The sequence below is a fragment of the Glycine max genome, chromosome 7 (assembly GCF_000004515.6).
Source record: "Glycine max cultivar Williams 82 chromosome 7, Glycine_max_v4.0, whole genome shotgun sequence".
NCBI lineage: Eukaryota > Viridiplantae > Streptophyta > Magnoliopsida > Fabales > Fabaceae > Glycine > Glycine max.
The window spans coordinates 44,537,449-44,675,114 of NC_038243.2; the positions used below are offsets into that span (position 1 = coordinate 44,537,449).

Consider the following 137,666-nt stretch of genomic DNA (forward strand, 5'->3'; position numbering starts at 1 on the left):
CACCTGGTACTTTTGCAAGCAAGCTAAGACAAGCCGAGAAATTAAATCAAGTTTCTATGGGAAGATAGAGTGTTGTCCCTTTTCTTCTCCACCTATTCACTTTTATTTCCTTCAATATCAAGTATAAGATGCTTTCTAGAGTATTTTAAGTAGTGGATAGTTACTACATTAATTCATCACTATAACAAATAAAAATAACATATCTACTCACTGCGAGTTCAGGGAAATTGGGAAAAGTATTCCATGATTGCAGGAGGTATCTTCCCACAGCCCACTGGTTCCCATAGTTATGTTTGCATAATTGCTTCCTCAGCAGCAACCTGCAAGATCCATTAGAATCCCATCATGGGGAAAACTTTCGTAAAAAAGTGGTTTTTTTTATATCATGGTTTGGTTTGGACTGGACCAAACCGGCTAGTATGATTAATTGCTAAACCATAAAATCTAGCTTTGATTCAATGTCATAACCATTTTTCATGGTTGATTTGGTAAAAAAAATGGGTTAGACCGGGTTAAACTGAGCTGTATGATACGGTTTTTATTATACAATGTTAGTTTATTACATAAAAAATCAAATATAATAATAAATTATATGCCTATAATTTAATGTCTTTGCATTAAAAAATGAGTACTTGGAGAGTATTTGAGAATGAATGATATTTTAAAAGTGAGTTCAGATTAATATATAGGTGTATTCTCTCGTTATTCCGAACATCTTTAAATTCATATCATGATATGATAGTATGAAACATGAGTTTTGATTTATGTCACTCTTGAAGGGCATATTTGATGGCTTTTTTCAATCATATAAATACCAATGGAATAATTGTCATCCATGCATTCCTAAAACAAAATACTTTTAATAGCTTTTCTTATTTGTAATTTTTATATATTGATTTATATTTTCTTATCTGAAATCTTAGAAGAAATGAACAATATGGTTGAAAATATATTATATATACACCCAAAACTCATTCGCATTTCAGGTGTAATGCAGTGTGTTTATGTCAATTTGGTTTTGCTTAAATTTGCATGCATTGTGGATGAGAATTTGTAATGATTAGTTTAAACTGCATGTTTTTCATTTTTTAAGTAAAAAGTACAGTCATGTTTTTAATTTGAATAAATATCAGAGAGAAACATCTTATGAATATAAACAGTTACAATTGAATAAAAATAAATTAAGTAATTTTTTTATTGACTAAAATAATAAATACTGCAAAAAATATTAAAACTATAAATTTAAAGTGTTTAAAATTTTAGATTAATTAAAGATGATTTTAACATCAGTGACATGAAGTGTAAATAAATAAAAAGATATTAAAAAAAATAAAATATTTACTGTAATAAAATATAAGGGTATAATATTCCTTTAACATTTTTTTCACTTTTAATTGCTTAAATTTAATCTTAAAGATTGATCAATATTAAACAAACTATTATATGATATTAACATTGGTAGATGCAAATTTTATAATTTTATATTTTAAAAAATAAATAACATATATAAATTCAATACTTATTTTATAGAGTAATTTATTTTAAAAATAATTTTTTTTTAAAAGTATGTTATTAATTTATACATTAAATAATGTGTAAGTGAATATGCTTTTTCATTTTTGTTCTGAATTTTTAATAAAAAAAATAAACCAAATGGTATCACGAGCATTCTTACTTTTTATTTATAAAAATCAAAGATAAACATTATGAAATTTACAATAATTTATCTCTCATGTTCAATTAATTGGACTAGACATATATATTAATCAATATTCCTTATTTTATAGATAACGAAAAGGTAAATTTTAGTTATTTGAAATTAAGAACAAAACGTGGCTAGCTTTATAAATATGAGCTCAACGGAATAAGTAGGATATGAAATATTATTTTGTCCTTGTTTGTAAAATAATACACAATATCTGACAAAGTTGAGAATGCAGGATATGCAACAAGATTCTTGGACAAGGGAACCAAATAGGACCAATGCATTCAATGAAGCCCATTAGTCAAACAAATAGAACCAAAATGTAGGGAAATTTTTTGGGGAAGAGCTAAACTTGACTACTCAAACGTGGAATGGAATGGGTAGTAGTAGGTCCAATGTGATGGAGTATGAATTGACTACGCCCATTTTCAAGCAAATTAAAGGATTTCCAACCCATACTTATTACGCACTGGTACTGGATTCACATATACACACTCGCATGTCTTTGGCATTATTCATCATGTCTAGACCAATTTATGTTTCATGCTTGCACCATGTCTTCAAATTGCTCAAAAGCCACGCATGACCATCATTCATACGTGAAGACCTGCTTTCTTAAATCTCAAGTTTTCAACCCCCACTTCACTAACCCAGACATAATCATAACTAATTAACCGCTTTTGTAACAAATTTTCCTCCTTACGATAAACACACATCTATATTTGCATCCTTATCAAAGGCAATAATTTACGTCTAAATAATAGCTAGCCTCTTTACGACTGTTCTTCTTTTACTGTATACCAGTACTAGTATTTATATTCTGACACAAAATTTACTGCAATTTGCTAAGAAAATGTATTGGTAATTAAGCTATAGGAGTATAGCTAGTAGCTTGAAAAAAAGTAAGTTAGGTGTAGTGACTCGCTACCTTTCAAATTAGCAACAAAAAAAATGGTGGCGGGTCATTTCCTTTACCCTACTTAAGTAACTTCTACCTTCTTCTTAAGTCACTTCGATACTTCCACAATCTGAATTGGATTGAAAACCATATGTATAATTCTTTCTCTCTTTTGAATTCCTCATACAAAAAAATAATAATTTATTTATTTATTTTAAGAAATTAAAGTGTGAGGAGCAGGCAAAACTAGACAAATTTATTTATGACAAATTACGATAATTAATGTATACGCATGCATAATGTTGTGATATGGTGATAATTTTCAGTTTTATTAAATTGACATTATATAAAACTAGTTGAAAAAAAACGTAATTAGAGAAAGTAGTAGTAATAATTTTTTTAGGAGAAGTGATAGTAATTTATTGATAATTATAGATATTAATTATGTCTCGATCATCTGTTTTAGTATATCTTACTACAGCTTCACTTGATGTAACAAAAAGTTCCAAGTTTCCCTTTCTCAAAGACATGATAAAGGTAATCAACGGATTTAAAACCTGCGGGTAGGAAGATCTCTTCTCGGATATAAATTAAGAAATCTAACCAAGAAAAAAAGTCTTGAGTATTACATCAAAAGTCGGGGAGTTTCTTTCATCCCTCTAAAATTTAAATAATGCATGTATATCCACAGCATGACTCAATAAATCACGAATAAAAATATATTTAGAAAGTTTTCCTTTTATAAACTTTTATGATGATGCAAGGGATATATGGCTGATGAGAAAGGTTAAGACGCAAAAAAGCACATCAATTAAAGTTCTGCACACAGAATGAACAATATGTATTGGCATCGGACTGTCAGAAGACGACTATCTTCATCTAAAGGCACATGGTCGGCTTCACTTTTCCCTCCTTTTTAAAGATTAGTTTGGATACTCAAAATAAAAACAAAATCTAATTAAGAAACCCGGAAGAAAATGATGATAAAGATCTCTATGATCATGATCATGTTATTGAGATCATGATGCTCATCATGGCCATCGTCATCTCCTAGTCATGGCATCATTTTGGTAGGACCACTAAGGAAATTAATTGCTTTGAACTTATTTTACATATACATATAGATATATGGACACATGATGTGTTATTTATGTACATTCGATTCTAGGTGTTTAAGATTGACACCAATAGATACCAAACCCATTGTTTTTATCTTCCTAGCTAGCAGCTTATTCTATAAGAGGCTATTAAGTCATAAATAGATAGGACATCTTGGTTGAGGCAAAGGGATTGAATGGATTGGTGGGGTTGCTTGTGAATGACAGAGAATCATCTGGGTCCCCAAAGGGTTGACGCACGAGTGAATGAACAGGAACTTAGAGACGCATGAAGGATTAATCACGGAGGATAAAGAGAAGTGATTGTCTGTGTTTGGCCTCCAAAACAACCAACACACAAGTCAGACCAATCCCGTCATCAGGAAGATGTAACCAACGGCATAGGACACGACACGTGCTCGACATGCATATGAACACCATTGGACTTATAGAAGAATATTCGCCAATACCATATAATATGGTTCACAAATAATCATATTTTAAGTATGGGATCAGATTCGATTAATGTATGTAAAATAACATTAATTAAAATAGCTCAATTCTTTTATCAGATTTTTTTTCTTTTATTATAAGATTATTTTTTAAAATTTATTTGTTTTTCTTATAAAAAAATTAATTTCTAAATATATATATATTTTTTATTAAGTAGATAAAAAAAGAATAATTTTAAAATAATAATAAAAATAATTAATAAATTTAATATAATTAACTAAATTAATTATTTTTTAAGATGTATAATTTAGTTAAAATGAAAAGAGTAATATTTTAAGGAATTAATTTTTAACTCTTAATTTGAAAAAGATAAAATAGAATAATATCTCAAGCAAGGATTAGTGGGGGGAAGCATGATGAGGAATGCATAGAGGATCTTTTATCTATGCAGAGACTTGGCCCCACACAAGCTTCTTTTCAATTAGTATAGGAGCACTCCAAAGTCATAGCCCACTTGCACTGCATGCTTTTAATAATTCAATCATAGAGCACCAATTCTCAAGCTGTTGGGTGAAGAAGGAAAAGACACTGCTTCCTCCTTTATTTATTTTCATTTTTTTTCCCATGTCTTTTTTCCCCCCCTCTTCTATTCCATTCTATTTACTATTCAATGAATTTATCACGACATGCTTTTGATACATTACCATGTTGACTAATCCCAACGAACCACTCCTTCTCTCTCTTTTCTCCCTGTACCCCGTAACACTTGGTTAGGAGACATTGTGGTACTCATTTTTCTTTAGTTGGTGTCTCCCTGGCTGTTTCTAACCGAAGCATAAGTTACAGACACACCCTATTCCCCCGTCTCTCTCTCTCTCTGAGGATTACTTGCACAACACTACTACTAAAGCACTCAACTTTCAGTTTCGCATGTTCTTGTACGTTGGTGCAAGGCCACTGTATCTCTCTAGCTTCAGTTCAGTTACTGATGCTGTTTCATCTACTTTCTTCAATTTGTACACTACAGCTACTTCTAAACTATGCAGCCTTTTCAATTGTAAACCTTTTTCTGCTTCCTAAGATTCAATCAGTAACACCAATAATATAACAACAGGTATGTGCTCTTCTTGCTTCACTCTTTTAAATTCTCAAGACATTTCCAATTCCCTTTCTTTGGTGTTTGATGTAATTTTTTACTGTCAGTGTAGAGTTTATAGACTATAGTGTAAGAGACATTAATATATATGTGATATGGTATAAGTTAGTATTTAATTAAAGCATTATGTTTTGACTTATGGCTCCTTAATCAATAAAAAACTTAAAGTTGCTTTTTCATTTAGTTTTAAAGATGAAGAATACTTTTGCCAGAGGGTAATAAAATTTTTATGAAATAAAAAAGGAACACTGTAGGTTCTGCTTAAAAACTTCCAAAAGAAAAGGGACAAAAGTAAATGATAAAAACCTTGCAGTGGGGATGACAGAGGGTAACTGCAGAGAATTAATTATGAATTACAGATGAAGAGAACGTCCACATAAATGGCTAAACACCTTATTGAATGCCATCAAAGATTATAAAAATAGATTGCATTGATTCAGCATAGAGCAAAGTTAGCTGACATTAACCATACACTTTTCTGAATTTTAGTTTTCATGGAATTGGGATCTGTGAGAATTGCCTATATGAAAAAGGTGCCATGGCTAGGCTTCGAATGCAATCTTATTTGGAAGAAAAACATGAATTGTTTCTCATTCCTCTGTCTAGTTGAAAGCAATAACAATAAGTGCCATGCCACAAAACCTGGTTTCTTACTTGTGACAATTGGATCTTCAAGATTTCTCTCGTTTACAGTCATGTCCTTCCAACAAGTATTATCAACAAGTATTACTTTTTTTGTTTAATTGTGATTTTAGACATTACTTTCTTTGTTTATTATTGTCGTAAAAATAATAATTTACCAACAAGTATTATCAATTAAATGAATACAGTTAGAGAACTCTTTTATGCAAATTACAATTCAAATATTATGTGTTTTTAGCTGGAATATTTAGTTAGTATTATGTCATGTCCAGTTTGTCGCATCTATTAAATATTAGATGAAATCAAAATGAACAAACGTAATTGTAAATAGAGAAAACTAAAAAGGTTTTATTGAGATATGAAAGATTAAAATCGTACAATCATAATATTTGAGGATTAAAAATATAATTAAGTATTTTTTAAATAATTTAAAATTTGAATCAAATCTCAAAACAAAACGTGAATGCTAGGATAGCTTTATGAAATAAATTGTACTGTACTCTTTCAGTAATTCCTGACTAAAATTGAAAAGAAAAGAGAAACAAATTGAAGAAAGGAGAAAAGGTTGGCTTCCACCTTTCTTGATTCCTATATGCTTAATGGGGAATAAGATAATTGAGATGACCATAGCAATGGACCAGTACTCTAGGTCTATTATAGGTTTAAACTGAAAAAAAAAAAGAGTACATTGGTTAATATATCAAAATTCTCTAGAGACACGGCGAAAGTGACTTAACAAAGTAGCCACATGCACAAGAAAATATCAGTATTATTTGCCTTCGGTTAGGAAGCTTTAATTTGGTAACATTAGTTTTTAGCCCGGTGCATCCCTTTCTCTCGGATTTTCATATCATTGTCTGGACAAAGCCACGTATCTTTATATATGGAATCAAAAGTATATCTTCTAAAGAGATTGGTTGGGGTGTGTATTAGTATATATCTGTTTCGGATTTATATACATACTCTACTTTAGAGCCAAATCTGAGCCACTGTAATGTAAAAGCTCGAATCATTTATGTTGGCTCACCTAACACTTAATTCCCAACTTCCAAACATGGCATAAACATGCTTTACCACTCTCCATTCTCTGGCCAAGCCCCAACTGTCAAGGTAATCATATATGTTTATGCATGCTCAGTGCATTTTCTGCCGTGGTGCTGCTTCTTTCTTCATTTGCTATTATTATTAAGTTGTGTGGGGTTGGATTATTCAATACCCAAAATATATGCTACTGGCTCCATTCTACTTTAGAGTATTGTTTGAGTTTTTCAAAGTTAATAAACTTATATAGATATTTTTATTAAAAAAACAAAAAATATGCGTTGCTCATAATTATTTTTGCATTCTTCTATGATTTTTACCATGAATGTTTTTCCTTTTTAGAACATTAACTAATGCTCTAAATATACTAGTTAACAATACCCTTAAAGAATTACTGTAGCTAGGAATCAAGTCATGCAAGGATATTATGGCAAGAGTCAACGTTTTAACATAATTAATAATTATAAGTTACACTTTCCCAATTTCAGCTTCCTTTTATTATTATATTCTATAATTTTGGGACAAAAACTACATCGCTAATTCGTTATTATCGTATTCGATCGTATGAGTAACGTAAGAATATCTGCCAACGTTTACCAAATTTTCATGTTGTTCAGTTTGTGTTACATGTGTCAGGAACTGAACTACAGAGGTAGAAAAATCTGAACCCTGATGTTAGCCAGTGAGAGGATTCCGCATTCGCAAGACTTCTAGTAAACTTCACCTACAACTCTATTATACTTCAACGGTTGAAGCAACCTCCAAAGGTATACCATAGAATAGAGAGAAACAGAAGTGCATGCCATTCTGCAAGAACTCTCAAAGCAATTGTTACGGCATAAACTCGAATTTGGTAGTTTATTTTTTTCTTCTTCTTTAATATGTGGAGGACATCATCTTCAATGAATTGAAGGGATTTCAGGATTGTATATAAAAATCAATGAGGTTAAGTGGCAGAACTTGAGGTAAAGTCTTGTTGCAAATCTCTCTTTCTCCTTTATTTAGTGTTTTTTTCTCATTCATAACCGACACAGCGACCAGGACAGGATATCATGTCATATTCTTCTACCTTCATGTATAGTGATTTCTGATTTCCATGTCCTTCATCCCGTTGCTTGAAATGAAGAAATCTAAGTTGGTGCTTCCGTATTTTGCTGTTTCATGGTCATGCATCATGACATTACCCTTTGGATTTAGTTATGAGAGGGTTACATCAATGACTTCTGCTCTTTCTCTCTTTCTCTATGACTTTATGAGATTGAGATCTATTGTAGTGTCGTTCAAGGTGTAGTCTTCTGAACTTGCAGGTTTTAAAGAGATTTTCTTCTTGACGATTTGGTATTCATAACAACAAATAAAAATGAAGTTCATGAAACTTGGAACAAAGGCAGATACTTTCTACACTGAACAAGCTACCAGGTATTTTATCCTTTGCAGCAACCTTTTTGGTAAAAAAATCTACATACAACTTTTTTACAAACTAAGATGTATTCTCATAATGCAGGACTCTGATATCAGAGATAGTTGTAGACCTTGTGATACAAATCAATGATATTACTTATTTGTTACACAAGGTATTGGGCTTTGAATGAAAATGCTGTGGTGTTTGTGAAAAGATAAATCCAAATTTAATCATTGGTTCATCTATAATTCTGCTCTTTTTAGCTGCAGTTTCCGCTTCTTCCAAAATGTGGCCTCCTACAAAGGTTTTGCTGTGATACAAGTGATTCTGAGAGTGTCTCTCTAGAGCTTCATGATATACCTGGAGGAGAAGACGCTTTTGAACTCTGTGCCAAGTTTTGTTACGGAATTGCAATCAACATAAGTGCCCATAACTTTGTATCCGCTCTCTGTGCTGCCAAGTTCCTTAGAATGAATGATTCCATTGAGAAGGGAAACTTTGTAGGCAAACTTGAGTCTTTCTTCAACTCATGCATTCTTGAAGGTTGGAAGGATTCCATTGCCACGCTTCAAACTACTGCTACGTTGCCAGAGTGGTCTGAGAATCTTGGTATTGTTAGAAAGTGCATTGATTCAATTATTGAGAAAATTCTCACGCCCCCACCACAGGTCAAGAACTCAGATCCATCAAACTTTCTTAAGTTTCTGTGACATTTTTAATATAATTTTTTTATAGCTTATAAACGATGATTCTGTTCAGGTCAAATGGTCCTACACCTACACCAGGCCAGGTTACACAAAAAAACAGCACCACTCTGTGCCAAAGGATTGGTGGACGGAGGATGTTTCTGATCTTGACATAGATCTTTTCAGGTGCATAATCATGGCTATTAGATCAACCTATGTGCTCCCTCCGCAGCTTATTGGAGAAGCTTTGCATGTCTATGCCTGCCGGTGGCTACCGGGCCTCACGAAGATAAAAAGTTCTGGCAGTTCAGCATCTCAAACAGAAGAATCTAAGGAGAAAAACCGGAAAATTCTTGAAACAATTGTGAGCATGATTCCTGCCGATAGAGGGTCTGTTTCGGTTGGCTTCTTGTTTAGGCTTCTCAGCATTTCAATTCACCTTGGTGTCTCATCGGTCACAAAAACAGAACTAATAAGAAGAGCCAGCCTACAGTTTGAAGAGGCAACAGTGAGTGACCTACTTTACCCTTCAACATCCTCTTCTGACCAGAATTATTATGATACAGAGTTGGTTCTAGCAGTGTTGGAAACTTTCTTGAAGCTTTGGAAAAGAATGTCGCCTGGGGCTGTGGATAACAGCTACTTTTTGAGATCAATCAGAAATGTTGGCAAGCTCATCGATTCCTATCTTCAAGTGGTCGCAAGGGATGACAACATGCAGGTATCAAAGTTTGTGTCTCTTGCTGAAACTGTGCCCAGTATTGCCCGGGAAGATCATGATGATCTCTACCAATCAATTAGCATCTATCTTAAGGTGAACTACCCATATAACACCTGCAGTCACTTGTTTAATTTTCGTCGTCCCTTGCTTGAATGCTGGAATATTTCACGTGAAAAAAAAATGACAACCGCTACTAAGAAAATACCGTTTACTAACGGATATAAGAATTACTTCCCTGAATATAACTTTTGTTGAACAAAAATTAAATTTATGTATAAATATTATAAGTCTATGTATGAGTGTAAAGTGTGAGCGAAGAACTTCTTGTTTGATTAATGCCTAAAGCTTTGAATTAGATATGAAGTCAAGTTCGTTAATATAGTTGGCCTGTGATCTAGACAAAGATCTCTCCAAGGCAACATATGAGCAGAAAGAGAGTCACTTGAGGGGAGAGACGGTTAGAATGCAAGTAAGTCAAAAAGTTGATCGATATATAAGTAAAAAGGACTAACAAGCACTTGTGTAGTTAATTTGTGCCCTCCTTATCTATGTAACAGTTTGTATACTAACATTTAAGTAGCATATATTTTACTAACATTTAAGTAGCTAAAAGTACATACTGATTTTGTATACTTGAACAAAAATATTTTGTAGTACAGTGTATCATATTATTCAGCTTATTATGTTCCAAAGACTATACCAAGGGAAGCCAATTCAGTGGCCAGTTTTTATATATTCTTTGATTTATCTTTATGGTGCATTTATGATGTAATTTAAGTTCTATACTGAACAGGTACATCCTGACCTGAGCAAGGCAGACAAGAAGCGCCTGTGTGGGATTCTAGACTGCCAAAGATTGTCCCCAGAAGTGCGTGCCCATGCAGTAAAAAACGAGCTTCTGCCATTAAGAACCGTTGTGCAACTTCTCTATTTTGAACAAGACAAAGGCTCTAAGGCAACCACAAGTCACAAACTGCCAAAGCCACATGAGATACTGCTGGGAGCAAAACATAGACCAGCTACAGCTACAACTAAAGAAGAATTCAATAGAGAAGAAATTAGAGAAAGGGACCACCACAAAACTAAAAGATCTGATGGTAAGTTGTTGGCCTTGGACTTGGAAAAAAAGATGGCTATAAGAGGAGAAGACATTGAGGAGACCCAGTCTGAGAAGGCCAGGGGAGTCAAAGATGCAAGTAGTTCAAGCGGCAAGGTGGACTTGGACCCCAAAAAAATCATTAGAAGGGCAAGAAGTAAATCAGAACATGGCGTCAAAAAGTAAGATTGAGATCACCATGATAACAATAATAATAATCTTTGGAGAATTCCTACAAAATCACTGTCTGCAATTTGTAACTTCAATTCTTATTATTTCTTTCTTACCGTGTCATAAATGTAAGCAATGTATAAATCCTTTGTACTACCTCTTTCCCTAAAGAGTTGTATGTAGGGAAATTATTTTTTTACACCATTATTATTTTGCATCTTTTTGTTTGATAAAGAGAGACAAAGAGAGATCATATGTATCAAAAAATGTTTTTCTTATTTTATTATTAAAAAGGATATAAAAAGTATATAAAATATAGATGTAATATAACACAAAAATAACATTGTCTGTTTAACCAAGAGGTCAATGTTAATTATGTTACAAATGCAATTGAATTTGCAGTCACTTTTGCAACTCGTTTGGAAAGTCGAATGTAGGAAAATCACTATCATACCCGTCGCCTTTGTGTGACCCAAAAGTGAGTGAAGAAAAAAATTAGCAAAGAGAGGAGCCTATCGAGATTGGTAAAGTAATATATATATATATATATATATATATATAATTTTGTAACCATGTAAACAATTTTTAATCTTTTCTTGTAAATAAATTTTAAGATAATGATTATTTTTAAAAAAATATAGAGTAAAAATTCATTTGATATAAAAATATACATATATTAAATTTAATACTATTATTTTATAATTTATTTATATAGAGTCATATCAAAATTTTAACCTCACAAAATAGTTGAAGTAGCTTAACGTAAAATAACAAAAAAAAATATCATGATTTATTTTAAAAAAATAACTAAAGAATTAAATAAATATACCGAGAATAAAATGAAATAAAATATAAAAAATTAAAAGTTAGAAATTAATATTTAAAAAAATATTATTTTATGTAATGTTTTAAAAAATATTAAAAGTTATTAAAAAAATTTATTTATCAAATAGCCAAATAAACTTTTTAATTAGTTGAAAAAGCTAGAAATGAATTGAAATGTATTGTCAAGCATAATCATAATCTTATAATTTAATAAAACATAATCATAATCTTATAATTTAATAAGTTAATTTTTTAACTTTCAACTAACTTTTCAGTTAATCTTATCAAACATATTTTATATAATAAAAATTAATAAATATAATATAAAGTAACATATTAATTTAAATAACATATAAATAATAACAAAATAAACATAATAATTTTTATTAATAATATATTACTGTATATTCTATTCAATATATTTATTTTTTATTATATAAATTGTAGTAATGTATTAATTTATACAATATATATATATATATATATATATATATATATATATATATATATATATATTTATATTATATTCTTTTATTCAACATACTATCTTATATATAATTATATAACATATATTTTAAGTCTATAATTAATTTTGAGTTGAAGTAGTTTAAGATAATATTTTTTATTGGATCGAAATTTTTATATTAAATTTTATTATTAATTTATCATTAAAATAAAAACATTCAAATATAAATGATAGTATTTAAAGTCAATTTTTATCAAAATAAAATTTGTAAAATTAATTTAATTGAAAACCTATTTTGCCAATGTTATCCTACATGCACACTATATAGTTTTATTTATAAAGTTAGTACTCATATTGTTATTCTTATAATAAAAATATTTAAAGAAAAATAAATTAAAAAAATCAAAATTAGTTACGTTTTTAAAAGCTTAAAATTATTCCTTTTGTCGACACTAAAAATTAAAATTTGTAGTATATAAAGGAATAGAAATATATTTATTTAAATCTAAAATTAATTATGCATAAATTTTGATTATTTATTTTACAAAGTTGGTCACTGAAGGAGGAATAGTTGCTAGCTAAACATGAAAATGGAAAGCACAGTGAAAGAGGCACGTGGGAAGGTGTGTGCATGTGCAATCAATCATCCATGGCATGACTTGAGGCCATTCCTCTTACTCACTTCTCTTCAAATATGAAATATGGCTCTTTCATTCTAATATTCTTTCCATAAATATAATAATTAATTCAGTCAGTTTTGTTATTTTGGGTTACAAGATTGTTCAATTTTGCACCTCACCTGCTTTTAAATCAAATCCCCCCAATTATATATAAAACCAAAAACCCACCCACCTTGATGCATGCTTGCGTTGCTTGTTCCTATATTACAATTACAATTTTCAAAGACAAACATGTCCGAGAATATTGACTCCAACTCTCCTTCGCTTTCCCTCTTTCTCTGAAAGGTAAACCCCACTTCTTCATTTCAATACCTCTCACCTCAACTCTTTTCAAGTTCCGTTTTTTTTTTTTAATTATTTAATTACTCTCCGTAGATCTAGTTATGAATCCCTAATTTTTAATTTTGATGTGTATTAATCAATAATCAATGATGATGTATCTGTTTATCGTTGCACGGTCTGTATGCTGTTTAAAATTAAACCTTTTTGGGTTCTGCAAATTCATGGTCATGCCCTGTGTCACATTGTTGCTTTGTTTTTCCCTTGGTTGTTGCATGTCCAGCTAAAATTCCCATGTTTTGTGTGAAAGAGTGTGCGACTGTCCCTGAATTTGTTGAAACTGTGATTTTCGATTAGCCGGTTTTGGAAGTGATCACTTGGCTAATCTATTCAATTGGGAGATTGAATTCGTGAGATTTCTCTCCCATGTCACGTTTTTGCTTTCCATGGTTGAGGATGAATCTGTTTTGTTGGGTCTGGTATAGAATCATACTTGAATTGCTAAATTTTGTAGTAATGGCACCTATTACTGTTAAACTCTTTTCTTTAGAGGGTGGAAATACTTTCCTTCCGCACACTGCTTGGAAATTTTAAGTGGAGGATGGAATGCTTGGTCTATTTAGGTTTGATATTGAATTTTAATTGAATCGTTAAGTTTCCTGGTAAAGTGGTAACATCAAAAAGTTGATGTTTTGTTATAGATTCCTACAGGGTGCAAACATTTTCGTGATACATACCGCTTTGAAATATTATGCATGCACCGTGTTTTCATATACATCAGTTTATTGTTCCATGGAATATCATATTTACTTCCTGTTGTTGATTGAGAGACTATTGAATCTGTGAAGATTAAAGCAATGTGATGACAAAGGTGGCTGTCTTGCATTAGAGCAATGTCACTGGGATAGCTGACAATATTATTAATGCCAGCCATTTCTGCAAACACATGCTTCTAGTTATGCTAATTGTAGAAGCTTTTGTGGTATTACATTATCCTTAGCTTCTTCTCAGACACAGCGGAAACTGGAAAGGAAACAATTGGATTCCTTTATCTAGATAAAGTTGTTTCAAATCTTTTTCTATGCCTCTTGTCCTGAGCTGAATAACAACAAATATGTTTCAAAGGAAATGAGAAATAAAAGGTTTTCATCCATTAAATTGTGTGGGCTTCGAAACATAGATTGAAAATGTTTCTTTTTGTTGTCACCACGGGCTTGAATCTCTTTATTGCCGGTGGTATTGCTTGTCAAACATTGTGTCAAATCAAGCACAAGTTCAGGCTTGGTTATCTACAATTTTCTCCAGAAAAATAGTAGTCATTTGTGTGTTGCTCCCGTTTCTTGTTTGCACCATCATTATAGGTATGTTTGCACATGAAGATGTCTGCATAATAAAACTTAATTGACCTGCACTCATTTTCTTTTATATGTTGATAAATCTCTCAAAATGATTGTCTTGCATTTGACATGTCTGTTGATTTATCAATTTGAGTTCTCTCTTCTGCATACTTGTTTTCTTTATCAACGACTAAAGTAAAAAAAAAATCTGTACATTTAGACATTTAATTAGTTTACCTTCTTTCCTCCTGGATTTCAGGTATGGAGTGCTTTGACTTCTGGAAGAGATAATGGTGCAGTGCCTAGACGGATTAAAGCATTTGTGTGCTGCTCTGATAAATTGTTGTGATGCTGATTCGTCAAAGCAACCTACAGGTTTAGAAAATCCTGAAGTTCTTGCAAGAGAGACCGTGTGTATGTCATATCTCTAATTTCTTTCTATCTTATGTTGTGAGTGAGGAACTTTTCAAGGGAGCAATAGACCAGTTATTCATTGTTATTTCAGCGTTGTTGTTAGCAGTTCTAAATTAGCACCCATTTCTTGCGTCAAATTGTGCCCATATCTCTCTTTTCATCCCTATCTTCCCTTTTTGGTTGCCACAATATTTGTAAGACAATGGCGGAAAAGACTTAGTTATATATGTCTTTGACCATTAACGAGAAATGGTGGTCAAACATTATTGAGGGTTAAATCACATAATAAAGGTAGAAGTAAAATATTCTAGGATACAATTAGATTCTGAGATTCATAATTAAACACTGATTACTTGTACAATCTGAATGGGAAATGATGCTCACTTCAACATTACCATTTTATTTCCTTTTAATGGCTATAGAAACAGTTGAAAGCCGTTGAAGACTTAGGTGTTAGATGGCAATGAATCTATACAACCTTATTGTTCAAATATTGAGGCTCTTGTTAAGAATTGATTCACTAGTATAGAATATTCATCTGTTTTTACTCTCAATTTTCTTCTTTTTATCAAAATCATAAAAAATAGGAAAGAAATTAACAAAATAAGATATTTATGTGTTTTATTGTTGACACAGTTAGTGTAAGTGAGATTGAAGCACTGTATGAATTGTTCAAGAAGATCAGCAGTGCAGTGATTGATGACGGACTAATTAATAAGGTTTTTTATATCATCTTTTGCTCTGTCCTTCTATCAGCTTGTGTTATGAACTTTTGATATTTGTATTTTCAACATTTCTGGACAATGCCTTTCTTCCTAGAATACCCTTTTAATCATAACTTTGCAAGTGTATTATGTTTTATGTTAAACTCAGAACTCTTTTTATTTTTTTATCTAAACATTGTCTTTTTGTTTGTTTTGATGGTTTCCTTATTTTCCATGGCAGGAAGAATTTCAGTTGGCATTGTTCAAGACGAACAAGAAAGAGAGCTTATTTGCAGATAGGGTACATAGAACATTAACTTCTTGTTTTTCTTTTTCCAACTGCTTTTTAATTTTTCATTCCGAGGAAAAAGAAACAACAATATAAAAAATATTGGCTTAAATATGTTTTTGATCCCTCAAATTTGAGTCACTTTTATTTTTGGTCTCCCAAATTAAAATTTGTTTTTTTAGTCCCTCTTAACAGATTTTTTGCGGTTTGGATGCACAATTTATGGCAGTTTTTTACCGTAAGAGAGACCAAAAAGAACATTTTTGAGGGACTAAAAAAGGTAAATTTAAATTTGAGGGTAAAAAACAAAAGTGACTTAAATTTGAGAGACCAAAAACATTTAAGCCAAAAATATTTTTGTATTGTTTTTATGAAAACGCCAAAAACATAGTTAATTGTGGATAATATTTTCAATTTCCGTAGTAAAATTAATTTTTCAACTACCTTTGTATTCATTATTATAATCTGTTTGATGTGTTTTACATGTAACTATGTTACTATATGGGCTAACAAATCTGGCATTTTATGCCATTATTGTATTTATCATTGATTTATTATGTGGATGACTCTTTTTGTGTAATATTTATGATCTGATTACAAGTTAGTTGCATACCGTATACATATGGGGTTAACCTTAGAATTTGTATTTGTCCTGTTCATGATTTTGTACTGTCTGTAGGTGTTTGACTTGTTTGATACAAAGCACAATGGGATACTTGATTTTGAAGAGTTTGCACGTGCTCTCTCTGTCTTTCATCCCAATGCACCAATTGATGATAAGATTGAGTGTAAGAATGACAAATGTTTAGAAGACTTTAGCTATCTGGTCTACTGTTTTATCTGGGTTTTGAATGGGAAGGGCATTTATTGTAAAGGGAGCTAGATCATTTTTTTTGTTTCTGTAGTTTATTTATTTCCTTAATGCATTTGTTATTGATAGTAATGCATATGTTGGGGATTCCCAACTCTTCCTTTTTGCAGTTTCATTCCAATTGTATGATCTCAAACAACAAGGTTTTATTGAAAGACAGGAGGTAATTTTCTTTTCTTGTGATGTTGAATAAATCAAGTTTTGTCCACCCACCATGTAGGACTACTTTTTGACTTTGTTTGGGTCTCCTTACAACCAATGAGGGATAGAGTTATCTGTTGGTAACTTGAATCAGCCTTAACTTGCATAATTTGTTTTTCTAAGCCCACTGCATATGTATTTTCAATACTTTCGTGGTCCAATGCCCTGCATTGAAAACCAGTCTAGCTGAAGAGTTTTCAAAGTTTGATTGGTCATCTTTATCTAAAGGCCAAAGGCTTTAACACTGGGAGAAACAAAGAGTTGAATTATAGGTAATATCTTGTTCGGGAATTCAACAACTTTATCATTGTTTTTGGTAATATTTAGGTATATGACCTTATTTTTGGAACAGAATTTGACAAATTGTTCTTATCAGTTACTGATGTGAGAACTGAGAACAACCTAGATGAAATTGTACATTAAATTATTATACCTGAGTTAAAATAACCATTTTTTTCATCTTGGAGCTTTAACATCGGAAGTTATGCATTCAAAATTTACACATTACTTTTATTTTTTCTTTTGCCTCTTTAAAACTTGAGTATCCTCCTAGAATTTAACTGCAAATGAATTTAAAATCATGTTTTAGAAATGTAGTGCGAAAAATTGTTTCTTTTCTCAAAATCTGTTTCATACTCTGACATGATATGTTTCTTATAGCAGCTTATATTTGGTAATATGAATTGATGATTGATGTTATTTGGGTATAGGTAAAACAAATGGTAGTGGCCACTCTAGCCGAATCTGGCATGAATCTTTCAGATGATGTGATCGAAAGTATTATTGACAAGGTGCTTCATTTATCTGATAACTTAATTGCATATCAAATCTTTTGTTCATTACTAGACTGTATAATTGAAGCATTTTATAAGCACTTTTTTTTTTCTTTTTTGCTTGCTTTCTATTTTTATTGTGTTAGAATAATTATGAAATTTATTATTTATATCTTGTCTCTTGAAAGCCTGTTGAAGTAAAAGCAATATTATGAAGCATGTCAATTAAATGCAAAGCATGCATACTTTGGAACCCAGCTGTTTAATTTTTGTAATGTAACTACACATGTTCTTTTTTCTGGGTGCATGTTCATCCTTCATTGTATCTCACATTAGTTAACTGTTAATTGGACAGCTGTGTGTACTCTATGTGAATAATGTGATGTTTTCCTCATATTTGGTCCAAAGTTCTACTGAATTTCTCTGCTAAATATAGTAAACCTTTTGTCAGCCTTATTCTTGTGCTACTATAATCTTCTCTGTATGTCACTGATAGTTCTTAAGTTATTTAGACATTTGAGGAAGCTGATACCAAACATGATGGGAAGATTGACAAGGAAGAATGGCGAAACCTTGTCTTACAGCATCCATCCCTTCTGAAAAATATGACTCTTCAGTATCTCAAGTGAGTTTCTTTCCGTTAATAACCACAATTTGGATTTTGAAATTGTCTGGTAAGTGAGGGAAATGTTACCAAGCTTATTTGGATGTGTTAAAATGAGTCATAATATTATTAATGCAAAGGCTAACCAGTAACCTAAGGCACTAGTAAAAGAATGAAAAATGAGTTTTTTTATTAAAAAAATGTTATTAATGCACCCCTACTATGATTCCATTGCATTCCCTATGCGATTTTCAATAAAGAAAAAAAACTTTCTATTATTGATTCGTTAGCCAGTGCCTCTAGGCTGAATTGATTTTGTTACTAATTCAAACTGGATAGCAAGACCCTACTATTAAAATTATAATCTACACTATTAATAAAGAGAACAGGGGGTGTTTTTCTTAACACATTTTTATAGCCAAAGTTTCAAATCCTTACCGATTCAAATGTTTTTAAAATTAGTTGATAATACTATTATTATTATAAAGAAAATGAAATTATAATAAAATGGAAATGGTATTCTTCCCTTATCTCCTCTTATTCTCAACACTTCTCATAATTGCATGTGTGTTGTTTGCCACTTTCAAGTTGGTAATGAAAAAGAAAGAAACTTAACATATTTCTTTCGAAATAAAAACTGTAACTAGAAGTTTAGAAGTTTGGAAGTTGCTTGCTAATATATCATATCATTAAAAGAATAATTAAAAAAAAAGAAGCAAAATATATACACATGCCCATGACCTATGTGGACTATGCATGTAAAATTGTAAACTTTATGGTTCATTCATATTCATATTACAAGTTTGTTTAAATGGTAGCTATTTGGATTTGGCACCAATACGATTACCTTCTCAGGGACTATTTTATTTTATCAAGCTCTAGAATCTAACATCTGACTTAAATTGTTTCCTTGGCAGAGATATCACTACTACATTTCCCAGTTTTGTTTTTCACTCACAAGTTGATGATACTTGAGGCAAACCACAGCATCCATGTCAGTTTCAGTGTTCTTGACTGGGAATGGTCTTAGATTGACTTGTGAATGATGAGGTTCTATGTGAAGGATTCGGTAAGGGGTGGATATGGAGTTTATTTATATTTTCATTATAGTAGAACTTTGTCTTTCCGTTTTTGGATGAATGAGGTTTGTAGATTGACAAATGGGTTTGATTATTTATTTATTTACTTCATTTGAGAATAAAAGGGGGAACAGAATAGAATATTCAGGCATTTCAGCATTAGCACCTTGGAATTAATTTTGTTGAGAAATATGTTTACCAAAAGTCTTGTGCAATGGCTTCAGCAATCTGTGAAGAGTTCTTTGAGCACATGCCTGGGTTGAGAAATGCTGCTCCAAAAAACTTAAATGCATGTCAGCTGTTGTGCCTAAAGCCAACTTTGGCTTTCCTCCTTGACAAAAGGATAATGCCCCTTTCTATCCAATTTCTTTCACTCTTATATTTGCCATTATTTTTGTCTAGGCCATTGGCGATTAAAAATTAATTTGCAGCCTATGTTTTCTTGTAATTACATTTTTTTTTTGCAAGTGTATGTATTTGAGAAATTAATTGAAAAACATTATTTTATGAGTGCCTAAAATCACAAGGTGCATTTTCTTCTTTTTTTCTTTCTTTTTTTCATGTCTACAAAATCATTAGATTGATTATTTAATTATATTAATTATATGCCACAAAGAAATGTTCAAATGTGATGGTTGGAGAAGTGTAAAATTGTAAACCTCAATTTTTAAAAATCGACCCGACAATTGAACCACGGAAACTAATAGTTCATAATTTGTTGGTTCAATTGCAGTATTTTTCATTTTTCATTTTAGTCTTTATAATTTTATTTATTTTCATTTTTAGTCCTACTAGAATGATGATTGTGATACTATTGTTGATGTGGTGTTATGTTGACATGTACATGGTGACGTTTGAAATTTTTTTAGGGATGATTAGCAATAGGGACCTAAATACAAAATGTTTGAAATTTATAGGGATGATTTTAGAAGAAAAGAAATATAGGGACTAAAAAACGAAAAAGAGCTAAATTGTAGAGATTAAGTCTTTTTTAATTTATATAATTAACTTTGTAATTAAAGCTATATGACTATTAAATAAAATTTATTTTTTTAAATGAAATAAAAAATATTTATAGTATTTTATTTTATCTATTCATTACTAATATGTGGCGAATTTAAAGTATTTTAAATCCACATAGTTTTTATTATTGGTTACTAAATTAAACTACTCGCAAGATTAAATCAAACTTAAGTTCAAGATAAACAAAAATAAAAAGAGGTTAAAGTTGTTTCTTAGGGTTCATGATTCATTCTCAAGCTTTTAATTTATACTTGAGAAGTATTGAGTGATATGGATAGCTAACTAACCATTAATTAATTCCTTTCATCTTTTTTTGTTTTTATTTTATTTAATTGGTTGTCATATAAATATTATGTCAATAGTTTATATGATTATCACGTCAATACTAATATGTCATGTTAACTAGCGGTCAATCTTGACTTTGGACGGTGAACCAATGAAAAGATTAAAATTATTTATTTTAAAAAATAAAAGAATTAAAATCACATATTTAAAATTATAAAGAATCAAAATTGGAATTTAACAAAAAAAAAAAGAGGTTATACTTTTATTTTAAAAAAGGCCATGAGAGATGCCTCATCCCCTGCCTTTGAATTTGATAGATTTATTGAAAAAGCAAGTATAGGGATAGAAAGTTGTTAATTTACTGGAAATTAAAGCACACTTGAATAAAATCATGAGAGCAAATTGCGATGGAATAAGAAGAGAAGACGTCTAGGAAAGTCCAATTGATTTTCCATATAAAAACTGTTAATATATATAATTTTACATAACATCTTTCTGAGTTGCAACAATTTTCTTCCTGAATGTTAAAGCTTTAATTCTGCTAAACTTGTAGGCATTTTATAATTAAGTAGAAGCTTGTTTCTGGCTAAGCTAAACTAAGCTTGTGGACATTGGAAGCGCAGAATCAGCAAACGGCCACAGCTTGTTTCCCCTACTTCCTCATTCTTCTTCTGATTCTGGTTCTGCTTTGCTCAGTCAACCTCTATTGCAAGACCAAAACCTGGTATGTGAAGCATAATTTCTCTTAAATCTTAATTTCCTTTGTTTCGATAATTATTAGTTTAGGTCTAATGCAACCTCAAAAGCTAATTTTAAATGGTGAGAATTGTCCTTTACTTATTTTGGTTATATCACTAGCTACGTGGGATCACCAACAATGATAACGCCTGCACTAGTATCTATTAAAATTGTTGTTACTTTTTGTGTAGTTTACAGAAATAGAACAAGAAGTCCAAGTTCTTCACTGGGAAAAGCCTTCCGCTCTAGAGAAGGAAATTCGCGGATTGAAGTCCAGTTTTTCTAGACTCGAAACAGTGGTGCAAACCAGCGTTTCAAAACTGCAATCAGGGCCCACCTCAGAGGCCAATGTAATAACAAGACTTTTCATGAATCCTAGTTATATGGGTGTGAAAGAGTTTCTAATTTCTTATGTGAGAATCAGGAAGCAGCAATCACCAGCCTTAAAGAAAAGGTTGACAACTTGAAGACAAGTCTTAATGGTGAAATTATTGGACGTGAAGCTGACAAACGGATTTACAGTGCTGTGAGTGCAATTTTAGAATCTAGTTCCATTCCATTTTACTGTTTTTGTATAATCTTTTGTTTGTTTAATTACATTCACAGGGATTCACAAATCAAGGACTGGCCCATACAAGGCTAGAAGATAAGAATATTGAAGAAAGAAATTAATGAGCTGAAAACCATAGTTGATGAGATGATGTCTACCATGCTTGATTTGGCTGCTGCTATTGCTGACTTAAAGCATGAATCTCTTCAACCAAAGGTGCATCTCAATAAGGAATATGTGCAACTATTTTGTTTTTGATATTTACCACTTTCCTTGTTATTAATAATTTATTTTTTGTATTTCAGGAGTCAAATGAATCAGCTCAAGTTAGAATAACAGACTTGGCGATGATAACAGTTTCAAAGGAAGAACATTACATCGTTATCATATTTTTAATCGCAGTTCTCATCGGTCTCAATCTTCAACCAAATTGTGTCTTGACATCTGGTACCATGTTGCTGTGAGCATCTACAAAAAGTTTTAAGGAACTTTTGTTTATTTTTATCTTAAATTTATGCCGCTGTTTGCTTAAAGTTACTAGGATTAGGTTAGTGGGAACGGGTTTGTATAGTTTGTATGTGATTATAACTTCAAATCTCAATACCATTATAGAAAGGAAAAAAAAACTGTTGAAAAATTTCCGTAGGTATAATGCCTTTTTATTAGGTACTCTGAATGTGAAGAATGAATGGGATCAATTGGTTCGTGATGGGGGAAAGGATTGGAGAAAATGAAAATAAAGTTGTTACTTATGAGATCCTATTCAACTGGAACTTGGATGATGTTGTGGCGTGATAAGCAAGTAATAATCAGATTCAGTCCCTAGCTAACTGGAACTTATCTTAACAAACAAGACTCGGTTACTTTTGGACATTAAATATTTTAGAATTGTTATCTTAACAAAAGTGTGTGTTTTTAATCTAATAGATCTTTATTTCAATCATTGCAGTTACCCTTTTTATTTTATTTGTTGGGAAATGATCCAGCGAAATGGTATACACAAATTCAACAGAATGAATAAAAAATAGTATTTATGGCTATGCAAACCGTTTATTTTTTCACAGGAGTGTTTATAGAAATTTTCCTTCAACAAGAACCTACAAAACTCACTAATTACAAGAAAATATAGGTATATCTTTGAACGCCACTATCTCACTTTTTTTAATCTTTTTTTTTTTTTACTTATAAAATTGGTGCATAGTATTTATCACATTTTTGGTCAAATACTTATATTTGTTATGTTGAAATTTTAATCTTTAATTTAGGTTGTTATTGTTAATTTGTTATGTTTGAGATTTTGATTTTTACTTTTTTAGGTTGTTATTGTTAATTTGATATGTTTAAAATATTTGTATATTTTAGTGTGATAGATTTTAGCTTTTTCTAATCTTATATATTTCATCTTTTTAAAAATATTTTTTTCTAGCATCTTTTTTTAATTATTATTTAGACCAAGAGACCAATCCATTTATTCATATACTTTTTCGAGTCAAATTTATTTCACCTTAAAAAAAGACCACTTATTTCATAATTTAGACTTATTTGACTCGTTACCATCCCTACTAATAAAGAAAGCATTAACCGGTTTTCAAAGAGTATAATCATAAAAATAAAAGTGTTAATAAAACATTTCTTCTAATACACTTTTTTATTATTTACTAAAATTTATTAAAAATTATAAATTTATTAGTAAAACTTATTAAATAGGAAATGGGAACCAGATGCCTACGTTGGAAACACTAGTTGTCTAACACATTAACCCGTTTTCAAAGAGTATAATCATAAAAATAAAAGTGTTAATAAAACATTTCTTCTAATACACTTTTTTATTATTTACTAAAATTTATTAAAAATTATAAATTTATTAGTAAAACTTATTAAATAGGAAATGGCAACCAGATGCCTACGTTAGAAACACTAGTTGTCTAACAGAAATAACCGGAAGAAACACAAATGATAAATCATGTGTAATATTGTATATTTTTGGTGTTCGGATCACCTTTTGTGTTATGATACAATGACTAGATCCTACGCTGGGTTACAGACCAAGAATGCAGTCGAATATTTTCTATATATTATTAGCCCATAAATATCAAATATTCTTTTTTTTAAGCTATTCTACTTGACTGCTACTTCTAAGTTATCGAATAGGTGATCATGAAAAACCCACTTATGAAACCTCTGAATCACAATGAGAAAGAAGAGATCGTCTGTATAACTAGAAATGCTAGTAGAATCCACCACTGACATCTGATCTGAGAAGCAGAGGAATCGGAGCCTTTATCTGTGACACCCACAAGAAAACGGCAGTCACCAACTGAAGGGTCTCGGAAAGTGATCACACCAAGCCCATCAAAGTTGCAGCTTCGTGAGTCTTGCATTTGCAACTGATAGTAACTGTTAAAAGCATATGAGATGTTACCCTTCTCTCCAATTCCATTACATGAACCCCCATAATCAAGTGTGGTGCAATCCGCAACACTGCATGCAATTCTCATATGGTTTGCTACATTTTGAGCATCAGTAGAGGGGCTTGCCACACACCATCTAGATGGAAGATACTGAACATTCTTTGCATTCTTCAATTCCTTGTTTCCAAGGCCAAGGTTTAGAGGATACTTAGCTTGTCCATCAAAAGAGAATATCCCCCAGTGTCTTTCAAACCCTCCTGGTAGTATGCTCTTTGCTCCTTCATCAAGAAGACTGAAGAGATAGATGTCCATAGGAGGAGCATCTGGCCTCAAAGGGGTCCCTTTGTTACTTAAAACATGACTTATGAGACCTTGATTGAAAACCTTTGCTGCAGTGATATTTGCACCAATGGCTCCATCTGAGGGCCAACCAATTTCCCCAATAACTATAGGCATCTGATCATATCCAAGTTTACTCAGGGCTGCAACTAAAGTGTCATAGTTTCCATCAAATGCATTGGTGTAGACATTGTTACCATCTGTGACAGGATGAGTAGTTCCCTCAAAGAATGCGTAGTCTTGCGGGAAATCATTGTTGTCATAGAGGCTAAGGAATGGGTAGATGTTAACAATAAACGGGGTACCGTTTGAGTTGAGGAACTGAACCAGCTGAGTCATGATTTGGGTCAGTTCAGGCCGGAATGCACCTTGTGAAGGAAGTGATGACTCATACGCATCTGCATTGCAGGGGACAACTAGTTTAATGTAACCAGCAAGATTTGCTTTCACTAAAGACTGCTGAAGATTGAGTATTGCTGGCATCACCAAGTTCTGATATTGACCATTATAACTAGTGAGGAATGGTTCATTTCCAACAGCAATGTACCTGTAACAAAAATACCAAAGGTTTAAAAGGCCTGCAAAAAATCAAAACGTTCAATATACTTTCTAAAAAAAAGTCTAGCTATAACAACAAATACTTATGGCTCGGGGAGGAAGGAGAAAGGTTTGGGGTCATCCAGTAAACCAACACCACTGTTTAAAAGGAAAAGTTCATTCAACGAATATGTGATATTTTACTTAAACTTGCAAACGATTTTCTTCAGGCTAACTCAATAGTCAATAGTATCTTTACAAATAGTTCAAACTATAGTCTTCTACTTAGCATCAAGGCAGGGAGCAAATTCCAGAGGTAATAACATTCAACAAAATGTTAAAGCTTACAATAATTTGTATTCAATATAATATCATTGACAGACATTTCAAATTGCTCACAATAACTATAGTTAAACAAAAAAATTGTGATTAAATATTCATCCTCAGATCATAAAAAAATTCACATAATCTTTTCGTATCTACCATAGAAGAATACTGAATTCATTGCTTGTGCAGATCATAAACAACTGAATTCAGCAACCCATGCCAATGGTCCTAAAGATTTGTTAGGGTAACAGTTTGCCGAAAGAAATTCCAATGCAATATGCAAAGCACAACTCGGGATAGGAGCAAAAAAACACTCAACCTGTGTGTGTGTGTTTATTTACTTTTCTTCAATAAATTAAAAGAAATAAAATAAAATAAGGTGTAACATAATAAAGTAAGAAGTCGATTCTTAATATTTGGTTGTAAAAGATAGCTTTATCACACAGCAAACTTTCCTCCATGTTTGGTATAACAAAACAAAACAAACCCCTCCGCACTATTATAATGGCCACAAAATTAATGTTAGACATTGTTAATGAAAGATGGAATATAGAAGAGAAGAAAGGAACCTGATATCAGCACCGCCTTTACCGAGGTAAGCAGAAACATTCTGGCGAAGCCACGAATCAGCAGCAGCAGGGGAAGTGCTCAAGAGGGGCAACATCTCATTGGGTATTCCAAGCATCACCTGAATCCCACTTCCCATGAGAGCCTTAAGCACATCAGCCTCTGCCTCAAACACCTTCACTTTTGGAATCTTGTTGTCTTTCAAGAGACCAACCACCGTGGAAGGCTTCAACTTGTGAAAAGAAACCGTGCCCCAGTTCACCCCTATTGCTGATTCTCCCAGCCATGCCAACATCCACATCAAAATACCTGCACCCAACAACCACCTTGTTGCCTCTAACATTCTGCCACTCAAACAAACACACTTTAACCGTTCATTAAACAACAAAGATTTTGCAGCAGTTTGAGGGGAATAATAGACACGGAACGCAGAACTAGCACCAGCTCGTGAAGTAACTGTGTTAACTGCTAACAGTAAAGCACCTGAACATGAACGAGAGCTTGATTTTTTTAGCTCAACAAAGATTATTATCACTTATTAGTGAGCGGGATTTCGGGAATTACCAAATTACCCTCCTTGTCTTTCTAATTTCTAACTTACACTCTTTTTTCTTTCATATGTCGGTATCTACAGACATTCAACACTGGTCAATATCTATTAATTTGCTCCATGTTTACATAGATTTTTTTTTATGGCTATTATAACTCCAGCTTTTCTTTAAGAAAATTGTTTTTTTACGCTTCTGAAATTTACTTTTTCTATTGTTCATGGGTAAGCCCTGGTACAGCGGTAAAGTTGTGCCTTGGTGACTTGTTGGTCATGGGTTCGAATCCGGAAACAGCCTCTTTGCATATGCAAGGGTAAGGCTGCGTACAACATCCCTCCCCCATACCTTCGCATTGCGAAGAGCCTCTGGGCAATGGGGTACGAAGTTTTTATTGTTCACAGACACCATTTGTGTGATTAGTTTTGTTGTTTTGGTATTAGGTTGCCGAAAGAGGTTATTGATTTGGGAAAGTAATATTCTCTCCACGGGCCATTGTTATCTCATTCTTGGGGTTATACTGTTATATTGAATAATGACTAAATTCCAACTTGACCGATTTTATAAACATACAGTAAGGGATGGTAGTTGGTAAATTTTAAAATCAAATATAGGATGCTTAATTTCTTTACTACAGGAACTCCCCCAATTCAAAGGTTGGTTAAGTTTATTGTATCTAAAAAAACATGGTAGTACTCGGATGGGCACATTTATCATATTCCTCTAGTGAATTGAAATGAAGATTAAATTTATGAATAAAATTTACAATCTTTACAGATGTCAGTAAGGGTAACACTGAAAATATCTGGTTCAAGTTAATTTGTAACCTTGTCAAATAATATCATGACTCGTGTGATTTATACAGCCAACTTCATTTTAGAAGGATAAGATTTTGTTGTTGTAGTAAAAGATGATCAAATGGAACTTTGAAAAGTTGAAGTAGGCCGTGATTCTTTCAACACTATAATGAGTACGGCAGGGGATGAAAATCGGATCGTTCACTTGGCAACAGAGTGAGCCTTTCTTTCGGATTTAGATATCATTCATTATACATGGAGAGGAGGGTGTAAACAAGGAATTGGGATTTGGATAAAGCAGAGAATGGAAGAGTCAAGGAAAGTGACTGTCGCCTAAATACTAAATAGAGGTTAATTGTCGTTTAGCACAGAGAGGCAGACACAAAGACAGACAGAGGTGGAGCTGTGTATCATGTGTATTTAGTAACCGACTTTCACGTGGCAATACCATAATGTTTCTCGTTGGCCACCCTTCATAGGCTCTTCCCCTGACTAAATCCTCACCTTCCATATGGGGAAGTGAAGAAAGATACTAGAGGAGTTTGATTATTCACAGTGCCAAGTTTATAGTTTGACATGCATTTATTCATAGTTTAAAAGTATTTGGCTGTTATAACTGGGTCCTATAATATTGTTCGCATTTATCCCCAAGCAGGAGATTGTTAGCATGCTCCCATTTTTTTTAGTGCATCAGCATTCTACATAAAAAAAAAAAAAAAAAAACTCAATCCTTTTGTTTTACTAAGTTTAATATAGGGATATATCATGGAGAACATCTCCCTTCCTATCTTTAATTTTGTTTTTCATTCTTTGCTTTTATTTTCTTACTGTAAACTTCGCGTAAATTGTTACAGAATTATTTTTGTCTGAATAGATTAATCGACTTTGTGGAGTGAGAGTTTTCTACGGCCCCAGACACTAATATTCTTTTAGTATGGTTGCGAATGTATTGATTCTCTTGTAAAGGGACTATATAATATACTTCAGTTCACAAGCCCTTCAATAATCGAGCAATGGCTGTCAGATTCCGCTGGGTTTCTACAATTTTCTCCCTTTTTATATTCCCTAATGCCACCAGAATTTTCATCGGAGAAAAATGGTTAGGGTATAGTCAGATTGCCCTCCCTTCTTATGGAGATGAAAACCGTAAAAGGAAAGGAGGCACGTCCTTTGGGAAGCCATATTTTAATATTCCAATCCCAACCAGCACAAAAGGGCAACATGTTCTTTAATAAACCAGCTTGACAAAGCAAAATTTTCAACACCTTTGTTCTTTTTCTTCTCTCCCTCAGCTTTCTAAACCACTTTTAGGGAATCAAACATCAATTGGGAATTTGGGCTCATTGGCATAGAATATTGAAAGTTCATTTTATACTCATTTGCTGAGTAAGCTGTCTGCCACTAGAGAAAAAAAAAAAAAAAAAAAAAAAGAGAGAGAGGAAGAGAGAGCAAAACAAGAGTTACATGTGTATGCTATATCACTTCCCCTATACCAACATTGCTCCTAGGACCATGCAATTTTTCACATAACAAATTTTTAAATTCATCCCGGAGAACAATTGCCTCCTAATTAAAAAGGTAAAAAAAAAACTTCTGTAAATTAAATTTTATAATGTTAGTAATTTCTCAACAAAACAATTTATTTAATCACGCCATAGAACGTCACTGAGATTGATGATAAATTAAAAATCAGGATGGAACAAAAAAGAATATTAGAAACGTGGTACTCTTTCTAACATCTCAAATTCTCTATGATAGTGAGATTTATTGGATAAAAAGTATAATCTGCATAATTTTACTCTAGTACCATGTGACTTAAAAGAAAGGGAAAAAAGAGTTCAAAAATGTGTTGCCCACATTTTTTCCCGAACGAAAACATTTGAGGAGATAAATTCAAGGGATTCCACATTTTCCGTCACGCCAAACACTCCTTTGTAAGCCCATCGATAAACTAAAGCGAATTTGGACAGAAGAAAAAGACTACAATGCCAATATAAACATAAAGAAAAAGCAAGTTAATTTGTAAAATAGGCACGTACAGTTCGGGTTCGGGGTTCCAACCTTTCTGCTTCAACCAACTCGTTAAGTTGAAAGTTTTAGTTTAAGGGTATTGATATTTAAGTTCCAGGCATAAAACTTGTTACAGAATATGCACAAATTTGTAAAGCAACTATCTAGAAACATGAGAACATGAGAATCAGCTCACCTAGCCTACGAATAGGATGTCCAGCTGATGGAAAACTTTGATGGTGTGTCTCTGTCTGTCTTACCTCCTTACAAAATCAGGCTGATTGGTGACAGATCTCACCCACGACCATTTATGATCTTGGGTATCAACCGGGTTATTTGCACGTGCCACATCTTCCAAAGGAATGTATGCATAGTTTCCATTAATAGGACCAGCAACAAAGCCAGTGTACCCTGCCATAACACCATGAATTGCAGAATGTGCGAGGAGTGTACAGTACAAGTTATCAGTGGCATTTGCATGAACTGCACGAATCATGTAAGTAGGATCAATGTACTTGACTGTAAACAACTCATTGGGGTGTTCCCTTTTCCACCACTTGTTCAGCTCTGACTTCAACCACACACCAACATCTAAGAAGACTGGGTTCCCAGATTCATCCCTTTCGTCCTTCTGTGAATCGGTTCTGGGTATTATGTCCTGGCCAGCACCCTCAGCAACAACAAGCACGGCATGTCCATTTTCCTTGAGTCGCTGGCCGAGAAACTCCAAGAGGCCCCCTTTCCCTTCCAAGAAGAAATCTATTTCGGGGATAAGGCAGCAATCGACGTCGCGGCTGCTGAGCGTTGCATGAAGAGCAATGTGGCCTGTGCTTCGACCCATCAACTTCACGAGGCCTATGCCGTTCACTGCACTCTCCGCCTCCACGTGTGCAGCACTGATTGCTTCCTGAGCCATTTCAACTGCTGTTTGGAATCCAAAAGACCTGTCGATTATTCCCACGTCATTGTCCACAGTTTTAGGAATTCCAACAACTGCAACTTCCAGTTTCCGATGCTTTATTTCGTCAAATATCTTCACTGCTCCTCGCATAGTCCCATCTCCACCTATAATGTACACCTGTTCATAATAACCTAAAATTTTCAATCTACTGTCTCAAGAAAATAGGAGAAAACTCAGAAATATTATGAAGGTCAAAACCTGATTGAAGGCGTGAGTTTGGATGGCATCGACGATGTTATGAAGGTCGAAACCGCCCCTGGATGTCTGAAGGAGGGTGCCACCGACGTTGTGCCAATGATGAACGAGTTTGGGATTGAGGGGGAGTGGGACAGAGGAGTAAAACCCCCTGTAGCCGGCGGTGATGCCGAAAATATGACGGACGCCATAGAGTTGCCACAGGCCCACGACAAGCTCTCGGATGACGGTGTTAAGGCCGGGACAGAGACCCCCGCAGGTGACAATGGCAACGCGAACAATGGAAGGGTCAAAGTAGATGTTTTTGCGTGGACCAGCGCGGTGGTAGGCGAAGCGGGGAGAGGGAGAGAGATCGTTGCCGATCTGGCGGAGTAGGACGTCGGATTCTGTAAGGTAGAAGCCCTGTTGTTGTTGTAGTTGGCGGGTGTCAAAGTAGGGGTTGTGATCCAGTGGGTTGGGGCGGCTTTGGAGGTTGGGGACATACTGCCTCAGCTCAGCCACCTCCTTCAGGTATATGGGTTTGAACAAGTTCGATATACACTCTGCTTCTTCTGATGCCATCACTCTCGCATTCACAGCACAAAACTTCTTCTGAATGTCCCTTTGTATTTGTATTTCAATAAACCAGCCGAGTACGTGGCGCTCCCTGCCTTCTGGGTTTGACACGCTTCACCAACATCACATTTTGTGCGCCACTTTTTACACACCTGTAATGCCATCCGCATTTTTTATGAATTTAATTTCAGTCTAAGTTCTGCATTTATTTAAACAAGTCTGCTGGTTTCTATAACAATTATTATGTTTGGTATGTGGTGTGAAAACTTCTACCTTAATAACATACGAAACTTGAATTTTTGTGTATTTTTTTCAAGTATGTAATTTTTGTGTATTTTTTTCAAGTATGTAAAGTATTTTGAATAAATCAATATGGAAATTTAGACTAAAACATGTTTACGGTCTCTGAAAATATAGTTGCTTTTATTTTTAAGTTATTTTAAAAAAAAAATCATTTTCGATCATTGCAACAATATGTTTTAATACGGCCACTGTTGTTTATAGAGGTAGGGAAAGAGTGCCCAAAATTGACACTAGATTGTAGGCTATATAGCGCAAAACTCCTTTTAGAATTATTTTTTTACTTTCTATCGTTATTTCCTTGTTACTTGTAAAAAAAACTAATTTTATCTTCCTTCAGTTATTTGTAGATTGATGACACGTTGCCTGTCAATAGTAATATAAAATCTGTTTAGCCACTAATATCAGCATTTTGTACAACACGAACTTACGTTTTATTTCTTATCCTTCAATGGTGGGTAAGACAAATATTCTCATAGGCTCATACCTGAACTCATTCAATTTTTTACCAGGGTCAGGGACTCAGGTTGGTTGGATTTCCCCTGATTACTAGTCTGAATATGAATTTATTAAAGTATCCCTGTATATAAAGAAAACAATCATGCATGCATATTTGGATGAAACCTTGTCGTTGTGTTGTGTCTATTCATTCACTTTTGCTCTCCTTTGCTGAATGCGAAAGAGGATAACAAAAATAAGAATTTGTTTATCTATGGTCACCTTCTAAAAACAAAAATAAGAATTTGTTTATCCATGGTCACTTTCTAAACCACCTGATCGTTGCCTAAGCCAAATACTTGGATTGGCATTCAACGGACTTTAAAAAGAAAAACACGCTGTTAGTCCCTCAAAGAAATTACTCTGCGATTATATCTCTAATAAAAAGTCACCAAATAGTGGAAATCTTACTTTTTAGACGTTTTTCTTCAATTGCTACATAATGAATCTATGAAAAAGTGAAAATCTACTTAATGATCTCTAAATGTTCTCACTAAAATGTTTAGAATTAGATTGCTTCACTAAGAATACACACCAGATGAACATTTTAAATCTCAAGGGGCAATATAGTGGTTTTTTCCCCTTCAAGGACTAAATTGGGTAGAGTAATTATTTTCATAGATGGAACTGAATATTGAACATAAAAGAAATGACTACTATCGATCTCACGCATCACATTTATAGACCACAGGTAAATTTACTTTAGCTAAAACGTTTAAAGTTATTATTGATTTATAGAACACACAGGTAAATAGTATTAACTTATTAAGCATACATCACAACATATGCTGATCGGTTAAATTAAATCAAAACAATTACAATCTACCAAAACCCGTGGAGAATGTTGGTATTTCTAGCTACCATGTCGCGAATGGAGGTGTATAAAATTGGGTTCACATTCTCTGAATCCAACGATTCCAGTCATCCAACTAAGTTACATTCATCCATTAACGCATTCACAAAACCAAGTAGAAAAGACTATTTCGAAAAATATTGATGCATAATCTTCCATGTTTAAAATGAACAAGTTATCGAACTTGACAAAATCAAAAGACTAAATAAAATGTTGATACTATGGAATCAAGTCATGATAAACCATACAATAGGCAGCTGAAAATAAAAACAAAATCTGAAAAAGATGGGGATTTTGCAGAGGTTTTTTTCACTTGAGAGGAATGAACCTGGAAGAGTGAGTGGCACCAATACCAGGCCTACCGTGCTTGACGGGTTTGTATGAAATAGAGAACTCAGCGAGATAATGTCCAATCATCTCGGGTTTGATTTCAACCTGGTTGAAGGTCTTGCCATTGTAGACTCCAATGATGCTACCAATCATCTCAGGCACAATAATCATGTTGCGGAGATGGGTGCGAACTGGTTCTGGCTTCTCACCTGCTGGTGCTTCCCTTTTCTATTCCATCAAAATGAAGCAAATTGATATCATAGACAGAAAAATAAAATGAACACAGACAGAAAATAAATACATACCGCTTTGCGGAGCTTTTTAATCAAGGCCATGGGCTTTCTGGTGAGACCTCTCTGGAACCTTCTGCGTGCGCGAGCACTGAACATCTTCACGAGTTCGTCAGTGGACATGTCCAGAAGCGCGTCCAGATCCACCCCCCTGAAGCTGAACTTCTTGAACGTTCTCTTCTTTGGCTGCCCTGCAGCCGCCGCCGCCGCCGCCGCCGCCACATCAACCTCAACGTCTGCCTGCAACATGCACATTCAACAATCATTAAGAAGCCACCACAAATAGGTCTGAATCTCTTGGGAGAAGAAGAACTCACCATTCTCGCCGGCTGCTAGGGTTTTGGCTTCCAACAACAACAACAAACAAGAGAAGGCAGTGGCAGCGAAATAACCTCAGGCTCTTTCTTATGCTGTAGACCTAGATCAAACTCACACCTTTGACGGGCCTCCACTTCTACGTTTATTGGGCTTCCATGTCCTTTACTACCCCCAAAACCCATTCAGATTTTATGAATATTATTGGACTTTTTTATTATGGTCACTAATATAATAGGATAAACTAAAAACTTGCTCTATAACTAAAATTAAAATTTTTCTATAATAGGATCAACTAAATTTTATTCACATGAACATATTTCTTTGACAATACTATTTTCATAAAAAACTAAAATTTATTTAATTAAAAATAAAAGTAAAAAAAAAATGTTAAAGAACAGAAGAATGAAGTAAGAATAGTTAGTTATTGTATAAAATAATAAGGTTGAGTTGGTGTGGTAGAGGGAGAAGGAGAAGAAATAAATTGGGAGTTTGAATTTTACCACTAAAAAAAATTAATAAATTAATAACTAATATTCACCATAAAAAAAAATCTAAAAAGTTAACCATGGATCCGTGATTGTGTTTGGATAAAATTAAAGTTAGAAAAATATATTGTAAATTTTAATGTATATTTTCGAATTCTAATACACAGAATGAAAAAGAAAGAAAGTGTTGTTTCGAGAATAAAAATTACTTTTTGAGTTATTGATGCTCAAATAAAGTTCAAACATCCACAACTAAATTATTATAATTATAATGACTAGTATTAAAAAATTTAAGTAATATTTAAATATTCTTTGTTAAAAAATTATATTATAATAAGTATTGATGAAAATAATTATTTCAAATATATGAAGATTAATCCACAACTCATTTTGGTAGCTAATACAAATTAAAATGAAAGTTTTGATGGTCAGATTTTATTCATGACTATTTTCACATTTCAAATGGACAATTAAAATGGATTTTATTTGCAAAATTAATTTAACTACGAAAGAATATACTACATACTAATCGATCGTGGCTATAATGATATAACTTTTAGAAAACAATTTAAGATGGGAATAATCAAAATAAAATTAACTACAGAATTAAATATATAATTTTCATTTAATTATAGAAATAATTTAAATCAATCCTTGATATGACAATTATTTCCGTCAACATATTTTTGGAAATATTTCTAAATAAAATAGTTAATGCAAAAATAATTTATTACAATTTTTTTGGAAATATAATTACAAATGAAACTATTTTTCAAAACATTTAAATTAAATTTCAAATGAAAGTGCAATTTAATTCTGGAAAAAATAATTTGAAATTACAATTTACTGTGCAATTTAATTTATACTGCAATTTAATATGACACCTTTTTTACGCACTAAAAAAACTAATTAGACTTTTAATTCTGAAATAATTTATTTTTCCGTTAAAAATTAAAAATAATTTATACATTTAATTCTAGAAATCATTTAATTTTTTTTAAACATATGAAATAATTTAACTTAAACTTTTTTAATAATGCAATTATTTTAGCCTATGCATTACATAGAATACGTATTTATTTTATGCAGCAAAAATTAACAATTTATAATAAATAAGTACTACCAATATATAAGTTATAATATAATTAAAATTTGTAATAAATATTTTTTTAACATAAATTAAATTTTAAATTTATGATAAATAATTTATATTGTGATATATTACTATCATTATTTAATAATTGTTAATACTTTCTTTTAAAAAATAATCAAAATAAAGTTTTTTTTTTGGAAATGATAAATGAAAAGATATAAGAAGATAAGTTAATCCTTTAATTGATATAGAAAGGATATCATATCTCAAATATTACCTTCTTATTAGATGGATAAATTGAAAGATATAAGAAGGTAACTTACCTTCTTACAGGCAAAGACAACTTTATTAAAAACCAATCACATCACAGGGTGTGCCAAATTGTATGATTTATACATAAGTGTAATAGCAATTCAAATACTAACATCTTAATCGTAAAATTAAATTAATAATATCTTAACTAAATAATAAGAACAAGATCATTTTCACCCAAAAAAAGAGAACAAGAACACTGTGTAAAAAAAAAAAAGGGGAATGTATTTGTTTTATGATTATAGAGTATGGACAGAGAGCTAATGTCAAGAATGAAGATGGAATCCCTCATGGCTATTTAGTTCACAACAAAACACATATATGCATGATATGACAGGGTTCATTATAATATGATTATTCTTATACCATGGCACCTTTGTTCACATCAGAGCACAGAGCACAGGCATTGTAATGTACAGGCAAGTAACAGAAGCCTAAACAAGAAAAGAAAAGAGGAAACACAACTGGTTAATAATATCTCAATGATAGGATAGGAGAGGAGAGGCATAGGCATGAATGATGGTGTGGTTGCCGGTTGGAGAGGGCTTCTGCCATATGGGGCCAGACCAGACCTAGCGAAGCTTACTGTCGTCAAACTCACTCAACCCCAGATCCAGTTCATTAGTAGTAGTATAGTTTGCTTTGGCAGACAATGTTTCACACAGATTAGTTAAATTGAATTGATTGAACCTACGTGGAGCTCTCATTGGAGGGTCATGGTCAAGGTGACGGTCATTAATTAGTTGTTTTTTAGCATGACTTTCTGTGCAAAATCACGCATGTTGTAATTTCTGATTCAATCAACGTGTAGACTTTATTCATTCATTTATTAGCTAGGATCATGCAAATCATTGACATAATCTGTAAATTACACCATCGTATTTCATGACATGACCATAAAGCAAAAACAACACCCTCTTTTCTGTCTATTATGTTGGTTTAGGTGGAAAAGACTTTTTTTTAAAAAAAAAAAAAGACACAAAAAGAGAGCCTCTCGAGGTTTGTGCATCAGCATGATTGACTATATACATTATACACCACCAGCTTAAAAGTTAAAAAAAAAAAAAAAAAAAAAGTAAACTCGCTATGTTTAAGCTGCATCAGCAGCAGAGGGAGTACAACTGTACATGCTGAATAGTTGCCTATAATACCTCTTCCATAACAGGAGATTTCTCTGCATTTGTACTCGTTGTTTTAGAATAGTTATCTCTTCCTGATTTCTTGATATTCCTTAAACGGTTTAGCCATTTTATATCTTTGCTTAAAATCCCTTATCCCATCAGCTGAATCATTATCGTAACCGAATCATGATCACGATGAGATTTCCATCTTTTGCGGCATCTTGTTCAGCCTGTGACTCATCATCCTTTCACTTATTAATAAGAGCTTTGTTGCAAGTTACCTTTTCACTTCAAATCCCTTCCCCGAAGCCCTTTTTCAAGAGCAGCTGGGGAAAGAGCTAAATAACTTGTTACTCTTCTTTCTACTTCACTCACCTTCTCTTCTCCCTCTTATCTTTTTATTTATTTATTATTATTCACGTTTGTGCATTCTCTTTTGATTAAAGAGCACTGAGCCTGTCACCTTTAAAGCAATTAAAATTTTGTTGAAAGCTTAGTTAGCAGAATGCGGTCTGGAAAGCATTCAATTTTCCTCTTACTCTCTTTCATTCTCTTTTCTGTGCTCCATGCACCTGCTTTTGCAATCAAAAAGGTTAGCTTTATGTCACTGTTATCTCTCTCACTTGAACAGTTCTGTTGCTTAACATTTTTTGTGCAAGCCCACTCACTCCATTCTTTCAAGTTTTCATCTTTTTGCTTCTGTGCAATCGTTTAAAGTTTAAACTGAATAATGGGTCAATTTCTTTCTTTTCCTTAAAAAAAAAAGTCTTACATAGTGTACATGGGATCGCATGAGCATGGTGAAGGAGTCACAGATGCTGATTTTGATCTAGTTACACAAATTCATCATGAGTTCGTTAAATCCTATGTGGGAAGGTACACTAATACAGAAAGAGAAACTTGCATTGCACTCACTATTTGTTTTGTTGGTTCAAACTTCTTTGAATTAACGCTGTGTGTGTTGTAATGCAGTTCTGAGAAAGCGAAAGAAGCAATAATATACTCTTACACTAGGCACATCAATGGCTTTGCTGCCATGCTGGAAGAGAAAGAAGCTGCTGATATTGCAAGTAAGAATACCGCAAAAAAAAAAAAACATTATTGTTTTCTTCTCAGCATGAGGAATGAAATTCCAACCTTAACAAAGTTACTGTTTTGTGTGTGATGCAGAACATCCAGACGTTGTGTCAGTTTTCTTAAACAAAGGAAGAAAACTACACACTACTCATTCGTGGGAATTCATGGACCTGGAAGGGAATGATGGGGTAATTCCCTCTGATTCACTGTTTAGAAAGGCCAAATATGGTGAAGATACTATTATTGCGAATTTTGACACTGGTAATTTTGCTCCCTTGTTTCTGCTATTATAAATTTTTGCCTTTCCCGAGTCCCATCTACCTAAGCTAGCTATTTAGGTCACTCATGTATTATAATTATATTACTCATTACTATTATAATTATATTACTATCATTACTATTATTAGAAGATTATGTCCGGGGATTTAGACTAGAATGTGTTATGGTATCACACAATCACAAAGCAAGCATTCCTTACGTATCAAGAGTTAAAATTTTGAAATGTCCTGTTTCTGATGACCTGTTCACTCTTTCTTGTGTGCTGCTGACTAATAAAAGTACCGTAACTTTCTCTGTTGTCTGTCATTGTGTCATTGACACATGCATTCTTTTTTATTTTTTACAAATATAGAAAAATGTGTAATCACTATCCACTTGTCAAAAGCATCATCTGTCTTGTTTGCAGCCGTGGAAATCACTTTGGCGTGGGCCCTTTTCATGTGTGACAAATCGCGGGCGACCCATTATGTTTTTTCATTATCCCATTTCAAATAGCACTTTGTACCATTTTTTGTTAATAACTAACTGCGTTTCAATTATTTCACGCGTTCTTGTTTCTCATACATAAGGATACCATATTCACCCAAGTAGAGTACCTAAACAAATTTCCCACTGTTTCTCAATTTTTCCTTTCCTTTTCGTTTCCCTTCCTACTTTTTCTTTTATCACATCCAATTAATGTTCCATATCCTGTGTGCATAAATTATGTTCAAGTAACATTTCTGTTATTGTTTTCATAAAGTTTGATTAAAATTTGTGTTGTAGGTGTATGGCCAGAATCTCCGAGCTTTAGAGATGAGGGGATGGGACCTATACCATCAAGGTGGAAAGGAACTTGTCAACATGATCACACCGGCTTCCGTTGTAACAGGTGACAAGTTCTTTTTTTTTTTCATTTATTTTATCACTTTCCACCACATTTTTCCTATTTTATACAGTCTGTATCCGAGATTATAAATAAAGATTTTCTCCGCAAAATATACTCTCAGTCCAGTTCGACGATGACTACTGTGATTTGTTTATGAGAGTGCTTCACAAGTATTAATTAATCACAAGAAACAACGTCTATTTCCATTGATGCAAAAAAGAAACGAAAAGATTAACACTGTTTTCATTTTGCAATTTCTGTCCTTTTGGTGTTGTCAGGCTACAAACTAAAATTTTGAAACTGTTAATAGACTCCATCTCTCATGCTCTAATTGTATGTTAATATAATATAATTAATGCAAGAAAAATGTCAAAGAGAAAAACGGAAATGTGTGAAAAATACAAAATCTGGCTTTTGTTAATGTCCTTCAAGTAAGAAAAATGCAGCGAGAAGATAATTAAAATATCAGCTGCAACTAGCTTTTGTTGAATGTACCTGGAAAATGCTGCTGGTATCAGACATGAGATTACGCTGCAGTTGTTTCTTGAGCGCAATGAAAAAAATGAAATGTGTAGCTAACTATTGTACCTACATGCAGGAAGCTGATAGGAGCAAGGTACTTCAACAAAGGTTATATGGCCCATGCTGGAGCTGATGCAAAATTTAACCGTTCACTGAACACAGCACGAGACTATGAGGGTCATGGATCTCACACACTATCAACAATAGGAGGAACCTTTGTTCCTGGGGCAAATGTATTCGGCTTGGGAAATGGAACTGCCGAAGGTGGTTCTCCTAGGGCCCGTGTTGCTACTTACAAGGTGTGCTGGCCACCAATTGATGGCAATGAGTGCTTTGATGCTGATATCATGGCAGCCTTTGACATGGCCATACATGATGGTGTTGATGTTCTTTCCCTCTCTCTTGGAGGGAATGCTACGGATTACTTTGATGATGGCCTTTCGATCGGGGCCTTTCATGCTAACATGAAAGGCATCCCTGTCATATGCTCTGCAGGGAATTACGGACCAACACCTGCAACTGTTTTTAATGTTGCACCTTGGATACTAACAGTTGGTGCAAGCACCTTGGACAGACAGTTTGATAGCGTTGTTGAACTCCACAATGGACAGCGCTTCATGGTTTGATTTGATTTGTGTTATTCATAACCGCTTAAATATCATCTGTTAATTTACTCATGATCCACACGAATTACTTACTTTACTCACTCTAGAGGAGCTAATTCCGTTTCCCACTCAAATATTTCATCCTTGGTTATCAGGGAGCAAGCCTTTCTAAAGCTATGCCGGAAGACAAGCTTTACCCACTCATCAATGCTGCAGATGCAAAAGCGGCTAATAAACCAGTTGAAAACGCGTAAGAACTGCTTTCAAATATCCTATTTAACAGACGTGTGTAAAAACTTCCCAATGATTTATCATATTAAAAGTACAATATGGTGTAATTAACACATGCTCGTCCTTGTGCATGTAGTACTCTCTGTATGCGAGGAACAATTGACCCTGAGAAGGCGAGGGGCAAAATATTAGTTTGCCTTAGAGGTGTCACTGCAAGAGTGGAAAAGAGCCTGGTTGCTTTGGAGGCCGGTGCAGCAGGGATGATTCTTTGTAATGATGAGCTTAGTGGCAATGAGCTTATTGCTGATCCTCATCTCCTGCCTGCATCACAAATTAATTATAAAGATGGTCTTGCTGTCTATGCCTTCATGAATTCAACCAAGTAACTCTTCAAGCATTTTTAATCCTCTTGTCTCTTAATGTGTCTTGATAGTTAACCTAATAACATAAATATATTGATCATGTAACAGGAATCCGTTAGGATATATTTATCCACCCAAGACCAAGTTGCAGATAAAGCCTGCTCCAGCCATGGCAGCTTTCTCTTCTAGAGGGCCCAACACAGTCACACCGGAGATCCTCAAGGTTTGCCCATTCGTCCATTGTGGCAACTCATGTGTCACTTTCAAATAGTCCGTTGTGATTAACTTGTGGCCTTTTTTATATCTCCAGCCTGATGTCATTGCTCCTGGTGTGAACATTATTGCTGCCTACTCAGAAGGGGTTAGCCCAACAAATCTGGGATTTGATAAGCGCAGGGTTCCTTTTATCACCATGTCTGGAACATCCATGTCTTGTCCTCATGTGGCTGGAGTTGTTGGCCTTCTCAAGACTCTCCACCCTGACTGGAGTCCAGCAGTTATTAAATCTGCATTAATGACAACTGGTAATTAAGGGCATTACAATGTTTATGTGTTTCCTAGTTTTTTTTCTTTTTCTCTTTAGGATAAGACACTTCTATTGTGTTGTTTGTCAATATTTTATTTTATTGTGGCATATCTGACATTAATTTAATTTAATGTTTCAGCTAGGACAAGGGACAACACTGGCAAGCCAATGCTTGATGGGGGGAATGATGCTAAGGCAACGCCATTTGCCTATGGATCTGGTCACATCAGACCAAACCGTGCCATGGATCCCGGGTTGGTGTATGACTTAACCAACAATGATTACCTAAACTTTCTTTGTTTCTCTATCTATAATCAGAGTCAAATAGAGATGTTCAATGGTGCTCGTTATCGTTGTCCCGATATAATAAACATTCTGGATTTCAACTACCCTACAATAACAATACCAAAACTCTACGGCTCAGTTAGTGTGACACGGAGGGTGAAAAATGTTGGGCCACCAGGCACTTATACTGCAAGACTCAAAGTACCAGCACGTCTTTCCATATCTGTGGAGCCTAATGTGTTGAAATTTGACAACATTGGTGAAGAGAAGAGCTTTAAGTTGACAGTGGAAGTTACAAGACCAGGTGAGACTACTGCATTTGGAGGTATAACTTGGTCAGATGGCAAACGTCAAGTGAGGAGTCCAATTGTAGTTGGGGGGGTTAGAGGGTAGATCATTATCAAGTGATAACACATAATTAATTAGGATGACGTCTTTTTTTTTTTTCTTTTTCTGGTTTATATTATTGGGAGATTGGGAAAAGGGAAATGCATAACTTAAAATGGTTGGTTTTGTCATTTTCTATTGATTAGTTACTCTCACTTGGAAGAACCACAATCTGTCAATTTGAGAACAAAATAAATAAAATTTTATATTAAATAAATTTTCATTAATTGTTTAGTGTCACTAGAACTTCATGACAAAGAAGAACCAATATACAGGAGTATATTGGTCAAAAACATATGTTCATTAATTTGTGCATAAAGAAAATGTAATGATATCGATACTGCGACTTATAATTTATTAACCATATCTCAACAAAACCAAGTTAATGAATTGGAATTAAAGATATGTTTTTAAATAAATATATGTCTAAAGTTAAAAGAAATGATGCCTTTTATATGTACTAAATAAATAAGTTAAATAAAATTAGGTAGCAATTATTTTAAGGACAACTTCCATTGAGGTTTCTCTTTTGTAATAGATTATGGATCATTCACTCATTATAAGGCAAAAAGGACAAAAATCACAAAACGGCTAGCACGAGTTGAGTATAAACAGCATGTATCACAAGCCAAGTGATTGATGAATAACGACCTCAATTGTTAGTTACCAAAAAAAACCGAAAAAAATAAAGAGAAAACAAAGGGTGGCTTTAAGTCCTTTTTACGCCTAAAATATATTCATATAATGAATACACAATATATTCATATAATGAATGAGTTTTGCTCATTTGAATATTATCCAAAATAATATCAACCAATTTTTTCTTTTTTCATTTTTCTCTCTTTCATTTGCATTCATTCATGGTAGACATGAGATTTATCATGGCATCGGAGCTTTCATCTCCATTTGCATTCATTCATTCTCGAGAGAGAGTCTTTATCATCCATCTACGGGGCATGTTGCACCGCCATTTTACTCGTTTGAGTCGGTTACCAAGTCGAATCAACGACTCTGATACCAATTGTTGGGAAGTAAACGCCGGAGAGATTTACACATGTGAACCACAAGCTACCACATAAGAAAAACCTGACACTACACTCTAACCCCAAACCTTAAGGCTCAAGTTTATGAGTCTTCTTCTCATTTATATGGTGTTCAATTTTTCCACTTCTACTCGTGTTGGACTTCACCTCACACTTGTACTTTAATATGAACTAGGTGGATGGCATTGGCTGGTTCTTACAAATGGTATTGAAGTGAAACTACAAAGGAATGATCTTAGCGTGATTGAAGCACAAAACCGCTTTGATGGTTGTTGCAACTTATGGTAGCTTTGATGGTTGTTGCAACTTATGGTAGCTTTGATGGTTGCTGCAACTTATGGTAGCATTGATGTTATGAAGATTATACTATTATGCCCTGAGGCAGATGTGAATTTCGCGTGTGAGGCACACAAAAGCACTACCAATTTTTTTTCTTACAAGGTGTTTGATTAAATGCTTCTGAAAATTTTGAAGGTATTGACTATTGTTTGAAGTCCTGCACTATTTCAAAAAGGTACACACCAACTGTCTGGTGATTAATTTTTTCATTGTTTTGTTGATATTTGGCCTATTTTGGCTTATTGTTTTCAGCCTTTTTAGGCATGTTTTGATGATTTCAGCTTCTGTCATGTGTGGTAATTAAGTATTGTTCATTTATTTACTTATGTCCATGGTGGTTAAGTATTATTTTAGCCTTTGCCATGGGTGGTTAAACCTTGGTTGCTGTTGGTTCACAAAGTATGTGTTTGTGAAAAATCCTCATTGAAGACAGATTTTGTGTTGTTCAATTTGTTGATGCTTTATGTTTATGTAAGTTTTTGTCCATGGTGATTAAGCATTGTTTGAGTTTTTCCCATAGATGGTTAAGCATTGGATTGTTGTTTTGCTTCTATCTTGAGTGGTTAAGCATTGTTTTGGCTTTTGCTCTTGATGGCCAAGCCTTGTTGCTTTTGTCAAGTGGTTAAACTTTGAGTTATAGTTTCTGCTTAGTGGTTAAGCTTTGGTAATTTCATGGATTGATGATTTGAGTTTCTGCCAAATGGCCTTGTTGTTGATTTTGCTTGATGGTCAAGCTTTGATGCTTGCTTTGGACTTTTGAAAGAAGATTGAAAAAATCGATGTTGGTCGAAGATTTCTAGAAGTTATGTACCATGGTTGCACCTACATTTTGTTTGTTTCTAAATTTATGTTTTGACTAATGTATTTCTTACATGTTTAGTTAGATTTCAACTTTTCAGACTTTATTTTCATTTCCTTTAATGTAAATGTATTATATTCTCCAAGTTAGAAGTATTTTCAACACCTTCCAACTTGTGGGGAGGTAGTAGAAATATAGATTACTAACATTAGTTAGTTACAAGTTAATTATTAGTTTAGTTAATTACAAATTAGTTATTAGTTTAGTTAGTTACTCTTTAACCAGTTATGTTATATAAAATACTATTCATGTAATGAGTGACTTTTACTCATTTGAGCATTATTCAAAATAATATCAACCAATTTTTCCTTTTTTCATTTTTCTCTCTTTGACTTTTTCATTTTCTTCATTTTCTCTCTTCGATTTGCATTCATTGATTCATGGCACATAAGATTTATCAAAGATAGTAGGAAACGTTAAATAATATAAATAAATAAATCCCCCTCATTGTGGTGGCCAAAATTAGAGACGGAAAGGAAGGAGCCGACCCCTATCTCAAATTACTTTTCTTGCATTTGAATTTTTAGGCCACGGGGGAAGGGTGGATGGCATGAAATAAAATGTGTGACAGTGTGCTCATGCATGTGTTTGTGCCATGAGTTGAGAGAGAGACGGTTTTTGCTTAATATGGCGTGGCGTGGCGTGTGTGTAACCATTACCATTTTCTAATCTTTCTACATTAGCTTACGTTACCACCCACCGATCGATACATATAAAATAGATATACGTACGTACCTAGCTACCTAGGTTCCTCTCTCTCTCCCTTGGCTCCTCAAGACTCGTCTAAAGGTACCCAACTACCCCATTACTCTTTGGATCATCATGTTAATTTTTACATAATCATTCTGAAACACTTGAATCAAGCATTTTTATAATAACTCGCATTGTTGTCATAAATGCTGTTCACTTCTATGATAATTCTGTTCACCCCATATGTGCATATATAGTTGATTAAATCTAAAAAGTTGGCAAAATGCATGAAAGTTTGAATTAAAATTATGATCTTGCAATGCTATCCGATCTTTTGTGTTTGATCATGTGAAAATGATATATATAACTGGAAAGTGTATACCGATTAATTAAGTTGTTTGTAAATGTTGAAGTGACAGAAACGCTTTACGAATGGAGCAGCAGAAGATGAAGAGAGCGAGAGAAGGAGATGATGAAACTCAGAAGGGGTGTTTTGAGAATAACGAGAACGCAAAGAAAAGAGATGTGTGTGTGGCACGAAGGACGTGAAAAAGGAGGAGGGTTGTTCTTCAGAGGCACTTGGGGTATTTGATTTCCCTTGGCTGAAAGATGGTGTCACGACTAAACCAGAGGACTACTTGATGGATTTGGAAGACAATTTATCGTCATTGCTAGAACAAGAAGACTCTTCGTTTAAAGCTGCAACTGCATGTATTGATTTCTCGTCAGAAGCAAAGTTGGAGGATCTTGCATGGCAGCCATTTGAAAGTGATGTGTTGGAGCTTGAAGCAGATGATGTGGATTACATTTGGAGCTCTCTGCTCAAACAGCCTCTCCGACCACATCCAGCAGCAACAATATTCAGTATAAATATTGTTTGATGTTAATAGTGCATCTTAGATAGAGTTCACAAGGTAAATTGGAGTTAAGTGTAAAATATTCAATAATATTAGTCCCAGATTCTCTTCTTTCTTTTCCATTATAATTTAAACCCTGCATGAGTATGATCACCCATTTTATCTTACTTACCCTTCCATTCATTGTCCAAATTAAATTACATGGACATATATGATCAACTAAATCTATAGGTGACCTCGTAGCCAAATACATACATATAAAAACCCTGTTAATATTCTGTAAAAGAAGAGAAAGGTTATGTCACCATCTAAAATCCATATTTCAGTTCAGATGAGTTAATAATTTCTCAATAAAATATTAAAAATTAAATCACAACCGCTGTCTAGTGTACAATTACAGCTCATCAAAATATTAACGAAAGAAGTATGGTCTATGGTGCAATCTCTACCACCCCAATTGCAAAATAGTCAATTGTTTTCATCAAATTCTTAAAAGTCTTTCTGTTGCTTATTTTATTGCAAATCAGTCTGTCTATAAATTGGCTTAGGCACTCAGATTATGCAAAGAGTAAAGTACGATTTATTGGGATAAGTTTCTCGATAAAGAGGAAAACCTAAAATAAAAAGAAATTGAAATTTTCTTTTAAATTAAAATTAATTTATGCACATCAACTAGTGTTAAATAGAGTAAAGTAGTTAATTTTGGTTTTGATGGTCTATTATGAATATGTCATTGCAAAAGGTCATCATTACTTCCATTTGTAAAAATTCTTTCTATTTTATTAAAACACATGGCTTAATATATTGTGTTAATGGTAACCAAATGCGACAAGACAAAAATGAGAATGCAAATTCAACATGATTTGTATTATTATGTTTGAATGATTTAAATTTTTTTTAATTGAGTTATATTATATTTTAAATAAATAATAGCATTTTATTAATTTATTAATTTTACATGTAAGTAAAATACAAATATACTTATATAGGCGCCTGACAATAATGCAAATGAGGATTAAAATCATCATCTATTAGAATAAGTAATCAAGTATACTTTTTTTTTTCAAATACAAAGTGTAGAAATGAATATTATAGAACCATACTCATATCTAAATCGTTGACACCCCTAATATGACAGCATCATATAAGTTCACAACAATAACCTAAGAAGTGTTTTTATTTAAAATTAAAACCATGAAAGGTGTTTACTTAAAATAAAGAATATTACATTTGACAATTGATTTCTTTTAAAATATAGGTATAAATGATAAACAGTCATTAATATTTAATCAGAATGAGAAGTGAAAAAGGAGATTGACTATTTTAATGATGATTATAAATTTCAAACTAAATTAGAACAAATAGAGTCGGCTAAATATTAACTTATGAGGTACATGCAACATAATAAGTATCATGGTTTGTGCTTGAGGATAAGAACCTAATTTTGTGAGAGGGCACCACCTGTAACAAATTACTTAAGAGTAACTCTTAATTGTACATAGTACATAATAATGTATACATCAAAATAAAATTATAATAGAAAAAATGTATACATAGACGTTAAAACCAATTTTAGAATCACACCTTCAAATTCAAAATTGATTAAAAATATTCAATCAACATTATATGCAAAATCATTTTTTATATCTATTATTTAAACAAAAATCACATTGCTTTGAACTCTCTCTTATAGCCATAATTGATTTTACAAAATCACATTAATGTTTTCTAATCACATAATGACCTTTTGACTACCTTTCAAATAGTTATGAAAATTATAACTTCATTACTCATCAAATTATAGGTCAATTGGACATATATATTACGGTATTACCTTAGAATACACAATATTACAATTTACAAGACAATGAACTAAAAGGTGTTGACTCTAATATGAAGATATCAACACATTACATACAGAATCTTCATATTATGATACAATACAATACAAAATTCAATAAAAAAAAATCCTAAATTATTAATCTTGTGCTGTGTATATGGGTCAAAATGTAGTTGACTTTTATAATCACTTTTTGACTTTGTTCTCTAACTTATTTCAACTTCAAAATTCTTTCAATACAAAATGTTGTTGTGGTATATCACATCCTCAAGTCTAATAAGACATTGTGAATCTCCCGGCAACTAGCACTTCTAGATCAATTCATTCTCAAGACAGATATAAAATTGATTGAATGTTTAAAAAAGAAAAAAAAAAGTTGTAGATTGAATTCCTCTTGAAAAAAATTCCTCAAGTGATGTGTACAATATCCATTAGTAAAAGTTGGCTTAGAACAAGATTTCATTATTAAATTAATTAATTTCTAACCATATTCTAATCCCAATCTGAAAGTGAACTAAACAAACACGATCACGTTCCACCCGTGCGATCATTAATAGGAAATCAAAGGAATAAGAACATGATTAAAGAAATCTATTTTTATTTTTTAGTTTTTCGGGTTTTATTCACCATTCAGTGTGGGTTTTTCAATGACACTGCAAACACACGGACTGCAATAGAACAAAACAAAGCTAAACATCCATTCATTCATTATCAATTTATCATTATCTTAGTTAAGTGTAGTAATTTTTGGTGCTCTCTCTCCTCTGTCTTCATCAATCCTCGTTGCTTTATTTGAGGCCACATTATACGCATCTCTCCATCTCTCTCTCCTTACCTCCTCAAAATGCGTCTTCCTCGCCAGCTCATTGTACGTGATTCAGATTCCCTTCTTCCTCTTCCTTTTCTACAATTCTCAGATTTGTAACCTGCTCTCAAAAAAAAAAAAAAAAAAAACAAAACTCTAAGTGGGTCGGTTTTTCTGCTTAAAATTTCTGTTTTGGTCTGAAATTTCTTTGTTTTTGGTCGTGCCAGTGCTCTATGAGATAGAATCTGCGCGAGAAAGCGACACCAATCCTTGCAATAGAGATGGTGGTTACCAGAAATATTGTGTTGTTACTGCTTTCTATTACTTTTGTTGCTCCAATTGTGCTCTACACTGATCGTTTTGGCACCTTCAAGTACCCCTTTGGTGTGTTTCTTGCTAACTGGCTGGAAAATGCTTTGTTTTAATAAATGTTCCTAATCTTAGTATACTTTTGCAATGACCTAAATTCTTTATTTGTTTACTTTGGATTGTCTTTTGTATGCACGTTGCAGCTGAGCAAGAGTTTATTGATGCTGTAACTGCTTTTGTGAGTGCAGCTGACTCTGGCCATTTGAATCTCCTGCCGCAAGTAAAGTTTCCATCTTTCCTTATCCTTTTACCTCATTACACATGCCTCTGAAGATTTTTTTCCTTTATACGGGTGAACTAAATTCTTGATAATTTCTCATTTTGGAAACAGGAAACTTCTACGGTCTTTAAGGAACCAATTGGGCTTGTATATACGGAGGACGCTGCAAACACAAAGAATTTGCTTCATGGTACTTTGTTTAGCAATATTTTCTTTCCTCCCCTTCTCTGCTGGGGTTCTGTTTCTTGTTTTCTAATTGTTTGGATGGCCTAGGCTTGCACTTTGCCAAACCAGGGGAGCATGTATCTGCCAGGGTATTGTCAGCTACGAAGGACGAAGGTCAAACCAAAGGGGAGAACCCCATCAAACTGGTGACAGATGGAATTAATCAAGGAAATCAAAACAGCTATCTGGTGAAAGCTGATATAACTGGTGATAGTGTAAATGGGGAAGATGCTATTGATGTTGATGACAATGATGGGAAACTCGCTAAATCTTCTGATGCTTCTGATCTAGCATCTGAAACAATGGTAAGTGATAAATTTCCCTCTTGATTTTTCCACTTGTTGCTTTGTTCATTTTGGGTGCAAAATTTTCTTTAGGTTTCTGATCATGCTAAACAAATCATATACATGTATGTCTAGTAGTCGGTTATTCATCATCTATCAAGTATAAACACCTGACTGCTTCTGGTTCTTGAACCTTGAATTGATAATCCTATGAGGAATTTAATATCTGACTGTTCAGATTGAGCTTTGCCATACTTCATTCATAATTGCGAATGAAAATTGGTTCATGTTTTAATGACCTTTCCGTTTAGTTGATGACTTAATAGTAATTGCATAGCATGGTAATCTAAACATTCAGGTTTCTGTGCCCTTGATGAACACATCTTGGACCAGACTTGTATGCATTTCTGGTTGAGACACAAAAATATTTTATATAGGGTGCAATCGTGGAAGTTTAATTGTTTAAATAAACATAGACATGTTGATTAGGTTCAATCTTTTCCCTTCTAAATAATTTAATATGTTTCTTGTAGTGTTTCAAAAAAGAGTTTAGTCTGAGACAATCTAAATGAGTAGAAGTAATGTCAACCGCTAAATTATATTTTTATATTTGAACTCTTAGACCATGGTCCATACTTGTATAACTTCAATTATTTCCTTCCCTGGTCTCTTGAACAAGGAAAATGAACAAATAAGTGTTGCCATCAATGTGCATTACTTCATTTTCGAAACGTACTTATTCAGAAAATTATCTAATTATATTAATATAATAATAAAGGTAAATCAACCTCAATGTAGATTGTAATTTTCTTCTTGGCATTTGGTGCATCTTCTTTCAGGACACTAAGCAGGAGCAACAACATATTAAATCTTCAAGCCAAGTAACTCAGAAAGGATCTAAATTATCGGAAGCCGATAAGCATATTGACCAAACACCACCTGATGCTCGGGTGCGGTATCTAAAAGATCAGCTCATCCAGGTTAGGGTATACCTTTCCCTTCAGGCAGTAAGGAACAATCCCCATCTCACTCGAGAGCTTCGATTACGGGTAAAGGAAGTCTCACGAACACTGGGAGATGCAAGCAAAGATTCTGATTTGCCCAGGAAGTGAGTGTAGCTTTAAGAATCTTGTCATACATGTCATGATGTCATCAGGTTTTCCTGTTTTTTATAATTATCGAGTTAGTTATTTCATCTTTAGGTTTATTTTACAGCCGCACATATAAGCATGTTGAGTAGCTCAATTCTGCCCTGAGCTACATTTTATTCAGTCTTTAGTCTTACATTATACTTAAATTATACTGTGCAGTGCAAATGAGAGAATGAAGGCAATGGAGCAAACATTGATGAAAGGAAGGCAAATTCAAAATGATTGTGCTGCTGCTGTGAAGAAGCTTAGGGCTATGCTCCACTCAACAGAGGAGCAGCTTCATGTGCACAAGAAGCAGACCTTGTTCTTAACACAGTTGACAGCAAAAACATTGCCTAAAGGTCTCCACTGTCTTCCGTTGCGCCTTACAACTGAGTATTATAGCTTGAATACTTCTCAGCAACAACTCCCCAACCAACAGAAGTTAGAAAACCCTAGACTATACCATTATGCAATATTCTCAGATAACATATTGGCAACAGCTGTTGTTGTGAATTCTACTGTTGCCCATGCTAAGGTAAATGATTTTCACAAAAATTTCTTGAGTTGTTTTTATCGCCCAGGATTATGAAACACGAAAGAAAATTTGGCATGTCTTTGCAGTTACATTACTACTGTATCTATTTTGAATTAAACAAATTTGTTTCCATTTCATTTGGCCCTAGATTGAGTGTAGAATTAAAAATGTAAAAAAAAAAAAGAAGGAAACAAGCTATTTGATATTAACGATGGCACTTTCATTTCTGATTATATATCATTAATAATGTTATTTTAATAAATTTGCAGGACACCTCAAATCATGTTTTCCACATTGTTACTGATAGGCTCAATTATGCGGCAATGAGGATGTGGTTTTTGGTGAATCCACCAAAAAAGGCAACCATTCAAGTTCAGAACATTGAAGACTTTACATGGTTGAATTCAAGTTACAGTCCAGTTCTTAAGCAGTTGGGTTCTCCTTCTATGGTAGATTTTTACTTTAAGACTCATCGGGCAAGTTCTGATTCAAACTTAAAGTTTCGGAATCCTAAGTATTTATCCATATTGAACCACCTCCGATTCTACCTGCCTGAGATCTTTCCAAAGCTCAACAAAGTGCTGTTCTTGGATGATGATATAGTTGTGCAGAAGGATCTGACTGGTCTTTGGTCAATTGATTTGAAGGGCAATGTTAATGGTGCTGTAGAAACTTGTGGAGAACGTTTCCATCGTTTTGATCGCTATCTCAACTTCTCAAATCCTCATATCGCAAAGAATTTTGACCCTCGTGCATGTGGATGGGCATACGGCATGAATGTTTTTGATTTGGTCCAATGGAAGAGGCAAAACATCACTGAGGTGTACCACAATTGGCAGAAGCTGGTAAGCAATGCACTTTTTTTTGTTTGAAATATCACAATGTGTACATATACTACATAATGTTAGAATATATGGATTATATCTTCTCATATTTTAGATTGTCCTCTAGGTTTTGTTTCCTTTTTTCCTCATTATCTCTTAGGTTTGGTTATCCTATATTTCCTTATCTTATCGTGATTTATTTTCTTAATTAGTTAGGATCATAATTTAGTACAAGTAAAGGTTAGTTAGGATCATATTTTCTTAACTAGTGAGTTTTAGCCCTCTTCTGGTTGTGGCATTCATTCTTGCCACCTTCTCTGTCATAACTTTTGTCATGCATTTCACCAGTGTGTTTTAGAGAGTTTCTTGTCAGCATGTCCTCCTTTCTACAGTCCTTGGTCATGTTCTTTATTTTGACTGTTATTTTCTTCTACTGCTGTGACATCTCTGAGGTGTCCTAACGATTGATTTTGTCTCCGGGATTCGATCTTCTCTGCTGAGATTTTTTTGAAGTGTTTCAACTTTCAAATAGTTTCTGGCCACCGTTGCCAATTCCCCACTATCCTGTTATCATTCTAACAGGTTCATATCTCTATTTTTCCATTTGTGACTTCTTTGGGCATCTTTTAACATTGTTTACCACCAGCTACCAGCTTTTGCCTCGACTTTCCAAGATAGATCAGCTTGTCCCCACTGCTTTCCTACTAGAGAAATCAGCTTGGGATTTGAGCTTCCCTAGTGATGGCCTTGGTCTTGTGACTTTATCTGAAGTATCTATTGGCTACAAAACTTTTCCAAATAAATAGGCCTAGCTTGGCAGCTTTGCCAGAGATATTAGCCTGACTGTGTGGCTTTCCTAGAGAAATCAACTTGGCCCGATGACTTTACCAGAAGTATTTGCTGGCTCTGTGGCAGTCCTAGAGAATCATCCTAATCTTGCCATTCTACAAATTATATTGTTTAATTTTTGTTCTCAATTTCAAAATATACAATTTATAGTGCTTAAACCCAGGAGTCCAATGACGATGAAGTGGCATGCACCTGTTTCTTTTTTATTTAAATTGTGAACTGATTATTCCTTTATAATTAAATAAACTGGCATACAGAATCATGATAGACAACTATGGAAGTTAGGAACTCTGCCGCCGGGTCTTATAACATTCTGGAAACGCACTTTCCAACTGAACCGATCTTGGCATGTCCTGGGTCTTGGCTACAACCCCAATATCAACCAAAAAGAAATTGAACGGGCTGCTGTTATACACTACAATGGAAACATGAAACCGTGGCTTGAGATAAGTTTTCCCAAGTTCCGAGGTTATTGGACAAAGTATGTTGACTATGATCTTGTGTATTTGCGAGAATGCAACATCAATCCATAATAGATGGATCTCGTGGCATGTGTAGGGCTTGTAATTTATATTAAAGCATTATGACAATTTTTTTATAGATTTTCAAAGTCAGGTTTTAATTTGGGCATCTCTGTACTTGTAAATGAAATGTGTCTGTGTTGTTTCCTTTGTATGTATGGTTTTGCAACTTCCCTATTGGCCTTGTGGTAAAGTGGGTTTGGGAGTGGTCAAGAAATGTTAATGAACCGAGACAATGCGATGGACGATAATAAGTGGTTGGTTGGGTTGGGGTTGAAAAATCACGTGGTGGTGGAACCCATTTGTCGTCAAACTTAGCAGTTGGTATGTGGGGTGGGGCTCATCAAAGCACTGCTCCTTTCCATCTAACTTCACATTTCTCTCGTGCAAGTTTATGGTGTCGGTGGATCATATTATTATATTTTTAGTAAAAGAATTTTGGGGATAGCTTCTGCCTCTCAATTCTCATCTCTCGGCAATAAAGTTTCAATTGTTTCTGTTTGGCGAGCCTTGGTTTAATATGCGTCAAAGTTTTTATGTCTTAGATAGTTATCTTCTTTACAATACCCAACCAAAAGGGATTACATGTATACCTTTTCTCTGCCTACTGGAAGTATCTAACTAGTTCAAGCCATTATAAGGTGCGTAAATGTTCAACTTTTTTAATACAATTTTACATCTCTAGCTTGCTACGTTAAAGTGACGATGTCCTCTAATTGAAAATTAAATAAAACATATATTTCTTTTGCAATAGAAGTGAATAAGTAAAGTAAGCGTTTGTATATTTTTTAGTGATTTATGTTTGTATGAAGTTCTAAACGCAGAGCTTAATAACCAATAAAGGTTGGTGAGTGATTTGTAAGTACATTTATAAATATTCAGTGAGTCTTGAATCATGAACTGATCTTGATGGATTATCGGAATTAAACTCACCTAAACTTCTTTACATAAAAAACAAACAGCTTAATGTCTAACCACAGATATTGCTTTATGAGTACGGTTATGGATCAATTGGTGATATGTGAGATATTTGATATTTCCCTTTCAATGGAATCATTCCCCGCTTAGTGGCTGGCTATGCTACGTTTTGAAGGCCCATTGTACTCCGTCTAAAAAACCATAGCTACGGATTCGCTCCAATCTCTCCGTTGTGCTATCCAGTATCTACTATTTACGGTTGAAACTTGAAAGTATGAAAATAATAATAATAATAATAATAATATTGCATTGATAGTGTATAATTTAAGCTTAAATAAGACTAACAAATTCAACACTTCAATAGTATCACATAATTAAAACTAATGTATTTAAAATGATTAAATAAAAAATTTAAAAATTACTAATTATAAACAAACAATTTAAGCACATGCAAACATAGTATTGAAAATAAATAAAAATGAATCCTTAAACTTAAATATTATATTTTTTAAAAATTATATATTTTATATAGATATTATTACATTACTATTATTATTTGGAGCAAGAACAAATCAAAATAATTTTTAATAGGATTAATATATTGTTTTGGTGGAGCAATGTGGCCTAGGCCCCAAACGAGAAAATGAAATTATGGCTTAGGCCCGGAACAAGAAAATCAAATCAAAGCCCGCGAGGGAAACATATTGTTGATAACATCAGCCATCGCCTTGATATACACAGATAAAAGGCTAAAGGAGGCAGACAACATCTGATCAATAGAAAAGATAATTATCTTCAATTATTAACATGAATATACTCAATATGCTACTAATTATTTTTAAAATTTATTAATAATGACTTGATGGAGGAAAATGATTCTAATCCGTGAATTAGTGTAAACTCTTTAAAATTGTGTTTGAATTCTACGTATAAAAAAAATATTGACTTTCTTATATTTTTTAAAAAAAACATGTTAAAATAAATCGACAATCAGATTGACAATTTCTTAAAAAAGTTGTCAATTTTGTAAACTTTGCTTCAATTACATAGTGGAGTTCCAAGTTCTCGAGATTAGAAGCTCCAGAAGAACTGTAGCATGCATTAAATGCAGGATTTTAAGCGAGGGAGAATTAACAGAGGAAGGCAATGAATTTGAGCAGCAGGAGATCGAGTTTTGCAGCTCAATACGGCAGAGGGTAAGAAAATGGATCAAGTGTATTCCAAGACATCTGGGCAAATGCATTAACCGATTCAACAAAGCCAAAATTGCTCTCTTTGATGTATTCTATGATGGAGACCACCAACTGGAATTTTGGTCTAATACTAAATCAAATTCAAATTTATTAGAGGGACTTATCTATTATCTATTTTTAACACTTTTAAACACACTCTTTCTATGTTACTTGAAATTCATGTGTTTTTTAAGTTGAGAATATAACCCATTAATTCAAATTGAAAGTATTTTTAGATATTTTTCGTAACATCTTATTTCTTTCAATATATCCTTTTATCTTTAATTCTAAATTATATTTTAATATATTTTCTTTAAAACATCTTATATAACAATATAAATTATTTATTACAAATTTTAAATATAACTTACATATTCAAAAACTTTTATTTATTGTGAAGTTTAATTAAAATACAATTTATATATTCAAAACTATTTATCGATGATAAATTTTAGTTTATATAAAATAAATATTTACTTTATCCATTGCACGATCGAGAATACTAGTGATGCTATATATTATTATTATATGAATTAAGAGAAATTTGTGTAAATAGAAGAAAAAAAACATCAGATATAATTTTATTGAACTTTAGAAGTATGAGTAATTTTTTGGTATTGGAGTATGAGTATAATAATTTTGTTTTAACGACTAAAGGACTCAACGAATCTTTGTAGCTGGATAAACGGGCCCTCGAAATCCCACTGAAATTGCCGTGGGAGGGATGATGATGATGATGATCACGACAGTAGTTTTGGCTAGAAATAGGGTCGATTGCGGAATCCTTTTCTGTTAATTATCACCTAAACAAACTTATCAAAGAAAAGTGTACGTTTTCGTTTCTGAAACATAAATTTGCATGTTGAGCAAGAATATGATCATCAACTATTTTTCTATCTGCATGCTTCTTGTTCTGTCTTTTTCTGTTCATCTTTTCCTATCACTCCTGTGCTTCTAACTCTAAGAACTGGGTAACGAAACTGGTAGATGACTCATTATGCGTTGAGTCTCTCTATTTGGACCCATGCATGTACCTTGTTTGCCTTCACGATTCACGAATAATGCTTTAAAAGGTCTTTTCGAAGTAGATAAAACTTAGGTACAATTCTTCAATAAAAAATAGAATTTTACATTAATATCTAATTCTTCACAATAAAAAATAAAAAAATATAGCTGAAAATTAAAACAATACTAAATTACTACCCAAAAAAGGTCGTAATCTAGGTGATATTAATTATTTCACTTATCTTGTATACGTCGTAATTAATCCATATTTGTTTTACGAATACTTCTATAGATCACTTGCTGCTACAAACGATATTTCGCTTTCAAATGAATCATTCCCCGCTTGCTGGTCACTCTTCTTAAAAGGTGGTTGATTTGTTTATTTGCTTCTATCTTTTTAGAATGCCATTTTCTGTAGGCCCAGCGAACTGCATCCCAATATATATATATATGGATGGGTAAAAATATCATCAGCTGTGTGCTCTCCATTGTGTACAAATTATTAGCACTGAAAATAGGTTGATCTAGTTAACTCGTAAATTACTTATAATTTGATTTGTTAATCTTACTTAATTTCTTAGTTAAACATGTTTCAATTGATTGTCTCATATAGAGTATATCAAATTAGAGACCAATTCATGTGATAAAATTAAGTGATCAGCTTATTGATTTATTCAAGTAAGAGTAGAGAAGATTGGACTAGACTGAGTCACTAGTTATGTTTTAGGCTCAAAATAAATTATCATATTATTCAATGGGAAATTATGTTTTAGAACTGTTCAATGTACAAAGAATGCGCCGGACATTGTTATATATTGGCACTTAATTTCTTCTTTTATGTGGAATTGGCACGTAGTATCGATGCATGAATAAATTTAAATTTTATGAATTGTGGGATACTTCCACCAAGGAACCAAAAGCTAAATATATATATATATATTATTTGGAAAAACTGTTCTTGTCTTAACAATTAGCATCCATTAAGATTGCATGGAATGATTAAATCTCCTTCCAGATGGTGTGTCCTGAGCTCAGGGACTGCATATATGTTGAGGAAGTGCAGTATACTAGGATCGGAAGAGGGAAATGAAAAGATTAAATTAAAGTGAAAATATTGCTAGCTTCACGTTCAGTTCCAAAACTGAAATCAAATTCAAATCAGTCAACGATTTTGTGCTAATGATATGATTTCTAGAAGCTGCAAAGATATGCATGTGACTGTTGTATTCTTTTTCTTGTGGTCCAGATTGGAAATGAAAAGATTCAGAAGCGACTAGCCCGCCAATCACATAATGATCGATCAAGGGCTCGACCTGCAATAAGGTCAAATATTATTGTTCATTAGAAAGAATACAGAGATTGGAAAAACAACTTAATTATATCTACTATTTAATTCCGACCCCTTATAGTAATATAATATATTTTTCGTTTCTACAATTTAGTGTTTTTTTTTAATTCTTGTAAAAAAATTTCTTTTCATTTTATTTCTTATAAAATACTTTTTTTTGTCTTTAAAATATTTTAGATATTTTTTTTCATAATTTAAAACATTTTTTACTGTTTAAAATAAAATAAATATATTTTATAAGAATTAAAATAAAAAATTTTATAGGGAAAAAACGAAAAAAACGTTAAATTACAAGAAAAAAGAATATATTTAAACCTAAATTGATTGATTTGAGCAACCAACAACACATGACACTAGCCAGCGCCAAGGATTTGCGGACACTAGGAAACTTTCCCCTTTAGCTTCTTTTAATGTGAAAGAGAGGATCAACAATATTTTTCTTTCGAATGTCACTCACAAAAAGAAGGATTCCGTAAGCTCTCGATCCTATCAAGATTGTGCTTTGGTGCATGTCGTTTCCTAGTGAAGTGATGCAGTTTGTTTTCAAGAAAACTGTCCCATTTTGATGAGCCTAGCTTGTTGGATAGACCACACAGTCAGGATTAAAATGAGTACAACTAAGTTTGGTGATTGATTACATACACGGAACATGTCATAGTTTTTTTTTTAAAAAAAAAAAAAATATTAATTGTTAATTTATTAATTTATTAATTTTGGTTAACAAAGAATTTGAACCATGACCTTTTTTCCCCTCTCTTCATTCTTTACCCTTGTTTTTAGGTATTTTGGGTAGAGAGAGAGATTGAAGGCAAAAAGAATAGGAGCATTGGATGGTCCTCTAGGACTAGGACTGGAGTATTCAAAGCTTGCCAATTCTACTGGCCGGGGTTCAATCATCAACGGGACAATTCATCCTTTTTCAGATCTAAGAGGAAGGAAAGAAAGTATCAGGCTAACAAAAGCACCTGTGTAGCTTCTTTCCATGGTTTTCTTTTATCTTTTTATATGATCAGATGAATTTACCTTGTTTTGTTTCCTTTATCAGATTCAAAACGAAACAATAGGGAAAAAAAGTTCTCTACTTTGAAACACATATACTACTAAGTCCTTTATCCATTCTTTTATGGGTACATTTAATTTGTTGAAAAGTAAAATAATTAAATTACATAAAAATGTTTGTTTCGTGTTATTTTAATTAAAATAAACAGGAAACAAAGCAAAATAAAAGATGAAATGAAAACTTTAAATATATTATTCAATACTTCAAGAGACAATTTTTTGTTTCACTTGCAATATCATATAAGAAACCTAAAAAAAAATAAAAGAAAACACTATTCATTTTTTTTTCTTTTTCTTACATCTATCTTTTTTAAACAGTAAGCCTCTTCTCTTAGAGTGTATTTCCTCTCAAGTATTAGAAATTTTCAATAGGAAAAAGATGAACACAAAGATGTTGAATGGTAAAACAAATTGTTTTAAGAAACATTTTAAATCCTTTACTTTAAGCAACATTTAAAACCCTTCTTAACAACGTAAACAAATATTTTGAATAGTTTGAATATTAAAAGTATTTAAAGAAGCATAAACAAGGAAAATGCTTCTCATACAATTTTATGCTCTTGTCTATTCGTGTTTAGAGCCATTAGAATTGAAATATGAATATTACTATTTTTCATATATTTTTATGGGGATCAATTTTGTTCGAGTGAAATATATGAAAAATAAAGTATTATTTTCTGAAAATTTAATATAGTTATATATGACATTTACTTAAATTAAAACAACTCTATACTCATTGATTCATATGGTGGGTTGCAAAAGAGAAGGTGTATATATTTACAATTAAATAATAAAGTTAAGATAAATAGGAGATATAGTAATACGTGATAAAGGGGTGTATTTAATTGAATATTATGTTTTACAAATGAAGCGTTAAAAACAAGGGAAAATGGAAAGGAAAGTAGTATTGGATTGGATGGTGTTAATGGTAAATGTGGGGACAGACATATATACATAGGTTATGAGTCGGTTTGAGCGTGGACCGAGTTGTATGTAGTTGTGTCTGTAATCAGTAAGTAAGCATGTGTATGCATTACTGAGATTTGTCAAGTGGGAAGAGGTCTTTGTCTGTCTCTGCTCTACTCATTTGGTAATGGGTGAGACTGAGAGTGGAAGAAGAAGAAGAAGAAACAGAAGCAGAGGAGCGTGGAAGCTCAGTTGTGGCTGGAGGAATTGGAAACATGTGCTTCATCCACTCCCCATCCACACTTCTGTATCTACTCTCTCCCTACTTTTCATCTTTTGCATTCTCAATTTACAATATAACTGCAAATCGCTCACACTGCTTATATAATCAATTCCTCTCTTTTTCTTTTCTTTTTTTTTTTTTTTTTTTTTGCGTGTTTGCAGAACCCAAATTCCTCATCTGTATCTCCATCAACAACAATAAACTCATCAGGGGAGCAAACAGAAAAAACAGATTGCTGTAACATCACTAAAATCAACGACAATGGCATTCCTAATAAGGTAATTATTATGTAAACTCTAGTTCCTTAAACCACAAGCACTACATTCCTAATATTTAGCACAATCCAAAAATTGTAACGTCTTTCCCTCCCCTTCCATTCATTTCTTTTCTGCTTTACTATTTTATGATCTTGTGAATTTGTTTAGAATATCATACGTATATAGTAGAGAATTCTATTATGTGAATGCCCCTTGCACACGGGGCATTAGCAAAGCCAAGGATCAATTCATAATAATTGCAGACTCCGCATTGTGATACATGCATGATGAAATGCATTTTGTAAGAATGTTGGCATAAATAGTTCAAATTTTAAGTATTTGTTCCACCTGGTGTTCAGCTCAGCTTTGTGCTTATGCCGTGTTTTTTCTCAATTTCTCACCGAGAAGTGCCTCTGGCTCTTCTAACAAATATTAATTGTTCAATTATGGAGATTGTTTGTTTCAATGTATTTAATATCTTAAGGACCAAGTAAGGAGTGTGTGACATCACACTGTCACTGTGGGAGTCATCCTTTTCCTTTCTAGGCACTGTGCAGTATGTATGTACTATGTACACACACCTACAAGTTCCCAACAAACAGGCAAACTAAGCATGTATTTGAGCTTTTCACTTATTTGGTAACCTGACTTTCAAAACTAGTTTTTCACAGTGATGAATTTATATATGTATTCCTGCGTAGACTGTTGTTGACAGGTACGCTTTGGTTTACTTGTTTGGCAGAATTTGTGTGCAATATGTTTAGATCCTCTGAGTCACAAAAGCAAAGGCAGCAAAGCTATATTCACTGCTCAGTGCTCTCATGCATTCCACTTTGCTTGTATCTCCTCCAATGTTCGCCATGGTAATGTCACTTGCCCGATTTGCCGTGCCCAATGGACCCAGCTCCCTCGCAACCTGAACAGTGGTTCAACTATTTCTACTAACCGAAGTGATCCCATCCTGCAAATTCTTGATGATTCTATAGCTACCTTCCGAGTACATCGCCGCACTCTTTTGCGCTCCACCCGCTATGATGATGATGACCCTGTTGAGTCTGATGATGCACCTGAGATACACAAGCTGTGTTTCTCTCTTGCACCTATTCCACCAAAGGCACCTACTAGCCATCTATCCCCTCATCCCTTATCCTGCGGCTCCTCATCACTGTTACAGTCTCCTCCTCAACCTATGCATATCATGTTCCCTTCCTCCAATAGATCTTATCTTTCATTAAAACTAGCCCAAGAACGAGCAACTGATTTGGTCTTAGTTGCTAGCTCCAATGGACAACACCTGAGGCTTCTCAAACAAGCAATGGCTCTGGTGGTTTACTCCCTCAGACACACTGATCGCTTGGCCATTGTTACACACTCCTCTGCTGCAGCCCGTGTGTTCCCTCTAAGACGCATGTCATCATATGGGAAGCGTACTGCCCTTCAAGTCATTGAACGTTTATTTTATATGGGGCAAGCCGACCCAGTTGAAGGGTTAAAGAAAGGAATTAAGATACTGCAAGATCGCACCCACAAGAACTCCAAATCATGTATCCTGCATCTATCTGATAACCCTACAAGACCATACCATGCTGTAAACATGGAACTGCCATCTACACCCATTCACAGATTTCATGTGGGATTTAGCTTTGGTACTTCTAATGGATTTTTCATACAAGAATTTGAGAGGTTCTTGAACAAGATTTTGGGAGGCATTGTTCGAGATATACAGCTGAGAATATGTGGGACTGGAGAGGAAGTTGGCGGTTGCAGAGTCGTAAGAATTGGAGACATGAGAGGTGGAGAAGAGAGGAGAGTAGTGTTAGACTTGGGTGACTGTACAGATGTATATGTAGAATATAGCTACACTGAAGGAGATATTGATGAATGTGTTAGAAGAACAGGGGAAACTGTTGTAGGTATTGGAGACCATAAAGGTAGGGTGACAGAAGTTGCTGAGGAAACAATGAATATAATTGGCAGGAGTTGCAGCGTTGAAAGCTGGGATTTTCATGACCCTTACATGGCCAGAAGATGGGCCAAGCACTTGCAGGGTCATAGGCTTTGAAAATACAAACATCTCTTGACTCTAGACCAATCCATTACTTTTAAGACATTGGTCTTCGGCTATCCCCACCATTTAGACCTCAATTTAGTAAGGAAGTAATCGTACAGAACTAGAGATTAGAGGAGGTACTGAATATGAAGGAGTCAAGGTCATATTTAAGCATCGGCCAGCCTACATAGATGATTGCATCATAGGAGGACAATGTACCAATTCGGGGCTTAAACTTCATGCAGCAATTCAGGGTCTTGCTATTTGTGCACAATGGCTAACGTAAAATTTTTGTAGAAAACCATGTACTGATCACAATGTGTCAAAGAAAGTGTATTTTTTTCCTAATAACTATAATAATATTAGATAGTGTAAAATACAATCATCTATGTGTCAAAGAAAGGATATTTGCTTTGGTGCACCCCAATTGCATTAGAGACTGGTGCCTTAAGTAATCATCAAAGCAAATACACTGGTGCCTTTAAGTAATCATCGCTACTTAAATGCAACTATCAATTTTGGGTCTTACAACAACGGGTCTTTCTATATAAGTGGACCGAAATCAAAATTGCATAATGCACGCAGAACTCTTTCTTATTTTCCTTGATCAAAGTATGAATGTTTTTTGTTTAACCGTCAATTGCATTCTATTAATCCACCGATCACAACAATTAGTGATTAATCATCGATTCAGGATCATACTGTTTATCAACCAGCATAGATTCAGGGTCTTACTGTTTGTGCACGATGGCTAACACTAAATTTCTGTAGCAAACAATGTACTGATCACAATGAGTCAGGAAAGTGTATTTTTTCCTAATAACTATAATTATCCACTAGTGTTAATAGTCAAAAGTATGCACATATAAGGGTGCCGTTTAAAATAAATGTTTTTATAGTGAATTGTTGGATGCCAAACCTGTAAAGGTAACGTTGACTAAATAACTGCCTGGCACGTTTAAACTGAACCTGTTGAGTTGAAAATATATTAACTTTATACTTAGAGGTAGAAACTGAATAGTATTTTAATGTTTTTTGGTATGATACAAAACATGATCTGAACCTATTCTTTTCTATAGTTCTACTTGCAGTAGATCTGAAAAACATGATCATAAACATTTGTACATATACAATACATCTCCATGGTTGACACAATTTATCTCCTACCCTGTGGACCTCATTATAGATTTTAATTTCCAAAGATACAGAATTCAATACACAATGAAAAAACAATTTTCTATAAGATTATTGTAAAGAACTTTAGTTGCCTGTGGGTGTTCTTCCAAGGCTAACAGCAATTAATCATGGTTGTAATCATACTCTACAAAGTCAGTATATAATAGAGTGCCATCATCTGCTTGGTGAAGTAGGGAAAAACATTCATCACAGAAATAACAAGGGTTTTCTGGTGTCCATTTGTCATCCACCGTGACCTTTGTAGCTCTGAATATTTTGCAAACATTGCATTTCTGAAAACGCAACTTCAACTGAAACGTGATTATTGGATAAACAGCTCGATTATGAACGTCTTCAGGGTGAATTAACCTCATATCTCGTATCACTAAGGTATGGGTGCAGTCACCCTGCAGGTTCCACACAGAGAACAACAAACCACATTAAATGTTTTCTGATTATAACTTAAGAGAAAAACTATGAAGTGAAACACATACAAATTTTAGAAATATATATAATACTCTCAATCTGGCATGAAACATCATCTTATTTGGGACTCAACAAAAGATCACATTTCCCCTTTGTCAGAGCTCAATAAACCATCTCCCCTTTTGATTTATATATCGATCGTTGATGGCCTTCTCATGTTTTGTAATTGAATCAGTTAGCTCCCATACTAAGATAATTAGTTGCCCTTTAAAAGGTTAAAGCTACCTGCCCTTGTCATTACCAAATATTGAAAGCATTAACTGCCACTGATAAGTGCTGAAAAAAGGCACTGGTTTTAGAAATTCTTCTACCCTAAACCCCAAAAACGACTTGCTTATATGATCTTCCTTGTGTCACCTTAATCCATCTTTGCATGGTCTCATTTAAAGAACATGTTTTATTCAATAAAACCAACAGACTACATCTAGAATCAAGTCACGGAGGTCAAATCATACTATTTGACATTTTCACATTTAACTTGAAAGGCATTCAACAGTAGTAAAACAATACAACCATAAGCCAAACTTCCCCTACATTTACCATACCAAGTTTTGTGAGCAATTTTTTATTTAAAAGCAAAAGTGTGTGTATAAATTAGTCTGAGACAGAAAAAGGAAAGTACCTGATGACAATAGAGGTATCCAGCACCAAGTTGAAAGCTTAAGTCACAAAAACGTATCTTATGCATCTCAATGGATCTAAAATGAGGCAATTGTGATGCAGATTTCTCACCCATGATTGCCTTTTGTTTCTTCTGCAGTTCCCCAGTTATAATATATTCCCATTTCTTTTGGGCCTCCTCCTTGGAGTCTCTGAGCCAATCCAGTATAGGTCTTGTGAGATCAATAGCAGACGGATCCCTCAAATCGGGACAGAATACATCCTACAGAGAAATAGCTTCTTGTCAGATTCAAAAAAGAAACAATTACCACCTTAGCATTGTGAGTGTAAGTAATTAAGCATACTTCGATGAGAAAATAACCAGAAGGATCATGCTGCCCAGCTTTGTGCATCACCTGGTCCGTTGAGCAAAAAATCTTGTCCCTCAGAGCAGTTAAGGTCTGACCTCCAAGAACTAACAACTCTTGGATCTACTCAAAAATTTAAAAATAGAGGTCCTACTTGTTAATCAGCTATTGGATGATAGTAGCCATACATGATTCCTTCGATAAATCAGATATTGAAATTCGTTTTCATTAACATCAGCATGGCATTGAATACCTTGGTACCCTTTCGAACATTATGGTAAACCTCTACAGATAGAACAACTTCTGGATACAGCACAGGTAAGTGTTCCTGAAGGCTGGCAGTGTTGACCTGCCAAACATTAAATCCGAATTATGATAGGGAACATAAATGAAAATATGCGGGGAAATGTATACGAATTCATTCTTGTTTGAACATATTTATAATATCAACTCTGCACCTGCAGCTATTCAGAGACAGCAAAACCAACTTCTTTTAGTACTAGGTAGTCAGCCGCAAGAAAGTTGCTTATGGATATAAAACAAGAAAGAAATTATACCAACCAATAGAAGGAACCCTTAGGTAACTCCTGATATATTTCTCACGAATTTTCATGTTTTTAGTTGGTTTTAAATGTCTTTACTTCAATGAAAAAATATTTAATCCAACTGACAAAGGAATATACAGTAGACTAAAGCCAAAGGCTAAGAAGGCATAAATATGAGAGGCTATAACTAATTGCTTTAACTCGTCTAAAAGTTGAATACATCAGCAAAGTATTTCAAATTGGACCAAATGACCTCATATGCAACAATAATAAAAGAATTTCAGGTAACCTTTCTGGTAGAACTTGTAGACCTAAGGGTCCTCATCCTTTCTGTTCTAGTTGATTTATGGACAGCTTCATTGATCCTGCGACTAAACAGAGATAAGATACATGAAATCAGATCTTGTATACAAAATGGAATAATCACATAAATGACAGCAATACCAACTCAAATGAATGAAGTTTGACTGATGCTTTGTCTTCTTCTTGCTTCTGTTTGATTCTCACCACTTGTTCCACCTTTTCTATACAATCACTCTGAAAATTGATCATACATAAGAAGAGATACATAGCACCCCTCCACCCAAAAGATATGGACACATTCATGTCAAAGTTCTATGTGAAATACTTTTAAACTGTTTGCATAATCTAACTAACCTATTCTAACAGCAAACATAATGAAAATCATCACAGCAAATATAGTGGAAAATGGTTATGGTGTATTAAGTATGAACGCACTTAATATGCTTATCTTAACTAGGTTATACCTACTTGATGATCAGCTGACATGTAACACCAGCTACTGAGGCCAAGCTGTAATTAACATTGTCAAATGGTTATTGTATTCAATACTTGTGCATATTATAGCATTAATGTTCTCCTAAGGTCCTACCATGAATAGATTGTATCTGACAGAATAGTCTCCAGGCTAGACTTTAGGACAAAATTCCTGTAATCTCCCGCGTATTTATAAAGGATTGGATCTGTATATTTAATGAGATAAAGGCCAGAGAAGCATACAGTTTTTTCCCTAAAACCTTTCTTTAGTTTTATCATGATACCACTTGATCTTTGACATGGCATCAGAGCCATCTCATTTCTGTGGTTTTTGTGGTTTGTGGAGGGGATCTCTATCATTTCCATAGTTGTTGCCATGTATTGCCTGCTCTAGTAGGCATCTATGAAGCTGTTTGACAGTCACAGCCACAGTCCCACATTATTTGTCTCAATTACTTGGGTGTAATTTATATACCTATTGGGCAACTTTACTTGATGCCAATTGGTTTTAAAATGAATTCTAACAGAAAAACGATTTGAAATTTTGATAGGAGAAAGAATAAAAATTGAAACTGAATGATATAGTTTTCTTCATAGACCAAAATAAACTGTTAAAAACTTAAATTCATAAATTAGAATGGCCAATTCTCAACTTCTAATACATTTAATAAACCTTTATATTATCCCAGGCATTAGACTGCCAAGAAGAATATAAGCATCAAATAGTTATAGGGAAGCATAAATGTTTAATGAGTTAGCATACTTCAAGAACAGAATCATTTGTTCCCTTCCTCTTTCTATTTGATTTCTTCTCACCGAACCTGCTGCCAAATCCAACACTTTATCATTGTTAGGCTCCCAACATATGCACTTATGAATTCAGTACAAGTATAACACAATTACTTAATTCTCTATCACTTGATAAAAGATCACAAATACATAAAGTTACAATCATATCTGCAAGAAATTTCAAGGACAGAATAGGGTAAGTTGTCAATATTGGATGGTGGCATGCGGCGGCCAACTCTAAAAAAGCTATAGGATAGAGTGAAGCAGGATGGCCACTATTTTAAATATTATATTACAAACTAAATAAATTACAATACACATAAATACTCAAAAAAAATCATAACGAATAATAAATAAGTCAAAGTTTACACACAATCACCATCAATCTAGGAGCAAAAAGAGCATAGTAAGTAATGAAGTCAAAAAAATGAGAGATGATGGTGAAATTAATGGGGGGAAAAATTAAAAACTAGATGAAAATTACCAAAATGTGAACTGGGAGGTTTAAGGAAGAAAGAATAGAACACAGGAAGAAAAAAAGTCCTATATAATGGAACGAGTATGTCTTCATGTAGTACTAATTTTTTTTTCCTCTGAAGTGTGAGAATTTCATTTTGAGTCATACCCATAATGGGTATGTACCAAGTACATGTACCTGTTGGGTACACTTGGAAGCATGTCAATTAATTTTTCAAGAAAAACTGGGTAAGCTGTTTGGGTAAAACATCAATGAGATTAGGCGCAGGTTGAGATAAGACTGAGCACACCTTGGTTAATAGCTAGATCTTTTTTTACCCAAAAGTTGACAATTTTTAATTAAGATTAAGATTTCTTTCTCTGTTTTCTCACTTTCCCATTTATGTTTCCCCACTCAATCAAACTTGGCCACCCTTGCAACAACAGCAGCAACAACAACAATGATAAAAAGAAAAAAGACTGACCTCGCATTGGGTTGGTCCAGAAGCGGAGGATGATTTTCATCGTTCTCCCTACCCTGTAATATCACTTCAATTATTAAAGTAGTAAACCAAAGGAGTGAAAAATAAAGAACTACAGTGGAACAAAAAAAAAAAAACCAATAGAGCATATGTATATAAATACTTGAAATACTTCTTTGAGAGCCATATCCATTAAGTCATCCTCTGTAAATATTTTAAGGTCATCCACCCTGCAAAGGCATCATCATCATCAATTAGTGGTGACTCGAGAAAGGCAGCAAAGGTAGAGAGGAAGAATGCATACGAGATATCAAGGTGAGAAAAATCTTCAGACAATTCAGCCTCGAGATTCTGCATGAAAAGGAAGAAATTAGAAAAAGAAAAGATGAAAGGAGGGGAGAGATCAGAGATAGTGAGCTAACCCGAAGTTCAGAAAGAAGACAAGTCTGAAAGTGAGGAACCCTAGTGGAGGGGCCGACCATGTTAGGAACGTAAATGGGTCCACCCCTTGGAATTGGAATGGAGAGATCACATTCTGCAGCCTCTGGAATTGAACGTTCCATTCTTCCTCACTGATGCAATCAAGTTTAAGATTAGAGAGAGCAAATTTTGAAATTTAGTGATAGAGATACAGAGCAGTGAGTGTGTACAATATGTATTCTCAACCAAGTCGAAAGAGAATGCGGCACAATTGACTACTCTCAATATATATACAAGTATTGTAGCCTTTACATTGCAGGTTAATCTTTACAAGAAATTTTTTTGTCATAAGTAATTATCGTAAAATGCGAAAAAAATTATATCATACAATTAAAATAAATATATGTCAAATCAGCTCAATAAGATTTCTTACTTTTAAAAATTTAACCAGTAATTAATCCTGTTAAGTCACTGGTCGAATCAGTAAATCACTACTTAAACTACATAATTCAATCTGTATTAAATAAAAAAATTAAAAACTTTATACGCTCTCTTTAAAAAAGAAAAAAAATTATAAATTTAATATAATTCCACAAAATCATTCTTCAAATTTAAATCCGTTGACATTCACTAAACTAATAAAACAAGTAATAAACAAATAACAAACTCATAATAAAAAACATGAAAAGAAGTGTAGTCAATAAGAATTCAAAATATGCACACACAAAAAAAAAAGGTTTGAGCAGAATATCTCACGGTCTCATTTCAGAAGTAGCAGCATTAGATTAAAGGCAAATATGTAAATAAAGTATTCCCTTGAATGTATAGTAAGAAAAGCCTCCCCCAAAGCAGAGGCATTTGGTGACAGAAGAAGAATAAAAAGATTAGCCCTTTGAAAGAATTCCCAGAATCTAACAGCATTACCCCTCCTTACTCTTACTACAATCAGCCAAAAACAATTGCCACAGTCTAACAGCACATCCATAAAACAAATGTAAGATTAATTCAATTTTAAATCAGAGATGATTAACAACACATACCAGACACTCGAGACAACACAGCGAGGATGTAGAGACTGTTGTGGGCAGAAGCAAAAGGAAGGTCCAATAAGAAAGGAGTGCACGGTGCACCTGTCTTCCCGCGACTGCGTGCGGCGGCGTGGTTGGTGCGACACTGCAACGACGACGAGCGTGCGTGCGACACTACAATTTAATTATTAATTATTAATTATTTATTTGTTAACAGCGCATGGTTAGTGTTCAAGTTTGGTGTTTCTGTTCCTTTCGTATTCGTGTTGTTGTTGTCCCTTTCCCTTTCATTTTCGTTCATTTTTCTTAATTTTTTTTTTAGGACCTGTGAACAAATTTTTCTCAAAATATTTAAGATAATAACATATTTAAAATTTAAACCTCATAAATATGATTAAACTGGAATAACCTGATCCACACGATTGATAGTAATTTTTCAGCATTTTAGTTAAACACACACACACACACATACATATATATATATATATATATATATATATATATATATATATATATTGACCCATAGGTTAGGGGTTACGGGTCCAACCTTCATCCTAGTGAGATTGCATTGAGTCAAAACAAGCAAATTATTTGATTGATCCAATAATTGAACCTAATCAGTTGGTTTAATGGGTTATGATTGGATCGATCAAATTATATTAATTTTTTAAACTATGAGTTTAACAACGTTATTACAAGAAGAAAATTAAATGTTTTAATATAATAATTGCTAACATAATAAATCGATATAATTAAAATTAGTTTGAAATAACAAAATTGGTTTGAAAATAACATTTTGTAAAGTTTCCATTTTCTCTGTTGCTATTTTGTGATTGTTGACAACTAAAATCTTCCATGGTGTTATATTACTTGTTAAAGTAATAATTATCATCAATTTTTTAGTTTTAGGTGAGAGATTATAGATATTTTTAATTTATTATATCATAGACTAATTTGCTTGTTATACAAAATTATGATTGATTAAAAGAATTTTACACATGATACAAATCGAATATGCATATATTTTCCTTGTAGACAGATCATGCTCACACATGTAGATACAACAAAATGTTACATATGTGTGTGTCAATCCTTTGGATTATAAATATCATAAGTTTAATATTTTTTTCTAAAATGTTTTTTTAAAATCAAATTACTAATACTTTAAATAAAAATGGCATTAAATATAAAAGAATGATAATAAACACGCCATAAAAATATAGTGTTGTGTGATTAGTGCAATTAAAGTGAAGATAAATAAAAAAATAACTTTTCACTTTAAATAAAGTAAAAAAGTTAAGAATATATATTTAAAATCTGAATTAAAATATTTTATAATTTTAAATTAATGGTAAATATAATTTTTAAAAAATATTTATTCACTTTAAAAGATTAATTTCATAAAAAAATATTGAGCAAAACAAAAGGTTTCTTTTACTCTAGACTTTTGTAACAATAAAGTAAAGTTCAACAAAATCTTTCATTTAAATAGTTCACATGCTTGTTTACAAAACAATGACTAAATCTAATTCAATAAATCTTGTATCTTCACTTAATTGACTATATAGTTGGCAACAGAGCTTGAATTTTAATCAACTGAGAAAAGCTAAAATATACTTATCATTTTCATAAATATAAAAAAATATTTATCTTTAGATTTTAATTACAAAACATTGGTTTCACCTCATAAAAATATCTATTTATTATAAATTATAAATTTTAATATATATATATATATATATATATATAATTTATATTTATTTTATGTAATGCACAGGCTAAAATACAGAGTTTTAAACTAAACACACAATTAGAATTTAGAGGTGTCTGACACTTTTGCCATATCAGGCCCGCCAAACCTCAAAATGATTATAACTACATATGAAACATGTATAATACAAAAACAGACACTGTCCCTCCTTAATGAACCAAACCTTGAAGTTGTCCTATTTATAAATAATTTCACGAAAAGAGCGAGATTGATTTTATTTGTAAACAATAACTTATGATGACAATGATTTATAACTTCAATTTTATTATCAATAATATATAAGAAATATGATCTTAAGTTAGATTTACATAATTTCGTTTTATGATTTTCTATGAATATATATTTTACATATCGTTAGAATAATCTTATCTATATATATTGGATACACGTATGTGCAGCATAGGTGGCAGGCAATGGGGTGAGTCAGCTTCATAAACATCAAATAATAAATAATAACCAGAGCAGAGAAATCAAAGCCAAAGAGAAACTAATTAATGTTATAGGAAAAATCTAAAAAGAAAGTTGAATTTGAAGAACTATCTAGAAATAGTGTTGTAAAATAAAAACATAACATTAGAATTAGATGATATGATACAAGTGTCTAAGTGGACTTGTGCCTTCGATGGGTTGATCCCTTTAGAAGGCAAAGCCTCAGGCGTCTGCTTAGAGCCTCCAGCTTCTCAAACCTCTCGCTCTTTGGCTTCTTCTTCTTCTTCTTCTTCTTGTGCTTTTTGTCATCTTCTTTTTCTTTCTCTTTCGTGCTTCGCATGGGTGTTGCAAACACCTTCACAAATGACAATGAATAGATGAAATATCCATGAGAAGCACAGACATACAGCAGAACAAGTTGTGTACTTTAGTGTACCTGAGTGAGGGTATCATCAGCCCTTAAATCTTCATCACTGCCTCCTAAAGAAGAACATCTGCCCCAACTTTCTCTGTTTGAGCTCGTATATGAGCAACAATCTTCACCCTCGCCATTTAGCTTCTTATCCTATCAAATTCAAATAAAGGAATGCTAAAATGTGGACGGACATACACTCCTCAGTTTTAACTCCAAACTAGTCAAATTATTCACCCATTCAACCAATACTCAAGACCGCCAGTAATAATTTGTCTGACACATTTTCTTAATTCCAGAGACAGTGTTTGATAAGATTACCTGCACATCTGTATGCCCATCATTGCCATCAGTATCTTCTCCAAAAAAGGACTCCTGCATTACAAGTGATGAATGAATTAAACATAACAAAGTTTTTGAAAGAAAATAGCATCAACAGAAGGTAAAGGCATCCTACTACATCAGTCACCGGTGCAACTTCTGAAAGAAGTTCACTAACTGATTTTGTGCTGGAAATTGTTGGAAGCACAGAAGATGAACTTGCAGCTTCGGTTGATGCAGACCTCAGACTAGAGAGAATCTCATATAATAGGCTCTGGCATGAAAGCAAGAGCAAATTAGTTCCTGTTCTTCAGAAAGTGCTCAAAAAATAAAACCTTAATCATTTGACCATATTCATACGTAACCACGTAATATTTATGTTAATATTTCCAAAAAGTGAAAAGACAGTTGGCATCCAAAGACAAATGCTAATTATGATCCATGTATCAAAAAATGTTTTAGAGGTTTCAGGCAAGTTAAGGCCAAGTGATTCGGTATTTCTTCTGTTTTTCCATTTTGTTGATCTCGAGCTAGGTGAAACTGAGGTTGAAAAAAAGTACTACCTAGTCAATTAGGATGGAAATAAGGATGCTAAGGAGTGTAATTTGCATCTTGCTAATGTATCACTTCATTAGTTCACAAGCTGCACTCTAGACACAGTATAAATTCAGCTATATTTCTTATGGATCAAGCTTCACATAAGTGCAATTAGAATTTCAATATAAATAAATCTTAGCCATTTTAATTTTTGGTATTTGATCACGTATTCTGCAATTGATTAAGAAAGCACAAAATGACTAGTAGGCAGTGGTTGTAGGCAATAAATTTATCGAAGACAGAATTTAACTGAGCATGAAATCAAGACATGAATTTCTAAATGCAAATTACCTCGTCCACACCAGAACCAAGTTTTAGATCCCCCAAATCATAATATTTCTCAAGCTTATGAGCTCTAGGAACATTAGGAGGGTGAAGGACATTGTAGAAGAAAATGGAAACTGAATCATAAAAGAATTGTGGTCGAGACGAGTTGTGATCACCGTCAAATTTTATGACATTTTTGTCACCCTACAAAAATCAGAAACAATGATTAGATATTTTGGCTACCAATGGAAAAATGGTGCAGATTGCTTTCAAAAAATTTCATTCTCAAAGATTTGGAATAGATTAATACTGCATAGGCTTCAGAGATGAGATCAGAATGGTGAGGCTGAATGAATTTGTCATCGCTTGCATGTCCAAATAAAACAGGAATGAATGTCTTCGGTGCAACCTGTGGATTTAAAAAGAATTAATTTAAGATAGGCATGGAAAGAAAATGATTCTACTTAAAAATTTGTTTAGCCAGAAAATAATACCTATCATGCTCAGATTCCATGGTGAAAACATGCTATGTTTTTTTTTTCTCTCTCTATGATATGGAATCTCACAAAAAAATTCTAAGAGACATTTCCTTTAATATTTTTAATTTTCAATATTATATTTTAAGCAGACTTTTTTTCTGAATGTTAAAAAAATAATTGAATTTCTTTTAAAATACTAGTGACCTCACAAACGTCCATGCATATGAAATTGTTGCCTCAAGTTTCTGAGTCAATAAAATATTTTTTTTTGTTTTTAATTGGACACCTAGTGAAGACTAAAGTATCTAACACATGTCATATGGGTGATAGGGAGGTGTTGGTGTCAAAGATGTGTCCAACACTGCCTAAAACAAGGGGACTGTCCATGCTTCATAGGCATGATTAATGAAGTTTACATAATTACATTAATAATTTAAAAATGTTAAACAGCTTGAAATATGCTTCACCATTTTTCTAAAAAAGAAAACAAAAGAACTGCAAAACTAATACATACCTGCAAACAGTTCAGATTCATAATATCAAACTTTGCCTTCTTCTCAATAACCCTCCGCATGTACTGTACAGCCATTTTAACCTAATTGAGGCAAATCCAGCAGAATATAAGACTTAATAAACACACCAGAAAATCCAAGTTAACAGCTATAGGTTTTATTTCCATGTTGCTTGAAGGATTTGGAAAAGAAAAGCAACCAGCATGAAAGTAATAAAGCCATGCAAACTAAAAGTAAGCTGCTTGTACAGTTCCATTTTCCAGTAAGCACAATGTGATCATAGGATCTTTGGTGCCACTTTTTTCTTTCTTTTTCTGGAGGGCATGAAAGATTTCACTGACTGCAGAATATAGAGCAATCATTCCAGTCCATTCAATCAAAATGGGACAAGGACATGATTATCCAAATATCAAGGGAAATGTAGTGAAATCTAAAAGTAAATCAACACATAAATATTGAGTGATAGAACTGAAAATCAATATATCTGGGATCACCCCACCCTCACATCCCCAAAAAATCATTTCAAAAACTGCAATAATTGCCAAAGATTGCTACAACTAATGTATCCCTATCTTTCATATTTAAAATTTTCCAAAAAGAAAAGAAGACCAATAATTACCACAAAACCCTAGATCCAATATAAAATCTAAATCAAAACGGCATTCTTCAACCCTGTAAATTTCTATTTCTTTTATACCCAACTTAACAAAAAAATGAAAATTGAGATTCCTGTATTGAAGTCACAGTGCGTGTTTGCTCAAGAGGGTCAATCAAATCAATTTGTAAAACAGAAGACCCTCACCAAAAATCTATCAAATTCTTCAGCCAGTTAAATGCAAATTGAGGTATAGACCCAGTAAAATGGATGGAAAATGGTGTAAACACAAAGCTAAGTGCAGATACCCTAGGTCCTAGAAATTAGTTAGAACCACTTAACCTCACAATGCATGGCAATCTTCTATAAGTACAAATGAACAGCACATTTAGGCTGTGTTTGATTTAGGAGGAAGGGACAGAAATAGAGAAGAAATAATGTGAGTTTCATGTGGAGTCCACACCTCCTACATACTATAATTCAAATTTTCATATATAGAAGATATCTCTCCTATTTCCATCATCTCAACCAAACACAGCATTAGATGCATCTATAACAATGCAACATTTTTAAAGACTTTTGCAGTCTGAACAACTCTGACTAATGATGCACCCCATTTTACTACATGCACTGCAAATAGTTTCAAGACCTGTGACAGATATCATGCACCACAGCCTACAGGTTCATATCACTACATAACTATTTGGAAGGAACCATATAGAGTGCCTTTTTCCTCTTTAGAGTGAGCATTTACTACAAAGGGTGCTAGCATTCAGAGAGAAAAAGTGAGTGAGAGAGAGATTACAGTGAATTTAGGAAGCCGAATTTTATAAACATCCACAAGCTCCATCATGAGATCATATAAGTTCGAAAAGGCACTATCCAACACCATTCCAGCAATAGAAGGGTCTTCAGCTCCATAAAGAAGACTACATCACACCAAAGTAAAAGGGAATAGACAATTAAACTAGAGTTGTGAATATAAGGGTGGCTCATAATTACATGTATACAGAGTAAAGGTAAGACCATGAGATACTACAAAATCCAGTGACTTGGCCATCAAAATTTTTAAAAATATGTATTCAAAAGGGGGAAAATCAGCTATTTTCTTCTTCTTTTCCACCAATTTCTCAAAGGAACCAGCTAAGTGCTAATGAATGCCCTAAAATAATTGGTTAAGAATCAATGAAAAAAACTTTTATTGGAAATCATGATGGAAGTACACTGATAATATTTTTTCCCACAAAATTTCCACTTTTGATTTCTTAAACAGTGTCCTAAAGGCATTTGTTAGCATTCTCCTTTCTCAAATAATTTTTAAAAAAAAACTCCCATAGGGAGGCCTCAACAGTTTTGCCCACGCATACACATACAGAGATAGAAGGAGAAATAAAACTAAGATCATGAAATTATACTAGAAATTGTAGGGGTACGCATAGCAAATATAAAGTATCAAAGAAGCAGAAATTCATATAAAAAACAATATCAAACAAGTTAATTGGGAGATGTAATACCTAGTAACAGCACCCATTGATCGTCCCCAAAGACCTATACAAGATATTTGTTTGTTGCTCCTCAAATATGACACCACCATCTTGAGATCATCTTTCTACCACACAAAGGAATGGACACGTATTGGTAGTTTCCGAAAAGATGGAATATGCAGAAACTCAACTTAATAGCCAGAAATTAATAAACAGATAAAAACATGCATAAAGAGATAACTTACTTCATGCCAACCAAGACTAACATAGTCTCCATCAGATAAGCCTGACCCCGAGAAGTCAAGGGTAAAAACAGTAATATTTGAAGGAAGAAGAATTACAGCAGCTTCATTGGCATCTGCCCTACATCCACTGCATCATTGTACGTATGCACACATATCACAAGGGAGAAGAATAGAATAGCTAAAAAATAATGATCACACATATACAATTTTTTAAAAGCATCAAGACAATAACCATTTTAATAACAAATACCTGTTTCCATGGCAATATATAACACAAGGAAGAGAAGTATCTTCAGGAAAAGGAGAAGGAAGATAATGACTACATTTTAAGGTATAGCCTCTGGTGTTCTTGAGCTGCACAATTGGAAACCAGATAGATCTCACAGTAAACAAACAATTGGAATCATGATTTAACTATATACAGACAACAATAATTGCATGTAATCCTCAAATAAATAATGTCCATACTTGCCTCCAAATCCTGCCTTTGGTATGTTCGACCTGCAAGGGTGAATTCCTTTTCCCACAGGTACTGATCAGGGTTATACTCTGCCCTGTAAAAGTGATAAAGTAGATATAGTTGTAACTAAATTGGTTGGAAAAAGATAATTGCAAGTTGAGCAATGGATTCACAGCCACTTACATAGTTATTTACAGGCAGTAAAAAAAGTTATTAAGATCTATAGGGAAGACTGTCTAACATAGTTCATTGAAGATGATTGAGTGTGCATTTGGTTTACAGGTTTCACAACTTTCAAAACATCTCAACGGAAAAGCATATCTCTAATTAGATTGGGTTGAGCAAACGTTTAAACACTGAGACAAGTTCATTTTGAACACGGTATACAGTACAGAGGAAATTTAATCAAATAAAAACAAATCTACTAGTTCAAACACTGCTTATCAAGGAAAAAAAACATATTAAATAGGTAAAGACAATTTTGTTGCATATCAAGTACTTTCCCCCTTAATTCTCAACCACTAAGATGACATGGCCATGAAAATTTAATACGATTTTGTAAAAGTAAAAACAGGTAAGGAAATTAAAGGCAAGAGATAAAAATGAAAACAAGAACAAAAAAAAAAAAAAAAGAGTACAGGAACACACGTAATTACTAGGGTGGGGAACAAAATAGGAATCCTCTTGCTAGGAGAAAGAGCCCTAATGAATATGAGACAGTTAACATTCTCTTTCCCGTACCCATCACAATGGTACCTGCTTACTTAATAGTGCCATGCCACCAACCAGAGAAGGAAAAAATTAATACCTGGGAGGCCGAATAACGAAATTGATGAATTGCTCAATCATCTTGCTGCTACATGTAGCTCACGGCAGCTCCACCTCATGACCTTGCAAGTTGACCTCAAAGTCAATTAATTAGCCACCATCTTCGCAACTCAAAGCTCTCGATCTCACAAATTAATTTTACTCATGAATTTCCAGCGCCAGAGACACATTTACACGAGCTAAGCTACCAGTGCCCGATTCCTGAGACAAACAACACCAACTAGAAGCTAAGAAAGAGACTTTTGTTTGCATTGAAAAAAATAAAAAGAGTGAAACCCAATGCTAATAGTACTAAAAAGTTTCAAATTTTACAAGGAAGTTGGTCCCCAAGTAATTATATGAATTGAAGAGAGAGTGAGAGAGAGAAAAGAATCTTCATGCACTAAAAGCTCTTCCAGATCCAAATTCCCTCAAAAGTAATGCATATCCTAAAACCAGAAAAAAGCACAGTAACCAGAAATTTTCATTCACCCCCTCCCCCCAAAGAAAAAAAGAGAAAGAGAAAGGATAAAGTTTTGTTTAGACCCCTTGTGGTTGTAGCATGATTGCAGGGAGCAAACGACTTTATATATCAAATGTCAAAAAAATTCAAACTTGGGTCACTGGGTACACGTCAATTCAACAGAAGGGTCCCAAATGCAAAACAAGAAGAAGAAAAAAAAAAGGTGTTTACAATGGTAAAAGTTCGTAAAGGGAAAATGTGGGGTAAGTTAAGAGGCACGAATTCCAAGTCAGACGAGATCCCACATCCAAATTGCGACATTAAAGCCTATGGATGCAGTTCCCCTCTTACTTTGTTTCTCAACGAAGCTGCAAAGAATGGGGGAAAAGTAAACAACTTTACCGGATGGAAAAGTGGGTACGAGTTATTACCACCCAAAAGCAAATGCTTGTCTGAAGAAGAAGAAGAAGAAGAAGAAGAAGGAGACAATGACGGGAATGAATTGAAAAGAAGTTGGTTCTTATTTGTGGTTTTGAGAAAGTGAATTCAATTCAATGGAAGATGGCAAGTGAAGATGAGAGATGAATCAATGTAAGAAGAGTAGGAATAGCCAGCTGTCTTTCTTTCTGTTTATTGTTCATCAAAACGTACCTTCTTTTATTTTCCTTATTTAATTATTTGGTTAAATATTCTAACATTGTCCTTTTTTTTTAATTCTTACCTCTTCCTTCATACAACAACGTATCGGTAAGAAATTAAAAATGTTTTTATTGTAAATTTTAAAATAAGTTTTTCTTATATATTCTCTATCTACCAACTTTGAGATAACCTAGTAAGATCTTAGATTTTTACAGTCTAATTTATATATTTTTAAAATAAATATTTTTTCTGTTTACTAGATAGAAATCATCTAAATGTAATTTTTGAAGTAATTATCACAATAACTGATATTTTTGGAGTAACCTTTTATTTACACTTTAAATATATTCTAATTAAACTTATTTTTTTTATTGCATACATAATAACATGACAGGAAACGAAAAATAATTACTAAAAATATAATATTTATTATATTAAAAATATGAATCATGAGATATTTGAAGGGTGTCAGAACCAAATTTAAAAAACATAAATATCTTGAAATGTTATTAATCTTTTGGTTGTTTGTTTTACTGGAATGTTGTGGTTGTTTAATAAGTGACAATAACAAATTATTTTCTACACTACATAATTCGTTTAAATATAAAGTAACCTAAATGAAATGAATTCATGAAATATTTTTTATAAATTTATTATTCACTATAAAATAATTAGATTTTTATTTAAAAATAATTCATTTATTTATCATTGAGAATATTGTAACAAAACAACATATTTATCTACAATAAATATTTTGTAAGAAAATAATAACAAAATTTCAATAAGAAAATCCAGAAATGATAGTAATTTACATCTTTGTTACGAAAAAGAAAATAAATTTTTAAAAAACTTTATTTTGAAAAATGATTTTGAATTGTAAGAAGAGTAAAAAAAACACGAGACATATAGATATCAATTTGACCATTTTTCATTATGGTAACATGTCATGTCTGTTTCTCTTTTTTTCTTTGTTTTTTTTTATTTTGTGTAAAAATGTTTAAATATTTTGTTTTTCTTTCTCATTTTTAATTATTTGTTTATTTATATTTTTATAAATGGCTTTTTAAATTTTTAAATCTTTAATTTAATAATTTAAAAAATTGAAGACAAGAAAAAAAAATGCAATATATAAAAAATTGAGTGTATAATTTTTGTCTCAATACATCACAATGATACAATCTTCATTTTTAATGTCACATCAAGGTAAATATTATTTAGGTAGTTATCATGTTAACATGTATCTAAAACTTGTGAGTATCACATTACCTTCTTTTTTAAGGAAGAGTGTCATATTATTTCTGACATGTTATATAAGCAAAATTTCAGTTAAAAAAACAAATTATTATAAAAAAAGATAGCAAATTTATGAATAAAGGGTCCAGTTTGCACATTAAAAAAATCCAGGGGTAAAAAATTGAACAATAAGCAGTGACAGAACTAAAAATAAAAAATTGAACAATAATAAAAAATTGCAATACTACAAGAACCAACATGAAATTAAGTCTAATCCATTTTCTAATGTACTTTTTCAAACACATTCTTTATTCTTAGCTAACATTTATCAATAATCATACAATTAGGTACGTCTCATAAAAAAAAAGGTACGTCTCATTTGTAATTTAATAAATATTACTCATGACTTTATAGTTTAATAATTTTCAACCACCAATTAAAAATGTCTTAGAAAATATGTTAGCAACATTTCTCAAAATATTAGCATGTAACAATATTTTCAAAATTATTTTAATAAACATTTAAAATTATTAATTTATTTTATTTTTGTTTGAATAATAATTAAAAACAATAATACTTGTAAAATATATTTGAACGTTTGAAACAACTCTCAATAATTTATTTAAAAACAATCAAAACATAAATAATAGATGAATTATTATATATATTCATCAATATACATGTATTATATTAATATGTGATTAATTTTTACTTTAAAATATTCATAAAACTAAAATTAATATATATTTCTAGGCAATAAATTATATAATAATTATTTTCTAAGTATCAAATTTTTTATTAAATTTACATTTAATAAATATTTGGTTTATTTATTATTATATTTAATATATACATTGTATTTAATGAACATATTATATTTAATATTTACAAATATAACATTTAATTTTACTGTTTAAGTGGTTTGTATACTTTATTTAATAGATATACTATTTAATACTATTGTTGTGGTTAATTTTAGGTATATACAAGATTCATCCGTCTATATTTTTTTAACTACGGTAATTAAGGTTTTGCCTCACTGACGGGATCGCTAGCATCCCCAAGAGCTTCTAACCTTTATAGGCATTAAATTATATAATAATTATCTTCTAAGTATTAAATTTTTATAAAATTTACATTTAATAAATATTTACTTTATTTATCAGATTTAATACTTACATTATATTTAATGAACGTATTATATTTAATATTTACATATATAACATTAAATTTATTGTTCAAGTGGTTTATATATTATATGTATATTACTATTAAATTTAGTGAATAATATATAATAACTATATAAAAATTTAATTAATATATAATATATTTAATAAATAAATCACATTAAACTAATATATAATTAATAATTTTTTAAATTATTTATGCATTGTGTTTAATGTTGTTGTAATTCCTTTTGTAAAATTAAGGACATGTTTGATAGGAAATAATCAATAAATTATGTTTGATTAATCTATATACTATATTATTTGAAGTATTTATATGAGTTTTATGAGAACCAAAGAGTTTTATGAGATTTCTGCTGATTACTTTAATTATTTATCAAATTAAATAATCTAATTATAATAAAATTTATTATAATAAAGAAAAAATAATTTAAAAAAGTTAAATTCTCACCTCTTTAGCCATAAAATTATTATGAAAAAACCTAACGAAAAGTATTTTTGAAAAATATTCTTTTTTAAAAATGTTATTTTTTTAAATAGATAAAAAAAACATGAAAAATATAAGATTTACGATCTAAGATCCTCGTAAAAGTACAATTTTTCCAACCAAACGTGAAGAAAAGGACCATATATATATCATTTAATTTCATTGTTCAAGTTATATATTACATTTATAGTATTATAGAAGTAACAAATTGCAATATTTGAAAATAAAATGTAAAAGGAAATAAATGCATTATAAATTTTGTTTTTTATTTAATGATTTTTTTCAAAATAAAATTTATCTTCGATTTTGAAATTTGAAGTTCATCTATAATTAATCCACAATAATTGGGACGCGTTTGTTAGAGAGAATTTTTTGCATTTTTGGGAATCAACTATTATAATTGGAAATATTAATTAACATATATAAAATGTGATGGGTTAATCTTTAATATTTTAGGAATATTTTTAATATGAAAGTTATGATGAAATTAGAATATAATTTGTCACATTTGCATGTAACATAATTTTCCTGCTCCATTAGCATCAAGAATAAAAATTATATAGACAAAGGAATATAATCTTTCAAGGAATTAAAAATACTTGAAATTATTTTTTTATAACTTAGAGAATAAATATTCCTATATCTATATTTAAAAATGTAGATTATATTAGTTTTTTATTCTTTTAATTTATTTTTTGGATTGAATTTAATCTTTTAATTTTTTAAATCAATTCAATTTAATTTTTTACTCTAAAGGATAAGACATCATATTTTGTGGTGATTCAAGATTATACTGAGTGATTTTAAACCGATACAAAATACATAAATAATTTATCTTTTTTACTTTGGAGACTTAAAATTTAAATTTTTATTTTTTGGAAATAAATTTATCAGTATTTTACTTATTCTCTCTCTGATAGATAGAAATGAATATTTACTCAGTTAAAAAAAAATGTAAGATGATTAGATGAAACAAAATTAAAAATGAAGAGATAAAGGGACAGGGAAAGGCGCAGTGACAGTTTGATTGGGAGGAAGTAGAATTGTAGACGCAGACGCAGCAGATCAGATCCTCTGTCTTCAATTCAAGTTCAAGGTCCTTCCTTTCTTCTCAAATTCAATTCAACAACCTTCATTTCTTCCATCTTCACTTCTCTCTCCATCTATGTCCATGCTGCCCCTCCGTTTCGGTTTCTCGCTCGCTGCCCCTTTATTTTATTAATACTATTTTTCGATTAACTTTGTTTTTATTTTTTTAATTTCGGGACCTTGTCCCTTTGACGTGAATTCATCTCTTTCTTCGTGATTAAATTAACTGCCTGCCCGAAATGATGGGAATTGCCCAAATTGATGCATTATTTCTCTCCAGATTTTTCATTTTTCGATAACTCCATTGTCGGTTAGCTTCATACTAATATATATGTTTTTATTTATTTATTCTATTTTTAGGTCTAGGTTACTGCTTTCTATTCCTCTTTTTTTTTTTCTAGACCGAATTGAAATTGAAACTTTAGTTCTTCTTCTTCTTCTGCAGTTTCAAGGTTATGTCACATTGGATTGGATTGGATGTTTGTTTATTACCTTACGAGGTGAAATTGATTGATGTGTTTGTTCCTCTTTTTATGGAGCAGCAGGTATGGCTCAACAACAGGGGGACGAAATGGAGTATGCTGCTGATGATAATGAAATGGCGGAAGTAGAAGATGACATGTATTTCAGTGGTAGAGTGTTTGGTGATTCAGAGTCCGAATCAGACGACGATGATGAATATGACTCCATGGTTCGCTTGTTTCTCCTCATAAGCAAAACGTTCGTGCTCTATTATACTCTTAACTCTTAAGGATGTTATGCTTTGGATTCTTTGTTGCAGGAAAATCGGATGACAGATACCTCTGCTGCAGAAGCTAGGAAAGGAAAGGATATCCAAGGTATTCCTTGGGATAGACTTAGCATTAGTCGTGAGAAGTATAGACAAACTAGACTAGAGCAGTACAAGAACTATGAAAATATACCTCATTCAGGCGAACGGTCAGAAAAGGTACAATGTGTTTTACTTGATTTCTGTAGCTTTTGAGTAATGATTTTTGCAGGGATTTTTCTCTCATCTACTCTATTTGTTGTCTACAGGAATGCACACCAACACATAGAGGAGGGAAGTATTATGATTTCTGGCAAAACACTCGATCTGTGAAATCAACAATACTTCATTTCCAAGTACGTTAGTATAGTAGTTAATTACATTGAATCGTTTCAGATGATGTGATAGGTCTTGTATTTGGTAGAAACCCGAATGCTTGCATATAATAGAATTGAATCATCTTACTATTACCCATAGTTCAAAAACCCGGTCGGACCGGTCCAATTGAGACCTGGTGGCATAACCGGGCCGGTTTGGTTATTGGATTGTCCATGCATCTGGCCTGGGATGACCCGGCTGGTTTGGGGTAAATCCAGTGACCTGGTCTGGTTTTTAAAACCCGTTTTGCGTAAAGAAAAAACGCTCCAAAAGAAATCCGGAACTTGTGTAATTGTGTTATTGAATTATTATTTGTGGACTTGTGTTATCAACTTTAATACTTCAATTGTTATTTTGGATTCTGGAGTATGAATGAATTTTTCTTAATCAAATAATATTAGTTATATACTTATATATAATAGATACATATATAATTTTGAATTTTTTAATATATATCGGGTCAAACCGGGCTAATTAATGGCCCACCGATTGGACCACTGACCCATTACCTCAACCGGATCACTGATTGGACTGAGTTTCATAACTTTGCTATTACCTTCTAGAAATTCAGAGTATGCCATGATCAATGAGTTAATGAAAATTAATGTTATACCTCTAATTTGTCATTTGCAGTTGAGGAACTTGGTTTGGGCAACATCAAAGCATGATGTATATCTTGTTTCGAGTTACTCAATTATACACTGGTCGTCTTTAAATTCCAAGAGATCTGAAATCCTAAATGTATCAGGGCATGTAGCTCCGTGTGAGGTAATTTTTTTTTTTTTTTTAATGCTTTGTTATAAAAAAGGATCACTTAGAAGGTAGAAAAGACATCTAAGCTTTTAAATGCCTGTTGGTAACAGAAACATCCTGGAAGCCTTTTGGAAGGATTTACTCAGACACAGATTAGTACACTGGCTGTGCGGGATAAGTTGTTGATTGCCGGGGGTTTTCAAGGAGAACTTATTTGCAAGGTACTTCGTTTATTATGGGGGTTGTACTTGTTATTTTTATTCCCTATAATGATTAGTGTTTTTTACTTTGTTATTATTTATTGGATGTGCTGTTGCTGCCCAACATGATGTGGTCATTGTGATTTATTGTGCTCTATATTTTATTTCTGCTTTGGATGCTCAAATTAGATTGTGTATTTTGTACTCATTATATATCTCAGACGTTTACATTGTTTTTTTAAAGGGTATAGAGATTATTTTGCCTTTATATGGATATGAATAATTGAACAATTATTGAGTAGTCAAACTCAATAATATGAATTCATTCTCAATTATGTCAACTTGGTTTATCCAATCAATATAATTTGTAATTCTTGTCTGATTAAATGACACGTCTTGTCTTGCAGTATGTAGATCGACCTGGTGTTAGCTTTTGTTCTAGAACTACTTATGATGACAATGCAATAACAAATGCTGTTGAGATTTATGATCATCCAAGGTCTTGCTTCTTTGCTCTCCTATTTTTCTTTTATTTTCTCTTTTTATTTAGGATCTTTAGTGATTCACATGGTGTTAGCAACTACTGCTTACAACTCTCAAGGTGGCATACTGACAATTAATTGATATTCCAGTGGGGCTGTTCATTTCATGGCTTCAAATAATGACTGTGGAGTTAGAGACTTTGACATGGAAAGATTTCAGCTTTCCAAGCATTTCTCCTTCTCATGGCCCGTAAATGTAAGTAATATTTATATTTATATTTTTGTATTATTTAAAGTAGTGTATTATGGCTATCAATCTACCTTGAATCAGTTTATTAATTATTAATGGTGGGGGGAGACACCAAATGGAACTTTAACTTGATAACCTTTTTTTTGCACTACAATTAAGGAACTTCAAACAAAATAGTATAATAATGATGGGGAAATTATTGATGTTTAAAAAAGGAGAGAGAATTGTCAGTATGTCTAAATAATAATAATTTTTTATTTTTTTTTCTCTGCATGTTCATTGCTTTGCACACTTAGTGTTGGAAAATATGATATTAATGTCGTATAATAATACATAAAAGAAATGATGATTTGAATTGGTTTCCTTTCTGTCCGCAGCACACTTCATTGAGCCCAGATGGGAAACTGGTTGTGATTGTTGGAGACAACCCAGAAGGGATACTAGTGGATTCTCAAACTGGAAAGGTGGTGTACTCTGTTGATTTGTGTTACAAATTCCATAGGTACTGTTTGCAGGTAAATTATGAATAATTTAAATTTTGGTTCTTTGTAGACTGTCAAGCCTTTATGTGGACACTTGGATTACTCATTTGCATCTGCGTGGCATCCTGATGGCCGTATTTTTGCTACTGGGAACCAAGACAAAACATGCCGTGTTTGGGATGTTAGGAACTTGTCAAAATCTATTGCTGTGCTTAAGGGCAACCTTGGAGCTATACGTTCTATACGGTTTACATCTGATGGACGGTTCATGGCAATGGCTGAGCCAGCTGACTTTGTGCATGTCTATGATGCACAGAGTGGGTTTGAGAAAGAGCAGGAGATCAATTTTTTTGGGGAGATCTCTGGTGTATCTTTTAGCCCTGACACAGAATCACTTTTCATTGGTGTCTGGGATCGCACCTATGGAAGCCTTCTTCAGTACAATCGACGGAGAAACTATATGTATCTTGACTGCATGTAAATTTGTAATTGCATACCTTGTGTTTGTAAAGTACCTACAGTTTATGTTCTTCTGTCTAGGAATTTGAGAATTGTGGCACCACCTGACTAAGAAGAAAAATGACCGGTGGCATGCTTCATCATACAATGTAGGATGATATGGTCGTTACATAAACTTCGTCGTGTTAAATAACATTGATTGCCAATTTCTGGAACCTTTTTTTTATTATCTTTTGCTAATGATGGAAGAATGTGTGCAAAATTTGTATGACGGTGAATGCTACGTATGTAGTTTTACTTCTACCGGTCAATCTTTTAGTAACATTTGTGGTAGACATTTCCACAGATCCCTCTAGGTGAGTTAAAGAAGCTGGTCACACATTGCCACGGATGAGTTACTTTTATGTTGATTAAGCCGGTTATACGGATAAGGTGAACAATATGGTTACACAATCTGGTTATCCATGGTTCCAAGAAGCTTTTATGTTGAGTAAGTAAAAATGTTGGTCATACGGGTAAGGTGACAACAAAATGGTCAATTATCAATCCAGGGTGCACTGTCAAGTTAATTTTATCGCTAAGCTTGCAATATGTACTGCTTTTGCAACCTCATTTCAGATGTTGATGGGCTATACGGATCTCTGGCTCCTTATGATCAACCACTAGCATAGGAGAACTTTCTTTAGTGTTGGTTTATTACATGCTTTGCTTCATGTTTAACCAACATAGAGTCGTTACGAAAGCGTCATTCCAGTAGGTGTTCTCAAGTTAAATATTGACATTTCTAGGTATCAACATAAATTTGCTGCCTGTGGTTGTATTATAAGAGATTCCAATGGTACTTCTGTTATTGGTTTACATTGAAATCTCGCTATTCTGCTATTAGAGGCGAATGAATTATTGGGGATTCTGTCATCCCTTAACATGGTGGAGTCTTGTTGTGCTCCATATCACCACTATTACCAACGTAAAAGGCCTTCTAAACCTGAATGGGCTAAGGAGTCAACGGGCTTTGCGCACCCTGAAACTTACCTGTTTATAGCTTGCTTTATTGGTTGGAAAAAAAAATGAAAAATTGAAATCAAGTCCTTAAGTTAAAATATATATTTGTTAATTAGTATTTACGTATGCATAAAATGCCCCTGTGGCGGGCGCGGAGGCTGCGGTTTAATTGCCAAGGGTCGAATTAGCAAACAAATATTTGATCCATCCACTGCCCAGCTAATTTAACTGCTTTTCCCTTCATAAAAAAAAAATTCTATGAAAGTTAGCTTCTTGATAACTAGGGTTTTACTACAATGTTAATTGAAAAGAGTAAATAGGTGCTTATAAAAACGAAAGAACAAATAGGTTCATACTCATTACTCAGCACAGACAGCAAGGATTTTTATAAGATTTTCTAATCACAAATGACTGTGACAAATTTATTGACTTTTACCATTATTATTTTAAAAATATTAATTACTGTAATTTATGATTAATTGATAATGTAATTTTTTTATACTAATAATAACAATAAAGCCTTATCTTAATAATAACAAAAAAATACGTGACTAAGATTTTTGGAAAAATTCCCACCTACAAAAAAAAAAGCATACATGCATCCACCCACTCTTTCTCTCAAACCAAGTACATATAAATTCATTCTATTTCTCATATATTTTTAATCACCATATTTCTCTCTTCCCTATTTCAATGCAGCCTATTTCTCTCCAAACCCTCTGTAAGTCGCACCCCCAAGATGCATGAACAATAATATTTAAGCACAGCACCGAATAACTTTTTTAGCCAACTTTGATTAGAACTTCTAAATCCAATTTTTATGTTAATCAGACAAAGCTTTCATAAACTTAAAATAAATAGATGAAATTCATCCATCAGTTCTTGCTCAGTCCAAAATCTTCGGGTCACTTGTTACATTTTTTTATAACAAAGTTCGTGTACAAATACCATAAATAAATAGTGTATGAAAGGTAGCATGAACTTTTTTGGGTACAATTCTATCGTGATTTTATTGTTGAAAACTTTTTCAAAGTCGGATGAATTTATTGCAAAGTTGAAACATTTTAGCATTTCTCTTTATGATCCTCGATCGTTGTACACGCATATTCTTTTGTATGAAGATCATGTGTTCGGTAATATGTATGTGGTAAATGGTTCTTGGACTACCGATAATTAGAGTCAGTAAACACGCATGGTTATCAACTTGCATGGCATAAAATACTAAAGCCGCAGACAAGATGTCTGTCTTCCAACCTAACTCTGCCTACTTGACGTAAGATTCTGAATCCTTGTATTATGGAAATTCCTCTAAGTTGTCTATATATTGCATGATTCAAGGTGTGTACAAAAAGGAACCTTCAAGTAGTATTATTGAGCATGTTGTTTCAAAAATATCATGACGAATAGTGGTCGTGGTCATCCAATCCCACGTTCTTCAAAGTCAAAGGCACAGCTGTTAAGACCAAGAACAAGTTGAGGAAATACGACGTCAACACAATTCATTCACGCTAAGCCTAAAATTCATTCATAAAGTTTAAGCAAGTATAGTACATCAACATCATAGATGAAAAATAATGTTAGAAACGCAACTGATAAATATTACATGCAAAATTTGCAATCATATAAAGGAGGAAATTATGACTTACTAAGAAGCATACGTGATTAGATAATTTATGGATCAAATACTACAATGTAAGTTCAACAGCCTCGAGATAAGATTTTAGAGGTTGAAAAATATTAGTTTTCAAATGATGGTCATGAAAAACAAGATAATAACCGAAGATGCTGTAAACAATGGAAGAAATACATCCGAGAAATCTCTGATTCGAAAATCACGTAGTTCATATGTTAGAATGTAAGACAACGACTTAGCTTGTTGAACAAGAGGGACACATGATAAAACAGTGGAGTGGACTATAAATAAATATGATTAAAGATGTGTCTCATTTTAGAAAGCAAATCATGTCAGATATAATCTATATGCCAATACCAATTCTAAATCTTCTGTCAGAATTTGACAGATAATATTGATCAGAAATTCATGCCAAATTAAATTTACCTTCATCTTCTTCATCTCCATTTTGACTAGTGAAGAATGGGGTGAGGTAGTTTTTATCTATTGCTGTAAAAGATGCAGCACTACAATAGAAAAGCAAAGAAAAGTTAGAAGTAGAAATATCATTAAGTAACAATAGATTTAGAATATCTTCAGTTTCAGAGCACAGACGATACCTCCTTTGGAATTCTTGTAGCTTCATCTTGATTTTGTTCCCTGATGACGGTTCTTCATCATCAGGAGAAATATACACATTGTTTCCCTCAAAATTCTTGTGGATGAAACCAAACGTATTAGTTGAAAGAGAGAATAGAAAGAAACATGTAGAGTAGATTCATTATAATGGTCATATCCTTTGCCAGGATAAAATGCACAGTCCCAATTCAGATGTTTAATTTAGAAGTTAACATACAATTCCACAACAAAGTTTACAAATAATGTAGTTTCTTCGAATTTAAAATTGAATTAAGGGCATTACATATGTCCTATATAACACTTAATGCTTGGTCAGGTATGTGGAACTTCTGTTCCGTCCTAGGTCATGGTAGCCGGTACTTAGCTTTAGACTATTTGATTTCTTTTCCCAAGTCAAATTTGCATGCTTCTGCTTCTTTCAGCAACAAATATAGCCTAGTTAATCTCTCTCTCTCTCTCACACACACACAGACAAATGATTTAAATAATTTATTTTTATTAACTTTCTGCGGGAGCTTTTGATAAAAAAAAAATTGTTTTCCCGTAAAAAATTCATCCCAAACATGTGTAAAGTATTTCAAAATAAGGTAGTCCCAACCACATCTCAGTCAAACGGAAGTCAGCTATGAGCTACCTGCAATATTTCACAAGGAAAAAGCTCTGCAATTGACTCATCGAAAAAAAATTACCGTTCTGGTACTAACCGAAGCCAAAGGACTCTCGACAGGACTGTCACTACCTACAACTTCTAAAGCTTCCAGCATGGTGCCCGTTGAACCGCCAATCAGTAATACCTGAAATAAAGTAAATAATATTTATTGTTGAGTAACTAGCCAGGTATAGTGAATGTGGAAAAGGTGGGGAAAATAATTGGTTGCTCCTAGTAACTTCAAGAAGAAAAATAAATGTGGACAAATCTTAGGTATAGTTTTTTTAGAAGTTTGCTATCAAGTTGTCCAATTAACAATGGCACTTCTACATTTTTTGACAGCTTATCAGGCATAGTATTCTCCATCTGAAATATCCAAATTTCTGTCTCTCCCACTCTGAGTTTTTCGAATGGCATACTTATCTTTACATAACAGTAAGCTCACTTATAGTTTGTTTAAATTTGGATTCAGATCTTGCACATGTTTTATCAACCCTAGACAAAACCACACATGAACAAGAGAAATGCAAGCAAAACTCTCTTTTGAATGCACTTTTATTAACCAATATTTATTAGAAATCACAAAAAATTGTGAGTCTAACTCATTATTTTATGGGTTTTAATAAATTTTAACCAATAATAGAGTGTGTTAGAGAGTGCACTCTTAGCACTCCTCTTTGAACAACAATAGAAAGCCAAAAAAGCAGGACAGAATCTTGTACCAAATGATTTTATTTAGAATAACAAATTATTGTCTCTGGTATGGCAATGAACAAAATATCTCATCTATGATTTCTAAGGACAGAAGGAAAAGATGTACACAATGACAATTTTAAAATGGAAAAAATTATGTGATAACATGCTTCGCATAGTTTTTTTTTCTTCTTCTCCAAATAGCCCCTTCTTAATTGTAGAATTCAATAGCAAACATAAGAACAACACTTAAGTTTCCTTCTAAATAGGAATCGTAGACACACAAACACATAATAAGTTTGAAAATAACATTCAAATTTTACAGAGTGACATAGCCAAGCCCCTTACACTGCCTCCATATTTATTTATTTTTCATGTAATGATTAGCTTAAATTAGATGATGACAACCATGAGCATGCCTACCGTCAAAACAACTATTGCTGTAGTTGCAGTTAAGATGGTCTGTCCATGTCCTTCTGGCAGATCATGAATTGATTGCAGAGCAAGGGCAAAGGCCATTGCCCCTCGAAGTCCTGTACATGTTCATATAGTAAAAAATTCAACAGGACAGGCAAAGCATTAAAGAACACACCAAAATCAAGAAGTAGTTTGTTTTATTGACAGAATCAGAAAAGTTTTCCAGATTATAGTTAATGATTTGCGACTTCCTCAAATCTTACCACTATACCAAAGTGCTTTCTGGTGTTTTGGCGGTATTTGTCGATAGGCAGGTCTGATCAAGTTGACTAGATAAGCACAAGAGAACACATTGGCTGCCCTGCATGAAGTGATCAGACAATATAGTTTACAATTTTGTGGATAAACATGAAACCTAATCATGATTAGAAGTGCCAAAGTGCACGGATATCTTTATATTTTACCAAACTAGCTAAAAGCCTGACGAGATCATATGTCACTATGATCAAATACTCATGACAATAGAAATTACAGCATAAATACCTTGCAATTCCAATGAATATCTGAAGTGGTTGCCAAGCAAGTTGAGGAAAAGGATAAATATGAACATGAAATGCTAGGCTAATACAAATCACAAAAATTCAAATTATAGGATCAAGGAAAGGATACAATGGAGAAGAATATAAATCCAACATGTGACCAGCTATGTTTCTCCATAGCAATATCAAAGCCCATGTAGATAAATCTGTAGATCATAAGATAAAATGATTCTCATGCATCATTAGAGGTAATGTTGAACCAGAAGGGAAATACTGCCATTGAATCCTCCTTACACAAATGTCTCTGCTAATGATGATATCAACTCAAAAAAAGCAGAGACAAATCTTTGAGAACTACGTGACAAATTTGAATATGTGTAATGCTTCATGACCTAAAACATATCACAAAAATACTCATAACAATGCTTTAACACACATGAAATGACACATAAAAATTATAATATGCAATTACCATTCCTGTGAACAATATTGACACAATACCAGACAGTCCAAGACCTTCTGCAAGCATGTACCTGAGAAATAAAATAATTTGCACCAACTTAAAGAAACTTATATAGAAATTCTAAAATAAAGTAGTGAATAAATGGTCCAAGGAGTTTTCTTACGAGAAGTATGGGAAAAGAACAAAAAGACAGCTCTCCAAGTTCTGAAGACTAAAATGAAAATTTTTCCGGTCAGTAATTTCCAGATATGACTTGCCAATATATTGAACCAAGAAATAAAATATAAATACTTACTTGTCAATATCCAACCCTGCATACTTAAATAGGTTCTGATAGTTAAGGTTTCACTATATTTTGTCTTTTAAATCTCTAAAGAATAAAGAGTTATTATGCTTATATATATGTATATATATAGTATATAGGACAACCATTAATTTAAAAGGATATTAAAGCAGATATAAATCCAACTCCAACACCTGCAGATCCGCCAAAAACAATGGTAAATTAGGAACATTGAAAATATAACAATTTATAATTAATTTCTCTCTTCTAGTCTCTTCTGCTAGAAGAGTTGTTATATTAATTTACTGGGTAAAAGCAACATAAAGCAAGCATAAAAGGCATTAGGTAATTCAACTATAATTTAACCTATCTTTAAAGCCAATAATACTGGTAATTCAGCTAACAAAACACTGTATAAACAGAACATTAGGTAAGATTTGTAAAACCAACCAGAAGACATTGAGCCAACAAAAGTCTCCAAAAATCTAACAATCACCATGAAGAAATTTTGTCCAGATGGATGACTTTTAACTACTGACATTGTCCTGCAAAGCAAGTATTTGAGTTAAAATGTAGTTTAATACTTCAAAGATACTTGGGTTAATTTTTATAAACATAGTTATTTTCATATACCTGTACAGAGAAATAGCCATCTGCCAGTAGTACACAGAGGAGGTTAGAGGGAGAGAAAGGCCAAACAGGAAAGAGGGAAATGATCAGCACGCAGAACCATCAATATTTATAACACAAATGATGCACCTCACCGGGATTATTATTATTATTTTTGTAGCAATAGAAACTTACTGCATCATTCAAAACAGATTCTCCAAAAACCAAGGCATATAGATTGACATCTGTGCCAAGCTCCTGCAATAAGGCAGGCAAAAGTACACTTGAGGAACAAATTGAATTGGATGTAAGGTGTATTGTATATGATATAACAATACTGAAAACAACAATCAATTAGAAAGACAAGCTAGTTGGATAGAAAGTAGGAAAGCATAAACCTTGGAATACGTATATGCAGCATGCAGTAATGGTAAAATAGAAAAAGAAGAATTAAAGCAGTACGTAAATGACATAACCTGAAAAATGGACAAAACAGTAACAGGGTCCGTGGCGGATATAAGTGCACCAAACATTAGGCACTCGACAAAAGGCAGTCTGTACATGAGGTACATCAACCCACCAAGATAACTGCAGGCGGCAGAGAAACTCATGTAATAAATGATATGGAAAGGGCAAAGGGATGATGAGAAAAACTTACACCAAGACACCGGTGACAATGGAAGCCAGAAAGGTGCCGAATATAGCAAATGTAACAATGGCTCCGAAATTAGCGAAGAAAGGCTTCTGGAAAGACCAAAAAGAGGCAAGTGAAAAAGCAGGGCTAGCAGGGTTGAAATGAAATGATAGAGAAAAAGAAACTTACGGGAGAGAGACTGAAGCCAGACTGAGTAAAGCGAGAAAAAATAAGGTCAAGGAATTAATGAATTAAGAGGGATGAAAAGTAAAGAAGAAGAAGAAGAAGAATGAAATGAAAGAGGATATAATATGATAGGAGGCAAAAGGAAGAGGAAGAAGAACTCCTCGTGAAAATTGAACCACGCCCTGCATGTAATGTAGGAGAGAGAGTGAGGTTACGTAAATGAATTGGAAATAGAAAGAGAAGGAGGAGATAATAAGGAAGGAAAGTACCTGATGCTGGTTTGAGTGTGAGAAATGTTAGCGAGAGTACCAACGAGTAAGCCAATGAGAAGAGAAGCGCTGGCTTCGGGAAGAACGTAAATCTTCTTGCGACGAAGGACGTGACCTAAGACGAATGACAAAACTAACATCATTATCTGAAGAAGAATTCCCACTCCCGCCGCCTGCTGCTGCTCTTTGCTGGTCCCATCCTCCTCCATCATCGATCCCTTTCCTTCTCACCTCTGCATTGCCTGCTATCAATTATTCAACCCATTACTCTTACGCTCGCCACGTGGAACAAAGCTACTTCGCCACCTCTTTATCAACACAAAGTGCACTTTTGACTTTATCTTATAAGTGTGTGGGACGTTTTCCTCACCCAACCCTTTTTTCTCTTCACTCACTTGTGTTTTGTTGCATTCCTTAATTACCATAGCTCAACTCCTTCCCCCAAGGTTCTTCTCTTTGTCTCACTTGTTTTCAAAAATACTTATATATCTTTTGTTTCTTTTCAATTTCATATTCTTTCCTCAATTCCCCAATTTGAACTCTTCTCTATATCTTTCCCCTACCTATTTCCCCCTTTTTCTTTTCAACACAAGCCTACTGTATAACAAGAAGCTAGGTTCCATCTTGGTGCTGCAAACTTGAGATTCTTTTTAGGTTGTGTTTATATTTTGCCGTCACGGTCTTCGCGTGAGATACTTCCTCAGCAGAAATTCTTTTTAATTTTGCTTAGGAAATTATGTAGATTTGGAAAATTTATATCTTTCAAACATCGGGTTTTTGGAATCACTTAGCAAGGAAGTGTAAATTCTTAAAGTATCAAATATTGAGGGTGTTTCATCGTAGACATGGTGGTACCTGATATCTTAGATTGAAATACAAGATAAACCTAGCAACATTGCTTTCTGCGTTTACTTTTTGCTCATCAACCATAAACTTTTATTATGCTCGAAGAAAATTTATTCGACCCAGAAGATTAGTGTTATCTTGTACATATAATAACTCCTGTATGTAGCCCAATTACTCCATTTTCTTTCCGTTTCCCTCTTATTATCCTCAAACAGAGAACACCCTACTGAAATTCTGAAATCTTTCAATAATTCTTTAGTAACAGTTATCCTTAATTCTGCACCTGCATATAATTAGAAGACATGGTCAACATCTTCTATGGTCTCCTTGTATTTCTTTTTGGCTTAGTTTATTATGTCGGCTCTATTGTCATATAATGGGAATGTTACTTGCCTGCAAATGAGACTATAGAATTCCTGGTGTCACTCTTTTTGACAAATTATTATTTGCTGACTGTTTTTGCAGAATTTAATTATGTAATCTAAATTCAGATATGCTCTTTGAATTTTTAATCATACAGTCTCGGCTTGATGCTTAAGTTCTGTTTTTGTTCTGCTGCTATTATAGCCTTCTGGCATCTCCATGATGACACAAGATTCATCAGAGGTGTTGGAAAAACATGCAAGCTCAGGCTCTGTTGTGAGGGGGAGTAGTGAATATATTAGACTGGTCATATCCGATGAACCAAGGGCGGTTGAAGCTGAAACCTTGCTGCCTCGAGCAGAATCAAGAATCAAGTCTTTCTGGTGGTGGATGAAATCCTTTTTATGGTGTGTTATCTTTGTGTTCCTTGCTTTTATTCTTGTGAAATGGGGAGTGTCACTTTTTTTTGAAAAGGTATTTCCTCTTACTTTACAACTATTCTGGTACTACTGTTGCATTTTCTGTTCAGTAAATGAACTGGTATTGTTGTTATTTGGCGGACATGCATTTGTTGATTTTGACAAACTTGTTGCACTCCTGTGTCACCATCAGTTTTCTAATATTTTTAAAATGTTGAAATTTGGTATTTTACTTGGCATCGGATATTAAGTCCTCAGTTATTGCTGCTAGTTCCATGCTCTCCCCTCACTTTATGTAAATTATTCTGCACCAGCATATAGTTTACTATGGCTATTTCAAATGTCTAAGAAAATATTTACATGAGTTGACTTAAATAATGTGTGATCCATTCTATACTATCCACTTTGCTGTGACTTCATTTAGACAATGACAAATACAGGGGTTTTAAAACTATATACACCATTGACATTTGACTTGTTTATAGAAGTAGCAAAAATATCATCCATGCTATATTTCTGCATTGAATTTCATCCATGCTTTATAGTAATAAACTTGAAGGGGAAAGCATGGATGAAATTCAATGCAGAAATATAGCATGGATGATATTTTTGCTACTTCTATAAACAAGCTTAAGTTTATATTCTAGATCTTGTGGAATGACATGCATTACATATGATGCTTGGAACATTTGATTTAATTCATATTTTGGAACTTTTATCTTTGTAATTTTGGTACTGCAGGTTCTTTACCCAATCATGGAATGGGAAGCTACTGCCTTTGGCCGTCCAGTTCTTGCTTTAGTACTAGTTGCCTCTCTGGCTTTATTCCCGGTGTTCTTAATCCCTTCTGGCCCCTCCATGTGGCTGGCTGGGATGATTTTTGGTTATGGCCTTGGCTTCGTTATAATAATGGTTGGAACAACCATTGGGATGGTGCTGCCATACTTAATTGGGCTACTGTTCCGTGACCGAATTCATGCAAGTCATTTTATTTCTTATATGATCAACACTCTTCTCAAATTTTGCGTTGTATTTTTCCTGAGTAGGTTTTGCCTTTTGTTTTTGGTTGTTGTTTCTTTATTCTCCAGCAATGGTTAAAGAGATGGCCCCAGAATGCTGCACTGATTAGGCTTGCTGGGGAAGGGAACTGGTCTCGTCAATTTCAAGTGGTTGCACTGTTTAGGGTTTCTCCTTTTCCCTATACTATATTCAATTATGCCGTGGTAGTCACAAATATGAGGTTTTGGCCCTACTTATGTGGATCAGTAGCTGGAATGGTACCAGAAGCTTTCATCTATATCTACAGGTTTGTTTCTTTCTATTTATGGTCCTTCATGGCTTAACGAGTACCCTACCCTACCCGAGTTTTTTTTAGCACCACATGTATGAAAATGAGAATTGAGAAGTTGAGAACCAAATATGACTTTTGATGGATATAGATGTGACTCAGCTTGGAACTTGTTTTCTTTTTAATTCTTTTAAATAAACTAACATCTTTTCTTCTCAGTGGTCGGTTAATAAAGACATTGGCAGACGCACAGTATGGGAAGCACCACTTGACTACTGTGGAAATCGTATACAACATTATTTCTTTCATTATTGCAATAGTTACCACTATTGCCTTCACTGTCTACGCAAAAAGGACTCTAAATGAACTCAAAATGGCAGAGTTGAATGATGAAGTTACCTCTGTTTCTGTAGAGATGGAGAAGCTTCCCCTTGAAAGGCCTAAACAGCTTAGTTTGCCAAAAATTTCGTGACAGTATATACTCGTGTATTACAACTTGCTTTAGGATTACATTAATAATATTTTTTCCTTTTGGTTTTCATATGACGATCCCTGTAACTAGGATGTGAGAGTGTGATAGAAAAACCAAAGGCCAAAAACAGTTACACTTATTTTCTCCATCAGACTTTTCTATTATGTCCGCCCATAAATCATTGCAGTCATTTGGATTGTAATAAAACAGTAATATTTTGGGAGGTTAAAGGATAAAATAATGAATTAAAAAACATTACTAAAGAAAAATCCCTGTTCAACTTTGCTAATTGGATTTAACACTTCTAGAGTGCATTTAGAAGATTTAGTGCAATTATATGTGTGTGTGTGTGTATATATATATATATATATATATATATATAAGTAATCAATAGTAAATGATTAGTTCAATGAGAATTAACTACTTAATGCAAATTATTGTGAATCATATTTAATTAATTCTAAAAAATATGAAAGGGCCTGTATGATGTGTATAAAGGGTTGAAGGCCTTATTGAATTGTAGTATTGTGCAATAAGTCTTTGACAGGTTCTCAAAATGGCACCAAGTATTATGCAATAAGTCTATGGGTTTGGAAAAATAAATGATACTCTTCATTTAATGTGTAAGATGTTCATTTCATATATTTATCCAAAACTTTAGTAATGGAAGAAAGGGAGAGATCTTGACCCGTATTATGCAGTTGTAAATTTGTGACTGCTCTTGATTTAGCGCTGTGATGTTCAGTTTCGGTGCTTACTAGACTGACACTGACATTACATGACAGTCTCAATCCCCGTTTGTAACCCTGGTATTGACATGACACTCCTGCTCTGGCACTGCCAGTAGGATCTTGGACAACAGAGAAGCTCAGTCAGATGTAGATGTTAATGCCCCCTTCCATCATTTTTTTTTTCTGGTTCATCAAGTGTTCTTGTTCGTGGTAATGCCATATTCATCAATTGTGTTTCGGTTTAGCTTCGACATGTCCCTCCTTTACCGTTGTTCTTCGGTATAATAGATGTACCTGTATGGACATGGTATTGGTGAACATGTTTCAGATAATGATTTCCTTCCACAACTTCCGAATGAAAAGGAAAGATGTACTACCCCATTTAATGATGTCTTAGCAGCTTCGTACTTGGCTCTGATTCAATGATACTCGACACCTCTCCGTGGTCCGTCATGGCAAAATTTATCAAGAAAAATATTTCAGGTGTACATTATTTCAAAAGGAAATATTAAATTAAAAAAAAAAACATTTTATTGAGTCTTTCTAGTGAATGATATTAGCGACTTTTGAAGTTGAAACTTGGAAATCAGCACAGCATTCAGCAATTGTATGCAACTTATGACGCCTCCATTTCGATATGATGGATTAGTGGCAAGTGATTACGGTTGTTTGATTTGAATAGGCAGGTGTATGCGCAGGTCAAGAAGAGTTGCTCTCAACTCATAAGCAATCTATCATACACACTCACCTGTTTCGTTGGAAACGAAACAATTGTTTATACCTACGTCTTCTGCATAAAACCCATGTTCTCACGTACGCATTTGATTGTTTTCACGACTAACCAGAAAATCCAGAAGAAAAAAAACATTTTAAGAAAGCACAACATTTAGAACAACTTCATGACCCTTTTGCAAATTTTAAAATAAAAAAGAAGTCCCCAAACTTGCAAAGCAAAAAGAAAACTGAGTAAGGTAATTGTAAGACATTAGATCTAAACGTGTCACCTACATTACATGCTGTTAGTTTTGCACGTTTAAAGAATTCAAGATTTGATACATACATACATACTATGTATATCACAAAAAAATAAGTAAACAAAAGACAGTCTCAAGTATTATGTAATTTTAATGCTAATCTTAAATCGAAGATTGTTCCTAGATTTCACTAGGCCTAGTTCCACTACTTCCATTTTTCCATGTGCGGCCGCCCTTGACTTCTTCGATCTACCTCCATCTTCAAAATCATGGTTTCCATGGTGCTGGAGGTGGTGGTGGTGTGGGAAACATTGGGGGAACAGCAGAGAAGAGGGTGTTTTTGTCAATTCCTGTGGTTTTATCACCGGACAATGCCACAAGTGCAGCCACTAAACCTGCATTTCCTGCTAGAGTTGGCTCAGTGTAGTTGTAGTTGGTTCGGACATCATGGAAATGATCGTGCTTGTCAGGACCAGCAACCATAGCACCAACAATTGTATGTGGGTTTGGCTTGGATGAGTCCCTCCATTTCCATCCTCCTTTACAGTTGTACTTAACCTTGTTCTTTGGTATAGACGCACCTCTATGGTGAACATGTTTTGGATAATGATTACCAAAACCTACAACATAGCTCATTTTCCGAGGGTTCTTCCCAAGGATGTAATCAATCTACAAAATCACCAAGACAGAGAAAGATTATTAGCCCAGACACTTGTATTACATCATCATTATTATTATGGAGCAGAAAACTAGCACCCACCTGGGTCTTTGCAAAGTCTCGAAGAACATCAGTTGAGAAGAAATTGGGTCCACAATACCATCCAGGTGTATCAGCAGCATCGAGATAATCACTGTAAAGGGCAGCCAAAAAGGCGGCATTGACAACATATTGGAGAGGCTGAGGCCTACCATGGTTTAATTGAATCAAGCCACCTGGTGCAGAATACAACGTTATTCCTATTAGAACTAACTAACAAGAATCGGAAAATGTGATGTGCAGAAGAAAAAGGGATTTTTTTTAAAAATAAAAATAAAAATTGTTTACCCCTTGTTCTATTAAAGCTGGTGAACATTGGGAGGTAGGAGCACATGACTATGCCTGTCTGATTGTGAAATGTGGTTAGAATATCTTCATAGGGAAAACCAGGACTCAGGAACAACCTCAAACGACTGAGAAGAACCTAAATAGAAGACAAGACAAGACATGAAATGACTTGAAGTTTAAAAATTGAATTGAGAATTGAAGGTGCGTACCTGAGCACCAGTAAGCTTGTTATCCCAGCTGAGGACACCGTAGTCAGGGCCTCCCCAGAAGGCGCCAGCGTGTTTGGCGAGGCGAGGAGTGGTAGCGAGCTTGAGGTAAGAGGAATTCCCAGTGGCAAAGTACATCCATGCCCCTCCCCAAACGAACTCATCCCAATAGCTGGTGGAATTGTAGAATACAGAAGCCTCCTTCCCATTTGGACTGTACCTCCCTCTCTGATCCCTAGAGAACTTAAAAAGCGTAGTCGCCCCGTGAACCAGCTTCTGCGAATACGCCCTGTTGTCCTTGAAAACAATGGAGGCCGCCGCCAACGCCGCCGCCATCTCGGCGGCCAAATCGGAGCATGTGGTGCAGGTCTGGGTGGGGCGGTCGTAGTCGATGTCCTCGGGACGCATCCAGCAGTAGTGGTCGTTGGGAGTGGCGCTCCCTTGGGAGGTGTCCCCGGATCCAACCTGCATGCCCAGCTGGGTGATGGTGTCGGCGGTGCTGTTGAAGTTCTTGAGAAGGTAATCGGTCCCCCATTTTATGATGTCCTTAACGTGACCCAATTCACCCGCAGCCTGGTACTTGCCGCTGTACTCGATCACGCTCCAGCTCAGCATGGTCAAGGAGAAGGACATGGGGAAGTTGAATTTTATGGCGTCGCCGGCGTCGTAGTAACCGCCCACCAGATCCTTAATGACGGGAGGCACGCCGTCATCCTTGCCGTCATGCAGACAGGAGTTGCCTCTCCAGGAAACATTGTTGTGGCGAGGGAGCTTTCCGGATTTCTGGGCGTTGAAGAAGAGGAGGGCCTTGTGGAGGGCGATGGTGTAGTTGTCGGGAGGGGGGGGCTTGTGGTGGTGGCGGGGGACGGTTTTGACGATGAGAGTGATGAAGGCGGAGAGGAAGGCGAAGACGGCGAGGGTGCCGAGGGTCCAGATGAAGAGCTTGCGGCTGACGATGATGCAGCCAAGGTCTACGTAGGTTTTCTTGTTCTTTTTCTGTTCTCCGGCGCCCAAGAGCCAGCTCTGTTGGGTCTCGTCTAAAGCGCCTCGGTCCAGCTCCTGGAGATTCCGGCTGCGCTCGTCGTCCGTGGCGGAGTCGGTGGCGTGAATCTCCAGCGGGCCTCCCCACGGATCCCTACCGTACATACTCATTTTCCCACACTCAAAGGATTCTTCCAATCCTGCTTTTTAACAAACTCATCTTGCCATTTGCCTACACCCACCCCTCTCCCTCATCCAACGCCCAATTATACATTTCCCTTTCTATCTTTCACTTTTTTTCCTTTATCGTAAAAAGTTTTTTTTTTTTTATATATAAAAATTCAACTTAAATAATATTTGCATTTACTTAAATAGGACATAATTTGAAACAATATATACACTAAGCAGTAATATTAGTTCAAAGTTAAAATTTATTCGTAACAGTTAAAATAGTTGAAAAATTAAAATTACATAAAAGATAAAAATAATAAATTTTTATTTTAGAAAAGATTAAAAAAATATAATAATAAATATTTAAGGATAAAATAATAAATCATTGGTCGTATGTTAAATTGCATTGCCCTAATTCATCGTATGACAACTTACTTTCCTCATTGTTGTCCAAGCAGAGTGAGTTCCCTATTCTAGCAAGATTGCATGAGACATATAATGAGATCCCTGCATTCCAGGAGGCTCTGCCAGAGAACCAGCCTGATGCAGTACACTTGTTGAACCAGTAATTTGGAACAGGTAAGCTATCTCTAAAGCACTTTGGAATATAATTAAGCTCCATCTATTATTTGCCTCCTTTTTAAAAAAAAAACTTTTCAAATGTGTTTATTTTATAATATACCAATTTTAAGTGGCTTTTTTTTTTTAAATCTGGGGCACAGTTCTTAATTTTCAACTCTATTATTGATTCCATCCCAGAAATGTCAGCTGATATTAAGTTGGAGAAATTGCAGCAGGAGCTCTACTGACTCAGCATCCGGATGAATTTGTTGTTAAAGTATAAAAAGATAATACTCAATATAGCAATAAGGTTGCCACATGCATTGTTTATTGCACACATAATGTACAATTGAATAAATATTGGTTTGGGGTGTATTTCTGTAAAGCCTTATGTTTATTTTCCATTTGATATTCTTCCCGGAATCCCAGTCAATCTAGCTTGATGGATGGCTCTTAATGGTCATGTTTTAGGTTGAATTGGTGTTTCAAAAAGTTACATTGAACTAATTTTAAAACTCACCTTGCGAGCTCTTGAGATCATGTTCACCATTTTCTCCAACCTCAGACCCTACTCAAAAAAGAATTCCTAGGGTGAAAGTCGCTTTACCACGCATTAGATTGAAATATAACAGTTGTACTTATGCTCTGGAGTACAATTTAAATGCACTTCAACTACAAAGTAAACACAAATTCCTAAAAATGACTTGGGTTAGCCATAGCAACTAACACTTGCTCTGTATCTTTGTCAGAGTTTACTTTTCAATTTCATGTTGCACTTCATAACTATTTATAATCTAACAGAGAAATGATTATTGTTTACAGGCAGATTTGTTTTTAGCACCTCAATTAGATGCAGCAATTAAGAGATTCAACGTTGACATGGTTCAATTCGTACCATTTTGGTGGGGAATAAAGGATGATAATAAAATGTTTGAATTTGCTTTGGTATCGTTATTATAGCTTCTTTGATAAAGGGTGTGACGTGATCTTCACTGCCTTCCTACTTATAAATAAAATTTTGAAGGCAAGGCACTTTTAGGCTTTTATCCTTGTGTTTGGTCTACCATCCTGTTCCTAACCAATTGTATATTTGTGTAAACGACGTTGGACCTTAGCAATTAGCTCCAACTTTTTGTTGGGCATCTTTTTAATGAGTAATTGTTTAATACTAACCCTTTAATGTCCTCCAAATTATGCTAGTAATGTAGAAGCCTGTTCTTAGTTATCATACGTAACTTTTTATACAGTATTTTATTCCTTTTTATTGTGTGTATTGTTTTAGAATTTAATTAGAATACAGTGACACCACAATTTTTTTTTTTACATCCTCATCCTATCATACATTGTCATGCAATTAAAAATTGTTGACTTCTATAATAATTATTTTAAAAGTTTAATTTTGTAAAGTTGCTTATACCGTCAACTAATTCAAAATCACCCTTAATTTTAATATATTATTGGTGACTCGGTGTAAAGTTGAATTTTAAATAGTTGATAGTGTAAAAATCTTTAAACCCACACGGTATCAAAATCAAACTCATTTGTTTGAAAATATTTTCATATCGTATAACTTTCCCTTATTTTTATAAATAACTTGGTATTTTGTAATATACAAAATCTTATGTCATAGAACAATATTTATTGTCTAAATTCATAGACCACTATTCCTTTTATTGTTCAAACAGAAGGAATTCCCTACTCTATCAAGATTACACGAGACATATATTGAAGTCCCAGCATTTAGGAAGAACCAGCCAGATGCAGTACATTAGTTGAACCTATAATTTGGGAGTGGTAACTGGTAAGAGATCTATACACTACAGCACTGGAGGCAATTTTTGATAGCCATACGGTTTTTTATTAGCTGTTTTAATTATAACCTCATCTCTATTCATTGGTCCGAATAAAATTCGACTTATTTGATTTGTAATTTTGAGTTTTGCTAGTTCTGTTAATGTGCCGAGGATAATATTATACATTATATTATATAAATTATAATTGGTTTTTATGACTTTGAACACCATAGTTAGATATTCAAAACTTGATTTTAATTGATTGATCATTGATCACAGAGATGTGACCTGATATTAGGTTGGAAATTTTGCAGCAGGAGCGACTGATTGGGCATCATTAGTAACTCTTGCAATAAGGTTGCTGGGTACAATATCATGGACGGCGGATAATAGTGATTTGGTTTGTATAACTAAAAAGCCTTGTGATTATTTACTTTAGATTGCTGCTTTTATACCTTGATGCATGGTTCTTAATGGTCACATGATTCTTTGATCGTTTTTTTTACTTGCATTTTGGACCCTTTTAATGGTCCATGTTTGATTTTGATTTCTCGATGAGAATGTACGTGAAGTGTTACGTGAGATTGAGAGTGGGAAAGAGAGAACAAAGTTTTTTAAAACAAAATAATTATTAAATTACTTAAATAGCACCAAAACGAATTACTTAAAGTAAGATAGTAACTCTTGATTATAATGAGAAATAAAAATAATAATCTTACAAGATCATATATATTTTTTTTGACAGCCTTATCTCTTATCTCATTGTAACGATAGGAGTCGTCCTCCCGCTATATATTTCATATTCTGGCATACTATAAACGGCAACTGAACTGTGTGACAAAAGAGGAGACCACGCAAAGAGAGCCACACTAAGAAATGATAGCTTTCAAACTTTTTGGATTTTGTTTATATATGTACATCACTGGACTGAATGCAGCGGATATGTCAAACATAAATCTTGCTTAAGGTTAATGAGTTGAAAAGTCTGGATAAGGTTTTTGCTTTTGGTTGATGATAAGGTGTTAAATTTGAATGAGACTCGTCGATCAATTATATGCTCAATTCATTTATTAGCGTTTACCAATTCATATTAACTTTATTATATTTTATGAATTTAAATAACCTATTGGGTGGCTCTCGTTGTAAAAGTTTGAGATTCAAACTTAGTTTTTTGCAGGGGTTTCATTTCCGTTCCGTGCGTATGTAATGGCCTTCATCCACCCTTGAATCGAAAAAATAAAAGATTCAAACTTTACTGTGGCATTGTACACTATAAAAATGTATAGAATTTTAAATTAAAATTATCAATTTTTTTATAATGAAAAGTAGTATATTTCTTCATATTGTCTTATATATATTGGTTTAAGTGATGTAAAAAATATTGAGGAAATGATTTAAAATTGGGTAATGCGTTGATTGTCTTACGTGAAAGGATGAAATTGTGTGGTCATCTATCAGCAGCAGAAAATTAATAAATACAAATAAACTTGAGCATGTTAAAATTCAATGCGAGAAATCCTTTTCCTTCTAGTATTTCACTATACGGTTGGTTTAACATGACACATACCTTAAATATGCAGACTGTATCTTATTGACTTTTTCGAACAATAGTGTATGCGGTGGTGACTGGTGAATGGACTCGGAAGGAAGGTGGATTTATATCAAAGGAAATTAAAGGATTCATTATTTATATATATACGGGAAATTAAGTAAGTTATGAGAATGATAATATATTTACTATACTACGTACTTCAGATGATAATGGGAGAAAAAGCTGCAATGCTACCTCTGATGCTTATTCTCAATTATATTATGTTGGTTTCGGTTGCGGTAGCACAAACAAATAATGATGATTGTAAGATCAAACGTTATGTCCCTATATATGCATTACATAATTTGCATATCTCTGTCTCTACGTACCTTTTTCTAAATCAGAAGCTATTCATTATTCAGTTATCTTATCATCCATATAGAGGTTTAATTTGTTTCTCTAGCTAAAATATACCGAGAGAAGAGTATATTCAAGCTATAGAGGCAACTTAATCTTTATATAACAGCTCTTGACTATTCACCATATATTCAGTTCTCTTCCACACATCTACAGTGTAATTAATCATGCCTAGTTTGAATGGTTCTATACGTATACTCTTAATTAATTTTGCATTCAGTCACAGCTCTGGTGTCTCTTACAAGTACCTGGCAGAATAAACCTCTCAATTGGAAGGGATCACCAGATCCCTGTAATGATGGTTGGGATGGAATCAAGTGCATCAACTCACGTGTTACTTCCATGTAGTATACACACATATATCTCTTCTGAATGTCCATTCAAAGTTGTTAATTTGTAGATTTAATTTGATATTAACTTGCTTGCTAGCGAGTATTTCAGAAGATTAACAGGCTTGGATATAAAAGGCGAGCTTTCAGAAGATATCGGGTTACTGTCTGAATTGGAGACGCTGTAGGTTTTTAATTTATTGCACTCAGCATGCTTCTGCAATAAATTATTTATGATTTCATCCCTTTTGATTTCCTTGTTTCTGATTTGTAGAGACCTCTCTCACAATAAGGGCTTAACTGGTTCACTTCCACATTCAATTGGAAATTTGACCAAGCTGTCAAACTTGTAAGGGGAAATTGGTGGAATGTTATAGTACTAAAGATTATACCCCAAAACCGAATTAATTCCTAATGGAAATTAACTGTTGTTTCTCCTTTATGTTCATGTTTCAGATTTCTTGTTGATTGTGGTTTCACTGGTCCTATTCCAGATGAAATAGGATCCCTTAAGGAGCTGGTCTTCTTGTAAGGACTTCTTCTGACTCTACCAGCAAAATATAGTATATATGATCATAACAGAATGAATTAATATTCTGTTATGTGAATGTGACAGTGAAAGTAAGTTAATTTGTACTTTTAATGGCAGATCTTTAAATTCTAACAGCTTTAGTGGAGGAATTCCGGCTTCTATTGGTAATCTACCAAAACTGAATTGGTTAGATATAGCTGACAATCAGCTTGAAGGAACCATTCCCATATCAAGTGGCAGTACACCTGGTCTTGATATGCTTCTCAGTACCAAACACTTGTATGTATAATATTTTGCTTACTCGTTCTTTCTTATAGCCAGCAATGATTTGCTATATATGTCTATCGTCTTACATATATAAATTTCCATTAATATCTACAGTCATTTTGGGAAGAATAAGCTTTCTGGCACAATTCCTCCACAACTTTTTACCTCGGAAATGACTCTTATACATTTGTAAGAGCTGTCCTCATATTTGAACTCATTAAACACGTTAATAGTTAACGAGTATCACATAGTAATAAAAATTGAAAACAATTATTTTAGTTTTTTGAGAATAAAGATTAAAGATTTTTTTCATACAAACTAAAATCTAAATTAACTCATTTTACAGGAATTAAAAACATATTTAAGTTTAATAATATACAAAAATGAGGAGAGTCACTAATTACAATGAATTTTTTTTTGTACAAATGAAAAGTACAATACTTTTCTACCAAAACTAAACCTAGTTGGTTTTTCTTTTAAATTCGCAACTATCAATAGATTCTTGTCTTACTATGCAATACATCTATCTACGTGGATATATTTTGGGGCAGGCTTGTTGAAAACAATCAATTTGAGGGCAACATTCCTTCTACTCTTGGACTTGTTCAGAGTCTACAGGTGGTGTAAGTGTCTCTCTCTCTCTCTCTCTCTCTCTCTCTCTCTCTCTCTCTCTATATATATATATATATATATATATATATATATATATATATCACATTCTCTTACAACTTATAAAAATAACTTCCTCTTGTTTTGGTCTTCTTTGGCTCAAATATCCTGTTCTGTTCTGCCTACAGGCGCCTTGATGACAATTTGTTAAGAGGACATGTGCCTCTTAACATCAACAATCTTACCCACGTCAATGAGCTGTAAGCTAGCTAGGAGACAAAAATAACTTGTCACAAAACGCTATGTTCTTGTTTTGGGTAGTAACAAGTATATTATTGTTGGTAATTGTAGCAACGATGTAATTAAAGAGGTTTCTGGATTTTTCCTCTCCAGGTACTTGCTCAACAATAAGCTGTCAGGCCCCCTGCCCAACCTTGAGGGAATGAACCAACTCAGCTACTTGTAATTAATAACTTGTGCTTATATTTATATTAGTATTGTTACTGTTATTATATTAGAGTTAATTTTGTGTATTTGTTTTTACATCATGATGACAATTTTATATTATGATTTAACTTGTCACTCAAAGTATGTATCAGTATTACTTTTTTTTTTTGAGAATGAGCAACTTTTTGAAGGGATATGAGCAACAACAGTTTTGATGAATCGGATTTTCCAGCATGGATTTCGACTCTTAAGTCTTTGTCAACACTGTACGTACGTCTTTCTCCATGCATTTATTCCACCAAGATCTCTATGCATGATGTCAAGTTTATAGCTAGCTCTTGTTTTTTCATGACAGGAAGATGGTAAACACAGGACTTCAAGGGCAGATTCCTGATTCTTTGTTTAGCCTTTCCAAGTTAAAGAACGTGTGAGTACCTACGACCTACCTCTACCTGCGCCTATTTTGATTTTTCTTAGTGTGAGTTTGTGACCAAAATATATATGAACTTGTTTAATTTAATTTAACGTGTGAACATAGGATACTAAAAGACAATAAAATCAACGGTAGCCTGGACATTGGCGACACATACAGCAAGCAACTGCAATTCATTGATTTGCAGAACAATAAAATTGAAGACTTCAAGCAACAAGACATGGCACCCTCCAGTCTCAAGATAATGTAAGCCACTATAAATTGAGTTAGACAATAAAACAATTTTTAGGGGACAAATTGATTGCTAGCTAACAAGTAAGTAGTATGTACGAAAACTAACATTTTTGTTTAAAACTTTATCCCTTTCTTTGATGCTTACTATTTATCTTCAGACTTGTTCAGAACCCAGTTTGCGAGGAATCATCAGGAGTGACAAAGGGTTACTGCTCCATCCCAGAGCTGAGTGTACCATCATCGACAACAGGAAAGAATTGTGAACCTGCTACCTGCAGTTCCGGTGAGGTTTTCAGCGCCCACTGCAAATGCTCACATCCATACACGGGAACTTTAAGGTTCAGAACACCCTCTTTCTTCGACTGGGGAAATGATACCTCCCTCCAGGAACGTCTTATGCATACCTTTCAGTTTTGTAATCTACCTGTGGATTCAGTTTCCTTGAGCATTCGTGATAACTACCCATCTCTTGAATTCACCTTACAAATATTCCCTTCAAGCCGTGATTATTTCAGCCAAGGAGAGATTCTGAGAATAAGTTCTGCACTAAGCAACCTCACTATGGATGCCTTTTATTTTTATCCTGATGAATATGAACACTATGGTATGCTGGTATCTATTTTATTTTCCACCTGGTGTGTGTGTGTATATATATATATATATTAATGCTGTTGATTATTTCAATGCTCCATTTTTATCACATAGCTTTTGTCTCTTATCATTTAGAAGAACCTACCGAGTCAAGTAAATCATCAAATGCTGGCTTCATAATTAGAGCAGCAATTGGCGGTGGTTCTTCCCTGCTTGTGTTACTACTCCTCACAGGGGGTTGTGCTTTATGGCTAAAGAAAAAGGCAGAAAAAGCAATCCAACAAAATTTCCCGTTTGGTATGATAAATTATATACGTACTTAGCTTCTGCTTTACTAGTTTGTTTAATTAATGTTTAGTTCCACTCATGCAGGAAGCGGGGACCCGATTGACAGCAATAGTGGCATCCCTCAGTTAAAAGGGACAAGGAGATTCTTTTTTGAAGAGCTTCAGAAATACACCAACAAATTTTCGCAAGATAATGATATTGGATCCGGGGGCTATGGAAAGGTCTTTAATGTTTCTTTTTATTTTCAAAGAGCTGCTAATGTTTAGCTACGTATGAAACAAGTCTCCATATCAACTATTCAATTTCAACTCATTTTCACCAATTTATATGGAACTCTTCCCTTCAATAATTTTTTACTACTATCAATTTATTTAGTGTGCTTGGTAAGCTTCTCAAATTAATTATGCTTCATGATGTAATAATATTGGTCAAATTTCGTGCCTAAATTTTAACATAAAGATATGTGCAAATCATGGAGATTCAACCCGAACATAATGTCTCATGTCTGAGAGTTTAATTAATGCTGACAGGTTTATCGAGGAATTCTACCCAATGGGCAACTCATAGCCATAAAACGAGCTAAAAAAGAATCTATTCATGGAGGGCTCCAGTTTAAAGCTGAGGTTGAGCTTCTATCAAGGGTCCACCATAAGAATCTTGTCAGCCTTTTGGGTTTCTGTTTTGAGCGAGGAGAACAAATTCTGGTGTATGAGTATGTTTCAAATGGAACTTTAAAGGATGCTATCTTAGGTACATATGTTAATTAATACCCTTATTATAGCAGAGATTAGTGTTTATACTTTATAGTTTCTTTGGACAGCTCAACTAGATCATTTATTCTACTTCCACCTTTGGGGAACTATTAATTTTCCCAGGTGGGCCAAAGTCGAAGCAGTAAAAGATATTTCATGTCTGTTTGTCTTTGTCATAGAGATATATATGTTTTGATGAATAAAATAAGAGGGTATGTATAGGTTATTGATCTCTTCTATGAAAGGTGCCAATTACTTCACAGATATATCATTGTTACGGCATTTGTTCAAATTATGAAGCCAAGAAAATAATAGTGATTGACTCAACCCTTTCTTATACCCATGCATGTGATATATATGCAGGGAATTCAGTAATTAGGTTGGACTGGACTAGACGACTAAAAATAGCACTTGATATTGCAAGGGGCTTGGATTATCTTCATCAACATGCCCATCCTGCTATCATCCACAGGGACATCAAATCAAGCAACATTTTGCTGGACGAGTGTTTGAATGCTAAAGTTGCTGATTTTGGTCTTTCCAAGATGGTTGATTTTGGAAAGGATCATGTTACCACTCAAGTAAAAGGGACGATGGTTGGTGCTTGATACCTTATTTGCTACACTACTACCCGAAAAAAAATATCATGACTACTAAATGAATGTTGAACATGGTTGATTTCATGTTTGCATTGTTTTTAAAAACTCATTAAGTAGTAGTAATAAATTATTGTTCTTGATGCAGGGATACTTAGATCCAGAGTATTATACAAGTCAGCAATTGACGGAGAAGAGTGATGTTTATAGCTATGGAGTGTTAATGTTGGAGTTGATAACTGCAAAAAGACCAATTGAACGAGGGAAGTATATTGTGAAGGTGGTTAGGAAAGAAATTGATAAGACTAAAGATTTATATGGTCTTGAGAAGATTCTGGACCCAACCATTGGTCTAGGGTCAACATTGAAGGGTTTGGAGATGTTTGTGGATCTTGCAATGAAGTGTGTTGAAGATTCACGTCCTGACAGGCCTACAATGAATGATGTGGTGAAAGAAATTGAAAATGTGTTGCTGTTAGCTGGTTTGAACTGCTCAACTGAATCAAATTCATCTCGCTATGACGAGGTAAGTGTGCAATTCTCACCATCCCTACAGCAATGAGGATCTCTTGTTTCAAGCCTATATGATTGAACGGAAAATCTTGGATGAATGCGTTTAAACCGAACTGGTTTGTATATTAGAGCCTTAAGAAGGCCTAGTCTTAATATTTCTGACCTACTAATACTTTTATTACGTACAACAATATACATATATATGCGTGTAAATGTTACTGGTTAATTATTTTGTATAATAAAGTGACATTGCCAAAAATTACATTGGTTCCAAGCTGAAATTTTCAATATACTCAAATAAAAACCCTCAAATTATTTCATAAATATAGAGTTACACAATTCTTACATTAATTTATACCATCAAACTTACAAATAATCGATTAGTAATTGGTTCATTAATATAAGAATTATAAGTAAAACTTCTCGCGCTCATAAAATGTAACAAACAAAAAGAAAACTATTTAATAGAGTCTAGGGAAGATGCTTCACGATCTTAAGGCACGTGATTGGACTCTCTAGAATGTCTTGAATCTTTTGGTGACTCTAAATCAGCCAACTAAAATTAAAACAAGTCATGAATTAAATATTAAACAATTAAATTAGCTATAGACTCAGTTTGTTATAGACAAACATGTACACTTTTGCAGAAGGTCTTTATCTTACAGCTCCCATCGATGTCATGAGTCAAGGAACAAATCTTGCATCCAAAAAGGACCAAATGAAATATAAATTTAAGGTCCACACATCAAAATACACAACGTTTTGCAGCCCATTACTATTCACACCTGTGAATTATTCAATCCTTCCATCTTTTCAGAAAAAAGTGTTTTTTGACGAAAATATTCTCAACATTTAACACTCTCACAACACAGTGAAAATAGTTTTTTGCGTATCAGTCAAGATAGACAACAAAAATTTGTTTACTTTGTTAAAAAAAAACACGACGAAATTAAAATTTTATTGTATATTTTGGTTACATATACTACAGAAATAAGTGTATCTTGACCAGGCACATAGCGAAAATTTATCATTGTTGTGTGAGAAAAACTACTATATTGTGTGATTAATTATATAATATATTTTTAAAGAAGTTTAATTAAAATTAATTCTTAAGTTACTTTAGTAAATAAGTTGATATATATAAATGAGGTAAGAATAGCATAAATTTGACATCACTAATTAAGTTAGAGAAAAATTCTGCATTATGAAGGAATTAATCATGGAAGGTGAAGTAAAAATATCTTTAACGCAAAAAAGAAAAAAGAAATCAAGTGACTATCAGTATCAGCTTTCGCCATCGACGTTAATGCTTTTCCACAATGGCAACTCAACTTTGGGAGCATGCGACAACTAAAACTAACGGAGTCCTCCGAAAATTATTATTTTATTAGAGCTGAAACATTCAAAGGCATTGGTAATCTAGTATAGTTCCACAAACATTCAATTCTGTGTCTTTACTAATTTTTCGTGGATACCTTTCTAACACACTTTCTAATTATTAAGTGCTTTCATTTTAATGGCTTAAGCTTTTAATTTAGAACAAAAAGTCTTTTATACAAATTTAGTAAATATAAATTTGAGCTGGTGTGAAATTGCTTTATGTGATTCTGGCACAATTTAACGTTAACCATGTTCAATGAAAGTAAAATACTTAAATTATTACTCTAAACATACTTTTTTTTTTACAGATAATCTAAAGATACTTGGGGTATTGAACGGGTCTAAAAAATCTAGACATCAATATTAAATGGATCCTTTAAAGAGATGCCAACAAGGTGAGTCTAGACTGAGTTAGGGAGAAAGATTGGAGTTGGATGTCCTTTTAGAGGATCTGTCTATGTCGTTCTAGCTTCTTTGCCTTTGTTTCGAGTTTCCCATGTACTCAACAAAAAAAAAAACAGTTTTTGACATCAATTCTATTTTTTTATATATATAATAAGAGCCTTTTCAAATAAATTTTAAAAACATGTTACGTTTTATAAATTCGAATAAAATACTTAATTTTTTTTCTTCAAATGTCCACTTAAGCAATATAAATATTGTAGCACTTCATCTGTTTTAAAACTTTTTTAAGAAATTAAATCAATTTTGTTTTATTCATGCATAGTTTTAGAATAAACAATATATTACTTATATTATATTTTTATTGTTATTTTTAATATCTTTATCTAATGAAATAAGAGAAATTATTATTTATTGATCTAAGTGATAAAAAGTTTGTTCTTCTTTAAATATAGTCTCCAATTTTAGTTTTGTTAATATAAAAAGTATATTATTACTTCTGGTTTACACTACAACTTATTTCTTACTTATAAATAGGAGCGTAGTACATATCAAAAAGTTTTACACCCTAAATGATTTTATCCTACATGGTTATGATTAATTAAAAAGTAACTTTCACTGAAAGTCCCAAACATTAAAAAAGGGCGTTAATTTTCTAAAGAACCACAACTTTTTTTTTTGTTACGTATTACTCACCTAATTAAGTTTTAAAGTTTTTTTTTTTATTTCTTACACACTTTTACAGTTTATTCACACGGGTAAACATTTGCATATCTACTACACACTAAAATAAAACTTTTGCTAATATATAAGTATCCTTAAGATTAATTAAAGAATATTCAGTAAATATATTTCTAAATAAGTTAATAAACCTAAATATATAAATAAGTTAATGAAATTTAAATTTTAACTAGACTAAAGTATTGAAATCTTATAATGATAAAAGATTAATATAATGGTAATAGCATTAGTTATTTAAATAAATTAACCCATTAAGTTTTAAAAAATTAAAAAATCTTAAAATTTGACCTTTTTCATGTACAAAAGGATCTAACTTTTTAGTTAACAGTCTTGTTGGTCATCAATAAATTAATAAGTACTTTTTTATATAAAATATGATAAAAATATTTTCATGACATTAAATATTATATTTTTAATATAAATATTTTTAAAATAATAATATAATGGTTGATAAAATAGTTCAACTAAATAGATTATGAAAATGTAGTTTAATACATAAGTCGCCAAGTGGGGGATATAGTATGATTGACTTGACTTATTCCAATACTTTAGGCTATGTTTTGATTTGGATTGATAATAAGAGATAGAGTGGAGGAGGATGAAGATGGAATGAGAAGGTAATAATAAGATTGTTTAAATTTTATAAATTAAGATGGTATTTATTTTAAAAAAATGGATTGGAATTCATTTTATTCTATTATTTATATTGATTTTCTTGTTTTTAATTTGGGAAGAATGTGATATAGTTCAAATATTTTAATTTGGTCTATAACCAATATGGAGATTATAACATGTTTACCAAAAATAAATATCCTGAGCAGAGGCCAATAAATCCTCTAACTAATTGAATGGTTGGCATGCCATAAATGCTGACGATAAGAGTTGCATTGCATTGCACGACTACGTCAATGCTACACTCCAATGAGTTAATGGCAGTCTCCACCAGGCACCAGCTATCTAACTGGTAATTCAATGCATTCTCCCCCACGCTGACACTGACACTACGACCATGCTGTAATACTCAACTTCATTTTTTCTTTTTTCTTCAAAGATCATGTAAAAAAATGTCAAGATAAATCTTTCAAGAGGTTCCTAAAAAGGAATATACATATCTGTGACATATATTGGGGAGGAAAAACTTTAATGTCTAGTACAACATTTCTTGACTTTTCCTTCTACTCTTTTAGTTTAGTGTTGACTTTTGCTGTATAATTAATGTATAGTGAATGGAAGGTGGATAGGAAAGGATTTTAGTTAAGTTATCAGAGTGGTGAGATTTTGAGATCCATTTGAAGTTGATAATGAGCCAAAGAGTATTAGTAGTCCTGCTGCTTGTTTTGAATTATGTGTTGGTTGCAGAAGGAGAAACAGCTGATGGAGATTGTGAGTTCAGTTTTCTAGCTATATCCTATGTGTTTGATCCTTTTCTTTACATGTGAATGCCATGTTTGTTATAATGCTCATTTATTAAATGTTTATAGTTCGTAGAACTAAGCTTTAGTAAGTTCAAAACCAGAAGCACTGGACCTGCTTTAGTAAGTTAAGATAAACCAAATTTGTGTCTTGCATGTTTTAGAAAAAGTTTGTCAGTATTAATTATTTCTTCTGCTCATCTTCAGAGCAATCAAAAGTTATACAACTCTGCATAAGATCTCAGTGACTGAATTGTATTCTTTGGCAGTGACCACATTTTTGTCTCTTATAAATACCTGGGAGAACACCCCTCCTAATTGGGTGGGTTCAGATCCTTGTGATGATTGGGTTGGAATCAAGTGCAAGAATTCACACATTACATCAATGTAGCGTCTCTTACCTGATACGCTCGGTTGTTGTTTCATTCTCCAGAATTTGTTTTTGAGATATTAACTTGATTGCTAGTATTTCAGAACATTATCAAGCACCGGTTTGGCTGGTCAGCTTTCTGGAGATATTGGATCACTATCTGAATTAGAGACTTTGTAAGTATTTTATTTTGAGTATGTGCTTGTACCATATCAAATTTAAGTCACACCTGGAGGATGTCAAACACTGCTCAGTTTCCACCCTATTAACTGTGACCAGAAGGCAATGATCAAGCCATGAGTGTGTGTCATATACCTCAAGCGAGGACAATTTGCCACTGGGATTTGCATGATGCATCCAGAAAGTATTAGTGTTAAGCTAACACTTGGGAAATGGCTTAAGACTTGTATATTATTTCCATGGTTTTTACGTATTTTATTATTTATCAAGAATTTATTTTTAAAAAATAGGGATACAGAAAACAAGGATCAGGAATCCTCAGAATCCATGTAACAAAATCAGCATATGTTGCATTTCATTCTATCCAAATGCATCTTTTGCATGCAAAAGGAGCATTACTCCATAACATCTAACCTTCTTTCTACCAGTACCCAAACATAAGGCACAGAAAAATGTCTAATACTTGCTACGAACCCAAAGAACCTACTTCCACTCACCACTGCTTAGAAATCTGACAATGCAGAAAGGGATGTTTGGCAGAAACTCCTGTGACATAGCACAAACATCTGATGACAAACACTTCGTGTGGACAATGTACTTGAACCAATAATATTAATTCCATTAATTATCTGTCTAAACTAAGCTCAGAGAGAAAGCAGTTTTTATGATTTGATCTCTTTTTTAATTCTTGATTTTTCTTTTTTTGCTTTAAGTAACTACCGATTTTTCTCTTATAGGGATCTATCTTACAACAAGGACTTGACTGGACCACTTCCAGAATCCATTGGGGAATTGAAGAAGCTGGCAACCTTGTAATGCAGAATAGATTGCTACTAACTCAAATCTGAATTAGTTTTGATAAAAAATCCTAACAAACCAGATGTTTTCTCGTTTGTCAACAGAATTCTTGTTGGTTGTAGCTTCAAGGGTCCTATTCCAGACAGCATAGGAAATATGCAGGAGCTCCTCTTCTTGTAACGATTTTTTAACTACATTATTCTAGTGAAAAAAATTGAAAAGATTTTGTAGTTGGTCCAACTGAAAATTCATGAATGATGGTTTCGTGTTCATTTTGTAATACAATGATCATCTTGGACCCAAGTCTAAATCATTTACTTTCAATTGCAGATCATTAAATTCCAATAGCTTTAGTGGACCAATTCCTCATTCTATTGGTAATCTATCAAAGCTTTATTGGTTAGATTTAGCTGACAATCAACTTCAAGGGAACATCCCGGTATCTAGTGGCGACATATCTGGTCTTGATAAGTTACACCATGCCAAGCATTTGTATGTCACCTCCCTTATGCATTAGTTGGATTACCAATTCTTTTCTAAACATGATTTGCTTTGTACATACCAAAACCCATCAACGCATTTCCATTATATACAGTCATCTTGGGAAGAATAATCTCTCAGGCAGTATTCCTCCTCAACTTTTTAGCTCGGAAATGGCTCTGATTCATGTGTAAGAACTGTTCTGACATTTTTCATTTAGACTCTTATCAATATAATTGAACATGTGTAGCATATATTGAATTAGTATAGAAAACGGGTAAAAGCTTCTACAATAAAAAATGCACCTGTCACAAGCTCATAATTTAGCACATTTGTTTGTTTTTCTGCCGGGGTATTTATACTATTAGACTCCTTCTGCTGATGCATGTATACACACATTACTAACGTGTCTAGCTTTTATTGGATACAAGAATATCTTCCATGTTTCAACCTTCCCTGTTAAAAAAATATATACCTGTCAACCTGAAAATTTTCTTGGGCAGGCTTTTGGAAAGCAATCAACTCACTGACAAGATTCCACCTACCCTTGGACTAGTTCAGAGTCTGGAGGTGGTGTAAGTGTCTATATTAATCCTCAAACAAGTTCGTGATTTTTTGCTGCTCTTGGCATTAATATACTATTGTGTGTGTAGGCGCTTAGATGGTAATTCATTAAATGGACCTGTGCCTCCAAACATCAACAATCTTACTCATGTTCAAGATCTGTAAGCAAACATAAAGAACATGTGAAACATTTCATTTCTTTGAATGCATAATTTTACTTGAAAAATGAACTTTTTTGGGTTCAATTTATGCGTTTCAGGTACTTGTCCAACAATAAACTGTCAGGCTCCCTGCCAAACCTTACTGGAATGAATGCCCTCAGCTATCTGTAATTTGCAAAGCATTTAGCTATGATATTTATTGTGATTGTTGTTACTGTCGTTCTGTACCCTTTGTTCATTCAAAGTTATTGCTACCTTGTAATAATGAGTAACTTTTTTAATCTATTTTGAAGGGACATGAGCAACAATAGTTTTAAGCCATTGGATTTTCCAGGATGGTTTTCAACTCTTAAGTCCTTAACAACATTGTAAGTCTTTCCTTGTGCACTTCTTTGACCTTTCACTGCCCTCTCTCTCTCTGTTTCTGCTATCAAGACTTACGTTTAGTTACACGGTTAGCTCTTGCTTTTCGTGGCAGAAAGATGGAGAGAACACAACTTCAAGGACAGGTTCCTACTTCTTTGTTTACACTTATCAATTTACAGATTGTGTAAGTACACCTGTCTTGACTGGTGAAAGTTTCAATATAATGGATACCAAGAACTGAGAAGACATGCTCAAAAGTAATTAAACATAATTGTCATTGAAACAGTAATATATAATATTTATATCCTAACGTCTGATCATAGGGTTCTAAAAGACAACAAAATAAATGGTACCTTGGATATCGGCTCCTCCTACAGCAATCAGCTGCGACTTGTTGATTTTGAGACTAATTCAATTGACAGCTTTGAGCAAAAAGACGAAGTTCCAAATGTGAAAATCAAGATAATGTAAGCCAAATGTTATAATGGTGCTGACCGTTTTTGTATATGTCATCGCATAGAATTAGTAATTTGATTAGTTTTAAGGTGGTTTCATTTTTCTGCAGTAGTCGATATGAGATTTGAACCTTTGTTTCACTTAGCCTTATTTTCAATTAACTGCACTTTTCCCTGCAGACTTAAAGATAACCCAATTTGTCAAGAAAATGGAGAACTAGAAAGCTACTGCTCCTCTTCTCAACCCAATGTCTCATATTCAACACCACTAAATAACTGTCAACCTGGTACCTGCAGTTCAGAACAGATTCTTAGTCCCAACTGTATATGCGCATATCCATATTCAGGAACCTTAACTTTCAGGTCACCTCCCTTTTTGGACTTTGATAACAAAACTTACTACTCAATGCTTGAGGAGGGTCTTATGAACTCTTTTAAGTCTCATTTTCTACCTGTGGATTCGGTTTTGTTGAGCCATCCAAGTAAGGATTCAACTCAGTATCTCGAATTGAGCTTACAAGTCTTCCCATCAGGACAGAATCATTTCAATCGAACAGGGGCTTTTAGCATTGGTTTTCTGCTTAGCAACCAGACTTTTAAGCCTCCTAAAGTTTTTGGACCATTTTATTTTGTTGGAGATAAATATGAACACTTTGAAAACTCTGGTAAATTTCTTTCCCACACAGTTTAATAAAATTAATAGTACTAATTGCTCCGTTTTTTTATAATCTTTCTCTTCACATTTCTTGTCATGTAGAAGGATTGACTGAATCGAGTAAATCTTCAAACATTGGAATCATAATTGGGGCAGCAGTGGGTGGTTTGGTCCTGCTAGTGTTACTACTACTAGCAGGTCTTTATGCTTTCCGCCAAAAGAAAAGGGCCGAAAAAGCAATTGGACAAAGCAATCCCTTTAGTAAGTTAGCTCTTGCTTTCTAATCATTCACATGGTATTGATTTAATTAACATCCTTAAATTTCACATAATGCAGGACGCTGGGATACAGCTTCGAGCAAGAGTGAGGTCCCTCAGTTGACAGAAGCAAGGATGTTTTCTTTTGAAGAGCTTAAAAAATACACCAAAAATTTTTCTCAAGTCAATGGCATTGGATCTGGGGGTTTTGGGAAGGTATTGAATGTTAGTACTTTTAAGCTTGAACGTGCTATCGTGATTTAGGTGTTTAGCTACAAAACTGATTAAAAAGCTTCCTTCGATATGTGTTTTCCATCAATTAAACGCTTCTTTTTATAATTTTTTAGTGAAAACTACTTGGATGTGCTTTTAATGCTTCTCACAAATTCTATTATATTGGAAAATATTTATGTATAAATTTAATTTAGAAAGAAACAAGTATGATGACACAATTAAGCATTGCCTGACATATAGCATACTCTTACTGTCAATGCATTTATGTGAACATGATTGTATTATTAACTGTAACACAAGTTCATGTCTGTTTATAATTCTTATGTGTAAATGTCCACACACAGGTTTATAAGGGAAACCTTCCCAATGGACAAGTGATAGCAATAAAACGAGCTCAAAAAGAATCTATGCAGGGAAAGCTTGAGTTTAAAGCGGAAATTGAGCTCCTATCAAGGGTCCACCATAAGAATCTTGTCAGCCTTGTGGGATTCTGCTTTGAGCACGAAGAACAAATGCTGGTTTATGAGTATGTTCAAAATGGAAGTTTAAAGGACGCTCTCTCAGGTACTTATCCACCTGGTTACCTTCAACAAAGTTTAGTCAGATAACCTGATAACATGGATATGGTCAATGCAGGGAAGTCAGGAATTAGATTAGATTGGATTAGAAGGCTAAAAATTGCCCTTGGTACTGCCCGTGGTTTGGCTTATCTTCACGAACTTGTTAATCCTCCCATCATACATAGGGACATCAAATCAAACAATATTTTGCTGGATGACCGCCTGAATGCCAAAGTTTCTGATTTTGGTCTCTCCAAGTCTATGGTTGATTCTGAGAAAGATCATGTTACCACTCAAGTTAAAGGAACAATGGTTAGTATAGTATCTTCCCAACCTCCACAACTTACAGTAAAGAAAATGGCATTTTTTGCTAAATAAAAGGGAGAGCATAATTTCATGGCAATTTGTTTTTTTTTTTTTTTTTTACTAATTAACAGGGTCCATAATGCAACTTACATCTTTATGTAGAGCGAGCAAAAAATTATAGGTATCCCAGAAATTATATGGCATAAAACAAACTTCAATGCTAATGGTGTGTTTGTGATGTAGGGTTACTTGGATCCAGAGTATTATATGTCTCAACAATTGACTGAGAAGAGTGACGTTTATAGCTTTGGAGTGCTCATGTTGGAGCTGATTTCAGCAAGAAGGCCGTTGGAACGAGGGAAGTATATTGTGAAAGAGGTTAGGAATGCACTTGATAAGACAAAAGGGTCATATGGTCTTGATGAGATCATTGACCCAGCCATTGGTCTAGCGTCCACCACACTGACACTGAGCGGTTTTGACAAGTTTGTGGATATGACCATGACATGTGTTAAAGAGTCAGGTTCTGACAGACCTAAAATGAGTGATGTGGTAAGAGAAATCGAAAACATCTTGAAGTCAGCCGGTGCAAACCCCACTGAGGAATCACCCTCCATCTCTTCTAGTTATGAGGAGGTCAGCAGAGGGAGCTCAAGCCATCCTTATAATAGCAACGACACCTTTGATTTGAGTGCAGGACTTCCATATCCAAAAGTTGACCCCAAGTAATCCATAATTCACTACCTCAAATCCAAATTGTTTATATATATACAAGTTTACTAAATGTTGAGCCAGTGTGTGTACATAGTGCATGTTTGGATTTCAGTTCAAAATGCCATGCACCAATTCCAAAATAAAGGTAGGGTCTAGATGCTTTTACAAACTTCATCTTGCTACAAATGTTCGTTTGGAATTGTAAAACAAACATGCACATGATCTTTAGCTTGAGATTGGACACGTCATCCGAACTTCTTATCAGTATTTTGAATATCATTGATTACTGTTGGTTTTGATCATTCTGTTGGTGACATGCCTGCTTCTTTTGTGCATAGTCTTCATTTTGAGCTTCATTAATTTCCTCGTCTTTCTTCTCCAAAGGTTTAGAGGAGAAAGGAAAAAAAAGGGATAGAAGCCCAAAGAGGTGAACAAATGTTCATGTTATTATAATTTAAAGGCAATGACAAGGGAATTGGTATTGCGATACAAAGATACATGAAGAAATATGATTCCATGTCCTGTGCGTGTTTTTAATTATTCTATAGAAATTTGGTCATTGTGAAGCACCGTGTGGATGTTCAGGGAATTTCAAAACAAAATAAAAACATAATAGTGAAAATATATTCGGTTAGTGTGGTTTAAATTGAAAAAAAATATATAACTTATTTTTATTTGCTAAAAATTTATCATAAACATGACCTATAGTCTTTGTCAAAATATAACTTAGTTATTTTCATTACCATGATTATTATCACGTTGTTATTTCACATTTCTCTCTTATACTACTACACCTTTCCTTTCTAAAAACGGTATTGCAACCCAGAAGACAGAAGGGTCCTTCTCTCCAAATCAAGAGCACAAACTACGGCAACTATGCGTACATAGAGTAGTTACGTATACGTATACTAACATCAAATCAATGAACGGAAGCAACCGTTGAGTTCTTGATCTTCATGTTTATTGGGACCACCTTCTCCTTTATCTTTGTATTCAGAACGAATATAGGAATATGTATAGGGCATATCCAACACTTTTATTTTATCTGTTCTAGTTAATATCATTAGCTCAATTTTTTTTATAAAAAAAATTAACAATAAGCTCAATTCAGCAATCCATATCATTTTTCAAAAAAAAAATATATCATACTTTTGATTCAATCCTATAAAAAGAATTGAAAAATTAAATTTTGTAATTTGTAAGATTATCACTAGCCTGAAAGCTATATAGATTTCCAAGATGGAGTTTTTATATATGCTTTGTTGATGTGGAAAGAAGTTAGAAAGAAAAAAAAAAGGACAAAAGAAATTGGATAGGAGATAAAAAAAAAAAAAGAGTAGAAAATGAATAAATTTTTAGATTATCTAAATTAAAAAACAGAAGAGAAATTAGAAAATGTATATAAGTTTTTTCTCGATTTTTGTTGTTGGATAAAAAGTAAAAAAGAACAATATTTTCATATAAATATATATTTGACTTAATATAAAATACTAATAAATAATGTAAACAAATATTAAAAAATTAAAAATTAGTATTCAGTATTATTAACACTTAAATTATAAATATATTTTTAAATGAAATAAATAATTTATCATTAGTCATTGATATTTCATGTTTGAAATAAACTTAAGTTTAAAGGAATAAAGATATTTATTCTTTTGTAATAAATAAATATCAAATAAAATTAAAAGGATAAAATATGTTTGTTTTTTTTTAAACATCTTTGAAGTGTGATTTTAGTCTTTTTACAAATAAACTTGTACATTCTTTTTCTTTAATTTTGAAATACATTACTTGTGATCCTTGTATAAACCCCTTTTCGTCTCTATGTAATGAGTTGTATAAAACATTTCCAGGAAATTAGTCTATGATACCAAAAAAGCGGAAAACAGAGCCGAAAGTCTTCTACCTGGCTGAGTTGTAATATGTTAGTACAAACTTAAATCTCCATCTTAAATGCCGAAGAAATTAATTCTATTTATAATACTGTGGTAAGTAAATCTCAATGATGGGCATTAATACTATACTTGGTTACAAAGTAATCAAATTTCACCTTCACTAGGACATGCTTGGGCTAATTTTTTAAGGTTTTCAATGATCATAACCAGTTTTGTGTTAAATCGATTGACAAAGCACTTGGGCAGCCATCCTGCAGGATCCAACTGAAAGAAAACAAAGCCATGAGCAAGAAAGCAACCTTCTAATTCTGTTTGTGGAGAAGAAACGTATGAATATTAATTACCTGAACAACATAAGTGACCACACATGAATCATCTTCAAGCTTCTCTACCACCCACCCTGACTGTAGCAACAGTCCTCTGATTGCATTACTTTGCTCCGGATGTAACCCTGCAGCTATTTCCTTTGGCAGTGAAGCAACTGCTACCACCTATAACACCCAGTTAACATTTTGTTCCATGATTTGAAGACACAACACCAACGGCTTGTTCAGATAAATAAATACTTATAGGATAAGAAGATAAATGGGTTTTCCCCATAAATTAAAATCAACTTATTCTCCCGACACTGAAGTGCATTAGTTGAACTCAATGCATTTATCTTTTTCAATAAGTGCTTATGCAGGACCTAAGTTGTGCTTGATGTCATTTTTAGTACTAACCAAGGTGCCATCTTCCATAGTCTCACGCCGCTCATAGACAATGAATTCTCTATTCCTGAAGAGAGGCTTGGAGTTATCACCAAACCTAAGACGAATTATGCTGAGGTTGTCTTGAAGATCTTTTATGTACCTGGCTTCCACCAGATCAGAGTCCCATTGCTGGCTTAATAAAATAATAGAAAAACCAAGATCAGAATTTATGTAATCAATAATTAACCATTCTGTAGTTCCAAAAATAAAAAATTCAAATCAAACCTCCGTGACAAGGAACAAGCATGTAACGTAATGTACAAAGAGGAGGAATAAACAATTAAGAAAGTAAAAGACAAGGCATCGTGCAATTTTTTGTCATTCCTATGGATGTCAGCCACAAACTAAAAAAAAAGGTAGGATTAAGGACAATGCTTGAGACAAAAGTTTTGTTTTCAACATGCTGGATGGGAATCTAATCCTCTTAAACACTCCTAGCTAGCTACTATCTATGGTTTCACCTCCATTAGAAAATTGATATTCACCTTTGCAGCATCAATGGCATTGGCCACTGTTATGAACTGTTGGGGAGAGACAGCTCTAAGAACCCAACGGCTGCGAAACGTGTGGAGTGAGCCTGACCTGCGTTTTGATATCTCCACTCCATTGTCAAGAGTGAGCATCTTCCATCCATCATTGCCATTTCCTTTGTTTGTGTCCGAAGCTGCCAATAACTCTTGTACGCAGCTTTCACTCGCAAACTGCACATACCTTCTTAGGGAGTCCTCACTTATTGACCTTTAACAGAATCATGGGGAGGGTTTTATTAAGTTATAGGTCAAAGAAAATTCATAATAAGATTGAACAAAACTATCGAACACCAAGTCGCCTACTAGGTCACTCTCTAAAACAAATATTTCTCATGAGAAATCAAAATGCTTAGTTAGTTTAGTTTTGGTATTCACCAGGATCGGCTGCAAGGTGCAGGACTGCTGCTCATTGTGGCTGGAACGAGGGTATCAATTGCCTGCAGGTGTTGAACTATTTAAGACAATAAAACACTTGGTAAACTGAAAGGTACGTACACATATTTATATATATATGCGTGTGTAAAGGGAGAGGGTTGTGTGATGATATATGAGTGGTTTACAGAGAGGTTGAGAAGTGCAAAATAATAAGAAGTGGGCAGAGGTGATTGCTGCACATGCAGTGCCAGAAGAACCTTACATGATTAGAGCAATAACCCTCTCTCTCTCTAGATAAAAGATAGATTCTTTTTTCTTCCAAAAAAGCAGCAAGAACAAGGCTAGGAAATATGATGCACATGGAGTGTTGGTGGCTTTTGGGAGAGGAACAAAACATAGGAAAAGAAAAATACAAGAACTTCATTTCATCCACACTGATATATAGCAAAGCAAAGAAAGAATATAGGATTAGAGAGCAAAGCTAGGAATTTGCTATACCATGCATAGGAATTTTGGAGCTAGAAAGACATATTCATCATATCATATGGTGTATGGTTAGTGAACAAAAAAGTGTATTATATTCTTCTCCAAAAGACAATCCCTACCACTTTGGAATTCTTAGGCCCCAGTCACGTGTCATGATAGTTGATAGAGCTGGATTGCATTTCAAACAGCAAGGCAGGCAGAACCGGTCCCAATGAACTCTTTGGCACGGTATTTGGGATTGTCCTTAGCGTAACGTTAGGTGTAGTACCAACAACTAACTTCCCATTCTATTAGCATTTCACCAAAAACTTCTTTGCTACACTCTACACTCTTTGGTTTTTATTTTATTATACTACATACATGTTTCTGATATGTCACAAGACTTCTGTTGAATTCCACGTGCTCTAGTTTGTGGAGCAGTTAAAGACGGAAGCGGGCGGGGACTGCTCCTTTTTCACACATTTAACAAAGTGACAACAATGTTACCCTATGATAAGTGATGTGCATGTGTCTCTCAAAAGTATAATCAAAGGAAGGAAATTGATCATTTTAGATACTCCTTCTATAATCACATTACATTCATTATTACACCCACCTTATCAAATATATAAATAAAGTAGTGATTATTTTTATTTGAACTAAGCTGAGTATAATGCAACCCTAAAAGTAAATTCAATTAAGAAGGATTGCTTAAATCTTATAAGAACATTTTAATTAATACACCCAATTAGAGTGAAACCTGACTAAACTTTGATGACAAAGCCCAAATTTTTAGCCTCCTCCCTGAATCTTGTGAGGAGAACTATCATGCATACATACTATGGCAATTTAATAGATCAACAGTACACATAATTTTTATTAAAGCGGAACAGAATTTTATGTAACATGTGACAACTGTAAACTGAAAATACAAAATGGTATACGGCAGCTCCAACTTGCTTAATGCTTAATTAGATAAATTATCTCATTTTGTATTGATCTATATACCCAGGTTGTCCTGTTTCCAACATGAGACACACTGCCAACTGATCGATCATGCCTTAAAATGCCTAGAAAAGTATTTATTACAAAGCAGATAATCGGACTGCTTTTCTCCAAGCCAATGATTGCCTATATATCAGAGAGAGAGAGAGGAGAATAGGCCGGGGAAGGGGAAAGAATTTTGAATATCAAGTTTAATTATTCCTAACAGGATGGCTCTCATCAAGTGAAGATGATCCACTCAAAGACCATACCGAAAATAATACTAAAAAGGAGATCATGCTTCAAACCCAAAAATGTAGCACCATTTTTTTCAATCATTATTTTTTGGTACAGCAATTTTCAATGACTTGAAGCGGCAAAGGAAATGCCCGTGGATTTAGATTCCTTATGTTATCATTTAGCCCCGAAGGTGAAGAAGAAAAACTGAAAGTTGCGTATAGGATAAAAGGTTAAATTATCATTCCCTCAATCAATTCCTTTGACTGTCTCTATTTTAAGTTTTAATCCTTATACAAGAAAATATAAGTTTTGGTTCTTACACAATACACGTTTGGTTTCTGTCACTATCACCAAAGAAGGCAGTTACAAAAAATTATACCTGTAAAAAAAACGCAAGAATTGAAATTGAAATTTTTTTCGTGAGAATTAAAACTTATTGACACTTGGTTGCCAATGGTTAGAGACTTAAATTAGAGACCACTTGGTAGTACACACACCCACACACATGTATATATATATATATATATATATTAGAAATTTTAATATTATACAGTAGCAACATTATTTATTTTATAATATAATTAGTCTATTAATTTAGTTGGTTAAAGTTTTATGTTAATAATTTGAAAGTCACAAATTTAACTCTTGTTTGGACCCTTAATTTTACATTAATTCATAAAACATATTTTTTTTTTAAAAAAAACACTTACAGATTAATCCAAAATTATACCAATCACGTACGTAATCCGTAAATTAAGGACATTTTTAGAATTTTTTCTTTGGGTGCATAAACAATATGCTTGGTGCAGCTAGCATGGGCCCAGGCCAGGCCCTTTAAAATTCGATTATTGCATTGCAAACGAACACGTCACGCCCCGTAAAACCACACACACACAAAAAAAGCATTAGTAGCATTTAGTAATTAATATTTGGATGAGATGAGTTGAAAATGAATGGAGAAAAAAAGACGAAGCGGTGAAGAAGCTGAGCGAATTGCAATATGAAATTGAAAGCGGTTCCATGGTGGCATAATTGGTTAGTGGTAAAAGCAGGATCAAGTCACAGCAGCCTCATGGTACGCAAGAAGCAGACTCAGGATTCTGAATCCACTCCTCCAAGAATCACATCCAACGTCAAACAAAACCTCCGCTTCCTAAAGCTATGGAAGGTAATACTAATAATTTACGCACCTCATTATCATACTTACTCATCCTTATGCTATTTCAAATCAAACAGAGCTTCCAGAATAGAAATTCTAGCACTCCTAGGCCTTCTACCAGTTACCGCAAGAAGAAGGTCGAGAAGGAAGATGATGTTGTTGACACAGACCTCTATCGTGATCCCACCACCTCCCTCTACTAGTAAGTTCATCTGCACTCTTTCTTTCGCTAAATCTAATTACTCATATACATGTCTACTCCTACAGCACAAACCAGCAGGGTATATTAGACAATGCCGTCCCTGTACTTCTTGTGGATGGCTATAATGTGTGTGGCTATTGGATGAAGCTCAAGAAACATTTCGTCAAAGGAAGACTTGATATTGCTCGCCAAAAGCTGATTGATGAGCTTCTAACCTTTAGCATGCTTAGAGGTCTCTCTCTCTCTCTCTCTCTCTCTCTCTTCCATTGCAGTGCAACTCTTTTTTTTACATCTTTTCTTTTCTTTTTTCATTTATACAGAGGTCAAAATCGTTGTTGTCTTTGATGCAATGATGTCTGGACTCCCCACTCACAAGGAAGATTTCGCTGGGTACTCTTTTCTTCATATCATACAATCTACTTGTCAAGTACCATTTCTGTTTACCTTAACATTCTTTTCTATGACTTTCGCCATTTTGCAGTCTTGATATCATTTTCTCAGGTGAAACATGTGCTGACACATGGATTGAAAAAGAGGTTAGATATTTCTACACTATCCTTGCTGCAATTTTACTACCATCAATTATCATGGATTTTTGGAGAGTTTTCTTCTTTTGTAACATGATTTAGGAAAATCAATTTTATTATCTGTTCGACATACTGATACTACGGGTGTGTTAGAGTAAACAATTTAATTAAATACCATGGATCAGTTTAGATAAAGTTCTTAATATGCCCTTGTAGCATGTAAGAGAAAACATAATATATCTCAGCTTTTCGGAGAAGTCGGATGAGAGAGCTTTTATAGAAGTCCAAGTGCCTAAGTTGATTTTAACTTACGAGAGAAGTGAAGTTCAATTCATTTTATTTTCTTCTACTATAAGTAATTATTCAAAATTTTATCCAAACTGGCTAAATGAGAATTTATTCAAAAGCTTAGTGCTTGACTGTGAAGCTTACCGAAATAAGCTAAAAATAATTTATTTTAATAATTTTTTCATTAAGCTTATTGAAATAAAGCTAGAAAGATCTTATAAGAAAGTCACAAACCACTTCTATAAACCCATGTAAGCACTATGCCCTCCAGATCTGTGATTATTGCAGTGGGATTTTGTTTTCCAAAATGATATTATTTTCTGCACGCATGGGCGTTGAATTGCATTGATGTCAGGCATGTAACTTTAAAGGGTTTTAACAAGAGAACCAAGGTCATCTCCATTTACAGTACTCCAATTTTGCAGCAGTATAAGTGAATCTTTTTGCATTGGAATTGACACTAGCAACAGAGAACTTCTTCATCTTTATGAACACTGTACATCTTTCATTTCCTCTTATTCTTTGAATGGAAATTAACAGTAGTATTCTTTGCTCATTTTAGGTTGCAGCTTTAAAGGAGGATGGTTGCCCCAAAGTCTGGGTAGTCACTTCTGATCACTGCCATCAGCAAGCAGCACATGGAGCTGTATGCTTCCTTCCTATAAATTGAAAACTTGAGTGAAATGGATGCAACTTGATTGTCAATTGTCTTCACAATTCTTTTCCAGCTATGAGTATTTCACTCTCCTTATCAAAATATGCAAACTATATAATTTCTGCATAAATTAAAGTAATTCTCTGATCTTATCATGATTACCTTTTCATGATTCTTTAAATGCTGATTAATACCATCACTTGATTATCAAGTAACATTGTCTGCATTGTGCAATGTTTATTGGTGCAAAAGTTTTATACTGCTGCTGACTTTCAGGGAGCCTTTATTTGGAGTTGCAAGGCATTGGTTACTGAGGTAAAACTTTAATTTGAGGCAGAATGGTTCTGTATGTTATCCTCTCATAAAATTTCTTTCTTAAATTCTCTGGTTTACTTTGTAGATTTAAAATCCCAGGTTTTCTGATGGAATATTAGATTTTAATAGTTTACATCATTTAAAAGTACTTAGACATGCAATTAAATCCTAATTTTTATTTGCTATGACATGCCTGATGATTTTTATGTTCTTCAATGTTTTACATGGTCCCTTTTATTAATTGTTTCGCTAGTAGATCAAGGCATCACAAAAGGAGGTTGAAAGGATGCTTCAAGAGCAAAGGTGTGCTCTGACTGCAATAATTTGAGAAATATTTATTTTTCTGTCTGAAATATGGTCTGGTTATGTCTTTTATGTTTTGTTTTGTTTTTTCACAGTATGGTTTATGGGTTAGTGTGTGGATAACTGTAACTTGAGATGTGATATTAATGCACTGCTAATATCTAAACCAGTATAATTCATTATCTTTTGTTAAAGACACAAATCTCCTTAATGAACATTATTTTGCAGGATCTTGTAAGGATAAGGTCATGCAATCACAGGAACCACCAGCATCCTAAACCCCTACCCTCATCCCTCCATTAAAACAAAACTTACAATAAATAAAGAAAAATGACAAGAGACCTTTAAAGTTTGGATATTTTGCTTTGTTAAAATACAGCGCATGACATTTTTAATATTGAATTGAATCAATTTGTCTATTGTGCAGCTTATGTTGGTGTTATGAGAAAATGCCATGCTATCCCAGTGACAGATCTTGCTGATTGGTTTGCTTATTCATGTTATTATGTACAGATCCACTTCTTTTCAAGGTAGATTATTGAAGCACAATCTTGATGCAGAAGTAGTGGATGCTCTGAAGGACCTGAGGCAAAAACTATCTGAAAATGAGTTGAAGTAAAATATCAGGTTAAATTTATAGTCTGATAGTTTAGTTTGACAGGTGAATTATCTACTAGGTTTTAATACTCTATCTGGTGCTAGATGCTTTTCATTTTTTGGCATGTGGGCGTGCATTTATTATTAACAGTGAAGCTGGAACCCTTCACATTTTGGTTGGATTATTTTTTGACATAATGGCTAAAGCCAAACAGCATCAACTGCAGAAAATGACACTGCCTGCGTCAAACAGAATTGAGATATTGTATTTACCATTTAACATCAAGACAACATCCTTTTGAACTATATTGTCCAAGTAATCAGTAAAGTGAATGATCAATAACATACCCATACAAGGACTATTAAGATAAATTTTTGCTCCATAAAAAAATGCAACATCACTGTACTTTAGAACAGAAGTATTACTAATTCTTCTCTTTCTGTGATTTCGAGGAAATAATAATACTAAGCAGAGGAGCAAAACTCGTTTAGGAGTAATGCATGTAATTTTGTTGCTTTTTATTGTCTGTTAATTATGTTACAAGCATTTCTATATTTGTTTCACAGACATTTATGAAAATGTCATTTAGCATATTTGTTCAATCTGCCCTATCCAATTGATTATCGAAATGCATTTCGTAATTTGCATGTTGGATAGTTTTATTTCTAGAAATTCATAAATGAAAGCAAGATCTATGGTCTCAGATGCCCAAACTTGTAGTATAAACCCAAGTTGGGGATTAAGGACAAGTCACAATTGGCCCAAGCTAATTGAACTTGAGGGGCAGTGTTGGAGAGCAAGTCTCACTTGTGGATTAGAAACAAGTTAAAGGGTATATAAGTAAAAAGACCATGAGTTCATGGTGTCAAGACTTTTTTGGATAAACAGTTCACTCTGACAATAAATGAAGGAAAGACTGCCTTATCTAAAAAATGAAAGCAAGACCTGTGGCCATTTGTTTCCTGCACCTCCACTATTGCATCCTGCACCTCCCATTGCATTCCTAAAAGCTCATTCCATTTGCATTCCAGAATGTAATGAGAGGTGCAAGAGGCAATAGCTAGACCTATGACCTCTGAAGCCCAAACTTAAAATATAAGCCCAAGATGGAGATTAAAGACAAGTCACAATTGGGCCAAGCTAATTGGACTTGAGGGGGAGTGTTGGAGAACAAGTCTCAAATTGGTGGGTTAGAAACAAGTTAAAGGGTATTTAAGTAAAGACCATGAGTCCATGGTGTCAAGACATTTTGGACAATAGGTCACTCAAGTTAAGCTCACTAGTATACTCTCCCTCACTGCATGTATGTGTGTAGTAGTGGAAAGGAGGGAGAGGGAGCAGATCTTGCTAGTCAACTTATTTATTTTATTTCTTTCTCTTTCCAAGTGCTTTGTTGCAATTACTCTAGAATTTTGTCAGTTGTATCAGTTGATATATTAAGGCGCTAATCAGTTTAGGGAGTCAAACTTGAGCTTCAACAATTTTGTCAACCCAAAAGTTCAAGTTCTATACTTGGTTGATTATTGTGAGCACAATGTTTTGCATAAAAATGAAACAAATTGTAATCTTGCCATATTACGTGATCAATAACCAACTCCCATTTACGAGTTTCAAGACATTTGATATCTGTTATGATCGCTCCTCGAGCATGAAGATAGACATCTAAATGTTTGGTCAAATTGAAGGTTTCTCGGTAATCTGTTTTGTAGAACAAGCTTTGGAAAGACCCTGCTCGATAGCCAACAAGATTGATCAAATGCGAAAGACCCTGCCCCAAAAATTGACAAGTATCCCTTTTTGAGGCCATCACTGACCATTTGTTATTTGCCTATTTTATAGTTACAGTTACTTTCGTTTGTACAAGCGAAGAGAAGCTGAAGTATAAAACATTTTTTTTAAAATTATATTTTTCTATGTTTATAAGTGTAATATGTATTAGTTTAAAACTTTAAATTGTATTTTTTAATTAGCAATAAATAAAGACGTGACTCGTGATTGGATTTTGTAGTGTGTACTTACAGCTAGCTAGCATAGGTGTAATGTAAATTTATATGTTAACCAATAAAATGTTGCTATTTACATTTGAATTTATTCCAACATGCATATTATATAAGGATAAGGCATGTGAAGGTAGATAGTAGTGAAATTATGGTTTATTGGAGGTCAAATTCATGCTTTAACCCTCGAGATTTAATTGTTTTTGCATCTTTGTTGTTTGCACTGGTAATCAAATAGAAAGAGAGAAATGTGATTTGCGGTGTAGACAGGGACAGAGGTAGATAGTAGTCACTCACACTGGTCACAGACGATGGCACTCGTTGTAGTTGTACTACACCTGCCACCGCTAAGGAATGAGTGCGACATCAATGCACTGGTCGTCTGACTCATACCCCACCACTGTATCCGTATCGTTTTTGTTGCATATTATTGTTTGGTCCCCTTCCTTCTTCGAATTATGATTTAGCCAAAAGCTATTTCATTTTTTATTTATTTATTGGGGTTATAAGTTAATTACTAGTAAATGTTAAGAGTCGGTTCAACTAGTTCTTTTTTATTTCCGGCTTTTTTGGTTCTCTTTCGTTGCCATTCTACCTGAGTGATACATAAAGCATTACCCCGTGACATATAGTCATATAATTAAGGTAAAATTTTATTTTTTATCCCAGATTATCTTTAGTTTTGGATTTAATTTCCTACTAATTTAATTCAAGAATTGGATTATTTTATTTCGTAAAATCGTGTAATGTTGATCTCAGATCATAATTATTAGATAATAAATGTCACGTGTCATATTTTGATTAGTCAATAAAAATAACAATGCATTTCATCTATTATGACATGAAGGATTAACATTACACAATTTTACAAAATAGAAGAACCCAATCCATGAATTAAATTAGTGGAGGATCAAATCCGAAATTAAAAATAAATTGGAGAACCAAAAATATAATTTTGACTATAATTAAATAGACCTATAATTGCCTGAGAACAAATACATTAAATTAGATTTGACTTTCAAACCATGCTTGGCTGGCGAAATTGCGATTAAGTTTTAACGAACTGTGTGTGACTAGTTAAGCTCCGTACCTGTTTTTGTATTTCAGTGACCAAAATAGATTGTTGTTTTGGGTGATGTGGTGAAAAAGAGATTAAATGACATGTCGAGGAGTAGAAAAAAAACAGAGCATAAGCATTGATGAGTTGTATCATGCTTGCATGTAATCACGGGATGCTTGCCTGCATATGAAGTATGGTCCTACAAATTCTGGAAGGCAATGAGAGAGGGTACTTTTTCTTAACCGGGCCAACCAACAAGTTAGTTCCAAAGTCTTTTTTTAAATCTAAAGAAGAATAAATGCGGAGACAGAGGGTCAAAAATGGGTCAGATGGTCAAATGCTTGACCAGTCACTGCTTTGATTTGGATCCAATGACCCATTAAATGGAATCGATCAAACGGTTTAATAGTGGACCCATTCATGCAATCCCCTCCCCGGCCTCATCCCTTCTGCTTTTTTCTTTTTTTGCAATTAAATTTCTATTGGCAATGTGAGGAACCTGCTCAACTAACTACAAAAATAGGATACTACTTGATGTAGTAGTATTACAGTTACAAACATGACAAAATTGGTGCATTTGTTTTTTAGTTTCTGACAGGTCTCTGAGACTGAATCCACCTGTGAGGCCTATCTGACCCTGACTTGACCCAGGGCAGGGAACTTGTTGCCTATATGCACAGCAAACCTCGGGAATTACTCCTAATCCTTCTTCTGTCATATATTTTAGTGCCACCCCAGCTTCACACCCACCAAAATTCGAGTTTGCATTCTCGCTATCAATTAACAACACTGATGTAACTCTTTTTTTTTTTATAGTATATATCTGACATAAATAAGATGAAATATGTTAATGGTGGAGATTCTCTTGTAGCATGCATCAGTTACTGATATAATAACGCATTAACATTTAGCATACGCAAAACTAACAAGCTCTTTGATTGCAGCATATTTTAATTTATTTTTCTATCTAGGAAAAGTTGAACCAATCGTCCATGATTCGTTTTTCACGAACTAATTACAGTATCTGAAGAAATGTCATACTAGACTTAGCTATAAAAGAGTCGTACCACAAACAAATTGTGCCCTTTTTTCGAAAGTAGAAGGAGAACAAGTATCCTAGCTACGAGAAGAACAAGAATGCTAGGCTGCATTTAGCTAGTTCCTCTTTTTTTATTGATATGTTTTATTAATAAAAATATTTTTTTATTACTTTTTCTGTTTTTATTATATTGCCAATGAAATATTGAAAACAGAAAAAATAGTTTTTGGAATTCCTTCACAATTTTTTTTCAATCTTGAAAAAAATACGTCTAAATGATATAAAATCAAAATTTATTTTCAAGTTTCTTCATAAAATTAAAAAAAAAACTCTTTAGGAATTACTTTTAATTTTTAATAAAAAAATCAAATCTAAGTTGCGTTAGATTGAGTTTAGTTTAGTAAAAAAAATATTGAGCTTAACTAGTCAAATATATAAAATTTGTTGATGACCACTTTTTTAAGGAAAAAAGATTAATGTATTTCATTTATAATAAGGGAATGAATACAACGAAGAAGGTAATCAAAGAATTGATGTTAGAACTAATTCATTGGACATCATTGATTAATGTATTGGACATCATTGATTAATGTATTTAAGTTAAGATTAAATTATTCAGATAGCAAAGAGTTCAATCCTTGAAAAACCAAGAGGTTAAGAAAAAAAAAACGGATGCTAGCATGGAATCTTACGGCCTTGGCTAAAGAATAAGCTACAAAATCCTATCAACCACATTAATGGATAACCACTTAATGAGTATATCCATAAGAGCATGGGATGAGTCAGCGACAAGTTTTCATTCAATGGGTGGGTGATGAGGGTTTTTTACGTGTGTATGTCCCACTCCATTATCATTCCTAAGTATGACCAATATGTGAAACAAAAGACTTCCTCTAGATATTTAATGCAAATGTATATTTAAAGCTCAAACTCAATATGCACACAAATTTTGTAAAGTTTGGTTTGATTTTTCATAACCACGAATCTTAAGAATTAAAACAAACTTTTGTGTTCTTGATGCTAAAGTATGTGCTCTCATACAGATTTATTAGAGACAAATCTAGATGAATTTGTATAGAAAATGTTTCACACTTTTTGCGGAAAAGATTGTTAAAAAAAATTCTTAGGAAAATTTATAAAATATTTTTTTATTATTATTCAACTTTTCTAGAAATAATTTGTGAACTATATATAAATTATCAAGAATTTAATAATTTTATAACGGTATTTGGAATGTTATGACATTTCTAAAAAAAAGAGAATCAGAATTTTAAAAAAAATATTCTTGAGACACCTCCACTGTTACTAGACAAGAGACCAATGACATGTTGGAGCTATAAGCAAAGGTTCATCTAAAGTATAGTTCAGTAGAGTAAAAAGAAAATGAAAAAAAAAAGTAAAATGAGATAAAAATTATTGCATATTTCAAACCACAAACAATTTCACCTAGGAATCAAGGAATCATCCTAGGAAAGATTTCCCTCCAAGCGAGAAAAGTGGACACAATGTGATTTGAATCCACATGGGAGAAGGTATGAGTTCATAATATTGGATCTTTAACTATTTATGTCAACCTGTATTGACTCTAAAATGTTAATTATGAATAAGAAAAAAAAATTGCCATCTTAATGTGGAAATAAAAATTGCCTATTAGTTATTTTTTAGATACGGTTGAACAATGAATGTGAAAACTTCTCGAAGCATGGATTTAAACAATAGTTCATCATGCTATAAAAAAATTTAATCTCTTCCGCTAAACTCAGTACCATGTTTGGTAAAGGTCCATGAGACCCATTATTGAACGCATGAGGGAGACAAATCGAAAGATCTGCGTTGCACAAGATCTATTTAGCTTAATCT

The 137,666-nt window shown here is 33.4% G+C and overlaps 17 protein-coding genes, 2 long non-coding RNA genes and 1 pseudogene across 61 annotated transcripts; 12 read left to right on the top strand and 8 right to left on the bottom strand.

The window, feature by feature from the left end:
* The first annotated feature begins 4,723 nt into the window (after positions 1 to 4,723).
* On the top strand, positions 4,724 to 11,267 carry LOC100800331 (BTB/POZ domain-containing protein At5g47800). Of its 7 annotated transcripts, none has more exons than XM_041017450.1 (7): positions 4,724 to 5,267; positions 7,610 to 7,957; positions 8,300 to 8,411; positions 8,497 to 8,566; positions 8,658 to 9,062; positions 9,154 to 9,894; positions 10,580 to 11,267. In XM_041017450.1, the coding sequence occupies exons 3-7, from the start codon at positions 8,353 to 8,355 to the stop codon at positions 11,081 to 11,083; spliced, it is 1,779 nt and encodes a 592-aa protein (XP_040873384.1). In that variant the 5' UTR covers positions 4,724 to 5,267; positions 7,610 to 7,957; positions 8,300 to 8,352; the 3' UTR covers positions 11,084 to 11,267. The 7 variants fall into 7 exon arrangements, with proteins under 7 accessions (XP_040873384.1, XP_014633766.1, XP_014633768.1 ...); XM_014778280.3 differs by having other exon boundaries at positions 7,629 to 7,957; XM_014778282.3 differs by having other exon boundaries at positions 4,725 to 5,267; positions 7,629 to 7,957; positions 8,664 to 9,062.
* Positions 11,268 to 12,999: 1,732 nt separating this feature from the next.
* On the top strand, positions 13,000 to 20,097 carry LOC100800868 (calcineurin B-like protein 3). Of its 3 annotated transcripts, none has more exons than XM_003529635.5 (9): positions 13,000 to 13,324; positions 14,915 to 15,069; positions 15,706 to 15,788; positions 16,015 to 16,074; positions 16,742 to 16,850; positions 17,044 to 17,096; positions 17,845 to 17,925; positions 18,420 to 18,532; positions 19,429 to 20,097. In XM_003529635.5, exons 2-9 carry the CDS (start codon positions 14,946 to 14,948, stop codon positions 19,484 to 19,486), a joined length of 681 nt encoding a protein of 226 aa, XP_003529683.1. In that variant the 5' UTR covers positions 13,000 to 13,324; positions 14,915 to 14,945; the 3' UTR covers positions 19,487 to 20,097. The 3 variants fall into 3 exon arrangements, with proteins under 3 accessions (XP_003529683.1, XP_006584112.1, XP_040873412.1); XM_006584049.4 differs by having other exon boundaries at positions 13,060 to 13,324; positions 14,915 to 15,030; XM_041017478.1 differs by lacking the exon at positions 13,000 to 13,324 and adding an exon at positions 13,422 to 13,728.
* A 1,071-nt stretch (positions 20,098 to 21,168) lies between these two features.
* LOC102669232 (uncharacterized) lies at positions 21,169 to 22,823 on the top strand. Its single transcript, XR_415325.3, has 4 exons — positions 21,169 to 21,622; positions 21,828 to 22,162; positions 22,243 to 22,402; positions 22,492 to 22,823. It is a non-coding gene; the product is annotated as an uncharacterized lncRNA (long non-coding RNA).
* Positions 22,824 to 24,140: 1,317 nt separating this feature from the next.
* On the bottom strand, positions 24,141 to 29,475 carry LOC100807420 (glucan endo-1,3-beta-glucosidase 5). Of its 2 annotated transcripts, none has more exons than XM_041017458.1 (2): positions 26,370 to 29,475; positions 24,141 to 25,514 (listed from the first exon to the last, which is right to left on the bottom strand). In XM_041017458.1, the coding sequence occupies exons 1-2, from the start codon at positions 26,407 to 26,409 to the stop codon at positions 24,373 to 24,375; spliced, it is 1,182 nt and encodes a 393-aa protein (XP_040873392.1). In that variant the 5' UTR covers positions 26,410 to 29,475; the 3' UTR covers positions 24,141 to 24,372. The 2 variants fall into 2 exon arrangements, with proteins under 2 accessions (XP_040873392.1, XP_003528714.1); XM_003528666.5 differs by having other exon boundaries at positions 24,141 to 25,483; positions 26,370 to 29,473.
* Positions 29,476 to 29,703: 228 nt separating this feature from the next.
* Positions 29,704 to 31,710, bottom strand: LOC100807957 (ATP-dependent 6-phosphofructokinase 2). Its single transcript, XM_006584051.4, has 2 exons — positions 30,879 to 31,710; positions 29,704 to 30,797 (listed from the first exon to the last, which is right to left on the bottom strand). The coding sequence occupies exons 1-2, from the start codon at positions 31,434 to 31,436 to the stop codon at positions 29,976 to 29,978; spliced, it is 1,380 nt and encodes a 459-aa protein (XP_006584114.1). The 5' UTR covers positions 31,437 to 31,710; the 3' UTR covers positions 29,704 to 29,975.
* A 1,499-nt stretch (positions 31,711 to 33,209) lies between these two features.
* Positions 33,210 to 34,177, bottom strand: LOC100801408 (40S ribosomal protein S15-4). Its single transcript, XM_003529636.5, has 3 exons — positions 34,019 to 34,177; positions 33,717 to 33,941; positions 33,210 to 33,639 (listed from the first exon to the last, which is right to left on the bottom strand). Exons 1-3 carry the CDS (start codon positions 34,019 to 34,021, stop codon positions 33,391 to 33,393), a joined length of 477 nt encoding a protein of 158 aa, XP_003529684.1. The 5' UTR covers positions 34,022 to 34,177; the 3' UTR covers positions 33,210 to 33,390.
* Positions 34,178 to 36,610: 2,433 nt separating this feature from the next.
* LOC100808488 (subtilisin-like protease SBT5.4) lies at positions 36,611 to 42,385 on the top strand. Of its 2 annotated transcripts, none has more exons than XM_041017445.1 (11): positions 36,611 to 36,634; positions 37,797 to 37,906; positions 38,003 to 38,100; positions 38,201 to 38,368; positions 39,152 to 39,257; positions 39,853 to 40,396; positions 40,537 to 40,631; positions 40,749 to 40,994; positions 41,083 to 41,197; positions 41,285 to 41,498; positions 41,640 to 42,385. In XM_041017445.1, the coding sequence occupies exons 1-11, from the start codon at positions 36,626 to 36,628 to the stop codon at positions 42,176 to 42,178; spliced, it is 2,244 nt and encodes a 747-aa protein (XP_040873379.1). In that variant the 5' UTR covers positions 36,611 to 36,625; the 3' UTR covers positions 42,179 to 42,385. The 2 variants fall into 2 exon arrangements, with proteins under 2 accessions (XP_040873379.1, XP_003528716.1); XM_003528668.5 differs by lacking the exon at positions 36,611 to 36,634 and adding an exon at positions 37,098 to 37,622.
* A 6,052-nt stretch (positions 42,386 to 48,437) lies between these two features.
* LOC100801940 (probable galacturonosyltransferase 4) lies at positions 48,438 to 54,062 on the top strand. Of its 2 annotated transcripts, XM_006584052.4 has the most exons (9): positions 48,438 to 48,668; positions 48,833 to 48,989; positions 49,118 to 49,194; positions 49,306 to 49,384; positions 49,468 to 49,724; positions 50,543 to 50,811; positions 51,014 to 51,371; positions 51,641 to 52,216; positions 53,302 to 54,062. In XM_006584052.4, exons 2-9 carry the CDS (start codon positions 48,887 to 48,889, stop codon positions 53,575 to 53,577), a joined length of 1,995 nt encoding a protein of 664 aa, XP_006584115.1. In that variant the 5' UTR covers positions 48,438 to 48,668; positions 48,833 to 48,886; the 3' UTR covers positions 53,578 to 54,062. The 2 variants fall into 2 exon arrangements, with proteins under 2 accessions (XP_006584115.1, XP_040873381.1); XM_041017447.1 differs by having other exon boundaries at positions 48,552 to 48,989.
* A 5,837-nt stretch (positions 54,063 to 59,899) lies between these two features.
* LOC100809026 (probable E3 ubiquitin-protein ligase EDA40) lies at positions 59,900 to 63,535 on the top strand. Its single transcript, XM_003528669.5, has 3 exons — positions 59,900 to 60,340; positions 60,478 to 60,594; positions 61,316 to 63,535. Exons 1-3 carry the CDS (start codon positions 60,221 to 60,223, stop codon positions 62,633 to 62,635), a joined length of 1,557 nt encoding a protein of 518 aa, XP_003528717.1. The 5' UTR covers positions 59,900 to 60,220; the 3' UTR covers positions 62,636 to 63,535.
* Positions 63,536 to 63,676: 141 nt separating this feature from the next.
* Positions 63,677 to 69,981, bottom strand: LOC100802470 (snRNA-activating protein complex subunit). Of its 11 annotated transcripts, none has more exons than XM_014778283.3 (13): positions 69,763 to 69,981; positions 68,725 to 68,874; positions 68,607 to 68,653; positions 68,466 to 68,532; positions 68,306 to 68,358; positions 67,339 to 67,399; positions 66,570 to 66,611; positions 66,247 to 66,335; positions 66,088 to 66,169; positions 65,507 to 65,602; positions 65,251 to 65,376; positions 64,908 to 65,168; positions 63,846 to 64,206 (listed from the first exon to the last, which is right to left on the bottom strand). In XM_014778283.3, the coding sequence occupies exons 2-13, from the start codon at positions 68,863 to 68,865 to the stop codon at positions 63,922 to 63,924; spliced, it is 1,350 nt and encodes a 449-aa protein (XP_014633769.1). In that variant the 5' UTR covers positions 68,866 to 68,874; positions 69,763 to 69,981; the 3' UTR covers positions 63,846 to 63,921. The 11 variants fall into 11 exon arrangements, with proteins under 11 accessions (XP_014633774.1, XP_014633769.1, XP_014633770.1 ...); XM_014778284.2 differs by lacking the exon at positions 69,763 to 69,981 and adding an exon at positions 68,953 to 69,061; XM_041017461.1 differs by lacking the exon at positions 66,570 to 66,611 and having other exon boundaries at positions 69,763 to 69,978.
* Positions 69,982 to 72,000: 2,019 nt separating this feature from the next.
* Positions 72,001 to 79,229, bottom strand: LOC100809573 (uncharacterized). Of its 5 annotated transcripts, none has more exons than XM_006584059.4 (14): positions 78,995 to 79,229; positions 78,131 to 78,351; positions 77,335 to 77,416; positions 77,113 to 77,216; positions 76,863 to 76,989; positions 76,648 to 76,742; positions 75,939 to 76,062; positions 74,541 to 74,621; positions 73,858 to 73,956; positions 73,572 to 73,751; positions 72,820 to 72,957; positions 72,684 to 72,737; positions 72,387 to 72,515; positions 72,001 to 72,305 (listed from the first exon to the last, which is right to left on the bottom strand). In XM_006584059.4, exons 2-14 carry the CDS (start codon positions 78,169 to 78,171, stop codon positions 72,123 to 72,125), a joined length of 1,437 nt encoding a protein of 478 aa, XP_006584122.2. In that variant the 5' UTR covers positions 78,172 to 78,351; positions 78,995 to 79,229; the 3' UTR covers positions 72,001 to 72,122. The 5 variants fall into 5 exon arrangements, with proteins under 5 accessions (XP_006584122.2, XP_014633777.1, XP_040873393.1 ...); XM_014778291.3 differs by having other exon boundaries at positions 72,823 to 72,957; positions 78,995 to 79,216; XM_041017459.1 differs by having other exon boundaries at positions 72,823 to 72,957; positions 78,463 to 79,216.
* Positions 79,230 to 83,106: 3,877 nt separating this feature from the next.
* On the top strand, positions 83,107 to 87,226 carry LOC100802991 (uncharacterized). 7 transcript variants are annotated; one of them, XM_006582868.3, is made up of 10 exons: positions 83,107 to 83,234; positions 83,770 to 83,918; positions 84,009 to 84,176; positions 84,266 to 84,352; positions 85,008 to 85,142; positions 85,238 to 85,348; positions 85,735 to 85,826; positions 85,960 to 86,065; positions 86,437 to 86,523; positions 86,612 to 87,215. In XM_006582868.3, the coding sequence occupies exons 2-10, from the start codon at positions 83,775 to 83,777 to the stop codon at positions 87,020 to 87,022; spliced, it is 1,341 nt and encodes a 446-aa protein (XP_006582931.1). In that variant the 5' UTR covers positions 83,107 to 83,234; positions 83,770 to 83,774; the 3' UTR covers positions 87,023 to 87,215.
* Positions 87,227 to 89,143: 1,917 nt separating this feature from the next.
* LOC100810105 (sodium/hydrogen exchanger 6) lies at positions 89,144 to 95,207 on the bottom strand. Of its 2 annotated transcripts, none has more exons than XM_003528670.5 (21): positions 94,996 to 95,207; positions 94,849 to 94,908; positions 94,730 to 94,754; positions 94,565 to 94,650; positions 94,383 to 94,494; positions 94,102 to 94,164; positions 93,931 to 93,950; positions 93,748 to 93,842; positions 93,463 to 93,491; positions 93,310 to 93,341; positions 93,178 to 93,225; positions 93,024 to 93,084; positions 92,846 to 92,943; positions 92,682 to 92,757; positions 92,556 to 92,575; positions 92,276 to 92,373; positions 92,019 to 92,128; positions 90,958 to 91,047; positions 90,235 to 90,329; positions 90,062 to 90,141; positions 89,144 to 89,455 (listed from the first exon to the last, which is right to left on the bottom strand). In XM_003528670.5, exons 1-21 carry the CDS (start codon positions 95,205 to 95,207, stop codon positions 89,397 to 89,399), a joined length of 1,569 nt encoding a protein of 522 aa, XP_003528718.2. In that variant the 3' UTR covers positions 89,144 to 89,396. The 2 variants fall into 2 exon arrangements, with proteins under 2 accessions (XP_003528718.2, XP_006584123.1); XM_006584060.4 differs by having other exon boundaries at positions 90,943 to 91,047.
* Positions 95,207 to 98,452, top strand: LOC100803521 (TVP38/TMEM64 family membrane protein YdjX). Of its 3 annotated transcripts, none has more exons than XM_041017464.1 (5): positions 95,207 to 95,343; positions 96,409 to 96,678; positions 97,365 to 97,601; positions 97,712 to 97,929; positions 98,131 to 98,452. In XM_041017464.1, exons 2-5 carry the CDS (start codon positions 96,424 to 96,426, stop codon positions 98,381 to 98,383), a joined length of 963 nt encoding a protein of 320 aa, XP_040873398.1. In that variant the 5' UTR covers positions 95,207 to 95,343; positions 96,409 to 96,423; the 3' UTR covers positions 98,384 to 98,452. The 3 variants fall into 3 exon arrangements, with proteins under 3 accessions (XP_040873398.1, XP_003529688.1, XP_014633778.1); XM_003529640.4 differs by having other exon boundaries at positions 95,308 to 95,441; XM_014778292.3 differs by lacking the exon at positions 95,207 to 95,343 and adding an exon at positions 95,518 to 95,649.
* Positions 98,453 to 100,081: 1,629 nt separating this feature from the next.
* LOC100804055 (endoglucanase 25) lies at positions 100,082 to 102,582 on the bottom strand. Of its 2 annotated transcripts, none has more exons than XM_026129362.2 (4): positions 101,343 to 102,582; positions 101,134 to 101,191; positions 100,849 to 101,021; positions 100,082 to 100,757 (listed from the first exon to the last, which is right to left on the bottom strand). In XM_026129362.2, the coding sequence occupies exons 1-4, from the start codon at positions 102,489 to 102,491 to the stop codon at positions 100,356 to 100,358; spliced, it is 1,782 nt and encodes a 593-aa protein (XP_025985147.1). In that variant the 5' UTR covers positions 102,492 to 102,582; the 3' UTR covers positions 100,082 to 100,355. The 2 variants fall into 2 exon arrangements, with proteins under 2 accessions (XP_025985147.1, XP_003529689.1); XM_003529641.5 differs by having other exon boundaries at positions 101,134 to 101,269.
* A 307-nt stretch (positions 102,583 to 102,889) lies between these two features.
* Positions 102,890 to 105,305, top strand: LOC102660583 (uncharacterized). Of its 2 annotated transcripts, XR_005892420.1 has the most exons (3): positions 102,890 to 103,070; positions 104,738 to 104,853; positions 105,160 to 105,305. It is a non-coding gene; the product is annotated as an uncharacterized lncRNA (long non-coding RNA). The 2 variants fall into 2 exon arrangements; XR_005892419.1 differs by lacking the exons at positions 104,738 to 104,853; positions 105,160 to 105,305 and adding an exon at positions 103,251 to 103,579.
* Positions 105,306 to 106,337: 1,032 nt separating this feature from the next.
* LOC100811173 (leucine-rich repeat receptor protein kinase HPCA1-like) lies at positions 106,338 to 112,643 on the top strand (annotated as a pseudogene).
* Positions 112,644 to 115,737: 3,094 nt separating this feature from the next.
* On the top strand, positions 115,738 to 122,721 carry LOC100811702 (leucine-rich repeat receptor protein kinase HPCA1). 3 transcript variants are annotated; one of them, XM_014778293.3, is made up of 19 exons: positions 115,738 to 115,871; positions 116,589 to 116,706; positions 116,794 to 116,865; positions 117,607 to 117,681; positions 117,772 to 117,843; positions 117,998 to 118,159; positions 118,263 to 118,337; positions 118,651 to 118,722; positions 118,801 to 118,872; positions 118,971 to 119,039; positions 119,166 to 119,240; positions 119,351 to 119,422; positions 119,562 to 119,705; positions 119,874 to 120,358; positions 120,451 to 120,609; positions 120,685 to 120,821; positions 121,184 to 121,403; positions 121,476 to 121,711; positions 121,949 to 122,721. In XM_014778293.3, the coding sequence occupies exons 5-19, from the start codon at positions 117,824 to 117,826 to the stop codon at positions 122,432 to 122,434; spliced, it is 2,484 nt and encodes an 827-aa protein (XP_014633779.1). In that variant the 5' UTR covers positions 115,738 to 115,871; positions 116,589 to 116,706; positions 116,794 to 116,865; positions 117,607 to 117,681; positions 117,772 to 117,823; the 3' UTR covers positions 122,435 to 122,721. The 3 variants fall into 3 exon arrangements, with proteins under 3 accessions (XP_014633779.1, XP_006584125.1, XP_006584124.1); XM_006584062.3 differs by lacking the exon at positions 115,738 to 115,871 and adding an exon at positions 115,958 to 116,290 and having other exon boundaries at positions 119,355 to 119,381; XM_006584061.3 differs by lacking the exon at positions 115,738 to 115,871 and adding an exon at positions 115,959 to 116,290.
* A 1,655-nt stretch (positions 122,722 to 124,376) lies between these two features.
* On the bottom strand, positions 124,377 to 126,510 carry LOC100812234 (START domain-containing protein 10). Of its 2 annotated transcripts, none has more exons than XM_006584064.3 (6): positions 126,473 to 126,510; positions 125,975 to 126,036; positions 125,555 to 125,807; positions 125,040 to 125,198; positions 124,662 to 124,808; positions 124,377 to 124,581 (listed from the first exon to the last, which is right to left on the bottom strand). In XM_006584064.3, exons 1-6 carry the CDS (start codon positions 126,473 to 126,475, stop codon positions 124,462 to 124,464), a joined length of 744 nt encoding a protein of 247 aa, XP_006584127.1. In that variant the 5' UTR covers positions 126,476 to 126,510; the 3' UTR covers positions 124,377 to 124,461. The 2 variants fall into 2 exon arrangements, with proteins under 2 accessions (XP_006584127.1, XP_006584126.1); XM_006584063.4 differs by lacking the exon at positions 126,473 to 126,510 and adding an exon at positions 126,237 to 126,460.
* Positions 126,511 to 128,555: 2,045 nt separating this feature from the next.
* Positions 128,556 to 133,710, top strand: LOC100804585 (uncharacterized protein YacP). 4 transcript variants are annotated; one of them, XM_003529642.5, is made up of 10 exons: positions 128,556 to 128,831; positions 128,900 to 129,024; positions 129,090 to 129,256; positions 129,345 to 129,414; positions 129,506 to 129,560; positions 130,402 to 130,485; positions 130,771 to 130,809; positions 131,066 to 131,112; positions 131,626 to 131,739; positions 133,420 to 133,710. In XM_003529642.5, the coding sequence occupies exons 1-9, from the start codon at positions 128,664 to 128,666 to the stop codon at positions 131,729 to 131,731; spliced, it is 861 nt and encodes a 286-aa protein (XP_003529690.1). In that variant the 5' UTR covers positions 128,556 to 128,663; the 3' UTR covers positions 131,732 to 131,739; positions 133,420 to 133,710. The 4 variants fall into 4 exon arrangements, 2 of the variants coding, with proteins under 2 accessions (XP_003529690.1, XP_006584128.1); XR_001389301.3 differs by lacking the exon at positions 133,420 to 133,710 and having other exon boundaries at positions 128,565 to 128,831; positions 130,402 to 130,573; positions 131,063 to 131,112; XR_001389300.3 differs by lacking the exon at positions 133,420 to 133,710 and having other exon boundaries at positions 128,565 to 128,831; positions 130,402 to 130,573.
* Positions 133,711 to 137,666: the final 3,956 nt, after the last annotated feature.

Coding starts and splice junctions, on each gene's coding strand:
- LOC100807957 (XM_006584051.4), bottom strand. CDS start 31,436: ATGGCATCAGAAGAAGCAGAGTGTATATCGAACTTGTTCAAACCCATA. Junction 30,798..30,878: donor AAACTCACGCCTTCAATCAG/GTTTTGACCTTC, acceptor TATTATGAACAG/GTGTACATTATAGGTGGAGA.
- LOC100808488 (XM_003528668.5), top strand. CDS start 37,536: ATGCGGTCTGGAAAGCATTCAATTTTCCTCTTACTCTCTTTCATTCTC. Junction 37,623..37,796: donor CTGCTTTTGCAATCAAAAAG/GTTAGCTTTATG, acceptor TAAAAAAAAAAG/TCTTACATAGTGTACATGGG. Junction 40,397..40,536: donor ACAATGGACAGCGCTTCATG/GTTTGATTTGAT, acceptor CTTGGTTATCAG/GGAGCAAGCCTTTCTAAAGC.
- LOC100800331 (XM_041017450.1), top strand. CDS start 8,353: ATGAAGTTCATGAAACTTGGAACAAAGGCAGATACTTTCTACACTGAA. Junction 8,412..8,496: donor TACACTGAACAAGCTACCAG/GTATTTTATCCT, acceptor CTCATAATGCAG/GACTCTGATATCAGAGATAG. Junction 9,895..10,579: donor CAATTAGCATCTATCTTAAG/GTGAACTACCCA, acceptor ATGTAATTTAAG/TTCTATACTGAACAGGTACA.
- LOC100804055 (XM_003529641.5), bottom strand. CDS start 102,491: ATGAGTATGTACGGTAGGGATCCGTGGGGAGGCCCGCTGGAGATTCAC. Junction 101,270..101,342: donor ACAAGCTTACTGGTGCTCAG/GTACGCACCTTC, acceptor TCTTCTATTTAG/GTTCTTCTCAGTCGTTTGAG. Junction 101,022..101,133: donor CAGCTTTAATAGAACAAGGG/GTAAACAATTTT, acceptor ATTCTGCACCAG/GTGGCTTGATTCAATTAAAC.
- LOC100802991 (XM_006582865.4), top strand. CDS start 83,489: ATGCATTATTTCTCTCCAGATTTTTCATTTTTCGATAACTCCATTGTC. Junction 83,919..84,008: donor ATGATGAATATGACTCCATG/GTTCGCTTGTTT, acceptor TCTTTGTTGCAG/GAAAATCGGATGACAGATAC. Junction 86,066..86,436: donor CCTTCTCATGGCCCGTAAAT/GTAAGTAATATT, acceptor TTCTGTCCGCAG/CACACTTCATTGAGCCCAGA.
- LOC100811702 (XM_006584061.3), top strand. CDS start 116,209: ATGAGCCAAAGAGTATTAGTAGTCCTGCTGCTTGTTTTGAATTATGTG. Junction 116,707..116,793: donor AATTCACACATTACATCAAT/GTAGCGTCTCTT, acceptor CTAGTATTTCAG/AACATTATCAAGCACCGGTT. Junction 119,040..119,165: donor ATGAATGCCCTCAGCTATCT/GTAATTTGCAAA, acceptor TCTATTTTGAAG/GGACATGAGCAACAATAGTT.
- LOC100809573 (XM_006584059.4), bottom strand. CDS start 78,171: ATGATTGAGCAATTCATCAATTTCGTTATTCGGCCTCCCAG. Junction 76,063..76,647: donor TCAATGGGTGCTGTTACTAG/GTATTACATCTC, acceptor GGTGTGATGTAG/TCTTCTTTATGGAGCTGAAG. Junction 72,306..72,386: donor CTGATGATACCCTCACTCAG/GTACACTAAAGT, acceptor TCATTTGTGAAG/GTGTTTGCAACACCCATGCG.
- LOC100807420 (XM_003528666.5), bottom strand. CDS start 26,710: ATGTTAGAGGCAACAAGGTGGTTGTTGGGTGCAGGTATTTTGATGTGG. Junction 25,484..26,369: donor AAAGGCGGTGCTGATATCAG/GTTCCTTTCTTC, acceptor TTTTTGTTACAG/GTACATTGCTGTTGGAAATG.
- LOC100801408 (XM_003529636.5), bottom strand. Junction 33,640..33,716: donor TTAAAAAGCTCCGCAAAGCG/GTATGTATTTAT, acceptor TTGATGGAATAG/AAAAGGGAAGCACCAGCAGG.
- LOC100812234 (XM_006584063.4), bottom strand. CDS start 126,398: ATGAAGTTCTTGTATTTTTCTTTTCCTATGTTTTGTTCCTCTCCCAAA. Junction 125,808..125,974: donor GCACCTTGCAGCCGATCCTG/GTGAATACCAAA, acceptor ATTCTGTTAAAG/GTCAATAAGTGAGGACTCCC. Junction 125,199..125,554: donor ATGCCATTGATGCTGCAAAG/GTGAATATCAAT, acceptor TTATTAAGCCAG/CAATGGGACTCTGATCTGGT.
- LOC100801940 (XM_006584052.4), top strand. CDS start 48,887: ATGGTGGTTACCAGAAATATTGTGTTGTTACTGCTTTCTATTACTTTT. Junction 49,195..49,305: donor ATTTGAATCTCCTGCCGCAA/GTAAAGTTTCCA, acceptor TTTTGGAAACAG/GAAACTTCTACGGTCTTTAA. Junction 52,217..53,301: donor ACCACAATTGGCAGAAGCTG/GTAAGCAATGCA, acceptor ACTGGCATACAG/AATCATGATAGACAACTATG.
- LOC100810105 (XM_006584060.4), bottom strand. CDS start 95,207: ATGATGGAGGAGGATGGGACCAGCAAAGAGCAGCAGCAGGCGGCGGGA. Junction 94,165..94,382: donor CTGTTTTGTCCATTTTTCAG/GTTATGTCATTT, acceptor GCCTTATTGCAG/GAGCTTGGCACAGATGTCAA. Junction 90,330..90,942: donor CTTCGGTTAGTACCAGAACG/GTAATTTTTTTT, acceptor TTCATCCACAAG/AATTTTGAGGGAAACAATGT.
- LOC100800868 (XM_003529635.5), top strand. CDS start 14,946: ATGGTGCAGTGCCTAGACGGATTAAAGCATTTGTGTGCTGCTCTGATA. Junction 15,789..16,014: donor ATGACGGACTAATTAATAAG/GTTTTTTATATC, acceptor TTTCCATGGCAG/GAAGAATTTCAGTTGGCATT. Junction 16,075..16,741: donor AGAGCTTATTTGCAGATAGG/GTACATAGAACA, acceptor TACTGTCTGTAG/GTGTTTGACTTGTTTGATAC.
- LOC100803521 (XM_041017464.1), top strand. CDS start 96,424: ATGATGACACAAGATTCATCAGAGGTGTTGGAAAAACATGCAAGCTCA. Junction 97,602..97,711: donor TGTTCCGTGACCGAATTCAT/GCAAGTCATTTT, acceptor TTTATTCTCCAG/CAATGGTTAAAGAGATGGCC. Junction 97,930..98,130: donor GCTTTCATCTATATCTACAG/GTTTGTTTCTTT, acceptor TTTTCTTCTCAG/TGGTCGGTTAATAAAGACAT.
- LOC100802470 (XM_014778283.3), bottom strand. CDS start 68,865: ATGGAACGTTCAATTCCAGAGGCTGCAGAATGTGATCTCTCCATTCCA. Junction 66,612..67,338: donor CAAATGATTCTGTTCTTGAA/GTATGCTAACTC, acceptor TGTTAATTACAG/CTTGGCCTCAGTAGCTGGTG. Junction 65,377..65,506: donor ATGTTCGAAAGGGTACCAAG/GTATTCAATGCC, acceptor ATTTTTGAGTAG/ATCCAAGAGTTGTTAGTTCT.
- LOC100809026 (XM_003528669.5), top strand. CDS start 60,221: ATGGGTGAGACTGAGAGTGGAAGAAGAAGAAGAAGAAACAGAAGCAGA. Junction 60,341..60,477: donor CACTCCCCATCCACACTTCT/GTATCTACTCTC, acceptor GCGTGTTTGCAG/AACCCAAATTCCTCATCTGT. Junction 60,595..61,315: donor ACAATGGCATTCCTAATAAG/GTAATTATTATG, acceptor CTTGTTTGGCAG/AATTTGTGTGCAATATGTTT.
- LOC100804585 (XM_003529642.5), top strand. CDS start 128,664: ATGAAATTGAAAGCGGTTCCATGGTGGCATAATTGGTTAGTGGTAAAA. Junction 129,415..129,505: donor CACAAGGAAGATTTCGCTGG/GTACTCTTTTCT, acceptor GCCATTTTGCAG/TCTTGATATCATTTTCTCAG. Junction 130,810..131,065: donor GCAAGGCATTGGTTACTGAG/GTAAAACTTTAA, acceptor TTTCGCTAGTAG/ATCAAGGCATCACAAAAGGA.